The sequence below is a fragment of the Trichosurus vulpecula genome, chromosome 3 (assembly GCF_011100635.1).
Source record: "Trichosurus vulpecula isolate mTriVul1 chromosome 3, mTriVul1.pri, whole genome shotgun sequence".
Taxonomy (NCBI): Eukaryota; Metazoa; Chordata; class Mammalia; order Diprotodontia; family Phalangeridae; genus Trichosurus; species Trichosurus vulpecula.
The window spans coordinates 115,023,092-115,146,002 of NC_050575.1; the positions used below are offsets into that span (position 1 = coordinate 115,023,092).

At 41.6% G+C, this 122,911-nt stretch overlaps 2 protein-coding genes across 2 annotated transcripts; both read right to left on the bottom strand.

The window, feature by feature from the left end:
- Positions 1-24,383: 24,383 nt before the first annotated feature.
- On the bottom strand, positions 24,384-44,522 carry FKBP1A (FKBP prolyl isomerase 1A). The gene is made up of 5 exons (XM_036751612.1): positions 44,143-44,522; positions 44,012-44,059; positions 29,659-29,771; positions 26,860-27,025; positions 24,384-25,511 (listed from the first exon to the last, which is right to left on the bottom strand). Exons 1-4 carry the CDS (start codon positions 44,177-44,179, stop codon positions 26,897-26,899), a joined length of 327 nt encoding a protein of 108 aa, XP_036607507.1. The 5' UTR covers positions 44,180-44,522; the 3' UTR covers positions 24,384-25,511; positions 26,860-26,896.
- Positions 44,523-71,144: 26,622 nt separating this feature from the next.
- On the bottom strand, positions 71,145-114,889 carry LOC118843851 (sodium-dependent lysophosphatidylcholine symporter 1-like). Its single transcript, XM_036751637.1, has 14 exons — positions 114,785-114,889; positions 108,830-108,949; positions 102,885-103,009; positions 99,427-99,559; positions 97,429-97,507; positions 91,587-91,756; positions 89,539-89,629; positions 86,972-87,093; positions 85,976-86,059; positions 79,701-79,784; positions 78,397-78,509; positions 76,523-76,666; positions 75,582-75,758; positions 71,145-71,902 (listed from the first exon to the last, which is right to left on the bottom strand). The coding sequence occupies exons 1-14, from the start codon at positions 114,854-114,856 to the stop codon at positions 71,878-71,880; spliced, it is 1,539 nt and encodes a 512-aa protein (XP_036607532.1). The 5' UTR covers positions 114,857-114,889; the 3' UTR covers positions 71,145-71,877.
- Between the last annotated feature and the right edge of the window lie 8,022 nt (positions 114,890-122,911).

Genomic DNA, 122,911 nt, shown 5'->3' on the forward strand with positions numbered 1-122,911 from the left:
TCCACTACTTCCACCCAGTTGAGGTTGAATACACATAATCAAGATGCATCTCACAAAAGTGGAACTTAAGTCATAGTTAGGAAATTTCTACTTATCAGGAAAGGTTACATCCCATTGGTCCATTCAATGCTCCACCTTTTGAGAATAAAAAAAAAAGAATAAAAATTATTGCAAACATACACACACATATGTAGTTAATCAAAACAAATTTCCACATAGGCCATGTACCAAAAAAAATGTCTCATTCTATATTCTGAGTCCACCTCCCCAAGGTAGATAGTATGTTTCATCATTATGTTGATAAGAGTACAGCACAATAGTATTCCCTAACTTGTTCATCTATTCCCCAATTTATGGATATGGCTTCAGATTCCCACTCTTTGCCACCTCAAAAAGAGCTATAAATGTTTTTGTGCATCCTGAGAGTTTGTTTTGCTCAGGACTAATCCCTCCACAAATCTACTCTCCCTCTAATCCTTCCTTTTCCCCTTTTGCCCCTTTCTCTCCCTTTTCCTCTGCTGAGTGAAGTGTATTTCTGTACAGCTCTGTGCATGTGTATTCTTTTTTTTTGACCAGTACAGATGAGATTGAGGTTCAATTGTCAGCCTTCCACCCTCACCCCCTTCTCTCTTTTGTCATAAATGTCTCCTTGTGCACTTTAATTTTGAGATAATTTTCCCTAACTTTCCTTTTCCCTCCCCCTTCCCAATATATTCTTTTCCTCTCTCTTTTCATTCTTCTCTTAACATCATGAAGACAAAAGAGAACCACTCTCAGGTCTTGTCTATTTGAATACCGTCTATAAATCCTGATGATGATAGAGTTAAGACGAGATACATGTATTGTCTCCCTGCCAAGCCTGAACTAGGATCGATCCCACCTTCTATCACCTTTACTTCTATGCACATGCTGAACGAACATGGGCAAAATTATTTAACTGCTCTGACAGGCTCCACTACAAATTTATGTCACACAACCTCAACCGGGCACTCACTACTGCTAGGCAATCCTTCTATACCTCTCATCAACGATCTCCTTCACCTCGTTTCACATGAGAAGGTGGTTTTACTCTTTACTAAGGTTAATCTTTTTACTTTCTGGAAGGATCTCATTCCATCCTGTCTCCTTCAACAGATTGCCCTTTCTGTCATCCCCACTCTAACACTTCTCCTATGGATTTAATCATTATCTCTGTGGTGATGATTCTCAAATCTACCTATCCTGCCCTAACCTTTCTGCTGTCCTCCTGTCTCACATATCCAGCTTTCAGACATCTCAAATTGGATATTCAGTTGACATCTTAAACTCATCATGTCTAAAACAGAACTCATCATCTTTCCCTTTCTACTTCCAAACTTCCCTGTTACTGTGGAGGGCACCACCATCCTTCCCAAGTTCACAACCTAGGAATTTTGCTCCTTCCTAACCTATCCCCCTTTATTGAATTTTCTCCCTTGACTCTGTCCCCTTTTGAAACTGTTTGTTTTTGATTACCTCCACCCCATCTGCCCTCCCTTCTATCATCCCCCCCCCCCTTTTTTAATCTTCTTCCTCCTTTTTTCCTGTGGGGTAAGATACCCAATTGAGTGTGTATGGTATTCCCTCCTCAGGTCAAATCTGATGAGAGCAAGATTCACTCACTCCCCCTCACCTGCCTTCTCTTCTCTTCCTACAGAAATGCTTTTTCTTGCCACTTTTATTCGAGATAATTTACCCCATTCTATCTCTCCCTTTCTCCCTCTCTCAATATATTCCTCTCTCATCCATTGATTTGATTTTATTTCTTTTAGATATCTTCCCTTCATATTCAACTCACCCTGTGCCCGCTCTCTCTCTCTCTCTACATATATGTATATATATATATGTATATATATATACATACATATATATATGTATATATATGTATGTATATATATACATACATATATACACATATATATATACATACACACTCACATATACATATATATACATAAACATATATATATATATATGCATATTCCCTTCAGCTACCCTAATACTGAGGTCTCATGAATCATACACATCATCTTTCCATGTAGGAATGTAAACAAAACAGTTCAACTTTAGTAAGTCCCTTGCAATTCCTTTTTCTTGTTCTTTTTCTTGATTACCTTTTCATGCTTCTCTTGATTCTTGTGTTTGAAAGTCAAATTTTCTATTCAGCTCTGGTCTTTTCACTGAGAAAGCTTGAAAGTCCTCTGTTTTATTGAAAATCCATATTTTGCCTTGGAGCATGATACTCAGTTTTGCTGGGTAGGTGATTCTTGGTTTTAGTCCTAGCTCCATTGACCTCCAGAATATTGTATTCCAAGCCCTTTGATCTCTTAATGGAGAAGCTGCTAGATCTTGGGTTATCCTGATTGTGTTTCCACAATACTCAAATTGTTTCTTTCTGATTGCTTGAAGTATTTTCTCCTTGATCTGGGAGCTCTGGAATTTGGCGACAATATTCCTAGGAGATTTCTTTTTGGGATCTATTTCAGGAGGTGATCGATGGATTCTTTCAATTCCTATTTTGCCCTGTGGCTCTAGAATATCAGGGCAGTTCTCCTTGATAATTTCTTGAAAGATGACATCTAGGCTCTTTTTTTTGATCCTGGCTTTCAGGTAGTCCAATAATTTTTAAATTATCTCTCCTGGATCTATTTTCCAGGTCAGTGGTTTTTCCAAGGAGATATTTTACATTGTCTTCCATTTTTTCATTCCTTTGGTTCTGTTTTATAATATCTTGATTTCTCATCAAGTCACTAGCTTCCACTTGCTCCAATCTAATTTTTAAGGTAGTATTTTCTTCAGTGGTCTTTTGGACCTCCTTTTCCATTTGGCTAATTCTGCCTTTCAAGGCATTCTTCTCCTCATTGGCTTTTTGGAGTTCTTTTGCCATTTGAGTTAGTCTATTTTTTAAGGTGTTGTTTTCTTCAGTGTATTTTTCAGTATTTTTTTGGGTCTCCTTTAGCAAGTCATTGACTTGTTTTTCATGGTTTTCTTGCATCACTCTCATTTCTCTTCCCAATTTTTCCTCTACTTCTCTAACTTGCTTTTCCAAATCCTTTTTGAGCTCTTCCATGACCTCAGACCAGTTCATGTTTTTCTTGGAGGCTTTTGTTGTAGGCTCTTTGACTTTGTTGACTTCTTCAGGCTGTATGTTTTGGTCTTCTTTGTCACCAAAGAAAGATTCCAGAGGCTGAGACTGAATCTGGGTGCATTTTCGCTGCCTGGCCATGTTCCCAGCCAACTAACTTGACCCTTGAGTTTTTCAGTGGGGTATGACTCCTTGTAGAGTTAAGAGAACTATGTTCCAAGCTTGGGAGGATGCGCCAGCTCTGCCACACCAGCACTCCTCCTTCCCCAAGAACCCCCAACCCGGACTGGACTTAGATTTCCAGCAGGCTCTTCGCTTCTGCTCTGATCCATCACTTAATTCCTCCCACCAGGTAAGCCTGGGGCAGGAAGCAATTGCAGCTGTAGTTCTGTGGCTGCCCAACCTCCGCTGCCCCTGGTAGCCAAACCGCGAACTCCTTCCACTCCCGCAGCTTTTCCCACTAACCTTCTCTGTTGTCTTTGGTGTTTGTGGGTTGAGAAGTCTGGTAACTGCTGCAGCTCACTGATTCAGGGTGCTAAGGCACACTCCGCCCGGCTCCTGGTCTGGTTGGTCCGTGCCACTCATGCTGGGCTCTGCTCTGCTCCACTCCGCTCCGCTCCCAGCTCCGTGAGGGATAGACCTCACCCAGAGACCATCCAGGCTGTCCTGGGCTGGAGCACTGCTTCCCTCTGCTATTTTGTGGGTTCTGCAGTTCTAGAATTGATTCAGAGCCATTTTTACAGGCTTTTGGAGGGACTTGGTGGGGAGCTCACGCTAGTCCCTGCTTTCCAGCCGCCATCTTCTAAGTAGGTTATTCTTAGCAGTAAGCCTATATCTTTTACCTTCTAGAATGTCATATTCCAGGCTCTCTTTTATTTTTACATGATGGCTGCTAAGCTGTGTGTGACCATTGCTTACTGTTGCTCTTTGAATTCTTTAGAGTTGACTTTTTTTTAATTAATTTTTTTGAAGGGGGGAAGGCAGGGCAATTGGGGTTAAGTGATTTGCCCAAGGTCACACAGCTAGTAAGTGTGTCAAGTGTCTGAGGTCAAACTTGAACTCAGGTCCTCCTGACTCCAGGGCCGGTGCTCTACTCATTGCACCACCTAGCTGCCCCTCTTTGAATTCTTTCTTTCTGGCTGCTTTCAGTATTTTTATTTTGATCTGGAAGGGCTGGATTTTGGCTCTAATTTTCCTGGGAGCTTTCATTTTGGGTTGTCTTTCAAGAGGTGACCTGTGGGTTCTTTCTATTTCTACTTTGCTCTCTGGTTCTAAGAGATCTGCACAATCTCCTTTTAACATTTCTTGAAATATGATGTGTAGGCTCCTTTTTGGGTCATGGTGTTCAGATAGTCCAATGATTTTCAAATGTTTTCTCCTCAATCTGTTTTCCAAGTTGATTGTTTTTGCTATGAAATACCTTACATTTTCTTCTATTTTTTTTAGCCTTTTGACTTTGTTTTAATATTTCTTGTTGCCTTATGAAGTCATTTGCTTCTATTTAGTCCATTTGAATTTTCATGGAGTTTGTTGCTTAGGCAAAGTTTTGTACTTCTTGTGCCAAGTTTTAATTCCCTTTCTAATTCTTTCTTCCATAGCTCTCACTTCTTTTCAAACTTTTTTTCTGAAGTGTTCTCATTCCATTTAACAAATTTTTAAAAATATTTTCACCTCTTAAATTTTTTTTAACTTTATCTTTTCTAGGAATTCTAGTTGAGTTTGTGGCCAAGCTGTGTTTTTCTCTGAGGCATTGGTTGTAGATGTTTTAGAGTTATTCTTTTCTGTAAGCATCTTTGCTACCATAATAGCTCATTATGCTAGGGTTTTTTTTCCCCTATCCTTTTAGTCTGCTTTCTGACTTTGGACTTGATGTTAGGGCAGAGCTCTGCCACACTTCTGGAAGGAAGGTCTAGGTTGGTCCTGTTGCTCTTTCCTTGTAGTATTGCATGTTGTATCATTTCAGGATTTTATTAATAGTCTGGGGACCTGCAAGTTTTCAGTGCTTCCAAAGTGCCTATGCTCTTTTTATTTTTTTGGTCTGATCCAATGGCAAAATCTGATTGTTGTCCCTATGGTCTGGGTTCTAGACCTGGGTTTGGGTCTGTGTGATAGTAGATTGCTGCTGGGCTCAGCCTTTATCAGTCAAATGGAAAGTTTTATTGGTTTAGAATGGCAGAATTACAGATTTCCCTTTGGTCCAGGATTTTTTGCCTTGGTTATTCCTTTGAAGGCTGAGCTAGGGGCCAAAACTGAGATCCTGCTCTGAGCTACACCACTGCTGCTGCTGGCTTCAGAACATCCTCCTTTCTCTGTAAGCAACAATCAGGGCTCCCCTACTTGAGACTGAAATCCCCGTATTCAAGTCCCCTTCTTATTCCACCTTGTATCTGAGGCCCAGAACTGGGTAGCAGGCAACAAAGCTGTCAGTTGTCACCTGTCCCTGTTGTGGTGCCCTGGTATGGGTTTGGTGGAACCCAAGTACGGTCTGGGACCTCCTCTTGCACTCGGGTACAGCCTCTCCCTGGAAGCTAGACTGCTCCTGTCAGTTTTCTCTGCCAAGTTGGCTAGACAAATGATTCACTGTATCTTTTTCTGGATATCTCCATTAGGATTCAGTCTAGTGCATTTTCTAGATCTGTTTGGAGGGGTTTGTGGAGAGCAGCCCACCATGTAGCTTCTTATCACTTTACCATATTGGCTCCATAGCCCTTTGTCTTGGCTATTTACTCTTAAGCACACCTGAAAGAAGCTATCTAAGCTAAATCTGTAGCCTAGAAAGCTGCTGCTGCTGCTGCTAGCAAGCAATTTTCCTTAGCAGCTAATACATTTATTTTCTTTTCATTTTCTCACTCATTTTATTTGTTTTCCAGTCTTACTGACCCTCTGTTGGGGATGGTAAATGATTCTCCCTGGACTTTCTAGGAATCCAGACTGAGAAATTTCTCATTATCCCTCAAAGGAATGGTTGTGGTCTTTCATTCTAGAAAAGAACCAAAGACTCTGTTGGAGTCAAGTTACAGCGTGTCTGACTTTGGCTGATTAGACCAATATGAACTTGGAATGCTCTACCACAGGTCAGGCACAAATCGTCCATGTGAACATTTGGGGTGGATTCTCTAAATATGCACATCTTATATTTCTTTTGTGCTACTGCAATTCTGCTTTGCTCATAAAGCACCTTCTTTGATGTGGGCAAGCCATGCTGGGTGGTTCTTTGCCAGTGTCTCCCATGATTCCAAAGATCTTCAGAGAGACCTTGAGAATGTCCTTGTATCACTTCTTCTGACCACCACGAGAGTAGCTTCCATTCACGAGTTCTCTGCAAAGTAGTCTTTTAGGCAAGTACATGTGGCCAGCCCATCGGAGCTGTATTCTCAGCTTGGCAGTTTAGTTCAAGAAAGGACCTCAGTGTACACTACCTTATCTTACCAGGTGATCTTCAGAATCTTCCTAAGATAATTCAAATGGAAGCCATTCAGTTTCCTGGCATGGCGCTGGTATTGATGGGGTTTAGAATCTGGGAGCCCTCTTGAACTCTCCTTGAATCTTCCCACTTGATCTGGCCTTCACCTGAGGCCATGAGCCTTCCATTATCACTAGGTCCAAATCTCTGCCTAGCCTAGCCCTGCTTCCCACCCTTGATTCCAGCAAAATCTCATTCTCTTGGTTCCTGATGCCTGACCTCTAGTCACCCCAGTCCCATCAAGATCCTCCTTAGACTCCTCCTCCAGACTCTCCCTAACGCCCTCCTCTAGTCACCCCACACTACTTGACTACCCCTTGATCCATCCCACAATCGTTCTGCATAGAAGTCTCATCTTGCCTCCATGAAAGCGCTCAGATTCAATCTAGCTCAGCTCAGATTCAATCTGGCCCACTCCTAAGCATCACTAAATGCTCAGGCTCCCTAAGAGTCTATGCATTGTGGCGAATCTTTAGTAAACTTTGTTTTTCTCTGGCTGAGAAGGCTTGAGTCAAATTCATTCGGCAGGACTTGGTACGTGGGTATTTTGGGGTCTTGAGCACTCCAAACCTCAACATATGGTTCCCTAACCTCATCGGTATATTATCCAGGTTTCACAGGCATACAGCAGTGAAGTCTGCAGAACAGCTCTGTAGGCCTTCAGTTTGATAGGCTGGCAGTCTAACACCTCTTTTCTCCCACACTTTCCTTTGGAGCCTCCCAAACACTGAGCTAGCTCTGGTGATGTGTGCATCAACATCATCATCTATGTGGACATTCCTGGAAAGGACACTGCCAAGGTAAGTGAACTTATCCACAATATTCCAACCTTCTCCATTTGCTGTAACCAATAGATTATTCCTCAAGGAAAACAGAGATTAAGAAAATAGTAGATTAAGTGTTGAGTATGATTTCAAGCTGCCTTTGCCTCTCTTTTAGGTACTGGGAGGGTTGGGAGGTTAAAACTATTTCTCTAGAAGGCATATTAAAATATCTATGAAAAAGAATTTAGAATTTAGTTTAGAAAGAGGAGGTGAAAATGTAATCTACCAAATTCCTTGAGTACTAGTTATCTCCCTTCTACACACACACACACACACACACACACACACAATTTGTATTATGAGAAAAGTACCTTAGAAGGATAAAAAAATTCTTATCCTTCTATAAGGAAATCCAACAAAAGTGAAACATGTTCTGATATATTCTGATAAGGGCCCATATTGCCATTGTTCACATATTATTCTAATTTTTCTAAAAGTAATTAACATTAATTAATTTTTTTGTTTCATTTCCTAAAACCGCCAAGCATATTCTATTTGAGATGTAGTTCAAATTCTTATCCTCCTGTCCTCCAAGGACAAGGCAAAAGTTGTGGCCCTGTAGTCAGAGGTCCTGGGTTCAAGTACCACATGTGATAGTGCTTGTCTGGCCTTAAGCATGTCACTGAATTCTCCATCTGCTGCTCTGCTTGGTTTCAACTCCATGGAATAAGATGTTCCTCCCATGATAAACTGAACACTTCTAATCTTGTCACTTTGCTCTTAACTCAACACCTTTCCACCAATCCCCTCAGACTGAAGGGCTGGGGGGGTAGCCTTCCCAAAGCCTTTCTTTATAGGTGGCAGAAATTGGGTTTCTAGATCACTCCACTTTCCATCCACAGCTCTGCTTGGTTTCAACTCCATGAAACAAGATGCCTCAGTTACCCCTGATGTTCTTCCCCCTTTATAGCTTCCTTTTTTGGTGTTGTCTTCCCCGACTAGATTGTAAACTCCTTGAGGGTAGGGACTATCTTTTTCTTATTTGTATCCCTAGCACTTAGCACAATGTCTACCACAAGGGAGGTATTTAATAAAAGTTTATTAAATGGAACATCACCTTATGTGGAGCTCATTTTCTTCATCTCTAAAATGAGAGTGTCAGATTAAAGGAATTCTGAGGTCTCCAGAACTTTTGAGGTGTTTCATTTCCTGAAAGAGTCAAGCATCTTCTATTTGAGATGTAGTACAAATTCTTACCCTTCTATAAGGAAACACTACAAAGCTGGGATTCAAATTAAGGTCTTCTTACATCAAATCTGGAGCGCTTTCTATTTTTCTGTGTTGTCCAAAGGGAGGGGTCGAACTGAGAAATATTGAGACGAAGAAAGGACAAGGCTTGACAACAGATTGCATGTGGAAGTTTTTGTTTCCATAGTATGCTTATGGTTAACTTAGTTGCAAAAGAGCATATCTAAAAGAGGGTTCCCCTTTTCTTTGTTCTCTGAGAATGACTTTTTCCTATGTAATGGGAAGCTCCAGGTGAAGCTCCCTTAAGAATGAGGTCCATTAACTCAAGGCACCTTCTCAGATAATGGGACCTTTGTTGTGGTTATCTTGAGCTGAATCCTCAACTCACACTTTTTGTCTACTCTCTTTTGCAAAAAAAAAAATACCTTTTTCATGATGCCGGCATCCTGTGAGAGAGGATTTTTCTAAAATGTATAAACAAAAATACCGAGTGGAACTGGGGGAATTGGGAAATGTAAACAGGGGGCGGAGACTCATGTGGAGGGGACGGGGTTTAGGCGTCTTCGGCTAGGCTGTAAACCGTAGTACCCAATCAATTGGGGAATCAGGGGAGGGGTTTGCGTTCGCGACAGGGAATAAATGAGTGTATTTTCCAATGGCAGGGTGAGCCTATGAATTTTAGACACCTGGATCGTAAATAAAATTCTTTTCCCTGCCTTCACTATGTTCGAAACATACTCACATTGTCTAGGAATAAGCAAGACTCGTTGGGAAGTCAGGAATGTTTTAATTATAATTTACATTTATTCCCTCTGAATAAATGGGTACCTCCCCTGAACAGAGTACAGGAGAAAGTACAAAGGACTCAGATGGACGCCAGTCCTTTAATAGACCCTCACCTTGAATCTCCAGCCAGTCTCTTCATTGGCCAGATACAACCCCCTGACTGCCCTCCTCAAATGGCTCATTTAAGCATGCTTACAAGCCTCTGACCTTTCACCTGACCCACCTGAGGCCTGGTTTCTGCTAAAGCTGCGGGGGAGGGAGAGGGGGAAGTACACCTTCAATTCTGTGGAAACAAAACTCCTCCTCCCATTTCTTACAACTAGTTTGTCATTTACATTCAAGTGATAATTAGAATAGACCAGATAAGCTCCCCAAAGAGGGACTGCTGGCTTTAAGTGGGTCTAGCTCCAAATGCCTATCTCCATTCATATTTGATTCTATGTAAGTATTTAGGGAAATATCCTACTGGTCTGTGCCCCTTTTAGCCCTCTCCTCCCCTATATCTGGCACCATGAATTGTAGGTTAATCAAGTTAATGCTTTTTTCCCTTTATGTTGGTCAAGGTAAATAAGCATAATCCTTTAGGTGAAGGGCCTTAGTTTCTTCATCTGTGAAATGAAGGGGCCAGGTTGCATGATCTTTCAATATTTTTTACGGCATTAAAACACAAAATCCAAACATTCTGCTTAGCCCCAGAGTGCAGAAATAGGACCAAAGGGAGTTATAGGAAGGGAGATTTTGGCTTAACCTAAGGAAAAACTTCCTAAAAACATCAGCTATCTGATGATCTAATACCAGGAAACAGCTAAGATTGGCAGGTTTTGAAGAGACTGAAGGACCCTTTGTTTGGGAAGCTGTTTCTGCTTCAAGTCAGAGTAGGATTATATGATCCTTTCTTATGATTTTAGACTTGGCTTAACATTCCCTCTAGGCACTGTGTGGTAGGGTGAAAAGACTGCAGTTAGGGTGAGAAGACCTGGGTTTATTAAGAAATGCGACATCAAAGTTGTGAAAGATCCCAGATCTACCTTCTCATAGGAATCACATAATCTGCAGCTGGAAAGGCCTTTCGAGATTGGATAGAATGTACTTGTGCTCCTTGAGAAAAAGGACTGTTTGATTTCTGTCTCTGTATTCCTCAATGTCTAGCACAGTATTTGCACATTTTAGGTACTCCATAAACATTTGTGGATTTGACTTCACTCTTGTTTCATCTAGTTTTTTTTTCCATTTTGAAGATGAGGCAATTGAGGCCCAGAGAAGGGGAAGTAAGTTGCAGAATCCGACTTCAAGCCCAGGTTCTCAGATCTAAAACCGGTGTTCTTTCCACTTCATTACATTGGCTCTTCATTAACTCAGCTGAGAAAGTAGGAAAGTACAAGACTGTAGTGTGTCTCCTAACTTCCTGTGCCTAAACTGAATGTTTTGTCCAGAACCTACTCACTTGGGACCAGCTACCACACAGCAGAACTCCTACCTGTCACTCTTGTGCCATATCGAGTACTGAAATCATCGTGAATTCAGAGTCCTCCAAAACCTTAAGATCAGAGATGAGGGAGCCAAAAAACTTCTGAGTGAGAGGTCTGTAATCATAAGTATAAGAAATGGGAGGAGGAGTTTTGTTTCCACAGAACTAAAGGTGTGCTTCCCCGCCCTCCCCCACCCCAGCTTTAGCTGAGACCAGGCCTCAGGGACGGTAAGGTGAGAGGTCAGAGGCTTGTGCATACTTTTTGAGAAGGCAGTCTAGGGAATTAGAGAGGCCAAACCCACTTGAACCAGTTCAAGCTTATCTAGGGTTTGGTCTTGGTCGAGAATCCAGGCCTACTGATTTGCATAATTTACATATGCTAAAGAGGGAAAGTAGGGGAAGTAAAAGAATATAGTTTAATCTAATTAACTTCACTTTTGCTTCTGTATCCTTATTATCCTATTTATATAAACTGTATAACCTAGGAAAACTATGTAAAAAAACAAAAACTGTAAACTAACCATAACTCTAGCAGGAGTGGAGGGAATGGTTACCCCTGCTCCTGCAGCTGTATCGGTGTGAGTGTTCCTGTGAGCATTATACCTGTTCTCTTGAGGAGCATAACAAAATGCCTTTCTCTGCCCACTCTGGTCTTGAGTTCTTTGGGTGACAGTGGGCAAATCACATGGATTTTCTTAAGGTCAAGTGGAGGGAAGCAACAGGCAGTGAAAGTTTGCTGGGCTTATTTCTGGATCTTGTCTTGGGGTGTCATGTGATCCCCACAGATTAAGGGATGGCTACCACTTGGTCTTCCTCTGGGAGTCCTGTACAGCCTTCCCTAAGGATTATCATAGGGTTCTTCCTCAGTTCTTTGGCCCTGCCTAGGAAGTCCAGTGATCCCCAAAACCATGTTTCTCACAATTAGCAAGGAACATTGCCTCTGTATTAAGAAACCTATCATACTGGTTCTTTATCAAATAGATGCAAAGGATGTGTTCAAATAAGATGTTAGGACTCAATCTTACATTTCTGAGGATGTCATCAAAGAAAGAAATGTGTAGTCAAAGAAGAATATGGGCTAGTCACATGCCAATAACAAAGGATAAGCAGGGGACAGTCCAAGCTCGCCACTGATCTCACAATATCAAGAGAATTCAAGAGAGGCCCCGACTATGTTAGGTGAACGTTCTCTCTTAAGGGAGGACATGGACAAGAATTTCCCATGATGGAGGCTGAGTGTGTTGAAATTTGCACTGTGAGAGGGAATGCCTATATTGATGAGATTACAGATTTAGTGGAGTATTATGAATGCCCCTGCTAAGACCAGCTTACCTGGAAAAGGCTGATGTAGAGTAATCATTACCAACCAAACTGGGATGCTTCCAGAGGAGGGTGACTTGGATGGGAAGAGGACTGGAAATCGTGCTGTATAAGAACTGAAGATCGTAGAGATGTCTAACCTAAAGAAGACTGGGGGAATATGATAGATGTAAAACATTTGAAGGGCTGTTGTGGAGAAGAATACTCAGTTTGCTTCTGCTTTACAGGTTCTAGAGCTGGAAGAAACCTTGAATATTTACTTGAACCTGTTTATTTTTACAGATGAGGAAACTGAAGCCCAGAGAAATGAAGTGTGACCTTCTTCGAGGTCACATGTGGAGGGAGTAAAATTTGAACCCAGGGCTTTGGATTCCAGACTCAGGGCTTTCCCCACTATAAAAAGAGGCTTGGTTTTGCTTGGCCACAGAAGGTAGAACTAGGAGCAATGAATGGAAGTCCCAGGGGGCAAATAAGAGAACAATATCAGGCAAAACTTCCTGATGAGTAGATCTCTCCAAAAGAACAGTCCCCATCTGTACCAAAATATTAATAACACTTTTTGTGGAGCAAACAATTAGAAACAAAGTAGATGTGCATCATTTGGGGAATGGCTAAATGAATTGGGGTACACAAATACAATTGACCATTATTGTGCCACGAGAAAGATAAATATGAAGAATTCAGAGAAGCCTGTGGAGACTTAAATGAACTGATGCAAAGTGAAGTTAGCAGAACCAGGAAGACAATACACACAATGACTACAACGATTTCATTGGAAAGAATAATCACAACGATAAAAATCCTGAATGTGCTTATAATGACCAAGGTTAGTCCCAAAGAAGACTTAAGAAAATGTACCTCTTCCCATCCTTTGAAGAAGTGCAGGACTATGAGTGAGAAACATTATATATACTGTCAGATTTGTTGATGTGTTTGGTTACTTTTACTGAACTGTTACCCCACTCCCCTTATTTCCTATTTTCTGTTTCAAGAGATGGCTCATTAGGGGAGAAGAATATATTTAATAAATAAAATAAATAAACAAAAGAAAAAAGCAAGAAAGAAAGAAAAAAATATTTAAAATAAAGAAAATAAAGGTTATGGAAAATTCAAAGATATCAATAAGAATTTTAAAAATTTAAGAATAGAATTAAAACAAATCGAGCTGTTTAAGAGTAGAATTGGCTGTTTCAGGAAGTAGTGAGTTCCCCAAACCTGGAGGTCTTTAGTTAGAGGCTGGATGACCACTGAGAAGGGTTGTAAAATATATTCCTACTTAGGCATCACTTGAACTCCTTTACAACTCTGAGAATCTGGGATCTCATACCTATGGTTATCAGGGTCAGGGCGCTTACCTGGTGCTAGACTGTGACAAAGATAAGCAGATAAGAGAAGTGAGATGAAACCATTACAGGCAACAAGAAGAAAGGATCACAGGAAAGAGACAGTAACTTCCCTTCTCAGGGCCTTGAATCTACAAAGACGCTAGTTTATGGACAGCGCTGATAGTAGAGGAGAGGAAGGAAGTGATGTACACAGCAAGTTTTTTATTGTTTTATCCCCATGCCTGGACACCCAGCAGCTGCCCATTGGCAAGAGAACAGGCAACAGGCTTTGAGCCAGAGGATCTGCACGGTTTCCTCTCCACCCCAGCCAGCCAAGGTTCTGCTTCCAGTTTTCAACTCAACTCTTCCTCCCTGAACATGAGAAACAGACCAAGTATTCAGGCTGGGAGCTGCCTTCAAATAAGCTCTGCCCCTCATGATTGCAACATCAGCAACTGCCAAGGTATCCCTACTAACTGCAGAACCATCAGCCAAAGGGCTGTCGATTTGGGGTAGTTTTAATTAGAGATGATGCTGGCTCTGACACTAATTGTGTCACTGGGTAATTCACTTAAAAATTCACTCTCTGGGCCTCTGTGCAATGGGGATTATGATCACCGTACTGCCTATACTCTGCTTTTGTGTGTGTGTGTGTGTGTGTGTGTGTCTGGCAGAGATGCTGCCTTTGGATGTGAATTTGGTGAGATCAGGAACTGAGCTAAATTTTTGGCCTACTCCTCTACCTCCCAACCCCCCAAGCTCCCCAGACTATAATGGTATCAGGGAGAATGTGACCATGAGGTGTGGGAGGAAATGTTTTTTCTTTGTTCTTGCTATATCTTTGAAGTAAATATCTCTTTGCAAAAACTAATTGAAGCTAAGTGTTAGTCACCTGCTCTTAAAATTGGTTTAGGGGAGTGAGAGAGAGAAGGAAAACCAGCCAGTGGAGGCTCAAGCCCTCTACTTTCTCAAGTAGAGAAAGAGACACACATCTCTTCTCAACTCTCTCATCGTTACCTGTGGAGACCTTGAAGGTCAGGTGCAGCAGCCTGGTTCTGGAAGAGGGAATCAGAACACACACATTACGTGCAAAATAAATGGTGATGGACAGATCAAGGCACACTGAGGAAGACTAGAACTAAACAAGTGTCAGTGATAACGGCTGTCACAATGGCCAAAAGAGTTTGACACTTAAAACCATCTAAACCTAAAATAGTCAGTAGGACTGATGAGTTGGCATATTACATTTCACCTCAGCTTTACATTGTCTTTGTCAGAGTCCATGTCTCCTGCCAAGCCAGGCCAAGGTCCTCTTCTTTCTGGTGGTTGACTTCTCTGTAAAGGTTCTTTGCCGCCAATCAGCTCAAACAGCTTGGAACCAAGACTTCTGGATCTCTCGAGCTCCCAAGGTCACCTCCAAACCTGGACATAACCACCTAGAGAATGATGTTTGATTGGCTGATTTGGAAATATGTTTTGCATGGTTTCACATGCATAATTGCTATTGTATTGCTTGCCTTCTCAATGGTTGGGGGAGGGGCTGCAAGAAGAGAGAATTTGGAACTCAAAATTAAAGGAAAGAGTTAAAAATAAATAAATAAATAATGAATTGAAAAACAAAAGCAAACAAAAAAAAATGAGAATGATGTTTGATCACCTGATCAGGAAAGGGGATTCAGAGTGGAAAAGGCAGCTGGGGTCTTAGGTGTACCTGAGCTCAACAAAACTCACTTAGTCGAGTCCATGCTCCTTGTAGAAATGGGGATAGGATAGGGAGACGAACACAGCCCCATCCCCTCACTCCCCACACAAGGAGTCTAGGAACACAGAGTACTCTCAGCCACATGGCAGAATTGAAGGAAGAGAGCATGCCAGCCAGAAGCTGTCTGTCTTTTGAAATGACACAGCAACCTGTCCATCTGCCACTGTGAAAGAGTGGAGGGAGGACCAGGAAGCTTAGGAGGAGCACTCTTGTCATATAGCCCAGAATAGCTTTTTTTTTTTTTCCTAAAAGGCAAGGAAGCTATCCCCAAGACCTGATTGGTTCAGAAAGCTAAAGCTTGAGTGTTTGACACAGCTGCCTGGTCACTTAAGGACATAAAAAGGTCAGCTTATGAAGAGTCAATGCCCCTCAGACATGGCAGGTATCTTACTGTCCTATTAGTCACCATGCCCTGATAACTAGATGGATTTCTACATGGAAACAAAAGGGCAAGGAAGAACTTGTCATGACTACTGAACCAGTGCTGTATCTTTGCTCAGTATTGTTTCCATGCTATGGTTAAAAGCAATCTTCTTCTGGTTAAATTTATATCTTGCCACTGGACGCAGATGACTCTGGAGGAGAAAGTGGGGCTGGTGACTTTGCACAGCCCTTCCTCACTTAAATCCAATTCACTTGCGTGTCATGACATCAACCCCCTGATGTCATGGTCCTCTTTGAGAACAAAGGACAAACAACAACAGAAGGCTTACAAGTGTCTCATTTTATTCTAGCTTAAAACTTGAACTACCAGACCAGCCTGAGTCAGGCCTAGCCTATACACCAAAAGACTCTTTTCATTTTCTCTGTGTCATACCAAAATGATTAATTTTTGCTTTTGTTTTTTCCAATTCTGGACCAGAAGAAACTAGGGAATTCATTATCCACATAACATGGGGATATAGGCCCACAAAGCCGATATGCTCGGTCACCATCATTCGTGCAGTCCCCAGCAGCTCTGGGTGTGGGCTCCCTGGGGTGGCCTCAATAGGGCCATTTTAGCTTAGGATGAACCCCATATCCAGACATTTTGCCAACTTTCCTGATGCTGAGCTTAAGCCCTGTACCAATACTACAATTACACTTGTTCTAACCTCAGTAAGCAAATTAATATCTATTCCTGGGAAGGTGGAAAGAACATGTCAGTTGACTGTCCTGTGGATCAACTCACCAACCCTATGATTCCCTAGACACTTCCTTCTTGAGCCATCATTCCCATATGGTAAGTAAGCTCTTTGAGGACACAGACTGAGTCACTTTTGTTTTTGGATCCCTAGCACTTAGCACAGTGCTTTTACATTTTAATTAAAGGATGTCAGTTCAGATCCTGATTCTGCTGCTTTTGTGACCTTGATCAGGTCACTTAACTGTTCTGGGCCTCAGTTTCCTCACCTGTAAGAAGAGGAGGTTTGGACTAGATGGCTTGAGGTTCTTTCCAACTCTACACATGATTCATGAACTTAAAGTCTAGAGCAAGTGATCTTGTTTTTTTGTTTGTTTTTGGTGGGTTTTTTGGAAGGCAGAAGGCAGGGCAATTGGGGTTAAGTGACTTGCCCAAGGTCACACAGCTAGTGTGTCAAGTGTCTGAAGTCATATTTGAACTCAGGTTCTTCTGACTCCAGGGCCAGTGCTCTACTCACTGCGCCACCTAGCTGCCCCTAGAGCAAGTAATCTTAACATGAGTCCATAGATAGATTTCAGGAAGTTTAGGAAGCAGAAGAGAAAAAAGAAATTACATCCTTATTTTCAGTAACCTCTAACTGAAATTTAGCATTTCCTTTAATTATGAATGTAGGCAATAAACATTATTCTGGGAAAGGTCCATAGGCTTCTCCAGATTGCCAAAGAGGTTCATGACACAAAAAAGGTTAAGAACCTCTGGAAGAGAAGGGTTTTGCTCACAGTTAATCAGCAAGTTAGTGGCAGCACTTTGCCTTTTCCATGCCTTCCCCCATATACCATATTCTTTTGTAAGGTTATGGGCTTCCCACAAAAGCTGGAACACAATGCCTCACAGCCAAGGCCCTTTTCTTCTTCTTGTCCCAGAATGGTTTTTTGAGAATTGTCATTCTTTCGTGGTTCCCAGAAAAAACAAACCATTGTGGTGAAGGCAGAGCAAAACCACACCACTGCAGTTCTGCACACACCAGAGTTTACATATCCACCTTCCCAATGGAAGCTAACAGCTGCTCTGCTATATACCACAAATGAACAGAAAGTGCCATCTGGAACAGCTGCTCAAAACAAACCCTCTAATGGACAGGTTATAAAATCTACCCAGTGGGAGACATTTCAAGATGGATTATTTTGTTTGCACAGCGAACATGCACCTAGTCACTTCCAGGGTAGTAACCATAACACTTTCCCTAGATTTTATTTCATTGGAAAATTTCTTACGTTAAATGGAAAAAACAAACAACCAAACCCCAAATCAGATTCCTAGGGCTAGAGGGAGTCATTTATTCAAACTCCCTAAACAGTCTGATAATGGCAGATCTCAGATCAGAACCCACATTCTTCACTCCCATATCCCAGGTTCTATCCACTGTGAGAAATTATTTCTCTCATATTTAATAACTAATTATTGAATTAAGACCAAGGTTTTTCTCCTTTTCTACTTCCTCATCCAGAAACCAACCAATGTGGGAAATCTCCCTTAGAGATTTACCCAGGCCAAGATCTAAAAAGACAGTAAAAGAAATTCTAAGTTTGGGCCAATGAGTATATTCCTAATTATTGTGTTTACTCAGAGAGGTCTGGGAAAATGTGGATCCTGTCTTTTGTCTTAATAAGTGACATGGAAATTGATATCTCTTTGACCAAGATTTGGGTGACACAGGTCATGTACCCCAAGATCCTCATTTTTATATAGCCCACCTCCCAATGCGTTAACCAATCAGAGTTGATTGCCATCCTTCACGAACACCTACTCTTAGAAGGGCATATAAACTGTGAGCCCACCGCTATCAGGGGTCTTTGATCTAAGAGAGACAGCCAAATGACTATTTTTTTTATTAATAATGTGCTGGTTTTATTAATAGAATGATTAAGTTACCCAGAAAATGACTCAGATTTTTTTAATCGCCACACCACTATACTGGATTGTCGCTAGCTTCTCATTCTTCCCTTTCCCCACTCCTGCTTCAAAAGGACCACCACCAACAAAAAGTACGACTTTGAAATTCAGGGTTGAATCATATTCTTCACTTATCTGACATCTCTATAATTCCTCAGGCACCCCACATACCTTGTATATGACAACAACAATAAATTCACTTTTATCCAGAATACAAAGAGAATGAAATATGAATAGCTGAGTATAGGTTCTTATTACTTCTTGCCTGTACTATTGCAATAGACCTGTAATTGGCTTCTTCACTTCTAAACTCTTCCCTCTCCATCCTCCAGCTACTTGCCAAAATGACATTCCTAAAGCACAGGTCTGACCATGTCACTCCTCTACTCAAACTTTCAGGGTTCTTTATTATCTCTAGGATCGAATACAAACATTCAAAGCCCTTTACAACCGGCATAACTTTGGAGACTTTGTGGTATATTATTGCCTTTCACACATTCTGTGGTTCTGCTAAACTGACTTTCTTGCTTTTACTTGCACATGACACTCTTTCTGTCCCTGTTCCTTTGCACTGGATGGTACTTGGAGGGTACCCCTCCCTGCCATCTCATCTCCACATCTTAGAATTCTGTTTCCTTCAAAGCTCAGCTCCACACCATGTTTTGTGTGCCACCTTTCCTCATCCTCCCATCTGTACATGTCTACCTTCCCCCTAAATGACCTTGTATTTATGTTACATCTACTTCAATATGTGAATATTATTTCTCCCGGTAGAATTAAATTCCTTGAGGGCAAAAATGACTTCATCTTTGCTTCCATACACCCCAGAGGCTAGCAACTAGGAACTTCATTTTTGCCTCTGTACACCCAAGGCTAGAACCTAGGGATAGGAACAGCGCCTGGACCTGTGTTTTTAATTAGTACAGAGAACTTCTGGGGGAGGAAACTTCCTTTACCAACACAGATTGGCAGCCTAAGATCTTAGAGAGCTCCCGAGGGCATAGGTGTCACACTTCTTCCCTGGGAGCCCCAAACAGCCAGAACCAGATTAAAATGTAACTGGGAAATGTTTAACAAAATAAATAAAAATACATCGATAATGTTAATTTTTGGTTTTCTAAGTTAATATGCTGTCCACAGGGATCCTTTCTATTTGAGTTTGACATCACTGGTCTAGAGCACTGAGAAAGGACGGGATTTGCCCAGGGTCACACAGCCAGTGCTTGGCAAAGAAGGGATTTGAACTCAAAACTTCCTGGCTCCAAGGCCAGTTTCTTATCCACTACTTTACTCAGCTTTTCATGTGCCTGGCACTTAATAAATGCCTGTTGATTAAGTTTCATACATACAGACATACACATATGTATTCCCTGTGGAATCATAGAACACTAGCCCTGGAAAAGACCTTAGAGGTTGGCACCTTTCCTGGCACCTTCAGAGGACTTCACTTCATGCTTCACTGAACGCCAAAACTGAAGTCATTAATCAAGAGCTCCTCCTCCTCATCATATCATTCAGACCTCATTCTCCTACTGACCTCTCACTCATTTTTTTGGGAGGGGGGTCAGGGGGAAAGGCAATCAGGGTTAAGTGACTTGCCCAGGGTCATACAGCTAGCAAGTGTCTGAGGCCAGATTTGAACTCAGGGTCTCCTGACTCCAGGGCTGATGTGCTATCCACTGCACCACCTAGCTGCCCCTAATTCAACCTTGTCTAAGATGAAGAGGTGGCCCTTCTTGCAAGGCCAACCCGCTCTACGTGCAGCCTCGATCCGATTCCATCCTGTCTCCTGCAACAGATTGCTTCGCCATCATTCCAATCTCTATGGGCTTTTGCCGTGGTCAGAAAGGGTCTCTGATAGAAGGTGAAATGAGTCATGACAAAAGCACCGAGCCCATTAATTTTCTCTCTGGAGGTGGATTGCATTTTTCCTTGTGAGTCCTTTGGAATTGTCATGGATCATTGTATTGATCAGAGTAACTTGGGGCAGCTAGGTGGCGCAGTGAGTAAAGCACTGGCCCTGGAGTCAGGAGGACCCTAGTTCAAATTTGACCTCAGACACTTGACACAGTTACAAGCTGCGTGACCTTGGGCAAATCACTTAACCCCAATGCCTTGCCTTCCCCCCTCCAAAAAAAAAGTATAAACAGAGTAACTCTTTCAAACTTGATTATTGATACAATATTGCTTTTGCTATGTACAATATTTTCCTGATTCTGCTCAAGAAGTGATTTTTCTAAAGCATAGACCTGTTCATCACCCGCCCACCACCTGCTCCCCTCGATCACTGCTACCTCTACAGGTTCCTTATTAGTTCCAAGGTCAAAATAGAAAGGTGTCTCTTTGGCATTTAAATCTCTCCATTAACCTGATCCCATCTTCCTTTACAATCTTTCCACATACTATGAGCACACTGGCCTACTGGCTCTTCATTTCCCATGACACAATCCTGCCTTAAGTCTCTTCATGCTACCTCTGCTCCATGCCTGGAATTATTTGCTACCTCACCTCTTCGTTTACCTGGCTTTTGTCATGACTCATTTCACCTTCTCTCAGAAACCTTTTCTGGCCCCTCCAGTTGCTGGTGCCTTCCTCTCTGAGATTATTTCCATCTACTTTGTATATAACCTGTATGTACCTATTAGTTTACATGTTCTCTCCCCTATTGAGATGCGAGTTCCTTTTGGGTAGGGACTGGTTTTGCTGTTCTTTGCATCCAGAGCATTTAGCATGGGTGCTTGGTATATAGTAAGTGTTTAATAAATGCTTGTTGACAGGTTGTCAAGTCCAACTCACTGAGTTCATTTCTACAGCATCCCAAAGTCATCTAGCTTGTTTGAACTGTGCAAAAGGGGACATGAATAATTTTGCTACTAGCTCATTAAGCTTTACATATTTCTTCAAAAATTTTTAAAAAAGCCTGTAACATAAGTTATTTCTTATGGAATCTTCTTTCCTGTTCTTTGCATCTTGCAATTTTATGTTTGTTGATGACCAAGTTCACAATAAAATAGAAAATAAAAAACAAAACACATGAATGACCAATTTTCTAAGACTTGGAATTTTACAGTTGTAAAGGACTGTAGGATATGGAAGGAGACTTAGAAAATAAAAATCAGAGAGAGAAGGGCTTTAGATATTATGGATAAGAAAAGATTGTTGTTTGTCCTTCATTCAGGAAGCAGACCAATGACATCAGGAGGGTGATGTCTTGACTTGCAAATGAGTTGGACTTAAGTGAGGCCAGATGAAGCCTGGGAGGCTACATAGCTTACCAAAACTACATAGCTAGTTAGAGGCTGAGCTAGGTATTAGAACTAAAATCTGACTCCCATGCTTTCTACTAAACCACGGTTCAATAATAATGTTAAATATCAAAACTCCACTGAACACAATCTAAACATTGATGAGACTGTTGTCATTATGAGCACTAATCTGGTGTAGGAAACGATTCCACACTGATACTGAGACAGACATACAAACTGTTTTTTTGCAGAATATAACTCTACTCCAGTGATTCCAAGATCTTTGCCTGCCAGAGTAGTGCCATAAGTCTTGGGTAACTGTAGAGATATACCAGGAAGATAAGGCTCATCATAGACACTGGTAGCTTATTTTAATGATGATCTGCTATAAAAGACTTAGCTACTGATTAATATAATGATCCAAGAAATTCCAAAGCACTCATGATGAAAAATGCTATCCACTTCCAAAGAGAGAACTGATGAAGTCTGAGTGAAGACTTAAGTATAATTTTTTTCACTTGCTTTCATCATGAGTGCTTTGGAATTTCTTGGCAACATGACAAATATTTAATGTTTTGCATTATGTCACATATATAACTGACATATTGCTTGCTTTCTTAATGTGTGCAGGAGGGGCTAGAAGATTTTGGAAATCCAAATTTTTAAAAACATGTTTAAAAATATATATTTTAAAAATATTGGTTTCTAGACTTCCTAGTCACAACTGCATCCAGGGTAATACTGTCAGGACTGTTTAGGTCCACTTATTCTACTAGCTTTCCCCTTAAAATTTGACATTCCAACTCAATTGTTTAAGGTTGCGCTCCATTGCCTGAAATATTCTCTTCACCTCTCCAAATTACCCATAATTTTTACATTTGTACACATATTTTATCTCCTCCAGAAGTGTTAAACTCCTTTGTGGCTGACACCTTTTCATTCAGCCTTTGTAGCCTTACAAAGAGGGCACTACATTTAGCCCGTGCTTAATTCTTAGAACTGCTCGTGGGCTTGAGTGTTGATTGTACTTCTATGAGGTAGCAAAATGTACGTTCGGGCCACTCAGACTCGTGTTTTTGTCCTTCTTTTTCGAAGAGGACCATGGCATCAGAGAAATGATATGACTTGCACTTGACTTTGATTTGAGGGAGGGCTGTGCAAGGTCACTGGCCTTTCTCCTTCAGAACCATCTGGGTCCAGTGGCCTGATATTCATCAGGATGACTGCAGATGATCCAGGATACAATGGGAGACCATGGCCCTTTTAGGTTAAGGCCTTTTCAGGTACTCACTTATGGACAAATAATTTACTTTTGGACCTCAGTTTCCTTATCCACTAAATGGACTAGATGACCTCCACTATCCATTTAACTCTAAATGTTTGCTCCCATTCTGTTAGGTGAAATAACACCTGTTCTATAGTATTTTGTAAGCCTAAATACTTGCATTGGAGTTTAAAGCACTTAACTTTTTGGGGGGGGAATGAAATGCTCCTTGTATGAGTCAAAAATGTTTGCAGTGAAAAGAAACCCTTGGGTTTAGGTATGATTGTGATTATTGTGTGGGCCCTGAAGACTGAAATGAGGTTTTTTCCCTTAACACTATATGACTTGTCCACCATTCACAACCTAATAAACCTATGATAATGTAAAATTATATTACCTCCCTCAGGGGATTTTTATGAATTAGAATTGCACAAATTATAAATCCCCAAAGAACTAGGAGCTAAGACTTCACAATTTGATTTTTTTTTTAATAACCCAGTGAAACAGCAAAGGCTAGTGCATTTAATAGATTAAGAAACTGAGGTTCTCAAAGTGACTAGCTAAGGGATGTGGTAAACAGTATTCGGTCAGGTCTTCTGACTGCCCACCCAGTGTCTTCTACTGTATAACACTGTCCGCACAGATTTTTAACGTCAATCATCCACCTCAAGTCAAATCCAGCACTTATCAAGTATCTGACCTGCACAAAACCCTATGCTTGGTACTGATTACAAGTAGGGTGAAACATTTATGGGGGAAATGTTCCATTAATGCTTTCTTATTATTCTACTTCATTAAATTCCTTTACTATGAAAAATAGAAGATTTAATAATTCTAGCCTTTTAGCCATCTAGATTTCAGAATAATCACTTTTCTGTAGGATGGTGGAAAACCTTCAGAAGAATCAATAGACTGTCACAAACACCACGTATGCTACTGAAATTATGGAATGTAACTGCTCTTAAGTCAGATATTTGGACATCGTCCTCTTTACCCTTTCCCTCTTTTGAGGTCAGAATTCATAAAGAACCTAGATGAGATTGTTCTTATCTTGGGAAGCAATAGATTTGATTAGTATTTCATCATTTAATGTACTGCATACAACGTTTAGTGATCACAAAGTCCACAACCTCATGGAGTTTACAGTCCAGAATAGGTACAGTAAGTATGAGACAAATCTGTAAATTCCTAAAAAGGCAGCAAGTGAGGGAGAGGATTCACTTCTAGATGGGGAAGGATGAAGGGACTGCTTCACAGAGGTGGCCTCAGAGCTGGGCTTGAATGGTAAGAGGGTATTCCAAACATGGGCTAGCATCCCCTCACCAGGTAAAATAACTCAAGTGAGATTTTGGTGGTAGATAGGACCCAGAGGCAAACCTATTATAACCTCTCCAAAAAACCTCAGTGAAGACATTTCACTGCTGTCATCTCTTACTTGACTGCTGCTTGAGAGAATTGTCAAACCTCCCTCCCCCAGAGTTTCTGCTCTAGCATGGTAAGTTAGCGATGCACCAAATGGCAGGGAGGAAGAGTGTAAAAAAAATACCCAATACACAGAGTTGAGAAAAGCCAGCATAAAGCATTTTATTGCAATAATAAAACTTGAAACTCATATGTGGTGGAGGGAGAGTGGGTGGTGGCAGTTTCTCTTACCAAATCACTACACAGGACAGCAAAAGGGGGCAGGGAGTGGGAGTCGGAGAGAAGGAAGGTGGGGGTGGAGGGAGGGGTATCAGCAGTAGGGGAGCTGAGCATCAAAAACAGGAGATGTTGAAGCTGTGATGACCAGCATCAGTTTTTTTCTTTTTGTAGAGAACACGCAACGATTTCCTGTGACAATGACTGGGCTTTCATTGTGTTGAAAATTTCTACAAACAGCACCTTCAATTTAACAATCAATTCAAGTTCTTGGAATTTAGGTAGTTGTGGAGCTTTGATGGCTACTGGAGATTAAAAAAGTCCTCCAAATCCATTAGAAAACCACAAGATGGAAAAAAAAAGTCAGGCATCAACAAAGTAGATTTATATTGACCCGAGTTGTCCTGTAGATAAGACACCAAGTGGCGTGTCCAACACTGCATCGAAAATATCTGCTTTCAAAAGGCAGAGGTTAAGGGGGGGAGGGGAAGGAGGGTTGGGTGGTTGAAGCAGCTTCTCCTTCCCCACCTTCATTTTGGACAGGGTGACTGATATGCTCCAAGGAAATCATTCAACATGGAGAATATGTCAGCCCTCAATAGCTCCTCAATCTGCTATGGCTTTACAGCAGCAGCAAAAAAATTTTTTTTAATACATAATAGATAAATTTCATCCAAAAAAATAAAAGGGACAAAGATTTTCTCTGTCCAAATAATTCCTATTCTAAGGTTAACCCATCTGTGTGCTGTTAATGCTTGATCATACACTTAATCTTAAATCTATACCCAAAAGATTTCAATTTAAATCTAGACCCCAAAACAAAAACAAAAAGATGAATGACTTGACAAGTTGAGGTTTACGGTGTATAGTTTAGAGACAACACATGTACAAGGAGGAAGAGTTGGAAGCAAAGCCAAGTGATAACACATTCAATCGGGGTATATGTCTATACAATGAATGTAGTGGAATTATCAGGGAAAAGCTCCATACAAATTCATGTGCATTCTTCTTCTTGAAGCTAAGACTCTGGACTCCTCCATGTGTCCAATCTATTGGGAACAGAAAAGCCAGAGTCCCATCAATATAAAAAACATCAGTGTGAAGATAACAGGGAATAAATAACACTCTTCCCTAACAATGAGTTGGGAAAGTTAGAGGAACCCACAACCACCTGGCTTGGTCAGCTATTCACTGAGAAGTCAGGCAACCAACTGGCTCTTAGGTGAAGTCACAGAATCACAGGATGTCAGAGCTGGAAGTGACCTTTAAGACATCATTTAAGTCTAACTCCTTTTGATATAAAAGTTCCTGAAAAAGGTCTCGTAATCAGTTAATGATATGGCAGGAATTAGGAACTTAAATCTTTTGATTCTCAGACCATAGTTCTTTCCAGCATAGACTCATTAGCATAACATACACCTGCACAACTGTAGGTTACAAAGTAGTTTACTTTGCAAATTACTAAGTACTATCTTCAAGACATCGCTGTACAATAACTGGTCAGCAGGACAAGTTTCTTAGTTTCTTCTCATCTGATAGCTGAGGAAGCTGAAGCTCAAAGGCAGCCAGTGATTTGCCACGATTGGCCAGGAACTGGGATTTAGTCTTTGTCATAGTCACTTTCAAGATCAGAAAAGTACGTGCCTCCCCCGCCCCATCCCCCAAAGTAGCTCCAGCTAAAGGAAAAGACTTTCCATTACTTATGTCCCAACTCTCTAAGACCCTATGAATATGAAGGAGGGGTCAGATCAGGCAGAAATGTGGCAATACTCTGAGCTGGAAAGTTTCTTAGAGATCATCTACTTCAACTTCCCCATCTTAAGGATGAGGAAACTGAGGAGCAAAGAAAAGAACTCACCTTCCCAAGATCACACAGGTAGTAGTAAGTGGAATTTAATTTAAACTATCAGCTGAAAACAGTCCCTCCCCTTCAATGAACTTATTCTAGAAAAATCTAGGTTCAAATACAAAGTTCGTTCCATCACATCACATCTATAGTGGCTCATGCCACTACAGAAAGGAGAGGGTATATAATATACAAGTTATCTAATGTGGCTCAGGGAGGGAAATCCCTTTTTGTTAAGGAATAAACATTCAGAAGAAAATAAAAATAACAAATTACAATTAAAAAATAAGATTACAATTCCAAAAAAGTTAAAGGTCATATTTTTATCCAGGCATGTCATGCTGGATTAATTTTGCAGATCTAGTTTTGCTCAAGTCACTGACAAAAATCAGTTACAGATTAGTCATATGAACTACAAGTTTTATAGGAACTAGAAGTCAGGGAAGCTGACTGAATCAATTAGAGTAAAAAGCTTTAAGTCTGATAAGACATGGGAAATAAAAGCAGAAGAAAGAAGGTTAGTATCTCTAAATCAAACACATTTCACTTACTCAAGAAACAGGGAGCTAGGGGAAGAAACCATTCCTGTCATTCCAATTTTATAAGTTCCACATCAAAGATGAGAGTAGCATTTGGTGGAATGATGCCTGGGTGACCAGTGGAACCATAAGCATAGTCTGGAGAGATGGTCATTTTTGCTCTCTGGCCCACACTCATCTATGAAAAAAAGAAAGAACAAGTGTTATCACTGTGACCGTAGATAAATCAATCGCCTATTATGGACCTCGGTTTCTTCCTCTAAATAACAAAGAAGGCAGTCTAACTGCCTCTAATGCTCTCTTGTAATCCTAGAAATTCCAATAAACAGTACCTTAATGTGGAAAGTCTTGTTTAATGCTCGCTGAATGAATTAGTTCTATAAATACATCTAAAACAACTACTTATCTAAGAGAGACATCAGGACCTTCTGACCTATAGTTTTCAATGACTAGGCCTATGTGCTTTAGACACCTTGTGAGCAAAAATCTGGGCTACATCTTCCAAATTCCAGTGTGAAGTTAAATTAAGTATGCTATAGATTATTTTTAGGTGACCCAATGCCAGCACTTCCTTGTTTTCAGGATATATAAAATTTTGTATCTTCCTAGGCTGTTCTTTCTGGATTAAAGGGAACATCACTACAGAAAAGAGACTTTGTTACTACTTAAAAAGGTAACATGTAAATATCAGATTTTCTAATCACTTCTGTAATATACAGTTACAAATACAGGGTTTTTGCTGTGTTCAAGACCCAATGTCACCTTTTATGGCAATGAAAGGGCAAAGGCAGCAGATGCAAATTTGGGAAAAAAAAAAAACACCCTACCCAGCAGAGCCTGCAGAGCATACAACAGAACTATCATGCAGTGACTGGTCCGTCTCTACTTTGCTTGCTGGTCCCAATGATTTCTCATTTAGGCTACTTCTTTATGCTGAGTCGGTCTCTTGAAATTTCAGACATGGCTTTCACCACTGGCATGAAGCTTCTTCCTATAACCACAAGCCTGCCTGCTCAGTTACTTGATTCAGGACACCTACTTCCAATGCAATTTTGTAAACAGCTTCCCAGTGATTATCCTAGGACTAACTTGCCTACCTAACCTAGGTGGCATGGACATTAGCTATAAAATTCCCACCCCACTCCTAGCACGTTATCTCTATTCAAAGCCCTCTTAACCAAATGTAAGGATGAGTTAGACTGAAGCCTTATCTTCATAACAGTTACCAATTTATAACAAAGTCCTTGCTTTTGACAAGCTAAAATCTTACTCTAATCAGGAAAGGAGTAACAGGCATGAAATATCAAAAGCAGTGAGGCTCCTAAGAATCTTGATTAAGTAGAGATCTGAAGCTATCTTCTCCATTTAGCCTTGAAAAGACCCTGTGTAGAAGACTAATAAAATTATTAACTAGGATAGGTAAAGGCAATTGGAGTTGAAAGTGTGGCTTCATATCATGATCAGCCTTGTTCCTTTTTCTTCCTCTATCTCTCCTTTCGGAAGTAGAATCATAAAGAATTTTAGAGTTGGAAGGGATCTCAGCAGCAATCTAGTCCAATCCAAATGCAAAAGGACTCCCACTATAACATATCCAACAGGAAGTCTTCCAGCTTCTGCTTAAAGCCCTCCAGGGAGGAGGAACCCACCCTTCCCATTCCACTTTTGGATTGCTCTAATTATGAAGAAGTTTCTATACCAAGCCTAAATTTGTCTCTTGCAACTTCAATCCAATGATCTTAGGTCTGTCAGACCTTAGTTACAAAGGAGGAACAAAGCTGTATGTATAAGAAGAGATGACGAAAATTTTACGGATTACCATGAGGGGAAAAAAGTCACCAAGTGGATGGCCTTGTGTGTGATGATATATATGCCTGTCTACAGTTATCTAGACTCAGTCTACTGCCAGGGCTATACTTGAAGCCTTTACTCAATGGTAAAAATCTGCCAAAATTTTGCCTCCACTGGCAGAATCCAGGGTCATCTCTCTGCCATAAGAAATTAGAGAAGGATTTTATGGAGCATGACTAAAGTCAAATGAATAATTAAAAGAATTAAGGAAGGAAAGTTCGAGAAGGAAAACTGTGTAAGAGTCTCCCTAGATAGGACAGAAAAAGTGAATAATTTAAAGATTCTTCAAAGTTAAGCTCATTATACTTTGGTTCATCTATGATTTCACAGATGCAAATCACCATCCTTTTCTACCATTTCATCTTACATGATTCTTGGCAAAGGTTTCCTAAAAAACCTTCACACTGAGGATCTAGAACATTGTATTCTGAGATTAATTAGCAACATATTTTAGGAGAAATAGAGCTTTATGTATGTACTTGGAAAACAGAAATAAGATCCATGACAAAAGACTCCCCCAGTCTGTGAACTTTTGGCCCACAAAATGAAGTTAGACTAGATAAGCTCTGAAGTTCCTTCTAGTTCTAAAATTTTGAGCCTCTGACCTCCTCTCGTCCTGGCTAAATCTTCATTTCTTTGGGAAAGTAGATGTTAACTCTTTACTGAGTAAATGTGAACACTACTGTCTTAGACCATAGGTTACTAAAGTCAGATCAGGACTAATGCATCAAGAAAGCACACACAAAGATTCCTGAGGCTCATCAAAAGAAACATCCTAAATAAGACTGTGAGCTTGCTACTATCCAGTAGGGAGTCCCAGTACTGACAGGCAAAGACACTCTAGGGAAGGGAAAAGACTGACCAATGAAAGTTTTAAAAGGCAAGGCTTTCCACTGTGGTGATAGTCTTCAGAAGAATTAGGACATCGTATGTTCAGGAACAACATCAAGAACATAAACACACCTGGGCAACTCCTTCTTCCCAGCCTCGAATCACCTCTTGCTTGCCCATCACAAACTTGAAGGGTTTATTTCTGTCGCGAGAGGAGTCAAACTTTTTCCCATCTTCGAGCATCCCTAAAAAACAAGGCATTTATGTTATTTGAAAAATAGTGACCAAGAAATTCAAAAAGCACAATAGACAGGTTACTGCTCATTGGGTTCAAATTCTATTTCTGGTCTTATAGACTTGGGCAACACTTTCCCTCTGAACCTAAATTATTGTCTGCAATAGTAAAACATCATCTACTTTACAATGACTATATTCTGATAACCCCAGCTGCCTTCTTAATCTGGACCTTTTCCCACTGCTAAGTTCCTCCCAGAACCTCCATTTAGAGGAAGAGTTCAGGCCAGCCAATCTTCATTCCTTTCTCAGCCCTGCTTCTGACACTCCAGACATGCCCCCTGGCACTACCCTCCACCTTTTCACTTTCCTCTTATGTGTCGTTTTCAATGTAAGCTCCTCAAGGACAGGGGACAGGCTTTCTTTGTGATTGTATCCCTAGCACAGTGTCGGGCTAGTAAGCACTTAATAAACGCTTGTTGACTTGACTTGTTTTTATCACAGTCCTGAATACAGAACAGAAGCATATTAGAGGACTTTCCCCAGTATATTTCAGATTCTTCCCTGTGGTAATGTTATTGTGCCCCATCCTTCTACACAAGAGATTATAAAGTAAAGAGGAAGGACTGTCCATTCATTACTATATCTAGTAACTACTGTCCCTTCACTATTCACTTGGTCAGAAGGCTGATGATTTAAGTTTCAAGGAAGCAGTAAAAAATGCCTCTTCTGAAGTGACACTTGAACCAGGAGAACAGTTAGATTCTCTACCTGTGTGTATTTTCCACTCAGGAGACTTTTTACTACTATAGAGTTTACTGAACAAGCAATCCTTCCCACTTCCTTCACCATTCCAGGCTATTTCTTCACATAACAAGAAAGCCCATTTAGCACTGTGGGATAAGGCAAAGCAAAATGCAACCTAGACTTTCACCAACAGTACATTACGAAATGTAACAAAGCAACCTTTCTGAGGTTAAAATTCTTTTTGTGACTACTTCTTTAAATTTCTAGAACTTTTTGGGGAAAAGTAGGAACTAGCTCTGGGCTTATTTCAGAGAAACATTAAAACCTGTTTGGTGTGCTACTTCTCTTACTCATTTTATTTAGTGTGGCAAATGAACTTTTCTTGAAGATAGAAAAGATTAAGTGATAAACTCAGCTAGGGAGCATCTTGTAACAGAAAAAAAACACTAGACTTAAGAGTCAGAAAACCTGAGTTCAAATCCACCTGGATCCGTGACTAACCGAAAGACCTTAAAGTCACTTTCCTTCTTTAGGTCTCTTATCTTCAGCTGTAAAATGAGGGAGTTCACCTTCATCTCTCAGTCCCCAATAACTGTGAAACACTATGCAAATTATTATTGGGATCTTCTCCTCTAAAAGATTCTCAGGAACTCTGAAGTTCCTCGGCAATTATCACAAAGTATAATTGCCCTAAAGAAACAGAATTCAATTTCCAATTAGGGAGAACTCTGAGAAAAGAAATTAAAAAATAACAGAGTACAGAAGAAACTCAAGCAAAAGAAAAAAAAGCAAAACTTGCAACTTCTGGTACTAAAGGAAATCAACTTCTCTAGCATCTGGTGCTAGCTAATAGTCAGAGCAAACACTAGATTACTGAAAAAAATTCCCACTCTCAAAGAGATCATTAAAAAGGGGGCCAATGAGTCCTTCCCTACTCTAATTATCTTTGAATTATTAACATATTATACAGCTAATTTCTTTCAGGAAAAAACTACCATGGTTCTCTCAGATGACAGTATTTCTGAGAATGTTAAAGCAGATACTAATGTGCCTGTTAAACGTCATATCCTGTAATCAGGTGCCCAAAAGCACATGAGACCACCACAAATTATGTGTTGAGATACTACTACTACCACCACCATGACCATCTACCACTACCACAGAGACCACTATCATGCAGCTACTTCTAAAAAAAGGCGTAGAGGGAAAAAGTGTTAAAATCAATCTAGTGTTTTATCACAGTAGCCAGAAAGTCTGGACCTTAACAAAACAGGAGGTGGGGGAAGGGCCAGAGATGAGAATATGGTTGATTCTGCTAATGGAGTACTCGGAGTAATGGAAGGAAAAGATAAATACCAGCATCCCACAGGGAGCTCTGATCACTAAAGCCTGAGGCATGTGCAAATGCACAAGTAATGGAAGAACAGAAAAGAAAAAAAGTAAGTTCACCCAAAGTAAATTCATAGCCAGTGACTTGTAACTCAAAAACCAAATTAAATTAGCACATGAAGTCCCAAGGGTGGCCTATCTATTTACTAAGACTCACTATCACTTTTAGATAAAGAAACAAATAAAAGAATCCAGACATCTAAGAAGAGGGCATAGTATCAAATCTCTAGTCCTCTCACAAACAATGGATATACTCACCTATCTGAGGCACCATCTATTAATGGTTCCCAGTTGTATACCAAGAATGGGACTTGACACTCTTTGCCTTTTCTCATTTCTGTGTCAACAGAATCCAAATTAGCTGGATATTCTGTGTGGAATATGATTTAGGAAGTTTTGCCTGAATTCTTTGGGTTGAACCCAAGGAAATAGATGGTTAGATACCTAATATTTTAAAAGGTAGCAAATAGGGGTCTAATTAACAAACGTGGTCCAAGAACATGAATAAAAGTACATTATTAGTTTAGTTTTATCCTAAAGCAAACTATTCTACCCACTATGCAAGTCCATCACAATTAGCACCTGAATATAAATCTTAAGCCAGTACTCACAAAATAAAACACCCAGTCCTGCAAGGTGTTACAAGGAAAACAGAAGTGATGTCTCTTGTTCTTGAAAGTCTTACAACCTGAGACATGATAAAACTCAAATGGAAATATATCAGAATAAGTAACACATCTTATAACCAATTAAAGTTTAATAAAATACACTGAAAGTACTGTTTAAGAGCTATAAGGGAGTTGGAGATCACCTTTAAGGCCTCTTCCAGGCAAGACTTAGTCTAGGATTCAAGATTCTAGAATTTTACATCCTAAGGGCACTCTCAGCTCTAACATTCCATGAATTCAAGAACTGAGTATCTAAAACTTTGGTATATTTCTGGGTTTATTAATTCATTTAGCAGGTATTTATTGAGAATCTTGCCTGCAATGAGCAATGCGCACTTGAAGTTGTAGGAGAATTCAAAAAGTATGTCCCTTACCTTTAAGGAAGATAAGGAAAAAACATTCAAAGTTACAGCTCAAGAATTAAGTAGTAAGGAGGTAGAACCAAGATGGCAGAGTAAAGGCAAGGACCTGTCTGAGCACTTCCACATTCCCTGCCAAACAACTTTAAAATAATAGCTCAAAACTAATTCTGGAACAGTGGAACCAAAAGAAGGATGGGGTGAAACAATTTTCTAGTTCAAGATGACTTAGAAGGTCAAAAGGAAAGGTCTGTCTCACTGTGCGGAGTACGTAGTGCAGTCGAGCACAAGCTGTGCAGCAAGCCAGCAGCAGGCCTTGGGGGCGACTAAAACCACAGCAGGACAGCTTCTGGAGCTGTCGGCCCACATATGGTATGGGGATTGGATAACCAGTCAGAGGGAGACTACTGGCCCTGAGTGCTGCACTCCGTAGCCTTGCCTAGACACAGTTCTGGGTCGGAGTCCTAGCACTAGAGAGTACAGCTGCAGGGGAGCAGAGATCCTGGTCACTAGGGCAGAAAAAAGTGCTTGTGGTCTCTCACAGGTCAGGAGACCAGTGACCACACCTCTCCTTAGATCATACCACTTTGATAGAAATGAAACTTACAGACCCCCACATTAGTTCTGAAAACAGCAACACGAAAAACCCAAAGCTTGGGACTGTGTCCTTCTGCCATCCCAGGAGCACAGCTCAACTTTAACATAAAGTTAAAGGTCAAAAAATAGGCTGAAAAAATGAGCAAATAACAAAAAAAGAAACTGACTAGAGAAAGCTGCTTTGGTGACAGGAAGATCAAAACACAAACTCAGAAGACAACAAAGTCAAAATAGCTACATGCAAAGCCAAAGAAAAATGTGATTTGGTCTCAATCTTCCCTCCCCCCAGTTACTAGAGAGCTCAAAAAGGATTTAAAAAAATCAAAAAAGTAGAGGAAAAATTGGGAAAAGAAATGAGAGTGACGCAAGATAAAAAGCATCAACACCTTGGTAAAGGAGGCACCAAAAATACTAAGGAAAATAATGCCTTAAAAAAGAGAAAAGAATAGGTCAAAAAGAGGCACAAAAATCTACTGAAGAGCTCCTTAAAAAGCAGAATTGGCAAAATGGTAAAAAATGTACATAAATTCACTGAAGAAAAGAACACCTTAAAAAGCAGAATTGGCCGAAACGAAAAAGAAGTACAAAAACTCAATGGAGAAAACAATTTCTTAAAAGTTAGAATTGGTTAAGTGAAAGCTAATAACTCTATGAGACATCAAGAAACAATCAAACTAAAACCAAAAGAATGAAAAATAAATGAAAATGTGAAATATCTCATTTGAAAAACAACTTGGAAAACAGATTAAGGAGAGAGAATTTAAGAATTACTGGACTACTTGAAGGCCACGATCAAGAATTAAGTAATAAGTTAAAATTTCACAAGGTGGTATGAAAATGCAAAATAAGTGCTTCTACATTCATAGGAGATCAGTGGATATCAGTGGTCAAGGAGGTTCTTGTGAGGGGAAAAGAAACTTAAGCTAACTCTAAAATAAAAGCAAGGATTTGGATAGGTGTAAAGAGGAACGGAGGCATTTCATGCATATAAAGGAGATGGTATTTAAGCCATTAACAGGCAAGTCTAGCTGGAGTGCGAAATTACAAGAAAAATTTTGATTCATCAAATATATGCAGCAAAACTTTTTATAGAATTCTGTGAATCTTTTAAGTCCTCGTGGATTCCAAGTATTTGTTGATTGAAATGGAAGGAAATATAATAGGGGCTTCCAGCAATTGTTATCAAGCTACAAGTCAGGAATCCTTGTTCTAGAGTGCCTTTTAATAGACTAACCAGATGTAAGTTAATTCCATTTATCATTAGAGAAACCATATAGAGAAGGGAACAGCAAACGAAGCATTTACCAGTCACTGTTCTGACACCAATAACCACTGCAAGGGAAATTTTACCTACTCTTTGCTGAAACCACAATAAGAAAATTTATTAGCTGAATTGCGTGAACTTTTGCTTAATAAATCTGTTAATTTTGTGCTTTTAAAAAGACAATATAGAATCTCACAGTTTAAAGGACCCCCAGGCTATTTACCATAAAGCCTACCTGAAACATGAATACTGTTTATATTTCCATGTGATCATCCCTGGCTAATTTCTCTCCTTGAGGATCTCAAGTAATCCTTAGCTCTCTCTTTTTCAAGACCTTCAGTGACTCATTACTTACTTGGATAGTTTTAACTATTGAAGACATTGTTCACTCCTTCAACCATTTATTTGTGGCAGTTGCTAGAATGCTTTCCATCCTGGACACCATATTCTGGACGTGTGAATATTCTTCATAAAATATGGCACCCAAACACGATATTCTAGATGTAGCTATACAAGTGCAGAATATTAATTATATGCCTTACTGCTCTACACATTTCAAGTTTCTCTTTTTGACTACATTGTAAGCAACCTGACATCAAGGACTACTCCTGGTACTTCCATATCCTTTCACAGAGATCTTAGAAAAATCTTCAATATGCTGTAGATACTAAGTATATATATTTTGTTGGATTTTATTAAAAGAACTTCATTTTAAAAAAAGTGGTTGAGCATCATGTTTCCTTATATGGTTAGTGGAATTCTGGGAATGGTGAAGTTCACTCCTATTACATATAATCTAATGCTCAATGTAGAACTTCTATTTCTAAATCACAGAAGACTTAAAAGAGAAAAATAGGATTTTAGACCAAAAATGGAAACCAATCTAGGGAAAGAACAAAGGTCATAAACAGCAGTGTTAAAAGAGGCCCAAAGTTCTGTACCACCACTAAGCAGCTGATAGAAACCTGTTCTTGTTCTCTTCCAACTTTGGTTCAGCTGTTCTTTAGGGTGTCTACTGGTTGGGAAGACATTTTAATCATGCCCCCTGGGGAACGAATGGGAAGAGACTGGATATCTTTCTCTAAAACTGTAACCTCCTCTCTTCCCTATCACTTAGCTATGTTTCATGAGATACTGGGAAAGAGAAGAAACCAAAAGGAAGTGGGTTAACTAAGCCAGGATTTCACTTGAGGAAATGGTTACAAAGTGCTAGTGTTGCTCTGTTCGAACTGTACAGAAAAAAGATCTGCTCGGTAGATAGGACTAAGGAAAAAAAAAGGTGTTACTTAGAAAGGTAGTTTTCACTGGTATCATTAAATTTCATTTTCATCCCAGTACATGGAGAAATTTCCTCAAATTCCAACATAATCTCATTCATTTAAAAACAAATGTCTTTTGTTTTCTATTATGTTAAATTCCAGATATACTTCCCCTACATAGCAAGTGTTCATTCTCTCGCAAAAAAAATTTTTTTAAAGAAAAGCCTGCTTGCTTTTAAGAAAAAAAGATCATGCATGCATGCACACATGCAACCCCCCCCACAAAAAACCCCCACCACCACATTGGTTAACAATTTCCATATAATTGCTGCAGTTCTTATTATGTTTAAAAAAACGAGATGATTCATGACATGGGCTCAGTTGCTGATTTATCTTTTCACCAAACTGTTCATATAAACTGAAAAGTGAGGCAACTTTCTTCAGAGAACAAAACATGGAAAAACCCCAAACATGCTTACAACATGCTGTTCAATTATTCTGAATTAAGTGAGAGAAATGATTTCTGCATTTAAAAGAGAAAAATAAGGGTTTTTTTCTTACTTAAAACTGAAATGGCTGTACTAAAATCTATAGAGAGATTTCATAGTAAAAACTACCCTATCTGAAGAAAGGGAAAGGTTTTGGAGGTACTTGTAAATAAACAACTATAAGACAGATGTCTATACTATTTCTATCAGATTATCTTCTTTCCTTCTGTATATAATGTTCCTTTCTTTCTATGTGGCTTCTGGGTGATGATTAATGATTTGCACCTTCCCCTTAAATCCGAGGCCTTTGTAGCTTTATTGGTCTCTTATTGTTTCTTATTGTAGTTTTATTGGTCCCTCTTTGACTAAGTATTAAAACATGTAATGCTTAAAAGCACAATAATTGAAGCACCACTGCTTCCTCAAAGTAGAGGTGGCTTTCTGCATATTTTCTTATGTTTGCCTCAGAAGGCAGCATGATGTAGTTAGTAGAAATAACACTGCATTTGGAGTCAGAGGACATAGGCTCAAATTCTGGCTCTGTCACTCGTTAGGTATGTGACCCTTAGCAAGTCACAACCTTTTTGGGTTTTAGTTTCTCTTACTTGTAAAATGAAGGAGTTGGCTTAAATCTGTAAACTTTTTTACAGCTCTAAACTTATGGTCCCTTGGCATCTTCCTAAGTGCAAATCTGGCTGCAGGCACTCTGACCCTGGGCAAGTCACTTAACCCTGTTTGCCTCAGTTTCCTCATCTGTAAAGTGAGCTGGAGAAGGAACTGGCAAACCACTCCAGTATCCTTGCCAAGAAAACCCCAAATGGGCTCACAGAACATCAAATATGACTGAACAACAAAAGTGCTAAAAATGTAAATCATCATTCATATTAAAAATATAGCTATGTAACTTTTGGTGTTTTAACTCCATTAACACATTTTCCTTTCTGACAAAGATTAGTATCTGCATACTGTACTGCTAATGGAAAAAAAAAACCCTGCATATTTACAGGAAGCATTTGGAAAAAGACAACCTTGTCCTTAGCTTAGAGATCTGATAGCAAACATTATCTCAATAGTATTTGGCTCGGTTTCTAGGACTGCAGACAGTATATACTTGCCAGGTCTTTGCCACAGTTGGCAGTCTACACCAGAGGCCTATGACAGAACACGCAAGTTTGCCTAAAGCTCCCAGGCAAAGCATACCACCCCTAATTACTAGTACTAGAGAAGTAGGATGATCTAAAACATTTGCCCTCTGAATGAACCATTCTCCAATTTCTCAAACATTAAAATCATTTCCCAACTTGAAAAACACACACACAAGCCAAATATAAGGAGGTAGCTCTCAAGAATGAGCTGGAGGACAAAACATCATACCTTTGCTAAGATCATTTATTTTGAGAGGTATACATAGAGTATAGGTCACCTACTACAGCACAGAGATGTTCTAAGCCCCTAATTTATAATAGTTTCTGTAGGTACTGAAACAAGATGACACATGGCAAGCCTTTAAGGGACAGATATTCTTAATGCAAGATATTATCAACCTACTTTGTACCCTCAGAAGAGGCATCTAGACTTGCAATGGATATTTGAATCCAAGACTTGTGCTTTTAAACTGCAATTAAATTTCAATTATTTTAGGAGTTCTTTCCAATATCTAAGCTCTTTAACTGCTTCTCCCTCCTTATATCTTTCATTCACTTTGTGGCTTAAAAGTACCCTTACCAGGAACTAAACAAAGGAAGAAAAAAAGGTCAATAATAGTTAATCTTGCCACAATATTTTCTGGTCCCCTCCCACTCCCCACTAACATCTTAATCTTCCATGTGGCATGGAAGAGACCCAGAATTCTTGAAGGCCACACCAGTAGATCACAATCTCTAGACTGTTATGTGTATCACCTGGATGTCTGTCATCCAAGAACCAGCTTAGCTAAATTTGCATAGGCTCATCACTAGGTTGGCTACATTGTATAGAATTTTTCAGCTCAGTGACATTTGTGAAGACTATCTATGATGGTAGGAGGGGAAACTATCCACACTGATGAACTATGGACATAGCCACATAAAAACTTGAAGTATTTCAGTGGTTGCTCTGGTAAGTTTAGGTGGAAGAAAACTGCAGCTGGTGGCTAAAAGATATGGATTTTTTAAAAAAAAGCTTACCTATGATAATTCTATTTCTAAGGAAAATGAAAGAGAACTTTACCCCCAACAGTCATCTCTTTAAGTTGTGCACCACTACAAATCAACTACGTACATTTCAAATGTACATTATTTAACATCGTTTTCCATTCCAGACAAATGTTCGCCTTGACATACAAAGGGATATTGCAAGGTTACCATGTTATTTTATTCCATGTTAGTCAGATAAACAGAGACTAGAAATATTTTGTATGATCAAAACCAATATACATTTTAATGGGTAAACAAGTTTGATAATCTCCTTATGATAATATCAAAGCCAAAACAGAATAACCTTATTTTTTAAAAGTCTAGACCTATGATTTTATCTGTGAAGGGAACTCCTATTGTGATAATGTTGCAGACTGACAACCGTTCTGCGATTTATGGTCTTAAGAGAGTTGCTGGGAGCCCTGAGACTTGACTTGTCCATGATTACACAACCAGTATAATTGAAAGGCAATACTTAAACTCAAGTCTCAGTGGTTCCAGGACTGGACTTCTATCCATTTTGCCATAGTGATTGATTCTCTCCCTCACAGACGAGGAAAAGACTGGTTTCTTACCCAGATTAAACAACCAGGTTGGTATGGTAAAATATCTACCTCCAAGTCATGAAAAGCCAGGTTGGTATGGTAAAATATCTACCTCCAAGTCATGAAAAGCCAGGTTGGTATGGAAACCAGTAAAAAATTCTCCCCATTCCAATATAAGAACAATGCTACTTACAACCTACTGTGCTCCTGAATAAAACAAATCTTCTAAACTCAAGAAGTCTTAACCTTGGATCTGTGAACACGTTTTTAAAAAATACTTTCTTTTGTAATTTTACATATTTTGTGCATTTAAAAACATTCTGAGAATGGGTCCATAGGCCTCACTAGACTGACAAAAAAAGTTAAGAAGCTCTGCTCCAACAAAACTCTCATTATCTTCTCACTGAAAGCAATTAAAATATCAGCTAGAAATCTGCTACCTCACGGAAGAATGATAGAGACTAGTAACAGCAACACTGTGATTTAAGAATGCAATTACATGTAGACTAGCAAACTACTACTAGGATAGATGCCTCGGTTGATAGTTACCATTTGGAACTCACTAGACAAGATCTAATAAAACTGTTGATAGCCAAAGGAATACCTGAGGATCTGGGGTATAGAAGATTGGAGAACCACCCCCTCGCGCCCCGCCGCCCCACCCCTCCACGTCGAACTTTAGGTATAACAAAGATCGTTCCAAAATACCAGCCTGGGTGCAAGGGCTTTCTAGGTCCCAACTAGTTTTGTCAGAGTTCATAGCATCCCTTTTGCCACCCTCCTCCCTTCCCATCCGCAAAGCTAAGGTAGTATCTAACAATATCTGGCAACACTTTATGTAGACATTAACCAGATTCTAGCTCCAATTCTGGTATTGTCACTCTGGTCAAGTCACAACTTTTCTTACAGGTGAAAAAAAATCAGGAAACCTGGATTCTGGTTCCAGCTACAACACTAGCTCACCGTATGAACCTATCACCTCACCTTTATGGGCCTTAGTAATTTTTCACCAATTATGTTATGTGCTTGTGCTTGGATTTGAAGAACAGGGAAGGAGCAGAAAAACAAAGACAGTGTTATATAGGTGAAAGACAGGAAAAAAAGACAGTTGCATTTTCAGGGAATGACAGTGTTGCTAACAATTACCTCATATTCCACGTAATGCCATTAAGGCCATAGATTATCAAACCTAAACACCGAGGGAGGCAGAAATGTCAAAGGATCACAGATCTAGAGCTGAAAGGGATCTCAATGGCTCATCTAGTCCCATTCCCTTCTACAGATGAAGAAACTGAGGCCCAAGGAAATTAAGTGACTTGCCCAAGATTCCAAAGGCAGTAAGCATCCCAGGTAGGAATAGAACCTAGGTCTATATTCATAGCCAGTGCAAGTTAAAAGAATTTGCACTGCATAACAAATAGAAGATGCTTGCTTTATGAAATGATAAAAAAAATCCATCAACTCTATATTGCTCTCATAATGGCAGACTAGTTTTTGTGAACAAAAAGCACAATATGTCAGAACATGTTCAACTGTAAGGATTATAGACTCTTCTAATAGTGCAGATGGGGAGATAACCTATTTAGGGCTCAAGGCACTTAGTACATTATAGTTCCACCTCCTTCTAAACAAAATTGGAAATGCTTGTTCAGTCAGTAAGCATTTATTGTTTACCATGTGCCTGGCACTGTGCTATTCAGGGAAGCTACAATGTGTTTGGTTGATAAGTGGTTTTAACTCTCCCTCAGGGCACTTCAAAAAGAGGTTGAAGCAGCTTGAAACTATATTCAACATTTCACCCATTCTGTATTTTCCTTGAGGGACACGTAGATTCCCTGCCAGACATTATGTACAAGAACTTCATAGAGATTTCTTGTTCCAAGAAGGGTATATAAGAACATTTATAATCTCCATATCCCACCATAATTTCTGTACCACCAATGAATAACATAAAACTTTCACGTCAGACAGTAGTTTCCCCTACACCACCCTTCCACCCCCATCCTCAAGCTTAAAAAGACACAAATCTTAAACAGGTTATTCCTGTGAGGCTGGTGAATAACCATTGGAACAATGCCTGTTGAGAAAGCAAGAACAGCCTATTCTAGTGTGCATGAGGCAGAGATGGCTTATGACTGCTGTGTTTTTGTACAGCTTATCAAAAATGGAATAAAAAGAAAGCTTTTGTATTAGTGTACATACACACATCAGGGTCTTACTGCTGAGCAGTTTTGGTTTTTGTTCTGCGGACGTGGGGGTAAGTACAACCCAGTAGGAAAATACAGCTTCAAAGAAAAGACACAGTGGGCATCTGATGGTATTCTAAGTCTTATAGCAATCTGTTCTCTTGTGAAAATGCTACATACATGTAGTTCCATTTCAAATAAGGCCCTAAGTGAAATTTGGTTATACCCACATTTATGGTTCTTGTTATCCTGACAGCACAAACATCTTCCACTATATTCCTTATATCAATATTGACTTATAGGTCTAATAGACGGGACTTGGGACACAAGTCAATGGGTAAAAATGGCTGACATTATTTGACAGTGTGTTGTAGTGGAAAGATTACTGAACTGAAGCCAGGTGATCTAGATTCTAGTCATTTTGCCACTAATTTTCTGTACAATCTGAAGTAAAACACTTAATTCTCTAGGACCCACTTTTCTCATAAAAAAAAAGTTTGGCAAATGAACTCTAATATTCCTTTCACTCCTCAAATCTGGTGATTCTGCAATAGTTTCTTGGGAGTTGAAAAATTTTAATTTAGCACCACATATAGGACCAGTAAAAGTCTGGAATAGAAAGCACAAAATTTCCCTCACTGAGAATTTTTTTAAAATAGTTTCCTTTCAGATAGTCTTGTTAGGTTCTAGTTTTTTTTTTTTCCTTCCTCTAAAGCCCACTTCCAGGTAAAGAAAAACAGAAAAGGGAAACATTTCTCCATTCTTGTACCAGTCATTCCTTCCCTGCCCCCAAACAAATGGATCTGCTCAAAATCCTGGACAGGAGGAGGAAGAGCTTCCTCTATAAGAATTACTGTTATTGCCAACTATTTCCTGATAAGATGGGGGAGGATGCCCAATTATTCATATCTAAGTGACTGCAGCTACACCCATCCTGCTCTCCCTCTCAATCTGAGGAACTGAAATACTAGTATTTTCTTTCTGCCTCAAAAAATCAAATAGGAGCATAAAATAGTAAGGTTTGCTCACCAACCAGTTTAATTACTTCATATAGTGAAATCACTGTAGTATGACCCATCAACATTTTAAAAATCACATAATACAAATTATTTGGGCATAGTGGCTTGAACACTAGCTGATGAATTTCAGATAGTAAAGATTTGGAAGCAACAGTATAGGCACCAAAGGAGAGACCATCCCCACCAGGATTTAATCAAATGAGATTAGATAGACCATTAGAATGATCTTCTGATCTGACAGATGAAGTCTCCACCTACAGGGGCTGAGTGCCAAGTGGCTGTAGTTCAAACTCAGTGGTACAGTAAAATTTTGATTTGGTAACAGCAAAACAGAGAAACAAGGAGAAAGAGCAAATCCCATCTCACTTCCTCTGGAGGAAGCTAAACCATGACTAAAGAGGCTTGGATGGGAAAACACTTTAAGGGCCCCAAGGAAATAGACCCACCCATCACCGGAAAAGAACTCAAGCACTAAGACTTGGAAAGAGGCAGCTTGAGGCCCACTGACTGAGAGAGAACACTCCCCACAATCCTTATTTCTTCTGAAAGGGAGAACAGGGTGGTGGGGGGGAAGGGCAGTTAGCAATTAATTCAGGAACTGATGAAGGTAGCAAGGGAAAGGAGAGTTGCAAGACAATTTGCAAAATGGTCACTTTGGTATTTTTGAGACAACATTCTGAATCCTCATAGAGGATAAAGCACCTCTTATTAAAATTTCCCCATTAAAAGTTTTATTCTTTGCTGGGAAACCTTGCAATTCAATGGAGACTAAATGAGCACTCCAGAGAAGAATATGGCAGCACAGACAGATACAACCAGGCATGAAGACCTGGGGCTCGATTGGTGTAAAGGACACACCACTGACCCACTTAGATTGCACACCACATTTTATGATAGGAAGAGCCAAACCAGGCCAGGATCACCATATATGGGTCAGCACCATGGATGGAAAGGCAGCAGCGTTTCCAATGCGACGGAGAACTTAATTTTTCCCCCAAGTACTACCCAGTAGGAATCTTTCAGATGTACAAATGTTAATTGTTAACGGGTGGGTGGGCGCTGGTGGTGACAGAAAGCGCTTCCCCCTCCTGGGGGCCGTGCACAGGTGGAGACTAGATCTAAGGAAATATGTGGAGAAGAAAAAAAAAAACTAAACAGATCTCGACCTGCAAGGAGTCAGACATGAATGCCAGAATCCCCTCCGCGCTCTAAACTCCGGGGGCCCCCGATCCTCCAAACCCCAGACACCCCCAGCCCATAAATCTCGCCCACAAAGCCCCATTCCACCCCCACACGCATACCTCCTTTCCCCGCCCCTCCCACGGAGCCCCATCAGAGGCCCATTCATCCACCGTCTGCCCCAGGGACCCCGTTCCACCCCCACAGACCCCCCTCCCCTCGCCCGTAAACCTTTCTCCCAGGGCACTCCTGCCCCCCACCCCCAGGCTCCTCCCAGGCTCCCCGCACAGAGCCCCCTTCGCCCTCCCCCAGGCCCTCATCCACCTCCACACCTCTCCCTCCCTCGCAGGGCGCTGGGGGAGGGGGCCCGCACTCACCCGTGTAGTGCACCACGCAGGTCTGGCCGCGCTTGGGGAAGGTGCGCCCTGGGGAGACAGAGGGGACAGACATGGTGAGCGAGGGGCAGGCGGCGGGGGGAGGGGGGCCGGCCCTGGCCCGGGCTACTCACCGTCTCCGGGGGAGATGGTTTCCACCTGCACTCCCATCCCGGCCGGCCTTGAGCGGGTCGGGGGTCGCTGCTCCGCGGGGCGCGGACACGAGGCGAGGCGAGGAGGGAGCCTGGCGGGTCTAACGGCGGCCGCGGCCTCACGCGCGACTCCCGGCGGGCTGAGGGACAGACTGGCTCGCGCACCGGCCCAGGCGGCTTTTCACCACTACCCCTCCTTTGCCCCGCGCTGCACCCGCCTCGGAGCGCCAGCGCGCATGCGCGCCCCCGCCCTGCACGCCGCCACGCTGCCGCACCCTTCCACCCTCTCCCCTTCCTCCACCTCCGCCCAGAACGCCCTCCCAGGAGATGGGGTAGGGTGGGAGGAACTCTTGGAGAAGGCTAGAGCGCGTGTGCGCACTCTCCGACCACTGAGGGGCTCACGCAGACACCGGCGCGCGCGCACGTATGCACGCCGATGCTTCGGTAGCAACCGTCCGTACTGCACGCAGCGCCTCTCTGCGGCGACGGAGGGAAATGACCTATTTGTGACACATGTTCCCCCACTCTTGACTTTCCCCCATGGGGTCCGCCATCTTGGATCTCCTCTTAACTTGCCATTCTTTTGCTCAATGAGATGGACTGCTATGTCTTTTTTCATCAGGATGGGATAATTATTTTTCATAACCTCAAAGTTACTTTAAGCCTGTTTCTTTTTTCTTAAACTTTCCAAGTCACTCTAAATTTTACCCATAATACTATATTAATTATCACAGATCCAAAAGTGCATTTTACTGTATGAGTACATCATCTGTACACGCCTTGCAGAATCCCAGACTCCCAGTGTCCCGAGGGACTCTCAGTCATCTAATATAACCAGGATCTGAACGGGTCTCCCCATTACAACAGGAACAAATGCTCATCTAGTCACTACTTGAAGCCATTCAGTGATGGAGGGGTCTTCCTGAGGCTGCCTGGTCCATTTTTGGATACTTCTTGTTTTTAGGAAGTCCTTTCATGGGGTCAAAATCTACCTCTTTGTAACTCCCACCTATTGCTCCTCGTTTTTTCTGTCTTGGACCAAGCAGAACAGTTCTAATCCAGTAGTCTTTCAATTAGTTGGTCTGATCCTTCTGCTTATGTTCTTTTACCTCTTCTCCGGGTTAAATTTTTGCAACCAAAATCAATTCCTCACTGACAGAAAGCTGGTAATGAGCTTCTCCCACTTTAGCTCAACTGGTATTTTGGTGAAAGTTAGGCAGTTGGTCACTTGCCTTTCCTTGTAATCTTTCCACTAGGACAGGCTGCTCCAGAGCTTGTGTCTCACTAGCATAGCCTTCCATAGAATTTAGAACTTGAAAGTGAATTAGAAATCATTTAGTACAGTTCTTTCACTTTGCAAAAGTGAAGGAAAGAGACTTCCCTATGACTCCGCAGATTATAAGTGGCAGAGCCAGTAAATACTTAGTATGTCTTCTGAGTCCAAATCCAGTGCACTTTCCATTATAACAGAGTCATTTCCATGTCAAGAGGAGCACTGAAGAATTTAAATGGAGGAATTATCATCATCAAACATAATGATGGTAGGCCACCGAGGGAAGAACAAAAAATTGGCATAGAAACTCATAAAGGCTGTTAGCATAGTGTCTGGCATATAGTAAGTGCTTATTAAATATTTTATCTATCTAAGACATGAAGGGATTGCTATCTATGTATTAATGTTGTTGAAACACCACACTAATTAAATCACGAATCTTTTGAAGTAATGAAGATACTATAGATAACCTCTGCCTACATCTGCCTCTGTTGCTTCATTGAGGTATGGATGTGACCCTGAGTTCTCAAAGGCTCTACCAGTGGAGCATAATCTGTGGCAAGTCCTAATTCAGGTTCTGAGTGTGATTCTATCCAAAGATAAGAAAGCTTCACAGAGGGCATTCTGGGATTCTGCTATGTGTAGGCTAGAACAACGGGGTTGGGAGTAGAGTATTAGATTTGGGAGGACTTGCATTCACACCTAATTTCTGACATTTTCCGGCTATATGACCGTGAGTAAGTAATTTTTAACCTTAATTTAAGAATAACATAAGTTTCTTGAGGGCAGAAACCATTTTGTAAGTCTTTATATCTTCAGTTCTTAATGTTGTATTCTGGGATTACTTTGGCTGTCAAATGAGGGAGGAAGGGAAAAATACTGATTTCCTAATATATGCTAAGCACTGTGCTATGTACTTTACAGATATCTCATTTATTCCTCATGACAACCCCATGAGGTAGGGGCTATTATACTATATTGCTGTAGTTCTTCAGCTTTGTCTGACTCTTCATGACCGTATTTGGTTTTTTTTTGGGGGGGGGGGCAAAAACACTGGAGTGGTTTGCCATTTCCTTCTCCAGCTCATTTTACAGATGAGAGAACTGAGGCAGACAGTTAAGTGACTTGCCCAGGGTCACACAGCTAGTAAATGTCTGAGGCTGGATTTGAACTTGGGTCTTTGAACTGCCTTCCTAGTGCTCTATCCACTGTGCCATCTAGCAAGGGAGATGATATTCCCCATGTTACAATTGGGGAAACTGAGGCAAACAGGTTCCATAACTTGCTTAGTCACAGAGCTAGTAAATGTCCAAGTCCAGAGTTGAACCTGAATCTTCCTGACTCCAGGTACAGCGCTCTATCTACTGTGCCACCTAGCGGCCTCAACTATAAATATAAATCATTATTATCTCTTCTACTACTAAGGGCCTCAAAGTCACCCTTTCACCTTGATGTGGTAGCCTAAAGGAAATATTTTGGGCTCTTAAGCTTGGAAATGACTGCTTACTTGGTGAATGAAAACTGTGTTTTAGGAAGCTTAGTCTGGGAACAGCCTCTGTTAGCCCAGAGCTGGGTGCTTAGTAAATAAATAACCACTATTTTTAAAGCTCCTTCCTCTCCTGTGGCCAAGAATGCTAAACACTTATTTATTGTACTCAGAGATCACCTTTCTCCCTCCTTCTTCATAGCTCTGGGAATACTAAGGCTTCGCATGTGTATAAAGTTTACATCCGTTCATTTCTATTATCTTATTTGGTCTAGACAACCCACCCATTGAAGTATTATCTGCCACATTTAAAAATTAGGAAACTAGAGCCCAGAAACAGACAATGACTTCAGCGGAGTGCTAATAAGTAGCAGAGATGGAATGCAAACTCCAGTCTCCCATCCCCAGGCACCACCTTGCTTCTCAGTGAGTCTATTAAGTGAGTTAGGACTAGAAGGACCCTATCTTATCTAAACTTGGCATCTCCTGTCTGAGCCCAGCAGAATGGCCTTCTCACAGGAGTCACTTAATAAATGTAAATTGAACTAAAATGGGCTGCCTGAGGTCCTGTGTGACCTGGAGAGTTGGGGATGAACATAAAAAAAAAATTGTTACCTTAAGAACAACTATTAGCAAATGAAGTCCCATCTTCAGTTCAACGAAGCGATTGAAGAGGTGGAAGCTATGATTTAAAATTCAAATATATTGAAAATGACAATATCTTGGGAAAATTTAGAGGATTGCTATTGGATGTAAGGTGTTTTTCCAGAAAGTTTAAAAAACTCAGATATCTCACAAAGGTTTCCTATATTCACAGTGAGGTGTGACGTGCATCTACTCATAGGAAGAAATAATGAAAAGAAGCAGTCAGGTATAACGGGAAGAACACTCCCCTTTTTCCTAGCTTCCCTATTACTGTAGAGGACACCACCATCCTCCCAGTCACCCAGGCTTAAAACCTAGGTGTCATCCTCTCATACCTCATGTCCCCTCTGTTGCCAAGGTCTGTCAATTTTATCTTTGTGATATCTCTCACATCCATATTCTCTCCTTTGATGCCACCATGACACTGGTACAGACCCTTTTCACACATTCAGACTATTGCAATAGCCTTCTGGTTGGTCTGCCTGGACACAAATCTCTTTCCACTCCAGTCCATCTTCCACTCAGCTGTCAGCGATCTTCCTAAACACAGGTCTGACCATGTCACTCACTTATGCAATAAACTCCCATGACTCTGAATCACCTCCAGGAATATAAAATCCTCTTTTTGGCATTCAAAGCCCTTTATAACCTCATTCCAAATGCTGCCCCCCTACCCCCACCTCTCTGGAATTCTTACATCTTACATCTTGCCTGCTTGCCTTCCTCCTTATCCCCCTCCTCATGCTTGACACTAGCCTTCTTGATGTTCTCAAGAGCAAAACACTCTATCTCCCCATTCTGGGCATTTTCACTGGCTGTCCCCCAAGCTTGGAATGCTCTGCCTCCTCATGTCTGCCTCCTGGCTTCCCTGACTTCCTTCAAGTGTCAGCAAACATCTTTTATAAAGAAGCCTTTCCTGACCTTATTTCTAGTGCCTTCCCTTTGTTGAGTATCTCCAATTTATTCTGTATATAGTATGTTTGTACATATATGTACATGTGTTTGTACATACATATTTTTACATGTTGTCTCCCTCCTTGAAAGTTCCTTGAAAGCAAGTACTGTCTTTTAGCTTTCTTTGAATTCCTTGTGCTTAGCATAGTACATGACACATGATAGGTGCTTCACAAATGTTTATTGACTTGATAAAAAGTTAAAGTTCGGGGAGCCAAGATGGTGGAGAAAGCAGTAGATCGCTGTCCCTCTCCCATTCTCATCCCTGAACACCCATAAAACAGCACCCCAGAACAGATTATGAAACAGCAGAGCCAGTGAAAAGATGGGGTGGAGCAGTTTTTTGATCCAGGAGCCTTAGAGGATTGGCATATAAGGTCCATATTACTCAGGTAAAAGGGGAGCACAGTTCAGGACAGGAAGCATTGCAGCAAGCCTGTGGCAGGCTCCATCTCAACAAACCAGTGGGAGATTCTGAGCCCCAGAGCAGTGGAGCAGGCAAACTGCTAACACAAGGATCCCCCACGTTTCTTAGCACAGCCAGGAGAACCAGCAGATTCCAGCTCAGAGAACTACCACTTGGGCTGACTCAGCCCTAGGTAGACAGGGAAGATCACAAACTCAGAAGAGGACAGCATTATCAATATCCAAAACCTCAAAGGGGAATATGAACTGGTCTCAAGCCCAAAAAGCTTTCTTGGAGGAGCTCAAGAAGGATTTTAAAAGTAAATAAGGGAGGTAGAAGAAAAATTGGGAAAAGAAATAAGAGATATGCAAGAGAGAGTCCATAGCTTGGAAAAGGAAGGTCAAAAATTGAATGTCAAAAACAATTCCTTAAAAACTACAATTGGCCAAATGGAGAAAAAAAAAGTTCACTGAAGAAAACAACTCCTTAAAAAGTAGAATTAGCCAAATGGAAAAGGAGGTACAAAAACTCACAGAAGAGAATTCCTTAAAAAGTAGAATTGGCTAAATGGAAAAGGAAGTACAAAAGCTAATTGAAAAAACAATTCGTTAAAAATTAGAATTGGGCAAGTGGAAGCTAGTGACCCCATGAGACATCAGTCAAACAAAATCAAAAGAATGAAAAATAGGAGAAAATGTAAAATACCCCATTGGAAAAACAACTGACCTTGAAAATAGATCCAAGAGAGATCATTTAAGACTTATTGGTCTGCCTGAAAGCCATGATCAAAAAAAGAGTGTGGACTTGATCTTTCAAGAAATTATCAAGGAATACTGCCCTGACATCCCAGAGCCAGCAAAATAGTCATTAAAAGAATCTACTGATCACCTCCCAAATGAAAACTCCAAGGAATATCATCACCAAATTCCGGAATTATCAAGTCAAGGAGAAAATACTAGAAGCAGCCAGAAAGAAACAATTTAAATATTGTGGAACCATAGTCAGCATTATGCAGGACTTAGCAACTTCTATATTAAAGGATCACAGGGCCTGGAATATGATATTCTGGAAGGTAAAAGAACTTGGATTACAACCAAGAATCAACTATCCAGCAAAATTGTATATAATCTTTCAGGGGAAAAGATAGATATTCAATGATAAGGGGAGCTTTCAATAATTCCTGATTAAAGAAAAAAACAAAACTGAGCAGAAAATTCAATCTTCAAATACAAGACTCAAGAGATGCTTAAAAAAGTAAACAGGAAAGAAAAAAAGATGTTATTCAATAAGGTTAAACTGTTTATATCCCTACATGGGAAGATGATACTTGTAACTCTTGAGAACTGTATCTTTATTGTGGCATTTTTAGAAGGGATATACATAGTCAGAGGGTGTGGGAATAAGTTGAATTTGATGTGATGATAAAAATAATTAAGGGGTGAAAAAAAAGAATTGTACTGGGAGAAGAGGAAAGGGGGAGGGAAAATAGGGTAAATTACATCACAGGAAGAGGTGCAAAGACCTATCACAGTAGAGGGAAAGAGGGGGGGCAAGCATTGTTTGAACCTTACTGTCATCGGATTTGGCTCAAAAAGGAAATAACATACACACTTAGTTGGTTATAGAAACCTATCACACTTGATAGGGAAGTAGGGGGAGAAAGGGGAAAGAAAAGAGAGGGGGTGGATAGAAGATAGGGAGGAAGGGAGGGAAGAAGTAGTAGGGGAAAGGGGAAAGAAAAGGGAGGGGGACTGATAGAAGGATGAGGAGAGATTAAGGGAGGCAGTGGTCAGTAGCAAAACACTGGTGAGGAAGGAAAGGGTAAAAGGAAAGAGAAAAGTATAAATGGGGGGAGGGGAAATAGGATGGAGAAAAGGCACAGTAATCATAATTGTGAATGTGGATGGGATGAACTTTCTCATAAAATAGGAACGTATAGCAGAGTGGATTAAAAATCAGGATCCTATAATATGTTGCTTATAAGAAATACATTTGAAACAGAGAGATATACACAGAGTAAAGCTAAAAGGCTGGAGCAGATTATGCATCAGCTGAAGTAAAAAAAGCAGGGGTAGCAATCCTGATCTCAGACGAAATAAAAGCAAAAATACATATAATTAAAAGAGATAAAGAAGGAAACTACATCTTGCTAAAAGACACCATAGAAAATGAAGTAATATCAATACTAAACATATATGCACCAAGTGGTATAGCATCCAAATTCTTAGAGAAGTTAAATGAGTTACAGGAAGAAATAGACAGCAAAAGTATATTAGTGGGGGACCTCAATCTCCCCCCTCTCAGAACTAGATAAATCTAACCACAAAATAAACAGGAAAGAAGCTAAGGAGGTACATAAAATCTTAGGAAAGTTAGATACAGTACACCTCTGGAGAAAACTGAATGGGAATAGAAATGAATGTTATCTTTTTCTTAGCAGTACATGGCACCTATACAAAAACTAACTATGTACTAGGGCATAAAAACCTCACAATCCAAGGCAGAAAGGCAGAAATATTAATTGCATCCTTTTCAGATCATGATGCAATAAAAATTACATGTAACAAAAGGCCATGGAAAGATAGACTAAAAATTAATTGGAAACTAAATAATCTAATCCTAAAGAATGAGTACATCAAACAACAAATCATAGAAACAATCAATAACTTCATCCAAGAGAATGACAATAATGAGATGAGATACCAAAACTTATGGGATACAGCCAAAGTGGTTCTTAGGGGAAATTTTGTATCTCTAAATGCTTACATGGACAAAAGAGAGGAAGAAGAGATCAATGAACTGGGCATGCAAATAAAAAAGCTAGAAAAAATTTAAAATCCCCAATTAAATACCAAATTAGAAATTCTGAAAATCAAAGATTAATAAAATTGAAATAAAAAAACTATTGAACTAATAAATAAAAGTTAGATGTGGTTTTGTGAAAAAAAAACCAATAAAATAGATAAAACTTTGGTTAATTTGATTTAAAAAGAAAAAAAAAAACCAAATTACCAGTATCAAACATGAAAAGTGTAGATTCATCATCAATGAAGAGGAAATTAAACAATAATTAGGAACTATTTTACCCAGCTGTATGCCAATAAATCTGACAACCTAAGTGAATGGATGAATATTTACAAAAATATAAATTGCCCAGATTAATAGAAGAGGAAATAAAATACTTTTCAGAAAAAGAAATTCAACAAGCCATCAATGAATTCCCTAAGAAAATATCTCCAGGGTCAGATGGACTAAAAGTGAATTCTACCAGCATTTAAAGAACAATTAATTCCAATACTATATAAACTACTTGGAAAAATAGGCAAAGAAGGAATCCTACCAAATTCTTTTTATGATACAAATGTGGTTCTAATACCTAAACAATGGTGAGCCAAAACAGAGAAAGAAATTTACAGACCAATTTTTGTAATGAATGTAGATGCAAAAAGTTTAAATAAAATACTAGCTAAGAGATTGCAGCAATTTATCACAAGGATAATATATTATGACCAGATGGGATTTATACTGGGAATTCAGGGCTGGTTCAATATTAGGAAAACTAATAATTGACAATATCAGTAACTAAATTAACAGAAATCATATGATTATCTCAATAGATGCAGAAAAATCTTTTGACAAAATACAACACCATTGCTATTAAAAATGCTAGAGCACCTAGGAATCAATGGAATTTTCCTTAAAATGATAATTAGCATCAAATGATAAGTACCATCAACAAGCACTATATGTAATGGGGATAAGCTAGAAGCATTTCCAATAAGATCAGGCTGAAACAAGGATGTCTGTTATCACCACTGCTATTCAATATTGTGCTAGAAATGTTAGCTTAAGAGAAGAAAAAGAAATCAAAGGAATTAGAATAGGCAATGAAGAAACAAAAACTATTACTATTTGCAGATGATATGATGGTATGCTTAGGGAATTCTAGAGAATCAACTAAAAACCTACTTGAAATGATTAACAACTTTAGCAAAGTTTCAGGATATAAAATAAACCCATATAAATCATTGGCATTTCGATATATTACTAGCAAAGCCCAGCAGCAAGAGATAGAAAGAGAAATTCCATTTAAAGTAGGTATAGACAGTATAAAATATTTGGGAGTCTATCTGCCAAGACAAACCCAGAAATTATATGGACACAATTATAAAATGCTTTTCACACCAATAAAGTCAGATCCAAATAATTGGAAAAATAGCAGTTGCTCATGGGTAGGCTGAGCTAATATAATCAAAATGACAATTCTACCTAAATTAATTTAATTATTCAGTGCCATACCAATCAAATTACCAAAAATTACTTTGTAGAGCTAGAAGAAATAATAACAAAATTGATCTGGAAGAACAAAAGATCCAGAATATCAAGGGAATGAATGAAAAGAAATGCAAGGAAAGGCCAAGATGGCGGCTGGAAAGCAGGGACTAGCGTGAGCTCCCTGCCGAGTCCCTCCAAAAACCTATAAAAAAATTGGCTCTGAACCAATTCTAGAACTGCACAACCCACAAAACAGCAGAGGGAAGCAGGGCTCCAGCCCAGGACAGCCTGGATGGTCTCTGGGTGAGGTCTATCTCACATGGAGCTGGGAGCTGGGAGCTGGGAGCTGGGAGCTGGGAGCGGAGCGGAGCAGAGCCCAGCATGAGCAGCGCAGACCAACCAGACCAGGAGCTGGGCGGAGTATGCCCTAGCACCCTGAATCAGTGAGCTGCGGCAGTTACCAGACTTCTCAACCCACAAACACCAAAGACAGCAGAGAAGGTTAGTGGGAAAAGCTGCAGGAGTGGAAGGAGTTCGTGGTTCGGCCACCACCCCTGGGGCAGTGGAGGTGGGGCAGCTACACCTGCAGTTGCTTCCAGCCCCAGGCCCACCTGTTGGGAGGAATTAAGTGGTGGATCAGAGCAGGAGTGCACAGCCTGCTGAAGATCTAAGCCCAGTCCAGGTTGGGGGTTCTTGGGGAAGGAGGAGTGCTGGTGTGGCAGAGCTGGCACATCCCCCCCAAACATGGAACATAGAACTCTTTAGTCTACAAGCAGTCATACCCCGCTGAAAAACTGAAGGGTCAAGTTAGTTGGTTGGGAATATGGCCAGGCAGCAAAAACACACCCAGATTCAGTCTCAGACTTTGGATTCTTTCTTTGGTGACAAAGAAGACCAAAGTATACAGACAGAAGAAGCTAAAGTCAAAGAGCCTACAACAAAAGCCTCCAAGAAAAACATGAACTGGTCCCAGGCCATGGAAGAGCTCAAAAAGGATTTGGAAAAAAATTGGGAAGAGAAATGAGAAGGATGCGAGAAAACCACGAAAAACAAGTCAATGACTTGCTAAAGGAGACCCCAAAAATACTGAAAAATACACTGAAGAAAACAACACCTTAAAAAATAGACTAACTCAAATGGCAAAAGAGCTCCAAAAAGCCAATGAGGAGAAGAATGCCTTGAAAGGCAGAATTACCCAAATGGAAAAGGAGGTCCAATGGACCACTGAAGAAAATATTACCTTAAAAATTAGATTGGAGCAAGTGGAAGCTAGTGACTTGATGAGAAATCAAGATATTATAAAACAGAACCAAAGGAATGAAAAAATGGAAGACAATGTGAAATATCTCATTGGAAAAACCACTGACCTGGAAAATAGATCCAGGAGAGATAATTTAAAAATTACTGGACTACCTGAAAGCCATGATCAAAAAAAGAGCCTAGATATCATCTTTCAAGAAGTTATCAAGGAGAACTTCCCTGATATTCTAGAACCACAGGACAAAATAGGAATTGAAAGAATCCATAAATTGCCTCCTGAAATAGATCCCAAAAAGAGATCTCCTAGGAATATTGTCACCAAATTCCAGAGCTCCTAGATCAAGGAGAAAATACTACAAGCAACCAGAAAGAAACAATTTGAGTATTGTGGAAACATAATCAGAATAACCCAAGATCTGGCAGCTTCTACATTAAGAGATCGAAGGGCTTGGAATATGATATTCCGGAGATCAATGGAGCTAAAATTAAAACCAAGGGGGCGGAGCCAAGATGGCGGCTGGTAAGCACGGACTAGAGTGAGCTCCGTACCCGAGTCCCTCCAAAAACCTATAAAAATGGCTCTGAACCAATTCTAGAACGGCAGAACTCACAGAACAGCAGAGGGAAGCAGGGCTCCAGCCCAGGACAGCCCGGATAGTCCCTGGGTGAGCTCTATTCCACACGGAGCTGGGAGCTGGGAGCTGGGAACGGAGTGGAGCAGAGCCCAGCCTGAGCGGCGTGGACGATCCAGACCGGAAGCCGGGCGGAGGGGGCCCTAGCGCCCTGAATATGTGAGCTGCGGCAGTTACCAGACCCCTCGACCCACAAACACCAAAGACTGCGGAGAAGGTTAGTGGGAAAAGCTGCGGGAGTGGAAGGAGTTCGTGGTTCGGCTTCCAGCCCCCGGGGCAGCGGAGGTGGGGCAGCTACAGCTGTTGTTACTTCCGGCTCCAGGCCCACCTGGTGGGAGGAATTAAGTGGCGGATCGCAGCAGGGGTGCACAGCCTGCCGAAGATCTGAGCCCAGTCTGGACTGGGGGTCCTTGGGGAAGGAGGAGTGCGGCTCTGACAGAGCTGGCACCTCCCCCCCAAACGTAGAACATAGAACTCTGTAATCTACAAGCAGTCATACCCCATTGAAAAACTCAAGGGTCAAGTTAGTTAGTTGGGAATATGGCCAGGACGCGAAAACGCGCCCAGATTCAGTCTCAGACTTTGGATTCTTTCTTTGGTGACAAAGAAGACCAAAACATACAGCCTAAAGAAGACAACAAAGTCATAGAGCCTACAACCAAAGCCTCCAAGAAAAACATGAACTGGCCCCAGACCATAGAAGAACTCAAAAAGGATTTGGAAAAGCAAGTTAGAGAAGTAGAGGAAAAATTGGGAAGAGAAATAAGAAGGATGCGAGAAAACCATGAAAAACAAGTCAATGACTTGCTAAAGGAGACCCAAAAAAATACTGAAAAATACACTGAAGAAAACAACACCTTAAAAAATAGACTAACTCAAATGGCAAAAGAGCTCCAAAAAGCCATGAGGAGAAGAATTCCTTGAAAGGCAGAATTAGCCAAATGGAAAAGGAGGTCCAAAAGACCACTGAAGAAAATACTACTTTAAAAATTAGATTGGAGCAAGTGGAAGCTAGTGAATTTATGAGAAATCAGGATATTATAAAACAGAACCAGAGGAATGAAAAAATGGAAGACAATGTGAAATATCTCCTTGGAAAAACCACTGACCTGGAAAATAGATCCAGGAGAGATAATTTAAAAATTATTGGACTACCTGAAAGCCATGATCAAAAAAAGAGCCTAGATACCATCTTTCAGGAAATTATCAAGGAGAACTGCCCTGATATTCTAGAGCCACAGGGCAAAATAGAAATTGAAAGAATCCATCGATCGCCTCTGCAAATAGATCCCAAAAAGAAATCTCCTAGGAATATTGTTGCCAAATTCCAGAGCTCCCAGATCAAGGAGAAAATACTGCAAGCAGCCAGAAAGAAACAATTTGAGTATTGTGGAAACCCAATCAGAATAACCCAAGATCTGGCAGCTTCTACATTAAGAGATCGAAGGGCTTGGAATGCGATATTCCGGAGGTCAATGGAGCTAGGATTAAAACCTAGAATCACCTACCCAGCAAAAATGAGTATCATGTTCCAAGGCAAAATATGGAGTTTCAATAAAATAGAGGACTTTCAAGCTTTCTCAGTGAAAAGACCAGAACTGAATAGAAAATTTGACTTTCAAACACAAGAATCAAGAGAAGCATGAAAAGGTAATCAAGGAACGGAAATTGCAAGGGACTTACTAAAGTTGAACTGTTTTGTTTACATTCCTACATGGAAAGATGATGAGTATGATTCATGAGACCTCAGTATTAGGGTAGTTGAAGGGAATATGCATATATATATATGCATATATATATATGTTCAAGTATATATATAAGTGAATGTGTATGTATGTATGTATCTATGTGTATATGTATGTATGTGTATGTATGTGTATATATAGATATGTAAAAGAGAGAGAGCAGACACAGGGTGAGTTGAGGATGAAGGGAAGATATCTAAAAGAAATAAAATGAAATTAAGGGATGAGAGAGTAACATACTGAGAGAGGGAGATAGGGAGAGATAGAATGGGGTGGATTATCTCGCATAAAGGTGGCAAGAGGAAGCAGTTATTTGGGAGGAGGAGAGAGGGCAGGTGAGGGGGGAATGAGTGAACCTTGCTCTCATCAGATTTGGCCTGAGGGGGAATACCATACATACTCAGTTGGGTATCTTACCCCACAGGAAAGAAGAGGGAGGAAGATAAAAAAAAAATAATAAAAGGTGGGGGGATGATGGAGTGGAGGACAGATGGGGGTGGAGGTAATCAAAACAAACACTTTGGAAAGGGGACAGGGTCAAGGGAGAAAATTCAATAAAGCGGGATGAGTTGGGAAGGAGCAAAATGTAGTTAGCCTTTCACAACATGAGTATTGTGGAAGGGTTATACATAATAATACATGTGTGGCCTAGGTTGAATTGCTCAACTTCTTAGGGAGGGTGGGTGGGAAGGGAAGAGGGAAGGGAATTTGGAACTCAAAGTTTTAAAATCAGATGTTCAAAAACAAAAAAACTTTTGTATGCAACTAAAAAATAAGATACACAGGCAATGGGGCGTAGAAATTTATCTTGCCCTACAAGAAAGGAAGGGAAAAGGGGATGAGAGGGGAGGGGGTGATAGAGGGGAGGGCTGACTGGGGAACAGGGCAACCAGAATATACGCCATCTTGGAGTGGGGGGGGAGGGCAGAAATGGGGAGAAAATTTGTAATTCAAACTCTTGTGAAAATCAATGCTGAAAACCAAATATGTTAAAGAAATAAATTGCATTTAAAAAAAAAAAAATTAAAACCAAGAATCACCTACCCAGCAAAACTGAGTATCATGTTCCAAGGCAAAATATGGATTTTCAATAAAATAGAGGACTTTCAAGCTTTCTCAGTGAAAAGACCAGAGCTGAATAGAAAATTTGACTTTCAAACACAAGAATCAAGAGAAGCATGAAAAGGTAATCAAGAAAAAGAACAAGAAAAAGAAATTGCAAGGGACTTACTAAAGTAGAACTGTTTTGTTTACATTCCTACATGAAAAGATGACGTATATGATTCATGAGACCTCAGTATTAGGGTAGCCGAAGGGAATATGCATATATATATATATATGTTTATGTGTATGTATATATATATACATAAATGAATGTGTATGTATGTATATATGTATGTGTGTGTGTGTGTGTGTATATATATATATATATATATATACATATAGGGAGAGAGAGAGAGAGAGAGAGAGGGCACAGAGTGAGGTGAAGATGAAGGGAAGATATCTAAAAGAAATAAAATCAAATTAAGGGATGAGAGAGGAATATATTGAGAGAGGGAGAAAGGGAGAGATAGAATGGGGTGGATTATCTCGCATAAAGGTGACAAGAGGAAGCCGTTCTGTGGGAGGAGGGGAGAGGGCAGGTGAGGGGGGAAGGAGTGAATCTTGCTCTCATCAGATTGGGCCTGAGGAGGGAATACCATACATACTCAATTGGGTATCTTACCCCACAGGAAAGAAGAGGGAAGAAGATAAAAAAAAGGGGGGGGGATGATGGAGGGGAGGGCTGATGGGGGTGGAGGTAATCAAAAACAAACACTTTCAAAAGGAGACAGGGTCAAGGGAGAAAATTCAATAAAGGGGGATGGGTTGGGAAGGAGCAAAATATAGTTAGTCTTTCACAACATGAATATTGTGGAAGGGTTATACATAATGATACACATGTGGCCTATATTGAGTTGCTTGACTTCTTAGGGAGGGTGGGAGGGAAGAGAAGAGGGGAGAGAATTTGGAACTCAAAGTTTTAAAAACAGATGTTCAAAAACAAGCAAAAAAAATGTTTTTGCCTGCAACTAGAAAATAAGATACACAGGCAATGGGGCATAGAAATTTATCTTGCCCTACAAGAAAGGAAGGGAAAAGGGGATGGGAGGGGAGTGGGGTGACAGAAGGGAGGGCTGACTTGGGAACAGGGCAACCAGAATATATGCCATCTTGGAGGGGGGGAGGGTAGAAATGGGGAGAAAATTTGTAATTCAAACTCTTGTGAAAATCAATGCTGAAAACTAAATATGTTAAATAAATAAATTTTAAAAAAACTGAAATGCAAGGAAAGGTGGCCTAGCCATACCAGATCTAAAACTGTATCATAGGGCAGCAGTCATTAAAACTACTTTGTACTGGCGAAGAAATAGAGTGGTGGGTCAATGGAATAGGTTAGGTACACAACACACAGTAGTCAATGACTATAGTATTCCATTGTTTGATAAACTCAAAAAACTCCATCTTCTGAGATAAGAACTCACTATTTGACAAAATCTTTTGGGAAAACTAGAAAAAAGTATAGCAGAAATTAGGCATAGACCAATATCTTATACTATATACCAAGATAAAGTAAAAAGGGTACACAATTTAGTCATAAAGGGTGAAACTATTAGCAAATTAGGAGAGCAAGGAATAGTTTACCTGTCAGATCTATGGAGAAAAGAAGAATTTATGACCAAACAAGAGAGAGAGAACATTATGAAATGCAAAATAGATAAGTTTGATTAAATTAAAAAGTTTTTGCATGAAGTCAATTCAGCCAAGATTAGAAGGGAAACAGAAAGCTGGGAAATAATTTTTATAGTCAGCATCTCTGATAAAGGCCTCATTTCTAAAATATATAGAGAACTAAGCCTAATTTATAGAAATAGAAGTCATTCCCCAATTGAAAAATAGTCAAAGGTTATGAACAGGCAGTTTTCAGATGAAGAAATTAAAGCTACCTTTATTAAACATTTAAAAAATAATTAATTACTATACTTTATAGGCTATTTGAGAAAATAGGTGGAGTCCTACCAAATTCTTTTTATGACACAAATATGGTACTAATACCCAAACAAGCAAGAGTCAAAACAGAGAAGGAAAATTATAGACCAATTTCCCTAATGAATATTGATGCAAAAATTTTAAATAAAACATTAGCAAAAAAATTGCAGCAACTTATCATGGGAATAATACACTTTGACCAGGTAGGATTTATTCCAGGAATGCAAGGCTGGTTCAATATTAGGAAAACTATCAGCATAATTGATCTTATCAACAACAAAACTAACAGAAACCATATGATCATCTCAATAGATGTATTTGACAAAATACAACACCCATTCCTATTAAAAACACTAGAAAGCATAAGAATAAATGGAACCTTCCTTAAAATTATAAGTAGCAGCTACCTAAAACCATCAACAAGTATTATTTGTAATGGGGCTAAGCTAGATGCATTCCCAATAAGATCAGGGGTGAAACAAGGATGTCCATTATCACCCCTAGTATTCAATTTGGTAAGAGAAATATTAGCTGTAGCAATAAGAGAAGAAAAAGAAATTGAAGGAATTAGAATAGGCAAAGAAGAAACTAAATTATCACTTTTTGCAGATGATATGATGACATACTTAGAGAATCCTAGAGAATCAAGTAAAAAACTACTTGAAATAATAAACAACTTTAGCAAAGTTGCAGGATTTAAAATAAACCCACATAAATCCTCGGCATTCCTGTACATTACTAATAAAGCCCAACAGCAAGAGATAGAAAGAGAAATTCCATTCAAAGTTACTGTAGACACTATAAAATATTTGGGAGTCTATCTGCCAAGACAAACCCAGGGCCTACATGAACATAATTATGAAACACTTTTCACATGAATAAAATCAGATCTAAATAAATGGAAAAATATCAGTTGCTCATGGTTAGGCTGAGCTAATATAATAAAAATGACAATTTTACCTAAATTAATCTATTTATTCAGTGCCATACCAATCGAACTACCAAAAATTATTTTACAGAGCTGGATAAAATAATAACAAAATTCATGTGGAAGAACAAGAGGTCTAGAATATCTAGGGAATTAATGAAAAGAAATGCTAGAGAAGGTGGCCTAGCCATAACAGATATTAAACTGTACTATAAAGCAGCAGTCATCAAAACTACCTGGTACTGGCTAAGAAACAGAGTCATGGATCAGTGGAATAGGATAGGTACACAAGATGCAGTAGTCAACAACTATAGCAATCTACTCTTTGATAAACACTAAGAGGCCAGCTTCTGGGCTAAGAATTCACTATTTCACAAAAACTGCTGGGAAAATTGGAAAATGGTAGTGCAGAAACTGGGCATAGATCAATATCTTACACCATATACCAAAATAAAGTCAAAAGGGGTTCATGATTTAGGAATAAAGGCTGATACTATAAGCAATTTGGGAGAGCAAGGAATAGTTTACCTATCAGATTTATGGAAAAGCAAAGAATTCATGACCTAACAAGAGACAGAGAGCATTACAAAATGCAAAATAGATAATTTTGATTATGTTAAATTGAAATGTTTTTGTATAAAAAAGCCAATGCAACAAAGATTAGGAGGGAAGCAGAAAATTGGGAGAAAATCTTTACAACTAGTGTCTCTGATAAAGGCCTCATCTCTAAAATGTACAGGGAACTGAGCCAATTTTATAGGAATACAAGTCATTCCCCAATCGAGAAATGGTCAAAGGATATGAACAGGCAGTTTTCAGAGGAAGAAATTAAAGATATCTATAGGCATGTGAAAAAATGCTCGAAATCAAAACAACTTTTAAGTACCACATCTCTCCTGTCAGATTGCCTAAAATGACAAAACAGGAAAATGATAAATGCTGGAGAGGATGTGGGAAAAATGGAACATTATTACATTGCTGGTGGAGTTGTGAACTGATCCAGCCATTCTGGAGAGCAATTTGGAACTATGCCCAAAGGGCTATAAAAATGTTCATACTCTTTGACCCAGCAATACCACTTCTAGGGTTGTATCCCAAAGAGATCACACAAGTGGGAAAAGGACCCATATGTATAAAAATATTTATAGCAGCTCTTTTTGTAGTAGCAAAGAATTGGAAATCAAGAGGATGCCCATCAATTGGGGAATGGCTGAACAAGTTGTGGTATATGAAGGCAATGGAATACTGTTGTCCTATAAGAAATTGGGATGATACGGACTTCATTATAACCTGGAAAAATCTATACGATATAATGCTGAGCAAGCACAGCAGAACCAGGAGAACATTATGCACAACCACAGATATATGGATTCTGTGATGACTAACCCAGATAGACTTCACTCTTCTCAGCAATACAAAGTGCAAGGACAACTGTCTACATCCAGAGAAAGAACTATGGAGTATGAATGCAGATTGAGGCACACTTTATGCTTGCCTTTTATTTCCCCTTTGTTTTGGGGGGGGTTTGGTTCTGTTTCTTCTTTCTCATGATTCATTCCATTGCTCATAATTCTTCTTACAACTTGACTGTTGTGTAAATAAGTTCAATGTGAAGTTAAATGTAGAAGATATATTGGATTCCATGCTGTCTTTGGGAGGGAGGGGGGAGGGGAAGGAAAATGTGGAACTCAAAATTATGTAGAACTGAGTGCTGTAAACTAAAAATAAAAAATCTCTAAAAAAAAATTAAAGCTACCTATGGTCATATGAAAAAATGCTCTAAATTGCTATTGATTAGAGAAATGCAAATTAAAACAACTCTGAGGTGCCACACACCTATCAGAATGGCTAGCATGACAAAACAGGGAATGTTGGATAAATGTTGGAGAAGATGTGGGAAGATTGGAACACTAATGCATTGTTGGTGGAGTTATGAATTGATCCAACCATTCTGAAGAATAATTTGGAATTATGCCCCAAGGGCTATAAAACTGTGCATACCCTATGATCCAGCAATATCACTACTAGGTCTATATCCCAAAGAGATCATAAAAAAGGGAAAAGGACCCACACATACAAAAAATATTTACAGCAGCTCTTTTTGTGGTGGCAAAGAATTGGAAATTGAGGGAATATCAATCAATTGGGGAATGGCTGAACAAGTTGTGGTACATGAATGTAATGGAATACTATTGTTCTGTAAGAAATGGTGAGTAAGTGGACTTCAGAAAAAGCTGGAAAGACCTATATGAACTGATGATGAGTGAAGTGAGCAGAACCAGGAGAACATTGTACATAGTAACAGCAACATTGTTAGATGACCAACTTCATTAGACTTAGTACTTCTGAGCAATTCAATGATCAAAGACAACTCCAAAAGACTCATGATGGAAAATGCCATCCACATCCAGAGAAAGAACTATGGAGTCTGAATACAGATCAAAGCATACTATTTTGTCATTTTTGTTTGTTTTTTCTTTCTTGTCATTTTTCCCTTTTGTTCTGATTTTTCTTTCACAACATAACTAATGTGAAAATATGTTTAATATGATCATATATATATGTGTATATATACATATATATACACATATATATATATATCCTATATGAGATTACATGCCATCTTGGGGAGGAGGGAGTGGAGGGAGGAGAAAAAATTTAGAAGTCAAACTCTTATAAAAGTCAATACTGAAAACTAAAAATAAATAAATAATTTTTTAAAAAAAGTTAAAGTAGTCCAAGACAGTAAAATCTACATTTTTCAACTGTACTAATAGTTTGAATTTTTATGAGGAAAAAAATTGTGTTGGCGCAATAGCCCATGATAGTTGGGAAAGAATTGGGATGGGTTGGGGAGGGCAATCTTTACCAAGCCCCTAACATGACACCAGGCCAAGAAAGTGGATCCAGGTGCACTTCAGGTCTTCAAGACAAAAGGCTGTTAACATATTATATTTTGACAGGCATAGCTGTCTAGTAGAAACTGAAAACAAGTTCTTTCTATGTTATTTTAGTGGCCAATGGATAGGAACTCACAAACCTGAAAATATGGCCTGTTTCCTAATCCCAAAAGGCAGACAACATCTTGTGCTTCTGATTACTTTCTCAGTGGAAGGCAGCAGTTTTGGAGAATGGGTCCTGATGTGACTGTAAATGCCAGTCCAGGGCACATTCTACAGATCAGAATGTGCTGTCCAAGATGTTTTTGTCGCCTCAGACCTTCTGGACACTTACTCCAGTAAACTAACACTCATCCTCAGTCCACTCAGACAACTTATCTGATCTCTCTGAAAACAAATGTAATGCATAGTATTCATTGGCAAACTCTCTTTCTCTGGACTTCAATTTTCTCTTTTGGAAAATGAAAGGGTAGAACTAGAGTCTTAGCAAATAGCAAGCTCAATGTCTTCAGTTAGCCAAACAATCTAGCTAAAACAGACTATCCCAGTTCTGCCATTGATTACCGTGTGACCTTGGGAAAGTCACTTAACCTCTTGAAGCTTCAGTGTTCTTATTTGTAAAATAAAGGGATGGGGGTTAAATAATCTTTAAGGTCCGTCCTAGTTTCTAACTCTATGTATGACTTATGAACTAATGATCTAAGGAAGCCAAGAATTCTGGTCTTGCTTTATATATACTCCCCTGTTCCAAATGTATATGATATAGTGGAAAGGTTACTGACAGGAGTCGAAGGACCTATGTTCAGATCTCAGCTTCTCCATTTCCTGTTTACTCTTAGGCCTCAGTTTCCTGCATATATAAAATGAAGAATGTTGGACTAGGTCAGACCTACATTTTGTCATCTGAGTGGAAGATGGACTGGAATGGAGAGGAATGAGGCTGGAAGACCAATTTGAGAGCTAATTCAGTAACCCAGGTGAGAGGTGATGAGCGCTCCAACTGAGGTGGTGACTGTGTGAGCTGACAGCAGGAGACACGTGGGAGAGATGTGAAAGTACAAACGGTAAGATGTAGCAACAGACTGGCTGTGTGGGGTGAAGGAAGAGTTAAGGAGGAAACTGAGGTTTTAAGCCTGGGAGGCTAATAATAAGGATATTCAGAAGGGTTTGGTAAGGTCTGTTTCAGTTCGAAATCTATGGTCCTCTGACTTGTTTCTTTCAGTGTTTGCATAGGTCCAATTTTCCATCCATTCAATATTACCTGATTCCCTTGTCCTCATCAGCCAAGTCATTTGTCCGCTATTGGTCTGGCTGCTGCGCTTGTTGATCCTCATTGAGTCATTCCTTGGTCTCATGAGTAGCTTTTGTGTGGATCTGTGTTACTTGGAAGCTGTATTAAAAACCCACAACCACGACTGGCTCTTGGGTCACCTCAGCCAGGGCCATTGGTTCGAAATAATGCTTAGCCATCTCCTGGCTGCTGAAGGCTTCAATTATATCAATTCCGCAATGCATTCCAGAATTTAGGATTTCTGGGACTTGAGGGTGACTGTGTGGCTGATTAGCACGTTCCTGCCTTGCATTTTTCCCTTAATAAGCCACTTGATTTGACCAGTAACTACTGCGTGTGGGTGGTTTGTTCTTTGGCTCTATTCTGACAGTGAAGGGGAATCAGCAGGCAAATGAAATGAATCAACAGTATGACTAGGCAGGCAAAAAACACTAATGGAGACTTTAGGCTGCATTCATAGACATGTATTGTTCAGTGAAAGGGAGGTGACAATCCTGTATGCTATAATCTGCCCTGAACAGACTGAAATCTGGAGTACATTGTGTTTAGTTCTTGCTGCCATATTTTAGGAGAGACATTGACAAGCTAGAATGTGGTTGGAAGAGGATCTCTGACCTCGTGACCCAGTCCCATGAGTATTGGGTTATCATAGATTTAATGGAGAAAGGTATCAATCCATGACTGGTATCAAAACATATTTATTCCCCACACTTTACAAAGCCATTGTTTTGCAATTCGGAAATTAAGGTACAAAATTAGCAATGTCACAGTTTAATCCAGCATTAACAGAAATAAGACTTTTAGGATAAGCTAAACTTTCATTCAGACCAGACAAACTACATTGTCCACAGATTACAATTTGGGGAAGTCACATGCTGTGCTAAACAGCACCAAGTGAGACAAAAATGTTAATCTTGCAGTGTTTGGGAGGCCTCTTTCTAACTTGGAAAGATGCAGAGAACTCCCTAAAACAATATGAATCATTCCCTTGCCATTGGGCAAGTCTGGCACAGGAAAGCAGCCTGTGTTTAAGAGTGATATTTGCAGATTTATAAAAGCATGTTGTATTTGGCATGCATCAGAGAACCTGGAAGTTGTACAGGTAAGCTAGATGGGTTTTTGGTCACAACTCATAAGCTTTCCATTTGATGCATACAATACTGGTGTGGCGGCTCCCACCAGAAGAGATGGAACATGTGTGTGGTAACCCAGGTTCTGTTTCTCCTTCATTCAAGGCCTGGCTGCTTAAGTGTCACTTCCTTCACGTCACCTTCTCTGGTCCCCTGAGCTTACTCAAAGGAGGGAATTCTTCCTCATAGTACTGCCTTGATCACCTTCTACTTTATATTCTAATTTATCCCTATACTTGTCTTCAAAGGCAGTGTGGCCCAATGGCTTAGGATACAGGATTTGGAATCTTTAAAACTTGGGGTTTTTAACGTTGTTCTGTTATTATCTGTGTATTTTAAATATCTGTGCTTTGGGTTTTTAAACTTTACTGTTACTCTCTGTGTATTTTACACTTCTGTGCTACAGTCTCCTTGTCTATAAATTAAGTGGATAGTGATATTAGATTTAGTGATCTCTAGGTTTCCTTTTAGCTCTAACATTCCAGAACTTTATTTTTTCCCCCTATCCTGGAGAGGGAAGAACTATTGTCCTAAAAAAAAATTTCAAATTATTCCTCAACTAAACATCTAGGGGTAGAGACAAGAGGACTAGTTTGGTAGTTAGCAGATCTTTGTTCTTATTTTAGATATGTCCTTTACTGGCTGTTTGCCTTTGTTCAAGTCGCTTCTGTTCTCTAAATTTGTTTCCCTTCCTGCAAAATGAAAGAGCTGAATTAGGTGGTCTCTAATCCCTTCTAGCTCTGACAGATGTTGGGGATACAGAGTGGTAAGTTATACATGTGCATGTTGAGGAATGGGGGAAGATCTAGGAAATGAAAATTTTAGAGTTACTGAACTGTGGGGATGCAGTGAAAGGATAAAATAAAGCAGTTCTCAATTATTCACAAGGTTGGAGGAGAAAAGTGGTATGAATAATCCAAAAGCTAGGAGGAACCTTGTTCATAAGATCTATAGCTGGAAAGAGCTGTAGAGATTGCCTAATCTAAGCCCTCACTTTTATAGATGAAGAAGCTGGAACACAGAGAGGTTGAATGATACTAATAGCTAGCATTCATAAAGCAATTTAAAGTTTGCAAAGAGCTTTACAAGGATTATTTCATTTTATCCTCACAGCAATTCTGAGGGGTAGGTGCTTTTATTATCCTCATCTTACAGTTAAGGAAACTGAGGTAAACAGAGTTTAGTGGCTTGCCCAGGGTCATAGAACTAGTAAATGTCTGAGGTCACATTTGAACTCGTCTTCCTGATTCCAGGTCCTGAACTCTGCACTATGGTGCCACCTAGCTGCCCAAGGTCAAAGAAGTAGGCAATAGCAAATCCCAAGATTTAACCAAGGTCTCCTGACTCTGAATCCAGCATTCTTTCTACATAGAAAGAACATAATCAAAAACTAGGGGAGTGGAAAGCCAGGAAAAAAGATATACTAGAAGAAACGTTTGCCAGGAAACTTAAGAGAAGATTGTGTCTTTCAAATAATCTGGGAGTGGAAGTGTTTTGAATCCTGCAACCAAGAACCTCAACTATGACACACATTATAACTTCCCAATTTCCACAGCTTTGCTCATCATCCATCCTCCGCACCACCTAAGTCCTAGCAATTGGACCTTTCAAAGGAAGGTTTTTCTCTATTTGGAAGTAATAGACGTACATTCTACTGCTCTTATAAAACCATTAGATCATGGCCAGTAGTATAATTACTTGTCTACTCAGTAAATATTCACAGAAATGCTCATAGAATGTTAAGAGTTGGAAGGGGCCTTGGAATATAGGACAAGAATGCTAAAACTGGAAGAGACCTTAAAACATAGAATGCTAGACCTGGAAGAGATTTCTGTGGGCCCCAGTTTCCTTCTCTATGAAACGGGGGTCTGGATTAGATGATTATTAAGATCCTTCCAGCTTTAAATCCCATAATCCTTTGACTTTAGAGCTAGAAGGACTCTTGTAATTTAAATTCCTTTCATGTATTTTTTTAATGGAGCTGGAAAGTACCTTAGAAAATAGAACATAGGATATCAGAGCTAGAAAAGGTCCTAGAACAGAAAACATAGAAGGGTAGAGCCTGGAGATCATCTAGGCTAATCCCTCTATTTTACAGATTTTATCCCCCTTAGTAGATTGTAAATTCAGTAATAGCAGGGACCATGTCTTATTCATCTTTATATCCCTGACGATTCCCACTATAGGGGCTTACGCAGAATAAGTGCTCTATAAATATTTGTTAAATGATTGAATTTCATTTTGGATGCTATTATGATTTTTAGGGATACAAATTTATTTTGCAGATACCTGGCAGAGATAAAGAGACTGTGTTGCTGTAAGCATGGAGGGTCTAATAGACTCTAGATGGTCAGGAATATGCCAATGGGCAGGACTATGTTCCTTAGTGTCTGGGAAGAGCCAACTAAGGATTAAAGGCTGCTTTATAAAATGGATAATTAAAGATCGATCCTTTTAGGATAAATACAAGTGATCTCCTAAAGTCGCTACACAGTGGAAAGGGCGCTGAACTGGGCATTAGACTGGTTTAGCTATTGACTAGTTGTGTGACTGTGGGTAAACTATTCCTCTTTTCAGGGCCTCAGTCCTTAACTTAGATTGAATCATCTCTAACATCTCTTTTAGCATTAGTATTTCATGTTCTAAGGTTCCTTTGAGCTCAAATGTCCTGTGAATTTGAGCTAGTGTAGATGACTTTTGAGGTACCTTCCAGATTTTATGATTCTATGAAATGTTTGCAGAAAAGAAACTACAAATTAAATCATTAAAATAGAGAACAGGAAAAGGGCAGTTTGGAAGTTGAGATTTGGGGGCACAAGGACCAGAGAGAGCAATAGCTGTTCATGGTGATCCTCAGGCTATAGAAAGCTAGAACCAGAAAGAACCTCATTTATTTCGAGTTTGAAGAAAAAGAGAGAGAGAGCTAGACTGGTGGTAAAGCAATATGGAACTAGCAAATGAAATGAGACTTTTGAGGGGACCTGATTAGAGGGGAACCTGTGCCTGGGAGGGGCGCCACTCTGTAGCTGTACGGAGTGCTACTGTTTGTCTTTGAAAGCCCTAACTCACCACTCTACACAGCCAGTTGAATGGGATGTTGTTGATAAGTAGATATGAAAAGAAGGCAAGAAAAGGGCCAGAGAAGTCTTCCCAAAACCAAAGCCACTAAGAAAAAGTCCTTTAAATAATGAAATTCACATGGAGGAACAAAAGGTCAAGAATCTCAAGGGAAAGAATGGGAAAAAAAAAGTGGGAAGGAAGGGAGCCTAGCAGAACTAGTTTCTTAAACTATATTACAAAGCAGTTATCATCAAAACTATTTGGTACTGGCCAAGAAATGGAGAAGTCAATCCGCGGAGCAGATTAGAAGCAAATAAACCCAGGAGGTCGGTGTTTGATAAACCCAAAGATACCAACTACTAGACTAAGAACTCACAGTTGAACAAAAACTGCTAGGAAAACTGGAAAGCAGCATGGCGGAAACTAGGTCTAGACCATCATGTCACACTTTATACTAAGATAAGTCCCAAATGGATACATGACCCAGACATACAGGGTAACATCCTAAACAGATCTGAAAAGCAAGGAATTAATTATTTTCCAGTACCTTTCAGATCTATGGATACAGAAAGAATTCAGGACCAAATGAGGGAAAGAGAGGAACGCAAATGATAAAATTAAAAAGTTTTTGCACAAACAGAACCGATGTTCCTAAAATCATAAGGGAAGTAGGTAACTGGGGGGAGGAATCTTTGTAGTAAGTTTGTCTGATAAGGATCTCTTATTAGATTGGACCTGGTGGTCTTGAGACCACCACTACAGTCTCCCCTTAAGGGAGGCTTTAGCTTATAGAATTTATGCATGGCAACCATTGTTATAAAATTATGCCCAATGATCTTGAGGCCATCATGATGGTCTCCCCTTAAGAGAGGCTATAAGCTTATGGAACATACTTATGGAAAAATACTGACAAAATTTTTTGAAGGTTAGCATACCTGCGTGACCCAAATATTCTGTCTACCACCAGCTTGTTTTTTTTCTCCTTGAAAAAAAAAACCCAAAATATCTTGCCCTGACCTCTGATATACATATTGACCAGCTCCAGGGGCAGGAAGTACCCAGAATCAGGGTATAAGAACTCCACTCTCAGAAAAGCACTTTGGAATACCCCCTCTTCCAGCAGGAGCATACCTTCACACTGGAGCGCCCCCTTCCTGCTGAATGGACCCATGTCTCTGTGATCCCCAATGCAGCATCACCCTTATGTGAGATATCCTCTGTGTTAGTGTGCAAGCCTTTGAAAGACTTAAGAACTCTGATCAACACAACAATCAACTAGAATTCCAAGGGACTGATTTAAAGTATGCTACCCACCTCCTGATACAAAGGTGATGGATTCAGTGCATATATATGCATAGATATATGTCTGTATATTAACGAGGCCAATGTGGGGATTTGTTTTGCTTGAGTATACATATTTGTTCCAAGGGATTTGTTTTTCTTTTTCTTTTCCAATGGGAGAGAGAGAAAATAGTTTTGCTAACTGAAAAAAAATTAAAAGAAAACAAATGTTAAAAAGAAAAAGAAGAAAAGGCCCTGTAGTCCTTTGGGAAATGGGGATAGAAGTGACCAGCATTAAACGTCAGGAGCTCACTGTCTGGAATGCCCCTGGAATTTTGCCATAGCCTTTCAATGGGATACAGCTGAGTTCAGTGGAAACAGCTTGTTCAGTTGTTTCAGTCATGTCTACCTCTTCATGACCCCATTTGGGGTTTTCTTGGCAAAGATACTGGAGTGGTTTGCCATTTTCTTCTCCAGCTCATTTTACAGATGAGAAAACTGAGGCAAACAGGGTGAAGTGACATACTCAGGGTCACACAGCTAGGAAGTGTCTGAGGCCAGGTATGAACGCAGGAAGATAAGTCTTCCTGACTCCAGGCCCAGCAACTCTATTCACTATGCCACCTAGCTGCCTCATTTGACAGATGAGGATCCCTATCACAGATCCCTATTTTACAGATGAAGAAACTGAGGCAAAGAGAGGTAAAGTGGAAGGAGCACAAGACTTAAAGACAGAAGACCACGTTTTTAATCCCAGTTCTGTCACTGGGCAAATCCTCTTACCCCTCTGAACCTCAGCTTCCTTTGATGTCCCCAATCTTTAAGTACTATATAAATGTGAATCTTTTTAGAACAGGTTAGGCTTATAGACCTAGTCCTGTCAAAGAGGTAAGCATTCAGGAAGGCTGTGGTTGTCATGGGCCTCCTGGAAGTAGGGCTAAGACTGTGCTTGCATTCCGCTGTCTGCAACCTCTTTTATGTTAATATATCCCAAAGCCCCCAGTGAGCTAGAGATTCGAGGAGAAACAATGCTGTGTCCTGGAAAGAACATAGGGTTTGGGAGTCAGACCGGCATGCTAGTCCTGCCTGTGTGGCTTTGGATAAATCAGTTGTTCTCTCTGGGTCTCAGTTTCTTCCTCCATACAGAAGAGGTTTGGATTTCCAGGACTGACGGCATGTGTTGTTGAGGTCATGTTTTCAGGCAGGAAGGATGTGAGGAGATATCCTGGAGTTCCTTTGAGTGTATTCTTCCCCTCTGGGTCTGGCACGTATCCTCAAATGACTGACACAGCTTGATGGCTGACTAAATAGGAACCTTCCCTGGAAGGGCTGCAAGGAAAAGGCCCCACCAGATGTTTATCGTTCCTCCAGCTGTAGCACCATCTTCACAATCATGAAAAGTGGAACTTGGGCTCCTGGCATCACAACTGCTGGCATAATGGGTCCCTGTAGGAAGAAGAACAGTTTCCAGGGAGAGGTTAGAAGCAAATGCCATTTGAAGCAGCCATCATCAGAACTGGTACTGGGGGGTTAACTAGAGAGCTCCTTCCTTCCTAGAATTAGTCTCTGCTCTCTGGCTCCAGGACCGTGCTCCTTTAAACGCAGGCTCCTGGATGTCATAGATCTCTCGTCTCCATTTTCTGCCCTGATATATACCTATCTGGGTATTCCTGTACCAAAGCTGCCAAGCATTGCTGAAGAAAATCTCAAAATTGTCTTGAATATGCTATAAATTTGTGTTATCTAATTTCAACTGCACGCTCACCACTCCATGGCAAACCTTTTGCCCATCTTTTATTGATTCTTTTTCATATCCCCCAGAGTGGTTATTTCAAGCCTTCTCCTTTCTCTTCAAGACTGCAAGCCCCTTCTTCCTACCACTAGCTGCCCTCAGTGGATAATTTGGCCTCCTGCTTTACTTAGAAGATTGAGGTTATCCCACATTATTAACCCCCTCCAAACCCTTCCATTCTTCTAATCTTCGATGTCTTCACTAATCCTGCCATTCTTCCTTCCAGTCTCAATGGAAAAGATACCCTCTTCTTTGCTAAAGCTAAAACTATACACTTAATATATACTGTAAAGTTACACGCTCAATCCCTTTCTGCTTTGAAATCTTGCTCTATCAATCACTTCTACTCTATGTCATCCATCTTTAGTATTTCCCTCTTTACTGGCCTTCCCCTTCTCAAGCTACAAACATGCTTGGGTCTCCTCGTTGTGGTCATTCAGTTGTGTCTGACTCTCCATGATCTCATCTGGGGTTTTCTTGGCAAAGACACTAGAGTGGTTTGCCATTTCCTTCTCCAGCTCATTTTACAGATGAGAAAACTGAGGCAAACAGGGTGAAGTGACTTGCCCAGGGTCACACAGCCAGTGAGTGTCTGAGGCTGGATTAAACTCTTGAAGATGATTTCTTCTTGATTCCAAGCCTGGAGCTCTGTGCACTATGGCGTCACAAGCTGGGTCTCCTCTAGCCTTAAACAATGCCTTTCTTTATCTTGTCACCCTTTTAATTCACTGCCTCTCTCCTCCCCTTTACTATCAAATTCCCCCACTTCCTCACCACTCCCTCCTCAGTCCCCTGGAATTTGGCTTCTATCCCTCCACTATGTTGAAACTTCTCTTCTTATCACCCTGTTTAATGTTTTTTTTTCCTGTTTTCATCTTCCTTGACCTTTGGGCAGCCATTGTCACTGTGGACTGCACCATCCTGGCCTCCTGGCCATTTCTCAAACTCAGTAATCCATCTCCTATCTCCATTCCTCTGCACAGACTTAGGAATACCACATGCCTGGAATGTGCTGCCTCCTCCAAGAATCCCTCACTTCCTTCAAGGTTCAGCTCAGGTCCTACCTCCTACTCAAACCCTAAACTGAATCTCCTAGTTGTTAAATGCTCTCTCCCTTTTCACACTATCTGGTATTTACCTATCCATATACATATTCCATCATCCCAGTAGAATATAAGCTCCTTGAGAGTTTTTCCTCTTTTTGTTTGTATTCCCATTACCTACTTACCTTTTACTTCCCTTTCTCTGTCTCTTTCCCCCAGCTCCTCACTCTCCTTCTGACTGTTAAAGGTGAGTATCTCCCAAGACTCTATTCTAGGTCTTCTTCTCTTTTCTCTCTATACTGTTTTCCTTGGTGATTTTGTCCACTTCCACAACTTTAATTATAACTTTTATATGGATGACTTCCAAATCTGTAACTCCTCCCTAAAGCTCCAATCTGACATGGGTGCACTGGATGGAGCACTGAGCTTGGAGCCAGGAAGATCTGAATTCAAATCCAGCCTTAGACACTTGCTAGCTGTGTGACCCTGGGCAAGTCACTTAGCCTCTGTTTGCCTCAGTTTCCTCAACTGTAAAATGGGGATAACAATAACACATACATCCCAGGGTTGTTGTGAGGATCAAGTGAGATGCTATTTGCTTAGCACAATTCCTGGCATGTAGGTAGTAAGTGCTTAATAAATGCTTGTTTCCTTCCTTTCTTCCTTCAGCTGGATAGCTCTCACCTGGATGTTCCACTGGCATCCAAGAATGGAAACTCAGTGGGACCAAATCTGAAGACACCATCTCCATCTCCCAAACTTGCTCCTCCCCCAATTTCCCTGCTATTCACAAAGGGCCCCCACCCTTAAAGTCATCCCGGCTTCTAACCTTGAAGTAACCTTTGACCCCTCCCATTCTCTTACTAATTCTCAACATCCCCTCTCATCTTGTTTTCCTTTCTTCCAGTCTTAGAGAAGGTGGTGGCCCTTGGATCCAAACAGATGCCAAATTCTCTCATTTCTCTCTCAACCAAATATTTTGAATCAAGTATCTCCTTTCATTTTGCACTACAATAACCCTTTACCCCACTTTGGCTCCTAGACTACTGTAACTGCCTCCAACTGGTCTTCCTACTTTCAGTCTCTTCCCACTCCATGTTGACCTCCATTCAGTTGCCCAAGTGATCTTCTGTCATGGCTCTATTCAGAAATCTTCAAGGGCTCCCCCTGTAGCCCTCTGAATGAAGAAGGAACTCTTAATCCTGGTATTCAAACCCTCCACAATTTGACTTCAACTAACCTTTTCAACCCAGCCCCAGTACTCCTTTTCACATATTCTTAATTCAAACTGGAGTACTTCACATCCTCCGTTTTAGTACTGTCCTCTCCCATCTCTGTATCTTTGCTCACATCATATTTCACGCCTGGAATGGATTTCTCCTACCTATCTCAATCTCCATTTTTGTTTCTTTTACTGCTCAACTCAGATGCCAATTCGACGAAGGCTTTCTCTGACATCCTTGTTTTCTCTCTCCACCGAGATGGAAGCCTTCTTTCCCTCTTCCAGTTCTTCATAGTGTGTCTGGACCTCCAACAGCACTTAATCTTACTCTCTTGTCTCATTACTGTTTACGTACTTGTCTTTCCCCGGGTGATAAACTCCTTCAGGCAAACTTTGAGGAATAGAGGATCACAGAAGCCAAGGAAAGAGAGCACACATTAGATTTCTTTGTGTTCCCCATTCTGAGCATAGGGTCTTGTACAATTAATAAACGTTTGTTGATTGAAAGAATGGAGGACTAAGTTGGCTACTGTCTTGATGCCTGGCGGAAGACTTCCTCCTAAGTGCTTCCTTTGAAGAAGATGGCAAAGTCCACCTACTCTGGGAAGCCTTCTGGGATTTCTCCGGTTCACACTTCTCTCTTTCTTCTCTAAACTCTCATGTCAGTACCACTAGTACCACCAGAAGTGAATAAGATGTTTTCTCTAGAATGGCAACTATTTATTGCATGTGTGGGGAGATGGCATGGTGCAGAACAAAGAGCTCTAGCTTTGGAATTAGGAGTCCCATATGTAAGACCTGACTTTGCTATTTCCTAGCTGTATGACCCTGGACAGGTTATTTCCTGTTTCCGAACCTCAGTTTCCCCATCTATAATAGTCTGTACTCTGTCTCCCTGACAAGTTTTGGACACTATAAAGTACTCTAGAAATAGAAGCTACTGTGTATTGTGAATTTCATCTCCTTTTTCCCACTCCTAGTCCGGGGACATTATCTTCCCACTGTATCAGGCTGTCTAGGTGGGACCAGACCCTTCCTTCTGTTTTATAGAGAACCTTGGGGACTCACTTGGCTCCTTCTATCTTTGCACTGATCTCCTTCCTCTTTTCCTCGTCAATGGGGTAGAAGCAGAAGATAGTCAAGCCAATGATTAACAAGGTGATAGGAACAGGAGCCATGAGCACACGGAGAATCAGTCTGACCATAGGGTTTGGCTCACAGCTTCCAGCCTGGTAGCCTGCAAAGCTAAACACACAGTGGAAAGTTATGGATATTATGCCCAAGGTCATCCCTGTGGATCAACTTCCATGCTATCTGCTTCTTGGCAATAATTTGGGGGTGGGGGGAGGAGGAAGTGGCCAGAGTCAGAACTCATATTGACCCTTTCTTCCCCACCCCCTCCACCAAAACAGGACTGAGGTTTTATAGTAATGCTCCAATATCCCAGCATTTTCCTAAAGCCCTTCCCACTTCCATGCCACCTCTGGCTACATTCTTTCTTTGGCGATCTCTTCTCCCTTTATTTTTCCATTCAAGGTCACCCATCAGGATAAAAACATACAGTGTGGCTTGGGCCAGACCTTGTAACCTTTAGGAATGGCCTAGGTCTTACTTTCCCCAAGAAACATCCATGGATCCTAAAACTCCCGTAGGGACACCCTAACCCTTAATAACCTCTAGTGACAGGCCCAGACCTTTCACATCCACAGTAATAACCTTCTAGGGCCATTGTTGGGAAAGCTTAGACCTCTCATTTCTTCTAGGAACAATACCCCAGGCCTTTCATCCATTATAGGGAAAGGCCTGAAACCTCACACCCAAAGGTTACAAGTGAGTTGGTAAATCCCCTCATAAGAGTTACTGAGGTCTCAGTGCTCCTAGGACCCGTCAACCGAAAGTAGCCATCTACCTGGGTGAGGAGGAGGATGCCCAAGCAGCTGCTTCACAGAGAGGACCAAAGGTGCCCTTGTGAAACCAACCACCAACAAGAAGAGTAAAGCAAGCCCTACTGTAAGCTCATGGTGGAGATGCCCAGGGCCAGACCGCCTCCAAACTTGTTGACGAAGATGTAGAAAGAGTAGAAGAATGCTTCCAGGTTCTGGCAGCTGGGGTTCTTTAGCTGGAAATCATCCATGGCATCTGGGAGCATAGACCTATAAAAGAGAAGGCAAAGACTGGAGATAGTGGAGATGACTTGCCTGCTGGGTGGGGTGACTTACTAGCAGGTCATCTCTTTTCTCTGGGTCTCTGTTTCATCTGCTTCAAAATGAGAAGGTTAGAAAAGATGAGTCCTCGATGGAGAATGCTATCTACATCCAGAAAAAGAACTATGAAGTATGAATGCAGATTGAGGCACACTTCATGCTCGCCTTTCCCCCCGCTCCCTTTTTTTCCTCTCTTTTGTTTTGTTTTAGGGTTTTTTTTTTTTGGTTCTGTTTCTTCTTTCTCATGATTCATTCCATTGGTCATAATTCTTCTCCACAATTTGACTAGTGTGTAAATTAATTGAATGCAAAGTTATACATGGAAGTTATATAGGATTCCATGCTGTCTTGGGCAGGGAGGGAAGAAAATCTGGAACTCAAAATTATGTAGAACTGTGTGTTGTAAACTAAAAATAAATAAAAATAAATAAAAAAATGTTATAGCTGGAAAAAGAAAAGAAAAGATGAGTCCTAAGGCTCTTTCTGGCTCTAAATGACACGATACCTGCCCAACTGGTCCTAGGCAGTGCCAAAGAAGTCTGGCAAGCTGGACAATGCTCCCCTGCCCCCTGCCCTTGAAGGCAGTGTGCTTTCATGGAAAGCGTGGAAGACCATGATGCTGGCGCACATGGTTGACATGCCCTCATGTTTCACCTTCCCGAGTCTCTGTTTCCTCACTTATAAACTATTACATAGAATCACATAGTATTGGCAGTGGATGGAACCCCAGAAATCACCTCCTTTAACCAACCCCTTCCTCTTACAGATGAGAAAACTATGTCTCAGAGGAGGGTCACAAAGTGGTTCAGTGGCAAAGCCAGAACCCAAAGCCAGATCTCCTGATTCCCAGGTCAGGGCCTACTCTGGCTTGTTAGGAGGGAAGCAGCAGCCTTGATCTAAGAAGAGAGTGGTGCTAGAGTGATGAAGGTCTCCTAGTAGCAGTAAGTGTTTCCATGGTAATAGTCCCTTCCCAGACATCTTCCCTCTTTCCAGGCCCCAAGTGTACTTCCCTTGCCTTCAGATGTCACAGCTAGCTAGACTTGGTACTGGTAGAGATAGCCCTTAGACATGACCCCCAGATATATTAGGAAATCCTTCCTAATATATCCACTTCCAACACTATATAACAAGGTATTTTTGTGTTGCCAAGGCTGAAACTATGTGACCTGAGGCCAGTCATTTTACACCCTTGGGTCTCAGTTTCCTCCTCTTAGAAACGAGGGGTCAGCCTAGACCAGCAGTCCTTAATATTTTTCCCTTTGGCAATCTGGTGAGATCTGCAGACTCCTCCTCAGAATGTCTTAAATGCATAAAATAAAATACGAAGCATTACAAATATCAACTGTGTAAAACACAGTTATCAAAATATTTTTAAAAACCAAGTTCATGGGAGCCAGATTAAGAACCCCTGGTCCAGACAATCTCTAAGGTCTCTTCCAGTTCAATGTTCAATGTTCTGGGGTCTTTTCCAGCTCTGGTCTTCTGCTTTATATTCTTAGAGCCCTTTTCACCTCTCATGCTTTTTGACCCCAGAACATTTTCAATTTAATTTCAGCGAATCCTTTCTCAGCGCAGCCCCGATCCTGACTCTGCAATACAAAAGTCTCCTTTCCTCCTCCCACCCCACTCCCTTCTCCTTGTGAAGACTAGGAACAATCTTAGCAAGAGCCCATACTCACCATGGCAACAAGAAGAGCACGGCTGTGCTGCAGCCCACCAGGATCATGGTGAGAGCAAAGGTGAGGAAGTTGTGTGTCACTTGGACGAGAATAATGAAGGCTGGGATGATGAGCTGGAGATCAAAGGCAGTAGAGTAGGGGACAGTGAGATGGAAGGCAGCAAAGGGGGAGTTCAAAGGGATAGCATTCCTGAAAATGGGGGGAAGGGAGGGGGGAACTGTGTCCTTTTCTCTCCTCTGCCACCAGGTTTGATCCCAGGCAGACTCCCTGGCAGGCAGTGTGGAAACAATGGAAAGGGCAGTCCGTCTAGAGGCAGAGGTTCTGGGTTGGAATCCCAGCTCTGTTTGATGCTTACTTCCTAGCTGACTTCTCTTGGCTTCAATCTCTTCCTCTGTAAAATAAGGAGGTTGAACTACATGACCTTATGGCTCTGAATCTACAATCCTATGATGTCTTTCTGATCAGAAGACTTGGGTTTGAATCCAGGTCCTGACATTTTGTTTGCTATGAATCTTTTTGCCATTCATTTATTTGCTCATCTCTGAGCTTCAGTATCCTCATTTGTAAAACGCAGGTGATACTGTATATTCTACCTGCTCCTCAGGGGTTTTTGCAAACCCTAAAGTACGACTGGGACTGTTAGGTGGCACAGTGGATAGAAAGCTGGGCCTTGATTGAGGAAGACCCCAGTTCAAATCCAGCCTCAGACACTAGCTGTGTGAACCCTAGGCTAGGCAAGTCATTTAACCTATGCCTGCCTCAGTTTCCCCATCTGTAAAATGGGAATAATAAGAACACCTGCCTCCCAGAGTCGTTGGGAAGATAAAATTAGATAGTACAAAGCACTTTGTAAACCTATATAAATGCGAGTTGCTGTAGCCTTTGATCCTATAACCTTGTTTCCTAAGCCAGGGTTTCTTCCTGTGACTAAAAGGCATGTGAGAAGGTTCTTCTTCTTGCTCTGTCACTTACTTGTCGTGTGACCTTGGGCAAGTTGAAGAATCTGGACTAGATAATCCTCAAAGCTTCCTCTAGTCTGTGAAACTGAAAGCGGCAGTTCTCCCTGCAGGAAGGATCCCTGAAGTAACAATCCCGGGAATGGAGGAGCCAAAGGACCAGGTCACAGAAAGCCAGCTGAGTTCTGGTTCCTTCCCCACAGTCTGCATCCCCCACCCTCGCCCCTTAGTATTCCCCCCAGCTCCTTGCAGGGTATGTGAAGTCTTGGCCAGAAGCATCACAGGAGGTGAGCAGGCAAGGGCCCAGCGGAATTAAGAAAATTAGCCAGGAAAGCTCGGCAGACTTACTGAAAACCCAACAAAAACGGCACTTTTCTTCCCAAACTTCACCAGGAACAATTGCCAGAATGGAATGGAGAGGGAGGCTACCACCTGAGGGAGGAAGCAGAATGGGCAAGAATTAGTGCTGGCACTTAGGAACACAACAGGAGGAGGTCAGAGCTGGAGGGGACCTAAGAAAATAGGTCATCACAGATCAGGTCACATAGTGAGTTAGTTAATACAGCAACACTGGGATTAGAACTCAGGTCTTTTGGGGCAGCTAGGTGGCTCAGTGAGTACAGCACTGGCCCTGGAGTCAGGAGGACCTGAGTTCAAGTGTGGCCTCGTACCCTTGACACACTTACTAGCTGTGTGACCTTGGGCAAGTCACTTAACCCCAATTGCCTTGCCTTCCCCCCTGTAAAAAAAAAAAAAAAACAAAACAACTCAGGTCTCTTGACTCTCAGTCCAGCACTTCTTCTGAAGTGCTAGGATAATTTTGACTAGTGCCTCATTTGCCTAGAGGAATAAAAAGAGATGGGAGACCAGCTCAGGCCTTAGCTGACGTAAGAAGGAAAAGAAGAGAAGAAAAAGTTGTTTCAAATAATAATGTTTCAAAGAAGGAGAAGGAAATGGAGGAGGAGATGGAGGAGGAGGAGAAAAACGAGAAAAAAGAGGAAGAGGAGAAGGAGGAGAAAAAGGAAGAAAAGAAGAAGAAGGAAGGAGAAAAAAGGAAGAAGGAGGAGAAGAAAAGGAAGGAGGAGAAAGAAGAAGAAGGAAGGAGGGGGAAGAAGAAAAAGAAGAAAAGAAGGAGGAGGAAGAAGAAGGAAGAAGAAAGAGGAGGAAGAAGAAGACGAAAAGGAAGGAGGAGGAAGAAGAAGAAAAAGGAAAGAGGAGGAGGAGGAAGAAGAAGAAGGATGATAGATAATAGTTGGCACGTCATGGATGGTGATCCAGGTTAGTACAGGTTAGACATGGGAAGAGAACCAGAAAAGAACCATATCACAAAAACACAGAGAGGAGAGATGCTATTCCTTTATTCTTTGTGGGTTTACAGTAATAGAATATTTGAGATCTATGCAGCTATTTTACAAATGTTAACATTTAAAATGTTAGATTTGTATTAAACATATTGAAACATTACATTTAATAGTTAAAAAAGAAAAGGATACAACATGACTAATGTAAAAATATGTTTAATATGAATGTATATATAGAGCCTATATCAGATTGCACACCATCTTGGGGAAGGGAGAAGGGAGGGTGGGGGAGAAAATTTTAAACTCAAAGTCTTATGGAAGTGAATGTTGAAAACTAAAAATAAATACATTTAAAAAAAATGAAAAAGAGGGGAGGACAAGAGTAAGGAATGGGGGGAGAGAAGGAAAAAAGAGAAAATAAAGTGGAGACCACATAGGGCCCAAGTAATACCTGGCCTGGGTGGCAAAAGGTACCAGGGCTGTACCAGGCTCTGCCCTTGAATCAGAACCTACTCTGAAACACAAGAACTTGTAGTTCCTTCAAGGCCCAGCTAAAGTCCCATTTCTTCCAGGAAGTCTTCTCTGATCAAGCCTGCTCCTCCACAGACAATACAAATAATACAAATTTGGTTACAGTAAGTACAGAAGAGGAGTGCACAGTTCTCAGAGGTTAGATGAAAGAGGAATTATTTCCAGCTGGGGGATGGAAGATTGGGTGCGATTAAAGTGGGGAAGGTTTCATGGAGAAGGCAGCATTAGAGCTGGGTCTTCAAGGATGGCCAGAAAGTAAATAGAAATGTTTTTCTTTTTTAATGATCAGTAACAATATTAATAACTCCTATTTCTGTAGCACTTTAAAGTTTGCAAAGCACTTTTCTGACAACAACCCTATAGGGTAGGTTCTGTATCATTATCTGTGTTTCATAATTGATGAAATTGAGGCCCAGAGAGAAACAGCTAATCCAGGTTCATGCATAACTAGTGTTGAAGCAAAGATCAGAACCCAAGTCTCCTGAGGTTTCTTTGCCCCCTCTCTGTTATGTAAACGTTGTACTTTTTAGAAGTATATAGGTTGAACACACTAATTTCAAAGATGTCCTGCTTGACTATATCTTCCTTTAAACTTCTTTCTGTTCTCAGAATTTAAAAGAATGCTTCAGTGACACTCTTCTTTTTTCTGGCATAACTATCACCATTCCCCATTCCTCCCCCAAAAGAAAAACAACCCCAAAACCCAAAACCAACCAACCAAACAAACAAACCTCTCTTACAATAAATAAACATTAGTCAAGCAAAAAAAAAGTTGTTGGGTTCTTTTTAAATACATTGGCCATGTCCATACTTCTCTTGTTAGATTATATCATTCATCCTATGGATTCACAATAGGTTACTTCATTGATCATTCTTCTCAAATCTTTCAAAGTAGTATTTTTTTCTTTACAATGTTATAGTCATGTATAAATTGTTCTCCTGGCTCTACTCACTTCATTCTGTATTAATTCATACAAGCCTTCCAAAGTTTCTCTAAATCCATCATTTTTGTAATATTTTAGGGCATGATAATATCCCATTATATTCAAGGACCATAATTTATGCACCTAGTCCCAAATTGATAGGTACCTCTCCAGTTTCCAGTTCTTTGCTATAATGGAAGGAGCTGTTAGAAATATAAATATATAAATGTACCCACATATATTACTGCCTTTCTTTTATCTCCTTCGGATATATGCCTAATAGTGGTATTGCTAGGTCAAAGGGCATAGACATTTTGGTGATTCTTGAGGCAAAGTTCCAAACTGCTTTTTTGGAAGGCTGGAGCAATCCACAGTTCCATAAACAGTACATTAATCTGCCTGATTTCCTACATCCTCTTCAACAACTGTCACTTTCCTTTTTTGTCATCTTTGAAAATCTGATGGGTGTGAGGAAACTTAGAATAGCTTTAATTTTCATTTCTCTAAGGTATCAAGATTATAGAAGGAATTTGGTAGGATCCCTTCTTTGTCTATTTTTACAAAAAGTTTACGCAATTTTGAAATTAATTGCTCTTTGAATATTTGATAGAATTTGCTTTGAAATCCATCTGGTCCTGTTTTTTTCTTCTTTTGATAGTTCATTAATGGTTTGTCCAACTTTTAAAAAAACTGACATTGAGCTACTTAAAGTTTCTACTTCTTGTTCTAGTAATCTGAATATTTTGTTTTTATAAATATTTCTACATTTCATTTATCAATTTTGTCGGCAATTAATATGGAAAATAGTTACTATTTCCTCTATTTCTTCTTCATTTGTTATGAATTTTCCTTTTTCATTTTTGATATGTGTGATTTAGTTTTCTACTCTCTTAAAAAATCAGATTAGCTAATATTTGACTTTTTATTAGCTTTTTAAAAAAGCTCCTAATTTTATTTATCAATTCAGTTTTTTTGCTTTCAACTTATGTTTTTATTTTCAGAATTTTTAGTTGTTTGTTGCTCTTCAACTTGTTGATCTGTTATTTCCCTCTTTAGTTGATAAAAAGCTTGTAAAGATAAATGCTTCCCTTAATGATTTTTTGGCTGCATCCTAGAAGATTTAGTATGTTGTCTCATCATTTTCTCTGATGAAATTATCTATTGTTTCTATGATATTTTCTGACCCATTAATTCTCTAGCATTACACAATTTAGTCTCCACTTAAATTTGAAACTTTCCTTGAAAGGTTCTTTATTGATTATGATTTTTTTGTACCATAGTCAGTGGATGTTGTGTTTTATATCTTTTGCTTTTGTGAATTTGTTTATGCGGTTTTTATGCCCTAGCACATGGTCAGTTTTTGTAAGGGTGGCATGCAGAGTTGAGAAATATGTATATTCCTACTGTTCCTATTCAATAATTTCCAGAGATCTATAATTTCTAAATATTCCAGAGAGCTATAATTTCTAAAATTCTATTAAGGTTCTTAACTTCTATCTTGTTTTTATTTAAGTTTCAAAGGTTACCTTGATGCCCCTGACTGTTACAGTTTTGCTGGCTATTTCTCCCTGCAACTTTTTACCTAAGGACTTAGATGCTATGATATTTAGTGCATATATATTAAATGTTGATATTATGTATTTGCATGTGTTGCCTTTAGGCATTAAGGAATTTCTCTGTTTATTTTAACCACGTATATTTTTATTGTTGTCTTGCCTGAGATCATAATTTCTGCTTTTTTTTCCCCTCTGGTGCATGTTAACTTCTGTTCCAGCTCCTCTTTAATCCTGTGTGAATGTTTCAAGTGTTTTTTGCATAAAAAAAATATTGTTGGATTTTGCTTTCTGAGCTTATTCTACCCCCTTCCATTTTATGGGTGAGACCATCCCATTCATGTTCATGGCTATGACTGTTAATTGTATATTTCTCTTCATCACATCATCTTATTGTTTTCCCTCTCTTTGCCACCTCACTCCTCTTTACAAAGACAGTGATCAAAGAGAAGGAATATGACCAACACTAATGATGATCTGTAACTGAAGAAATCCGCTGCTTTACTTGCACCTCTCTTATCTTCCTCATGCGCAGACTCTGATAACTAATTCTTTCCCTTCCTTTCTTTCCTTTTAATTGCCTTTTTCTGATTAGAACACCAGTGTTTAAGTTTCTTTTGCTGGTGGCTATTCTTTCTTTGACTCTACACGCTCCCAAAAGTTATGTTTCCTCATCTCCCGTCTTTGTGTATCTCCCTCTGTGTCTATATGTCTGTTGGGTTAGCACTCCTTTGTCTGGCTTAGATAAGCATTAAGTGCATGTGATACCCACTTTCCCCAACCCCTTCCTCCACGTTTGTATATTCTTCTCAAGAATCCTAATTATAAAAAAGAGAGTTCTATTCCCCTTTCCCTCATTTCTTCCCTAGTATATTCCCTTCTCCCTCCCTTCTTTTCCCCTCTCTTAAGACCATCGAAACAAAACACAACCACCTCAAGGCCATCTGTTTTATTTAACTCCCAGTGAAATTACTGGGATTCTGAAAGGACACCTGTCTCTATCTGACCTATTAGAATGTAAGCATTTCATCATCATTTAGCCCCTTTCAAATACTCAAATATATCTACCTTTCTAGGTTTCTCTTGATTACTGTGTTTGCATTTCAAAGTATCTACTCAGCTCTGGTCTTTCCATCAGGAATGCTTGAAAGTTTTTTATTCTATTAAAAAACTCTTCCCCTCCACTTTTAGAATTATATTCAGTCTTGTGTCAGATTCTGTACTCTTAGATGGGATGATAAGGCCCTGTCTGATCCTGACCTCAATTACCTGGGCCACTAGCTTCTTTTGTCTTTCCCAATATGCCTATGCACAGAATACTGGCAAGTTTTGGGCCCCCTGGGATCATCTGTGTTCAGAGCACAGAGGTTTTCAGGATCCTCTAGAACATCTTGCATCAGATTGTTGTATACTTCCAGCTTTTCAGGGAGTCATAGTCAGAGGTCTGTGGGTTTCTGCCCCTTTTGCAATTCCCTGTTCAAGCATTCCAGGCTTCAGGTCTTCAGGTACAAAGGATTGCAGACTTCAAAGTTCTCTGGGATATCTCGTCCGAGTGGGCTTCTATGGGCTTCTGCACCTACCCCTTCTTTTGCCACATCATGGTCAGAGTTCTACCTGCTTTTGTGCCTGATCCACAGTTATAGCGAGGTGGGATTCAGAAGCACTTTGTACTTCTTCGTCTAGTCATTCTAGGCTTCTTGCCCCCTGACTAAAGAGTGCTGCAGGCTTCAGATACAAGGGCTGTCTTATTATCAGATTTGTCTTCCTCATGCTTTGTACACAGTAAGCACTTAAGAAATGCTTTCTCATTCATTCAAGTGCCCCTGGAATGTCTCTGGTCAGAATGCTTATAAGTTTCCAGTTCGACTACTCATATAAGTTCCCCTGGTGGAGGGCTGTTAAAGACTTCTGGTTGTCATTTTGTACGGTTTAGGGTTGGGTGAAGGCACTTACAGTAGCTTCTTTTTGGATTTCTTGATCATTATTCAGTCTTGTTCTATTTTTACATCTTTGCTGGAGAGCCAGGACACCACATGACCTTTGCCAAAGCATATGAACATGAATTGTCCAGAACACTTTCAAAGACCACACTGCTTCTCTAGTGGACCCAAAGTGCTTTGACAACTTCAAAATGAAATATAAATGTCAATTACTATTATACTCCAGAGAGCTCCCAGGAAGGACTGAGAGTAGGTCATGTGAAAGCATGTGAATCTCCTTCTCAGCCTAGACCCATCTGGAAATCCCTACCTGGAATCCAGGCAATGGGGAATTAGGCCCACCCAGCTTCTCCCCCAAATGACAAAACTTTGTACCAGCAGGATGAGCACCAGGTACTGGAAGCTCCCAGCAAGACCAGCAGCATGGGTGCAGAAGAAGGCAAAGATCCCCTGGGCCATCTGTGGGAGAAAAAGGGAGACTATCTTTAGACAGATCCAGTCACTTCCAGGGCTAGAGGGGCTAATGGGGGAAGTTAAGTGTATAGGGTTGGCTGGATCTCCTTCTCAAAGGATTCCATGAAGTCTCTGAAGAGGAACTTAGAAACTGAGGTAGCAATATCATGTAGCAAAAAGGGCATGGTATTTGGACTTGGCATCAATGCCCATCTCTGACATTTAGAGCTCTTAACTGTCAGCAAATCATTCCACCTCTCTGAGCTTCAATTTTCCCAACTATAAATCAGAGAAGAAAACATACTCCCTGGTAAGACTGTTATGAGGAAAGTACTTCATTAACCTTAAGTTGCTATATATATCTATATCTATGTATATGTATATGTGTACACACATATATATTTTATATTAGATTTCATCAACATCTAGTCTAGTCCCTTGTTTCATAGAAGAAGTGATTTATCAGTGGTGACAAAGTGAATTATTAGCTTAGCTAGGAGCAGATCTCAGGTCTCATGGGCTCTTCCCACCATAGTATAAGGCAATCCAACTGTGGTTTGTATGGGGTGGGAAGAAGCAGGCAGTAGAGTAGAATTGGGATCTATGGCTCAGTTCTAGTCCTCTCCACTCCAGATAGGATTTATAGATGTTAGACTCTAAAGACAATCTAGGCTAACCCCCTCATTTTAAAGATAAGGAAACTGAGTCCCAGAGACATGTCAATGACTTGTTTTAAGGTCACAAAGGTAGTAATTGGCAAAGCTGGGATTTGAACCTAGGTCTTCAGAGTCCAAACCCATGATACTAAGCTATCTTTCAAATTCCCCCTACTCTTTGTTCAGTTAAAGTTGACCCTTCCTAATCCCTAGGACTTCCTGGAAGGCCACTGTTTTGTCTCAGCAGACCCTGTCCTTTTACCTGGAATGCCATGGAGACAAAGAGGAATCCACTTAGGAGGACAGTGTAGGGCTTGTGGCCCATGACAGTGAACAGGCTGTAAACAAATGGGAGTCTGGACTGGTCCAAGGTGCTGAGTGGCCCTGCAATGGAAGGACACAGGTAAGGAGGGGGCTGACTCTGCCATGGGTTGGCCTTTGTACTCACAGGCACAGGCTGGTCCCCTGGAACCAGGAGGCTGCTAGCCTTTCTGACTGAGTTTGCCTGTGAGCTCTCTGTTCCCAATTTTCTTTTTCCTAAGCTCTTTTTCTGGACCGCTCCTTTGCTTGATCACACTCTGTTTTGTATCATATTTATTTGTCTGTGTATGAGGTGTGACTCACCACTGGATTACAGATTTTTTGAAGTTAGGAACCGTGTCATTTTTAATTTTTGTATCCTTAGTATTTAGCACTCAGTAGGCACTTAAGTGTTTCTTTGAATTGAATTGTAGCGTCTCCAAGGGCTTCTTGACTAAAAAAGTGACAGATGGTGGGCAAAGAAGGAGAAGACAGAGTGCCCTAGCTAAGAGGCATGGGACCCACAAGTCTGGGAGGGTGGTCAGAGGAGGGGAGAAGGTAGGAGAAAACAGCAAAGAAGATGGAAAAGAGCAGGAACTGATGAGTGAGAAATGAGGCAAAGCTAGAATTTAACGGAGAAGGGAAGAAATCTTCAGAGTGAAGACCTAGGGCTTGGTGATCCAGGGAGACAAGGTCTTAGAGAGCCACTCAGCTTGAGTTAGGGTAGGAAACTAAAGGACCTTCCTCCAACTTTCCTACAGCCTTTAATCTGCATTTCGTCTTTAGCCTGATCCCATCTGACCTTGTGTCATTTTGTTGTTGCTGTTCAGTCATGTCCAACTCTTCATGACCTCATATGAGGTTTTCTTGACAAAGACACTGGAGTGGTTTGCCATTTCCTTCTCCAGATCATTTTATGGATGAGGAAACTGAAGCAAACAAGGTTAAATGACTTGCCCAGGATCACACAGCTACTGAGTGAGGCCGGATTTGAACTCAGGAAAATGAGTCTTCCTGACTTCAGGCCTGGCTCTCTAGCCACTGTGCCACCTAACTGCCCCTATCTGGTATCATACTTATTTCTGTATCTGCTGATGCCTCTGTTTGACTCCAGGCTCCTTGATGGCAGGGGCTATGTCCCTTTACTATCTTTTTTCCCTAACAATAAGCATAGGGCTCTGCACACACCTGCTATATGATGGTTGGTTGTTATCCTTTGTTCTCAAAGAGGACCAAAGTGACCTCACTATGTTAGAGTCAAGTTACAGTGTGTCCAACTGTGGCTTACCAGACCAATATGAGCTCATAATGCTCTACCACAGGTCGGGCACAAATAGTCCATGTAAATATTTGGGGTGGATTCTCTAAATTTGTGCATCCCACATTTCTTTTGAGCTATTACAATTCTGCTTTGCTCACAGAGCATAGTGCCTTCTTTGATGCGGGCATGCCATACTGGGCAGCCTTTTGCCAACATCTCCCATGTCATGCAATCAGTTTGAATGCCATTTGATAAAGGTTTGTTGAATTGCATTAAATTCCCTCAAGTGGGCAGTTCCTGCCAGAAAACCTCATCAGATAGCCAAGGGGCATTAGGGGTTCAGCAGGAAAACCCCACACAAAACCATGAACTCAGAGGCACAGTGATGGGGGTTCTGGGCAAGGCTTCCTCCTACCTCTCAACACCCCTCCTCACTGGTCTACCTGGTTCTTCAGAATGCTTCCAGTCTTCTGTTGATTCATAGCTCCAGCCTCAGTTCCTGATTTGGGACTTTGTTCCAGGGCCAGACTTCTCTCACTTTCTACACTCATGGACCTGTTTGGTTCTAGCTTCAGTTACCAGGGCTCCCTGATGTGTCTGTGCTCTGAATGCCAGCAAGTTTCAGGCACCCCTGGCTCAGCTATGTTCCAAGGAGCATTTTGGCCTTCAGGGCCCAGTGGAGCATCCCATGTGGGGATTTCTATCCCTTTGGTTAAAGGTTTTGATTCCTGTTAAAATTCAAACTTCCCTGGAAGGGAGTTCTTAATTATCTGTCAGTATAAATGAATTAAAATCCTTTCTTGGGCATGCTTTTTGGAGGAAGAAGCAACCTATGATTTGAGGAGCCTGGAGGAGAGGGAGCTTGGACAGAGAAGGGGATTTACCAAGGTGGAGAAGGCAGAGAAGCAAGGGGCAAATCTTATCTGTTTCACAGCTTGGGGCCTAGATGTGGACTCTGCTTGGGGTGTCAGGCCAGGATAGTCCATCTGGTGAGGCCTGGGGGTCCCATGGTGCTCTGAAGCCTATGTCCTATGGCATAAGGTAGTCAAGTGAGATGTGGGGGGAAAGAACCTTGGATTGGGGTTCAGGAAACTTAGGTTCTCATAAAATCACAGAAGGTCAGAAATAGAAGGGACCTAAGTGGTCATCTAGTCCAGCTTCCTCATTTTGCCAAGGAGGAAAAGAGAGGACATGATTTGCCCAGGGTCATACAACCAGGGTCCTGCACCTTCCCGCTGGCCCCAGCCAGACGTCCCCAGTGCTCTCACCTTGCTGCTCCTTCACCCCAAGGACAAGGACCGCGCAGGACAGGCAATAGAGGGACCCGATGACCATGGCTGCTGTCAGATACGCCATTCGCTGCAGAATAAGGAGAGGCATCCGTCAGTTTGCACTCCTCACTGCTTTTGCAGGCACCAGGTTTATTACTTCTTTTTTTTTTTTGAGAGGGGAAGGCAGGGCAATTGGGGTTAAATGCCTTGGTCACACAGCTAGTATATGTGTCAAGTGTCTGAGGCCACATTTGAACTCAGATCCTCCTGACTCCAGGGCCAGTGTTCTACTCATTGTGCCCCCTAGCTGCCCCTACCAGATTTATTCCCAACTTCCATTCTTACTCATGCTGCACTCACCACCTGGAGTGCCTGCCACCATCTCCATTGTCATCTTTATATTCCACCCATCCTGCAAGGTCCTTCACATGCCATTGCTTCAAACACAGCCTTCCCTGACCACCAAACCCCATCATTTCTCCCATATCCACCTATCTTATCTAATCTTTCAATGGACAGATCCAATATGACCTCTGATAAAAAGCTTTCCCTGAGAATCCCAGGACAGGCAGGGTACCTAGAACCTGAAATCTAAGGATTTGAGTCGCAGCTGCCTGTGACAATGTGAAAGTCACTCCAGCTCCTACGAGCATCAGATTCCTTACCTGTAAAATAGGAATACTTGTCCTAGTCTGGACCACACCAACTACCGTATATCATCAAAGAATCACTAAAAGCGAGAACAGGGAGACACCTTGAAATAATGACAGAACACTGAATGTCCAAACTCTAAGGGTCCTTGGAATCCGGAACCTCTCTCATAGATGAATTATGCCTCAGGACATAGCACATAGAAAATCAAAACTGGAAAACAAAACACAGAATCCGAGAGGGGGAAGTGTCCTTAGAACACAGAGCCCCAGGGACAGAAAGGCTCTGAGGATGAAGAATGCAGACCCGGAAGGGAGCTTATCTCTATCACAACCTTTTGTAGATCTAGACCTAAATCTATTTTATAGATGAGGAAACTTGGGTCTGGAATGGGTAAGGAATTTTCCCCAACACGGGGAGCTGGGATAAGCTCTGGACTCAAATCCAGGTCTTCTGACCCTTCCCCCTCACCCACACTCAGCTCCTTTAATTACTCTCCAATGAGTAAAAATAAAAATGGTGATAGCTAAGATTTATGTAACACCCACTATGTGCCAAGCACTCTGTTAGGGACTTTACAGTTATTATTTCATTTGCTCCTCACACCCTGGGAAGTAGATGCTATTATTATCCCTGTTTTACAGATGAGGAAACTGAGGCAAACAGGTTAAATGACTTGGCTCAGGTCACGCAGCCTTATGTGTGAAAGTGAGCATTCTCTCCGGGGCAGGGACTAAGCCTGCTCCACTCTGGTGAGTTTCCTACGGTGCGATAAAGTACAAAGCTGGGCACAAAATGGGGGAAGCAAGGATTCATCAGCCCCCAGCCCCCTGGGGCTGATATCTGGCTGTCAGCCACCGGAAGAGTAGAAGGGGAGAGACTGGGCACCTCTTGCTGATGACTCACTGTGGGTTTTTGTTTTGGAGGTTTCTTTAAAATCTATAATTTAACAAGCACCAAATAAGATGAACATTTCCAAGGACAAATCAGAACAGAAAAAGAGGATTACACATGCAGTCATGAATCTGCACCACAGATGGCTTCCAAGTATAAAACAAATTCAGTGTGTTATTTTCAAAGCTACCCTGCCTGCCTGGTCTTCCTACTTACCTTCCTTCTGTTCTCTTCTGTGCATTTAAAAAAATGCTTCAATGGACCTTTTTAAAATTACTTTTCTTTTTCTTTCTTTTTTTTTCATTTTGGCAACTGTATTGCTTACCCCTGCGTACCTCCCTGCCCCCCAACATGCAAACATTGAAAGAAAAACAGAACTCATATCAAAAAGGCATAGTCAAACAAAACACATTGCCACATTGGCTGTGCCTGAAAATATGTTTCATTCTATACTCTGAGTTCACCTCCTCATTGTCATGAGGTAGGTAATGTGTACTCACTGTGTTTTCCAAGGTGTCAGTGAGTGGGGAGGTACTGTTGCCCATGGTCTCATTAGACAGGGATCCATTGAGTCCCTGGCAGTTCAAAGTCATGCTGGCGTGATATTTGCCCACAATCAGCCCCTGGAGGCTAGTGCCAATGAGAGTACTCAGGACCTCCATCCCCATCCCTGTGGGTAGGAGACACCAGAGTTAGTAGGGCCCAAAACAGAGCTTCCTTAGTTTATCAGCACGCCAACTCAGTTCCATTTAAGCAAATCTCCCCCTACACCCTCCTAAGTGAGTGAGCCCCAGCCTTAGATCCTTACTGATAAACCTTTTGCTTGACTTTATAGGTTGTCCTATGAAGTCCTATGATTTAGAGCTGGAAAAGATTTTTGCCATAATTATCATCTAACTACTGCTTCCCAAATGAGAGTAAAGCCCCGCTATTCCCTCATGGCCAAGGTTTTCAGAGCATCCTCGAGGGAGGAAAGAACAGACGTACTCTCAAGAATGAAAACAAGCAGGCTCTGGCAGAAGCACCACGGCTCAGACTCACCAGTCTGGCACGAAGATGGAAGGTGGGGGGAGCAGCCACCTGGGAATCTGAAGATGGCTAAGAAATGGGTGTGTAAAGGTATCTGTGACAGGTAGGGTTAGAGGAAGGAGGGAGAGAAGGCCAAAAAAAAGGAGCAGTGAGAGAAGGTAAGACACCCTTACTTTACAGATGGGGAAGAGGAAGCCCAAGGTCACACGGTGATTTACTGGCAAAGGTAAGATTGGTATCCATACATACCCCGATACAGTATAGGGCATAGGCAGTACTGGACATGGGCTTGGTCTGGGCCCAGATTTGCCATTTAATCAGTTGTGTGACTTTTGGCAAGCCAATTCCTTTCCCATGGCCCCAGGTTTTTGTTGTTGTTTTTAATCTGTAAAACTGTCCTGATAAATCTTGCTCTGTCTCTTTTCTAGGGCTATCCTAAGGATTAAGTGAGGCACATGATTTCAAAGTGTTCTGTGAATTGCAAAGTGCTATAAAAGTGTGTACTATTATTATAAGATAAGGTATTACATGGTGATTATAGAGGTATGACGGATGAAGGGTCTTGGAGGAAGGAAGATGTGGGTTCAAATCCTACCTCTGACATAGACTGACTATATGACCCTGGGCAGGTCATTTGACTTCTAAGTGCTCCAGTCAACCCTCTCTCTTTAAAAACAAAACATTGCTATCTTCTGGTTTTATATCACCTTTATTTCCAAATAGGTCTCTCCTGTTGCCTAACCAGGGAACCATTCCCCTGTAACAAAAACTGAAAAAGAGTCTAGCAGCATATGCTATATTTCACACCCATGGTCCCTCAGCTCTGCATAGAATGAAAGGAGGCTTAGGAAACTCTCCTTGACTTTAAATTGATGAAGGAATGTTCTTAAGATGTCAGGGCTGGAGAGAGAGGTCAAAGAGGCCAAACTCTTCATTTTATAGATACTGTCCTGTACTGATCCTCCCAGCTCTGACATTCTGTGTTTGAAAGGCCTTCTCAGCCCTGAAATTACATGGTCTATATTCTATAGCTCTATATTCTAAGGTCCCTCCCAGCTCTGACATTCTATGTTTGAAAGGCCATCTCAGCCCTGGAATTAAATATTCTAAGGTCCCTCCCAGCTCTGACAGTCTATGTCCTAAGTTCCCTCCAAGTTTCAATATTCTATATTCTAAAGGTCATCCTAGCTCTGACATTCTGTGTTCTATGGTCGCTTCCAATCCTGACAATTCTATGTTTGAAAGGTCCTGCCAGTCCTGAAACTTCATATTCTAAGGTCCCTTCCGGTTCTGACATTCCATGTTCTAAGACTTCTCTTGGCTCTGACATCGTGGTTCTGTAAATATAGTGCAGGCTGTGTATGTGGGTGATGGATGAGGCTCAGAGGAGTGGGTGGTGGCTCTGGGTTGGAGGTGGGTTGTGTAGATGGCACTGCCAAGCCACATGACAGCTGGGATCTGTGGAGTGTGTGGGCTTCCATGACTCACCCTCAGCTCTATGGGGGCTACACAGCCCCTGGCTCAGGTGAGGTAGCTGTGAGTCACTGTTGTGATTCAGGAGCCTTCTATGACTCAGGCTCCCACTCGAAGAATTTGTGTTTTCTTTGCTCAAAGCTACAAGTGGGCCTGGGAGACGTGGGGGCCTTGCTCTCATCCTAAAATCTTATCTCCTCCCACTTGATTCTATCCACGGAATCACAGGCTACAGATAAGTCCCTTTACCTATAAATACCTCTGCAAAAAATATAGGAGACTTGGAACAGGCTCATTAACTCTATTTCTCTATAGAATTTCTTCATCAGTATATGTAGAACCTATATCAGATTATATGCCATCTTGGGGGGGAAAGGGAGAAAATTTGGAACTCAAAAACTTGTGCAACTGAGTGTTGTAAACTAAAAAATTAATTAATTAATTAAAAAAAATAAATACTTCATCTAGCGTAAAAAGCCCTGGGTTGGAGGTCAGGAGACCTGAATTCTAATTCTAGTTCTGCCATTTACTTGCTGCGTTATCTTGGACAATTAACTTTTTCTTCTATGGGCCTCAGTTTCCCTATCTATAAAATGAGGTGGCTAACAGCCTTTCAACTCTACTATGTTCTAAGGTCCTTTCCAGCTCTGACATTCCATTTTCTAAAGTTCTCCAGCTTGGACATTGCTCTATGGGTCTTTTAAGATCTAAGGTTCTCTGAGTTTATAATTCTTTTTCGTAGTAGTCCCCAAGGGGGACAGAAGTCAATATTCCCATTCTAGGAGGCTAGGTGGCACAATGGAAAGAGTGTTGGGCCCAGAGTGAGGGAGATCTGAGTTCAAATTTGACTTCAGATTCTGTTGTCTACAGAACTCAAGGACACTCTTCTTCCTTTCTCAGTGAGTTCAGTGCTTGGCTTACAGTCTTTCTCTCCTCCCTCCTGCCCTCATATCATGGGACTTCGGCACACATATTGATACTTTTTCAAATACTCTACCCATGGAGTTCCTCAGGTTAATCATTTCCCATGACCACCTCCTCCACCCCACCTCAGCCACACACAAAGATGGTCAAACTTTTGATCACCCACAAATGCACCACCAGCATCTTAATGAGCTCTGGAATTGTCTCATCTGATCACAATCTATTGTCATTCCATCTCTCCCTCTCCCTTACTACCCCAAACCTTATCCCTCATTAATACTATGACTGTCCATCCCCTCACCCCTCACTTGTCTCTCAGGCCATCACCCCTGCAGTAGCTACATTTCCCTCCATCTTGAACTCTTGGTGAACCAGTTCAACTATACACTTTTTTCTTGAATTGGTCATCGCCTTATCATATTGTCAATTGTTCCCTGCCAAATCTGATCATTCCCACCATGTGCTGCTAAACAAAGCCGGAGAAAATTATGAAAACGTGCTGACTGGTTTCACTACAAATTAAGTTACATGAGCTCAACTGGACCCTCACTGCTGCAAGGCAATCCTTGTGCACCTTCCTAATTAAATGACTAGCCTACTCTCCGCAGCAGCTCTTACAAACCTTTTCTTTCCTTCATAAACCTTCCAAGGTTTCCCCTCCCCACCCTCTCAGCCCAGAGCCTTGTCTCATATTTTACTGAAAAAACTGAGGCCATTCACAAAGAGCTCCCTCTTTTCTCGTCCTCATCTCAAATCACTCAGATGCCTCTCCTCTATCTCACCTGAAGAGGTGACCCCTTTTCCTCATCAAGGCAAATCCCTCCATATGCTTAAGTAATCCCATTCCCAATAAACATTTACTGACTGGCTCACTCAACTTTGGTTTATGGACTTTCCCATCAGAATTCTTGTCTGCTCTAGCATATTGCTCCCCCTATGATCCCCACTCTCACTTTTCTTTGATTTCTCCCTGTTTACTGGCTCATTCCCTATTGCTTATAAACATGCCCATGTCTCCCCAATGCTCAAAATATACTCCCTTGATCCTTCCATCCCCATTAAATATCATCCCATGTATCTTGTGCCTTTTGTGGCTAAACTCCTTTAGAAGGCCATCTCCAATATGGGCCTCCACTTCCTCTCCTCTCACTCCTGCTCTCTCCATTCTGGCTTCTGAGCTCATCTTTCAACCAAAACCGTTCTCTCCAAAGTTAATGATGATCTCTCAATTATCCAGTCCAGTGGCCTCTTCTCAATCTCACCCCTCTGGACCTCCCTGCAGCCTCTGACTGCGCTGATCACTCTCTTCTCTCTAGGTTTTCAGGACACTGCTCTCTCCTGGTTCTCCTCTTATCTCATTCAGCTTCCTCTCAGCTTCCTCTGCCAGATCTTCATCCAGGTTACATCTACTAGCTGTGGGTGTCCCACGGGACTTTGTCTTGGGCCCACTTCTCTTCTTCCTCTATATTATTTCCCTTGGTGATCTCATCAGCCCCCCTAGATTCAATTATCATCTTTATGCCGATGATATCTCTACTAATTTCTCTGCTCATGTGTCCTGTTTGCTCCTCCAACTTCCTATTAACAATCTTGAACTAGCTGTTCTGTAGATCTTAAACTTTGCACGTCCAAAACTGAACTCATTATCCATCCCCCAAATCCTTTTCCCCTTCCAAATTTTCCTGTTACTGTTAAAGGTCCCACCATCCTCTCAAATCACCAAGGCTCACAACCTAGGTGTTACCCATGACTTCTCACTACCACCTCTAAACCGCCCCCCCCATTTCCAATCTGTTTGTTAAGGCCTATTGACTTTATCTTTGTAACCTCTCTTTCTATGCTGCACCCCACCCCCCATGCTTCTACCACCCTGGCACAGGCCCTCACTCCTCACACCTGGACTATTATGAGAGCCAGCCTGTCGGTTTGCTTTCCACCATTTTCTCCCCACTCCAGTCCATCCTTCATTTAGGTAACCAAGTGATTTTCCTAAAGCACAAATCTGACTGTGTCACCCGTGACCCTGGGAAGAACACTTAACCTCTCTGAGCCTCAGTTTCTTTGTTCGTAAAATGTATATAATAACAGTGACTACATCAAAGGGTTGTGAAGATTAAGTAAGATAATATAGGTGGCATTTGTAAATGCTAAGTGCTAGCAGGCCCTCAAATCAAACATGCTTAATAAATATTGAGTGAATTATAGTGAGCTGTCCTAGGTTTTCTTGGCTTTGGGACTTCTCTCAGCTGATTCTGAATACAGGTAGGGTGTAAAGGGATGGGAGTAAAGGCAGTAGTTTCTAGCCTTACCACACTCACATCGTTTAAGGAATGATACATTTTAGAGCCTCAATTTTCAAAGATATGTTCTTTGATGTGTAGTTAATACTTTACTGTTTTCAGGTTTATAAGGCTTATTCCTTACAATCCTAGGAGACAGATAGGACAAACAGCATTATACACCATTTGACAGATGAGGAAACAGAGGTTTATCGAGATGGAGCAATCTGTTCAAGAGCAAAAGACTATGAAGGTAGGTGGTATAAGTGTCATTATCACCATTTTACAGAGGGGAAAACAGGTTGGGAGGGGGAGGATGACTATTTATGCAAGGCCACATAGCCAGTGAATGTTACAGCATGGATTTGAACTCAATTCTCCTGATTTCAGTTCCAGTAATGAAGAATGGGGGTCTGCTTGTTTATTTTTTAGAGCAAAGGTTGCAGTAAAATTCTATGTAAATTCAAGAGGCAGCCACTACAGTCTCTGGGGCCACTGGGGGAGAAGGTATAATACAGGTGGAGCACTGCGGTTAATACTGGGGCTCTCAGTCGGTATGTTTTTGGGGAATGCTCAGGGCCATCCTACATCTGGAAAAATGTACCCCACCCCACACCCCTTTCTGGGTGGCACTTACTGTAGGCAGTGGCAGAGTCTCGGTCACTCTGGCTTCCTCCCAGGAACATGGTCATCGAAGTGTATGGCACATGGTAGCACTGCAGAGGCAAGGTCCCATGGGTACTAAAGTCTCTAACTCTGCCATATTACCCTTGCGCTGTTCCCCTTCCCCTGGGCCCAATAGCATGCAGGTAGCAATAAACACTTCCAGACACAAAACATATGTGCTTCCTGATTCTTGTTGAGATGCTCTGCCAGGAGAGGACCCCAAACGGCCAGCACACATACACTTAACAAGCATAGACAACACTCTGTTGTCCAGTGGTAGTTTGCTCATTTTGCCCTTTAATTGCTTTCTGTCCCCATAGCCTTTTCCTCTCCACTTTCCCATCCTCACTTTGCCTCCCCACAATTACAAATCTGCCCTTTATCTCAGAATAGTGGAGCTGGAAGGAACCTTAGATACCATCTAATTAAAATTTTCCATCCTTCTTGACCTTTTTAACATGTGACCCTCTCCTCCTGGATACGTTCTGATTTTTTTGTGACACTGCTCTCTTGGTTCTCCCACCTGTCTGAAGGCCCCTTCTTAGTCTCCATTTCTGGATCATCCATCCATCCATCCATCCATCCATCCATCCACCCACCCACCCACCCATCCATCCACCTGTCCAATGATAGGTGCTCTCCAAAGCTCTGTTCTGGGTGTTTTTCTCTTCTTACTACATTTTTGGGGGCCTGCTCAAATTACCAACTCTACATAGATGGCTCTCACTTCTACATATCCAGCTTTGGATCCTCTTGGGGGCTCCAGTCCTATATCACCAACTGCTTATTGGACATTTCAAACTGAAACATCCCATAGACATCTCAAACTCAACATGTCCAAAATGTAACTTATTATTTTCTCCCCTAAACACACCTCTCTTCTAAATTTTTATGCCTTCTGTCCAGGGTACCACGGTCCTTCCAGGCCCACTGAGGCATTCCTTGGGCTCTCTTGTGGGTCTCTTGCACCCACATATCTAATCAGTTACCAAGTCTTTTCAATTCTACCTCTACAACATTGCTTGTGTCTGACCCCTTCTCACCAGTCGTATGGTTACCACCTGAAGTCAGGCCCTCATTACCTTTTGCCCAATTTATTGTAATAGCTTTTTAGGTCTCCCTGCCCCATCTCTCCCCTCTCTAATCCACCCTCCTCTACATGGCTGCCAAAGAGTTTGGAAACACAGATCTGACCATGTTTGTATCCTGCTTAAGAAACTCCAGAGGCTCCCAATGTCCTCTAGGATCAAATACAAATTCCTCCGTTTGACACTTGAAGTCCTTTACAACCTGGCTCCAACTCAGGCTCATTACAATTACTCTCTGGTCCAGTCCAACTAGCCATCTTGCTGTTCCTTCACACACCACATTCCATCTTTGTGTCCTTGCCTTCTCCCAGACTGGCCCCTCATGCCTGGAATATGTTCTCTCTTCACCTCTGCCTCTTAAAATTCCTGACTTCCTTCAAAGTTGAGCTCAGTGTCACCTTTTACATAAGGTATCTTCATCCCCCTAGCTGCTAGCACCTCCCCTCCAAAATCACCCTATATTTTACTTTTTATATTCATTTGGTTAAAATTCATGTCCCCAAATGGAATGTAAATTCCTTCAGGATAAGGATTGCTTTATTTTTGTCTTTGAATCCCCAGCACCTAGTACATGGCAGGTGATTAATAAATGTCTCTTGATTGACTGATTACAGATGAGGGGACTTGGGTCCCAAATAGCATAAGTGACTTGGTCAAGGTCACATAGTAAATCGTCAGCAGAGATGGGACTAGAATCTAAACCTCCTGACTCTCACTCTTGCATCCATTCTGGTGCTCTTAGCACTAGACTGTCCCACTTCAAACTCTGAATCTCCCTCTCCCTTCCTCCACCCCAGCCCCAATTCATACTTTAGTCTAAATTTTGCATCCCCAGGGTCCCAAGTGATGCCCAGCCCCAAGAACTCTTGGAGCTACCTTACACTCAGACATGTCTGGAAGAAACAGTAGGTGGTCAGGTACCAGAAGAACTTCCAGGAGGTGGGTAGGGTGTCAGAGGGTGTGAACCAGAGGAGGCAATACAGCAAGATGCCAAAGGGGGTAGAGCCCAGAACCCTGTGAAACAGAGAAAAATGGGGGGCACCCCATGAGGCAGGCACAGAGGTCATGTTCAGAACCTTGGACAAGGAGTCAAGAGCCCAGGTTCTAGGCCTGGCATAGAAAATCACTTGCTGTGTGACCCTGGACAAATCATTCCTCCTCTCTGGCCTCTATCTCATCCTCTGCAAAATGTATTTCCCTTAGCACTTAGTACACTCTTCTACACATAATAGCTATTTAATTTTGTTGATTTATTGCTTTTATTTGATATAAAAGGAGAGTTTGGATGATTTCTAAGATACCTCTCACCTTACATATTCTACAATCTAAGGTCCCTTCCAGTTCTGATATTCTATGTTTTATGTTTCAAGGTACCTATTAGCTATGACATTCTATGTCCTAAGGACCCTCCTGGTTCTTACACTGTGTTCTATGATCTGAACTGGGTGTGGGTGGGGGGGTGGAACTCATATCTTATGATATGGCTGACTGATTTTTGTTCATTGCAGAATGGGTGGGTGTTTTGGGGGTAGAGCCTGGCACAGAGGGACCTCAATTAACTAGAATCCAGATAAGTGGCAGCTCAAATAATTGAAATTTTCTTCAATTGAAGGATTTAAAAAATTAAGTCACTAGAAAATGATCCATTGTCTGGAATTTACTAAAACAAATCACCTTCTGGAGCTTTCCACCCCTCATGCTCCTGAATCCCTGAAGGGAGCTCAACAAAGCAAGATTCAAGTTCAGCGTCCTGTCCAAAATGTAAAATCTGCCATTTCTGAGAACTTCTGAAGGGCAAACAGGAAGAGCTGCCCTTCAGGCATTCTTCCAAATGCAGTGTACAAGCCCCACCCCTGCCCCCACCCCAGACAAGACTTCCAGCAAATCGAGACTTGAATGTTTCAGATCCTGGTCCTTAGAGCTAGAAGAGACAAGAGCTTATGGGGTCCTGCCCCCTGCCTTAGGGGCAGATAAGACATGATTATACTCGTTTTGTAGTTATTATTACCATCTCAGCACTAGATCACTCTCTAAGCTCTGAGTCTCACAATCATGAGATTGTAGGCTTCTTGAAGGCAGGGAATGTCTTTTGCCTCTTTTTGTATGCCCAGTGCTTAGCATAGAGCCTGGCACCTAGAAAGTGCTTAATAGATGTCGATTAGTAGTAGATTGGCTGTAGCTGAGGTCCAGAGGAGGGAAGCAGCCTGCCCCAGACACCACAGCTTAGGTTGTGCAGCTTTGAGCACACAGTTCCCCAGGTCCAGAGCTGGCTTTATGAAGATGCCATCCAGGGTCAGGGGACTTTGAGAGATCTAATGTTAGAGCATCTCTTGGAATTTGGCCAGAAAAATACCCTTCATGGAAACACCACTGGGACTGTAACAACTTATACTTACATTTCTGTGGCTTTAAAATGCTGTGCCTCCATCGTGTTCCTCACAACAGTCCTTCAAGGTGAGGATCATTATCCCCAATTTACAGGTAAGAAAACTGAGACCCAAAGAAAGGCTGTCTGACCCGGTGGGGATCTCAAAGCTCATTTAGTTTAACCCCCCTCATTAATAATAATAGCTAGAATTTACATAGCACTTTAAAATATATTCTCTCATTTGACCTTCATGATAACTCTATTAAATAGCTACCATAATTATTCCTATTTTACAAATGAGGAAACTGAGGCTGAGAAAGGTTAAGTGACTTGTCCGGTGTCACTCAGCTAATATGTGGCTGAGGCAGAATATGAACTCAGGTCTTGGTGACTCTAAGTCCAGAGTTCTAGCAACTATACCACCTAGGTGCCTCATTTTACAGAGCAGGAAACTGAGGCCCAGTTTCAATTTAAGTCCACTTCAAATACTACCACTTCCATGAAGTCTTCTTTGATCTCTTTAATCAGGAACAGACTTTCTTTTCAGACCTCACAATACACTTTGCTCTGTACCTTTCAGTTATCATGTGGCCTTATCTCACAGTACTTCCCTTCTTATGCTCTGGGTTCTAGTGAAACAATACTACTGTATTTATGCCCCTACGAGGCTGTAAGGACCCTGTCCCCTATGTAAACCTGTATCATCTTAGCACCCTGTACTGTGTTCAGCCTATGGTAGGTGATGAATAAATATTGATCGAATCAATGAATAAGTTAATGACTAGGACTCACTTCTCCTGACTCCTAGGCCAGAGTGAATCAATCAAGTATTTAGGGACAAGAGGGGCCCAGTTTAAGCATGCAGCTTCATTCTGCCATGTCCCTGCTGGGTGAAGCTGCGTATTCTTGGGAAAGTTTGAGTCTCTCTTCCTGTGCTGGTTGAAAAGTAACCTGGGCCCAACCCAGAGAAGGCATCCCTGAGCCCACCCTCAATTGGGGGTCCTCTGAACATGACACGTCTTCTCCTTGTCCCAAACCTCAGCACAAGCTGTGCCAATGTCCTTCTTCCTCACCTCTGCCTCTTAGAATCCTTAGCCTTGTTCGTGACTCAGCTCATGGACCACCCTCTTTCCTGATCATCCTAGCTGTAAAATGTTCTCTCCCCTTAATTCACCTTGTATTTATGTATCTGCTTCCATGTTATATCCTCCAAAAGAATATAAGCTCCTTGAGGAAAGGTACTGTTTTCAGTCTTTGTTTTGTATTTCTATCACTTAGGACAGTGCCTTGAACATAGGCATTTAATAAATGTTTGTTTAATTGAGTTTTTTTTAACTAGTCAGTGTTGAATATGAACTCAAAATCCTTATTGTTTTTCTTCTGTCTACCAGTTAAAGCTCAAACTCCTGGCATTGGCCGGCATTCAAGGCCTTAAGCTCAAACTCCTTTGCTTGGCATTCAAGGCCTTCCACAAACTGGGGCCACCCTATCATTATGAGTTATCTCATAGTGTTCCCTTAACCACACTCTATGCCCCAGCCAAACTCTCTGCCCCTATATACACCCTGTGCTCCTGAACCTTTGTTTGAGGTTTCCACTCTGCTTAGAATATGATCCCTTCCCCCTTTGCCTACTTAATTTTTCTTTTTCCTTTAAAGACTAACTCAAATGCCAACTCCTGCTGGAAGTCCTCCCTAATCCTTTTGGTCAATAACCGTTGCACTATGCCCAGATCCTCTCTAATTCACTTAACACGTCTTATTATGTTGGTGTCTATTCCCCTACTAGACTGAAGGTAGGTCCTAAGCCTCACCTAAACTTTTTATAGCTACTAGGGGCCAGCTTGGCATCCCCCCCCACACAGTTGGCGCTTAATAAATGTTTGTCGAATGATTCAGTCTTTGAGCATTCAGTGGCAGGGAAGGAGCTGAAATCCTGTTTTTCCCAACCCACAGGATCCAGTTCACTCACCACGGAATCAGTTTGCCACACTTTCTCCGGGGGCTCCTGCTCACCAGGAAGCCAACAATGGGGTCTGATACTGAATCCCATGCTCGGCCGATGAAGATAACAGAAGAGGCCCAGAAGGGATCCAGCTGGAATGAAATGAAGAGAGACCAGGGCTGTGTCACTGCGGGACGACCAACACAGTCTCCTGGAATAGACGAGAGAGCTGGCCGTAACTTGCTGAGGGATCATGGGCACCACATCACTTCACTTGTCTGAGCCTCAGTCTCCCCATCTTTAAAATGGAGATGACAACCTACTTTTCTTCTCTCGTGAGTGACAGCATTCTGTAAAGCTCTGTCGTACAAATGTTATACAAATTAGAGGGATGAGACATGGCAAAGAGAGGAGATGGGAGAAGGGAAAGGTCAAGTTTCTATTCCTGGTTGTTACTGACTTCCTAGTCGACTGTGTCTCCTAGATTCACTCAGTTTCCCCATCTGTAAAAGGACAGGATTGGACCAGCTAGCTCCTTTCTGCTCTCATATTCTAAGTCAAAATTCCCTCCAGCTTTGACATTTCATGTTCTGTATTCTAAGGTTCCTTCCAACTGTATGAGAAAGAAGAGAGAAGAAAGAAGAAGCTGGACTAGCTCTAAAAATTACAGTTCTGTGATGAAGCACAAATAGACTGTGCTGCTGTTGGAGGTGTGTGTGGTGGGGGAGAAAGCTGTTAGGATAGAAAATAGCAGTCAGTTTGGAAGGAACTCTTTACCTTGGAAAAATCCACAAAGTGGGAAAAACTCTTCTGGATAAGGGGGAGCTGGATGTACTAAGGAAAGTTGTAGTCTGTAGTACAGGGGCCATAGAAATTACTTGATCAGAGAGGGGAGAAGAGAGAGAGGGGGACAGGGAAAGGGAGGGAGAAGTAAGAAAAAGAGAAGAGAAGAAAGAAGATAGAAAAGGAAAGGGAGGTAAGAGAGAAGAAACAAGAAAGAAGAGCACACAGGAAGGACAGAGGGCCAGGGGAGGAAGAACATAAGGGATAGAGCAGGAGTTTTATCTTGTGATTCATAAATAGATTTCTAGGATTGTATGGGGATAAAAATTGCAGCTTTATTTCCACTAATCTCTAAATGAATTTTAGCATTTTCAACTATTTTAAAACATGATTCTCAGGTAGAGTCCACAGGTTTCATTATATTTCCAAAGGGGTCTGTGACACCAAAAAAAAAAAAGTCAACAAATGCTGGGACAGGGGGCAGCTAGGTGGCGCAGTGAGTAGAGCACTGGCCCTGGAATCAGGAGGACCTGAGTTCAAATGTGCTTCAGACACTTGACACACTCACTAGCTGGGTGACCTTGGGCAAGTCACTTAACCCCAATTGCCCTGCCTTCCCCCCTCCAAAAAAAAAAAGAAGAAATGCTGGGACAAAGGAAGGAGAGGAGGGGAAAAGGGAAGAAAGAGGGAGCATGAGAAAAGAGTAGGGAAAGGAAAGAGGTAGTGGGAAAGGAGGAGAGAAGGGGAAGATGGAGAAAAGAGGAAGGAAAGGGAAAGAAGAGGGGGATAATTATGGGAATGGAGAGAAGTGGAAAGAGGAGAGAGAAAGAAGAAGCAGAAGTGGGAATGAAGCAGGAAGGACTTGAGGGGAAGGGGAAAATAAGGAAATGTGGACAGTAGTTGGTGTGCATGGAAGCCATCACTCCATTAGGGTATAGCACTTCCTTCTCCAGTACAAGAGTGAAAGATTTTTGCTGCTTGCTAGAAAAGGAGCTAACAGATCTCAAAAGCCCCTGAGAACCAGGGAAGGTTCAGGACTGTAGACTGTGCCAACAGTCTGGAAGCTGCACAGATGGGTATGACAGTCTATGTATTGTTTATGGGTGACAATAAACTGTTGAGGGGCTCCTCAGTGATCAGAAATGAAAAAAAGTCCCAGCAGGATTTTGCTAGGTTCACATCCATACCCTTCTCCCCCTACTACCATCACTCGGTAACCTTTCCTTCTTTGAGGTTCACTCAATCCATATCTACCACCTACTCAAAATTGGGTAACTGTTGTCTACAGACCCCTAAGACACTCCCCTTCTTTCCTCAATGAGTTCTGTGCTTAGCTTTTCATTTTTCTTTCTTCCTCAACTCCTGTCTTCATAATATGGGACCTCAATGTACACACTAACACTCCTTCAAACATTCTGACCTCATAGCTCTTCATAATATAGGACAGTTCAACACACATTCTAATACGTCTTAAAACACCCGAACCTCAGAGTCCCTCATTTCACATAACCTACTCCTCCATCCTACCTCAGTCCATACAAAGATGGTCACACCTTTGATCTTGCCATCACCCACAAACGCACCGTTTCCATGCTCATGAACTCTGAATTCTCTTCTCTGATCACAGTCTATTGTCATTCCACCTCTTTCTTCTTTGCAATCCCCAGCCCCATTCTTTGTCTGTGCTATTACTGCCAAACCCTTGACCCCTCAGTTATCTTATAGGCCATCACTCCTACACTAGCTACACCCTCCTCTCTTCCCCATCTTGACTCCTCAGTGAAATGCTTTCCTTTCCTTTTAAGTCTGCTGCTCCCTTACTGTATGTTGAGTCTTGCCCTGCCAAACCTTAACCTTGGCTTACTTGTTGCCTTTGTGCCTAAGCACATGCTGCTAAACAAAGCTGGAGAAAATCATGAAACTGTGCTGACTGGGTCCACTAGAAGTTTCTTGTGTAACTTCAACTGGGTCCTCATTGCTGCAAGGCAATTCTTTTACTTCTCCCTATTTGACTTACTTTCACACTTACCAGCAAGTCTTCCAAACCTTTTCAGCTTTTTTCAAACCTCCCATGGTTCCCCTGTCTCCTACCCTCTCAGCTGAGAATATTGCCTCATATTTCACCAAAAAAATTGAGTCCATTCGATAAGTACTCCCTCTACCCTCTTCCTCCTTATCTCACTTCACCCAGACACTTTCTGCCACTATCTCCTCCTTCACCTCTGTCTCACATGAAGCAGTGGGTTCTTCTCTTTGTCGAGGCAAAGCCTACTCACTACATAGGCGAGTGACCCCATCTTCTTCAGCAGATTGGCCCCTCTATCTTCTCTACTTTCTCACTTATCTTCAATCTTTTATGGTCTACTGGCTCCTTCCCTACGGTTTACAAACTTACTCATGTCTCTGCCATCTTCAAAAAATCCTCACTTGATCCATCCATCCCTGCTAGCTATTATCCTATTTCTCTCTTGCTCTTTTGGGCTATACTCTTTAAGAAGACTGTAATAGGTGTTTCCATTTCCCTTCCCCTGGGGCAGCTAGATAGGGCACCAGGCCTGAAGTCAGGAAGACTCATCTTTCTGAGTTCAGCTGGCCTCAGACACTTTCTAATCATGTGACCCTGAGCAAGTCATTTAACCCTGTTTGCCTCAGTTTCCTCATCTACAAAATGAGCTGGAAAAGGAAACGGCAAACCACTCTAGTATCTTTGTCAAGAAAATCCCAAACAGGGTTACAAAGAGTTGGGTATTTCTACTTCCCTTTCACTCTCTTCTTAATGTTCTACAATCTGGCTTCTGACTTCATCATTCAACTGAAATTGATCTTTCCAAAGTTCCTAACAGTCTCTTAATTGTCCAATCTAATGCCCTGTTCTAAATCCTCATCCTTCTTGACCTCTCTTCAGCCTTTGATGTAGTCAATCACCCTTTTTTCCTTGATACTCTCTTCTCTCTATGTTTTCAGGACACTACTTTGTCCTGGTTCTTCTCCCACCTATCTGACCACTCCTTCTGAATTTCCTACATCTTCTTCCAGGTCGCAGCCACTACTAATCATGGGCGTCCTACAGGGTTCTGTCCTGGGACCTCTTTTCCTGTATACCATTTCACTTGGTGATCTCATCGGCTTCCATGGATTCAATTACCATCCCTATGGTGATGATCCTCAAATCTAGCCTCTCTGCCGACTTCCAGAGTCACATCTCCAACTGCCTACTAGACATTTCCAACTGGATGTCCAGCTGACATCTTAAACTCAACATGTTCAAAACTGAACTCATTATTGTTCCCCTGAAACCTGCCCCCTCTTCCTAACTTCCCTATGACTATTGAGGGCACCACCGACTTCCCAGTCACCCAGGCTCACAACCTAGAAGTCATCCTTAACTCCTCACTTTCTCTCCCCTCCCCCTCTCCCTATATCCACTCTGTTGCTAAGGCCTGTCCATTTTACCTTTGTAACATCTCTCAAATAAACCCCCTTTTCTCCTCTGACACTGTTACCATCATTCTGATGCAGGTCCTTATCACTTTATGCCTGGACTATTGCAATAACCTGCTTGTTGGTCTGCCTGACACAAGTCTCTACCAACTCCATCCATCCTCCATTCAGCTGTCAAATGGATTCTCCTAAGGTTCAGGTCTGGCTGCGTCACTCTCCCTCCATCCTCACCTCCATGCCACCTCCAACTCAATACACTCCAGTGGCTCCTTATTATCTCTAAGATCAAATATAAAATTCTCTGTCATTCAAAGCCCTTCATAACCTGAGCCCTCCTCCTTCACCTTCCAGACTTCTTACACTTTTCTTTTTTTTTTTTTTTGAGGGGGGAAGGCAGGGCAATTGGGGTTAAGTGACTTGCCCAAGGTCACACAGCTAGTAAGCATGTCACGTGTCTGAGGCCAGATGTGAACTCAGGTCCTCCTGACTCCAGGGCTGGTGCTCTACTCACTGCGCCACCTAGCTGCCCCCTTCTTACCCTTTTCACCCCCCTCCCCCCACCTCCCTATACTCCTTGATAAAGCAAAACTGGCCTATTTGTTGCTTCTTCCACAAAACACTCCATCTCCTGACTCAAGGTGTTTTCACTGGCTATCCCCCATGCCTGGACTATTCTCCATCCTCATCTCTACCTCCTGGCTTCCCTGACCTCCTTCAAGTCCCAGCTAAAGAAGCCTCTCTCAATCCCCCCTAATTCTAGTGTCTTCACTCTGTTGATTATTTCCAATTTATCTTGTATTAGTTTGTTTGTATGTAATTGTTTGCGTGTTTCCCTCATTAGACGGTGAGCTCCTCAAGGAGCACAGACTTTCACTTTTGTTTTTGTGATAAATGGTTTTTGATTGGTTGACTCATCGAGTAACCTTGGGCAAGTCATTTCCTCTTTTCCAGGCCTCAGTTTTCTCATCTGTAAAATGGGGAGAGGTGGGGCCGGAGCTGGATGATTCCTAGGGTTCCTGGTACTTCTAACTGTCTGTGATTGAATGTGAGCCTGGCTTCATCACAATGCCAGTTACAATACCACTTAAAGAGAAGAGCCAGATCCATCTAGTTCTCTCTCCAGTTGCATCGACAAACAAATTAAAAGTTCCACATGATTGATTCATAGCTTACCTCTTCCACCAGAGAAATCACAGAAACATAGAACCTCAAAGCTGGAAAAGACCTTTGAACACAGAATGTTTGAGCTGGGATGGACCTTATAATAGAAAATTAGAGCTGAGGTTCTTTAGTTGGGATCCATGGAGAGATTTCAAGGAGTTTGTGAAATTAGAAGTTTAATATCTTAATAATTATATTTCAATACAGTTGGTTTCCTTTGTAATGTTATGTATTTTATTTTATGCATTTAAAAAAATTATTGCCAAATTGCCAAAGGAGTCCATAATGCAAAAATGGTACAGAGAATGTCAAAGCTGGGAGGGTCTTTGGAACATAGAGCATAGAATTTAGAGCTGGGGAAAATGAAGCCCAGAGAAAGGAAGGTTACATAGTGAGTGAATGGCAGAGCTGGGACCTGAACCCAGGTCTCTAGATTCCCAGCCCAGGATTCTTTAAATTTCTGCTTACCTGGGAACCCATCACAAGATGCCAATCCCCAACATCCTCAACATACAGAGTTACTGATAGTGCCAAATGGAAGGCAAGGGACATTTATTGACGTCCTTCCTCCCCTTTGGGATCCTCACCTGTACTACGTCCAAGAGGAAGATCTGCAGAAAGAAGGAAATGGTATTGCCAGTCAGCTGGTATGGGGCTCCTCCCAGAGCATAGCAGATCTTTCTGGATGTGGGTAGCCTTGGTTTTCCCTGGTACAAAATGAAGATCAGTGAACACAGGCATTTGCCACCCACCATCCCTTTTTCTCACCCCCTATCTCCCAAAGACTACTGCTCTCAGTTGTTCTCTCCCCTTCCCAGATCTGTTTGAGCTGCCTGGTACCACCTCAGTATTTCTTCCTCCCAAATGAACTTCTAGCTTGAGAACCCCAAGGCCATGGAAAAAGGAATCTGATCATCAACTCTCCCCTTACCTTGGAGATGCCCAGATTGGAGCCAGTAGACTCCAGGTCTCTCTTTCTCATACTCAGAAGGAAATGTGTAAGACTGAGCCAAGTGTAAGGAGACCTGGTTTCTGACACTTACTGTGTCAGTCTGGGCAATTCATTTTTCCTTCCTGAGTCTCAGTCTCCTTATCTGTAAGTGGGGATGATACTTGTACCACCATGAACACTGGCCAGGGCTAACATAGCATTGTGGATTCCCAGGATGCAGAGCTGGAAGAGACCTTAGAGATCATCTTGTCCAACCTTCTTATTTTACCCAACAGAAAGACAGGCCTAGAGCAGTGACCTGCCTGAGATCACACAGACTGCATGTGGCCAAGTCATGGTAGAGACTCAGTTCCTATGACTGTGAATTTGTTGTTCTTTCCACCCTGCTTCCAATACAAGGCTATCATGGGGACAGCACTGTGCACCACAAAGCAGCACAAAGCACATGTAAGCTATCATGATGACCATTCCTCCACCCCCAGATTTAGTCAAAATGTTGAGAAAAGGCTCAAGTTGATTCCCATGGAGGGTAAACAAGGGTGTGTGCCCAGGAAACCTGTTCCTACTTGTCCCAGCAAGCCACATTGCCTTCTTGTCCTTCCCTTCCAATATGAAATTTCCTGCCTCCTGGCCTTTAATTATGGGGCTGGAGTGTCCTCTTCTCTCCTGTCCAGCTCCCATCTCTCCTCCAAGAATCAATTACAGTCTCCAGCCCCTCCAGAAAGCCTTCCCTGACCAACCTGCCTCAGAGAGATCCTTCCTTCCTTCCTGCCTGCCTCATACAATCCACCCTTAATTATCTGTATGTCTGCCCTTAAAGCCTGGTGTTTTTAATGGTCTTGTATGCATATGTCTTCTATTTCCCCAGCCAGACTATAATGTCCAGTACCTAGCAAGGTACCCAACAAGAGACAGGGTATCTGTGGAAAGAGCAGTCTGGCATCGGCAGACCTTGGTTTGACTTCTGGTCCTGGTTAGAATCCACTGGGATTATGGCCATTTTAGAGGCCACATTTTCAAAGGAACATGGACAAACTGGTGTACATTTGGAGGAAGGTGAGAGGGAGGGGGGAATGAGACAAGGAGCTATGTCACAAATCTGTGGAAGAAACAGGGGATGTTTAGCCCAGAGAAGAGAGGATGTGGGGAGAATGTGGGGGGGGGGGGATATGTCTTAACTTCCCAAATAACTGTAATCTCTACCTCCCAGCTCCAGGGACTAGAACCAGTGGGGAAAGAGTAAAGTATAATGAAGAAAGATCTGGCTCTGGAAACTGAGGACTTTGGTTCAAATTTCACCTTGGATGCTCATTATCTATGTGACCTTGAGGAAGTCTGGTAACCTATGTGGTTCTCAATTTCTTAAAATTAAGGTGTTGGACTAAAAGGCTTCTGAGGTTCCTTTTGGCTCTAATCCTGTGCTCCTAAGGACACCTATGTGCTACACTGGATAGAGCGCTGGGCCTGGAGTCAGGAAGGCCTGAGTTCAAGTCCAGCCTCAGACACTTACCAGCTGTATGACCCTGGGCAAGTCACTTAACTCCCCTTGCCTCAGTTTCCTCCTCTGTAAAATGAGCTGGAGAAGGAAATGGCAAACCACTCCAGTGTCTTTGCCAAGAAAACCCTAAATGGGGTCATGAAGAGTAGGACACGACTGAAATGACTGAACAACCATGCTAAGTTAGAAGAAAGCAAACTGGCTCAATGTAAAGAATTTCTGAACCTCAGAGATGTCCAACAGTGGAACTGGCTGCCTCCGGTATGCTCTGTCTTTGGAGACATTCAAGCAGAGTCCAGGGATGAGGTGGAGAGGTCTCCTGATTCCCTTGGAGGTCCAAGCCATTCTCCAGAGCTGGAAGGACCCTCTGAAGTCCCTTCTAAAGGCTTTGTGACTACCACTTACTGTGTGACCTTGGGAATGTCACTCGTACTTCCTAGGCTTCAGTTTTCTATAAAAGGAGAATCATAATCCCAGCTCTGCTTCCCTGCCACACAGGGGTGCCATGGGGAAGGGCCCTATAAGAGAGGGTATGGGAAGGTACTTTGGAACCATAACCTCTGTTGTAAATACAAACAATTCTTAGCATTACTGCTCTATCTGGGCTATACTGAAGAGGTTCAGCCAGTGAACATCTATTAGGCACCTTTTATGGGCCAGGCACTATGGGATAAATAACTATATGTACAAACAAGATAAATTGGAAATAAGTAGGATTAAGGGGAATCGGGAAATGAAAGGCTTCCTGTACAAGGAGGGATGTTGTCCGGGACTTGAAGGAAGCCGGGGAAGTTGGGGGAGGTGGAGGCTCTTTCCTAATACGAGGCAACTGCTCAGTGACAGGGAGAGGCCCAGCCAACTCAGGGGACAGTGTCCCCTTCCAGGACAAGCCACACCCCAGCCCTTTTAAGGCTCACTTTATGAGGCCACAGTCTAGGGACGGGTAAGCTGCCTGGCATCACACAGGACGGGAGATCCCCGATGCTCTGGTTTCCCTGACAACTGCGGGTGTGTGGGCATGTGTAAAAGTCCTACTCCTTCTCTCCACCCCACCTGGCACCCCAGCCAACCTTCCCAAGGTGGCCCAGTAGATGTAGGCCTGACTCAGCTGTCTCCACTCCAACTCCTCCTTACTCACACTCACAAACACGTGACTGAGAAGACTCCTGTGTCTCCTTTATCTGTTCTATTACCCAATCTTGGCTCCTCCTGTCAGGTTGGGCCAGCCTTGTTTGTGAGTGCTCCATAGATATATATGCATGCTCACATACATCCACACAGGGCCTCAGATACGCGTGGGCATACACTTGAAAGCACTCATTGACAGAGGCAGCTCAGTGTTGTAGAAAAGACATGTGGATTCACCCAAGTTTAAATCCCTGTTCTACCATTTACTGTGTGACCTTGGGAAAGTTAGTTAACCTTTCTTAGCCTCAGTTCCCCACTTATAAAATGAAGTAGTTGGACTAGATGGTCTCTTAACACCCCTTCTAGCTTAGAGTATAGAAAATACATGTATATACACACATTTATGATATGTTATATATTGTGTGTACATAAACACAAACACAGAATCAAATGGACACAGGATCATCCTGCTTATGTTTGGAAAGAACTTTTAGAATATTGTAAATGTTCGCTGAATTATATCTGATCCAGCCTCTTCACTTCACAGATGACAGAACTGAGGCTTAGAGAAGTGACTTGCCAAAGGCCATCCCAGGAACCTAGTGGAGGGATTAGAACCCAGCTCTTCTGCCTTCCCATCTAGTAAATGCTCAGGTGGGATTTGATGTAGTAGATACGGCACTGCTAGCTTTAGAAGACAGACTCAAATCCCACCTCAAACTAGCTGTGTGATGCTGCAACAGTCAATTAACCTCTTTAATCCTCAGTTTCTCCATCTGCAAAACAAAGATCATAATATCCACTTGTTGCCACTTCCGTGAGGATTAAATGATATACACAATTAACGTGGGATGGCTAGGCGACTCAATAGATAGAGCGGTGGGCCTGGTACAAGGAAGACCTGAGTTCAAATCTGGCCTCAGATACTTACTATTTGTGTAACCCTGACCAAGTCACTTAATCTTTTGCCTCAGTTTCCTCCTCTGTAAAATGAGCTAGAGAACTCCAGTATCTTTGCCAAGAAAACCCCAAACGGGGTCACGAAGAGTTGGACATGACTGAAATGACTGAACAACAAAAACAACATATTTAATGTAAATGGTTTTACGAACCTTATAGTGCTACATAAATGTAATTTGTTATTCCTCCTCCTCTTCCTCTTTCTACTCTACTGTGCAGCCTCCTCCATATAGACATAAAAACACATAAACACATGCCTACACATTATAGATATACATGCATAGACACCCACATACAACAAGGATGATGAAGACATGCGCACAGGACACAAACATAGACACACACATATATGTATCTTTGTGTAATACCTCGATGCACATACATGCACATACACAGTGAATTGATTGTACTCAAATATACACAAGCTTCCCTGCAGCAACATTAAACAATGATGAAGACAACATTTATCAGCCTATTATGTTATAATAGGCTAAATACTATATTATATATTTAAATTAGTTAAATATATAATATATATTTAGGCTAAATACTATAAGCCTGGTGAGTCCCTTGTCCTGAGCTGGAGACTGTGGGAAGCTGGGAGGGGGAAGACAAAGGAGAGAAGAAATCAGGCCCCAGTTTTGGAGAAGCTGCCAGTGTTACAGGTAAGCCAGGCCGGGCAGTACAGCTCCGGGCGACTTGATAAGCCAAGAAAGGACGGGAAGGGAGAAGTCCTGAAAGGCTTTGGCCTAGTCTGAGGGGGCTTCCTGGAGGGGGTGAGATAGGACTGTTTTCAAAGACCTTAAGGGGAGAATGAGCAGAATAGACAGAAAGGAGGATCAGGATGAAAAGGGATGATGGGGAAATCCATGCCCTCTGCTTCATTTCACTTTCCCTCAGGTCCAGACTTTCTTTGGGGGCTACAGTCCCATGAGAAGCCAATTCCAGGGGTCTCTTCGGAGAGAGGCTGCATTATCAAACTGGAGACCTGAGTTGGAGTATTGGCTTTGACCCTCTCTCTTTGTGTGAACTTGGCTACTTACCCTCCTTGAGTTTGCTTCCTCATCTATAAAGTATAGATAATTAATTCCTCACGGGGCAGTTTTACGGGGCTATAGAAATGTTCATTATTATTGGCAGAAGTAGTATAGAATCTCTCTGTCTTGTTGGTCTGTCTGCCAAATGTTAGGGCTGGGGAGGGGGAGGGGGGAGTCATAGGGATAATTCCTTTTGCCAACATGGGTTCTATGCCCAATCTTCTCAGGAATCAAGTGACATAGGACACCAGAATATGCCAAAATTCCCATTTTGGATTTCGCGGAACTGAAGCCTAAACAGATGAGAAATTTACTCCATTGAGCCAACACTGGGAGTGCAAAAAGGACCCAGGCATCTTGGGTCTCAGTCTCCACCACTGTAGCTGGGGATGAGACTCAACTAGGGGGCTGAGGTCTTCTCCAGGTAGGTATGGGGTACGCCGCAAAAAGAGCAGGTTTTAAACTCCTAGGAGCTGGCAAAAGGGGATGTCATCTGCAGCGTCCATAGTGACACCTTCCCCTGGGCTGGGTTAAGATTCTGTCACCACCTGATGACTTTCAGGATCTCATCTTGCTACTGCCCAGAGAAGAAAAACATTGCCAGTCCATCCTAAGGGATCCATTCCCTCCTCCCCTTTTCCACCCCTCCCCTGGAGAGGGTATCTCAATACTTGTGCTTCTCTGGGCGCCAACTCCCTGGGGTCCCTTTCTGCGAACCTCGCGCCTCGCCTTGGAGTCCCGGGGACATGAGGTGGTAGGGTTCAAAGAAGACATTCCCCAGCGGAGCTCTAGGTACTCTGTGCCCCAGATCTTGCCCGTCCTCCAGTCCCCCAAGCTGGCCTCCTATAACCACAGTGGAGGACTCTCTCCACATCTTCTCGAAGCTGAGCTGCCTCCAGTTTGAGGCGCTAGGGTAGGGAGGGAAGGAGGGCGGAAGCCCAGGAGGATGTCTCAGTCTCAATCTTACCTGGCCCTCCTGCTTGCGGCCCCCAGAGTCCGGCCCCCCAGGGGCCGCATCCGCCTGGCAGGCGGGCTGCATACTTCCCTCCCCTCTGGGGAGGACTTCCCGGAGGAGGTGGCGGCAAAACAAAAGGAGGGAGAGGCTGAGTGGGCTGGGAAGGCTGGAGCAATCGCAGGAGCAGCAGAGGAGCGTGGAAGAATCGCCGAGGGGAGCTGCGAGTGGCAGCCGAGCTTCGGGGGCGCAGGATGCGGCGGCGTGACAATGTCTGCGGAGGCGGGGCACCAAGATAAACTAAGATTACTAGACTCCGGCCCGGAGGAGGGGCGGCAGCAGGGAGGGGCCCTCACTTTCCCAATCCCCCCACCCCCAGCGCAGTCCCAGCCCTCCCCCTTCTTCCCCCAGTTTCGGTTTCCGCCTGGGGTTACTCTGGTCACAGCCTCGGAGCAGCTGCCCCGGCGTCCCCAGGGGACCGGGCGGGGCGGGGCGGGGAGGCAGGAGTGTCTGTCTGTCTAATGTAGCTGACTTGGCTCAGCCCTCCCTAAGTCTCCGAAGACCGGGAGGTGGCGGTGACAACGTAGGAGCGGGGATGGAGAAGGGGCCGTAGAGGGACAGGGAAGGGAGAGGGAAGGAAGAAGAAAGGCACCAGAGGAGGAATGGGGTAAGGAGTGGAAGAAGAGATGGGCGGAGAGGAACGGACATGATGAACTGGGGGGCGGCGGAGGAGGGGTGTTGAGAACGGAAGGGAAGCATATGGCATGGAAAACTTTGGAGCAGGCACCTTGGATCACTTGGGCAGATCTCTCTAGGAATTTTTCCTAACGGGCTTCTCATCCTGCAACAAGAGAAACAGGAGAGGGGCAGGATGCGCCCTGGGCATAATGGGCACTGGGGACAACTCTGCCCTAGTAAGGGTTGTGGAGACGGTCTCTCTGGATCATTCCCGAGTCCCATCACCAGTCTCCAATCTGGCCGGATCTCAGGGGCCTTAGGACTTGTTCAGGAGTTTTGAGACATTCCCCCCACGTCCCCAACCAAGTGCAAAGACTTCGGAGACCTAGTCCTTGAAGTCTGAGCTTGGGAGACCCTGAATGTTCTCTCAGGGCAAACAAGGAGTCCTTCCAAGTCCTAAGGCTTGGCCAGAGCTCCAGGCCTGGAGTCAGGAAGCTCTGAGTTCAAACCCAGCCTCAGACAGTTATTAGCTGTGTGGTCCTAGGCAAATCACTTTAACTTCTGTTTGCTTTAGTTTTCTCATCTGTCAAATGGGGTAAGAATAGCTCCTACCTCCCATGGTTCTTGTGAAGATCGAATGATGTAATAATTGTAAGGTACTTTGTACAACTCCTGGTACATAGTAAGCTTCTATAGAAATGTTTGTTGTTATGCTTACTCCCTTCCCTAGGACTTCTCTTAGGCCTTCTGAGGGGTTCAAAGGGCTGATTCCTGTGTCTGAGAAAAGAGGAGGAAAAACACTTCAATTTTCAAAAGGATACGTTGGATGAATGCAATGCAGTATCACTGTGCCGAGTGACACTCAGAAATGATTACTCTGATGAATATGGAGAAGCACAAGTGTACAAAACAGAGCGAAGGAAGCAGAACCAAGAAAACAACATATACAATGACTAACAATGTAAACGGAAAGAATTGCAACACAAAAATATTCAAAAGCCAATGTTGTGAAGAAATTACAAGGAATAATCATGGCCCCAGAGAAGAGATAGGAAAAGACACATTCCCTGCTTCCTCCTTCCTTTGCTGAGGTAGGAGGACCATAGGTGTGGAACGCTGCATATAACATTCAGATTTCTTTCAATGTCCTGCTGGAGCTATGTTTGGTTGCAGTAAGAATCAGGATTAGGACCACTGGAATCTCAACACAACCAGGTTAAGTGAGCTGTCCTCTGGTAGAGGACAGGGGGCCCCAGTCTTTGGAACCTGATAGGTCAGATTGTCTGGCCACATCAGTGCTGTCTCCATCGCCTTATCTCTCTAGGATTTGTCCTGGTTCATCCTCATTTAGCCTAACTTGGGCTGCAGTGGCAGTGGCAAGTCCCTCTAATTACCCTAATACTGAGAAAGGATTCATGAGTTACAAATATTATCTTTCCATGGAGGAATATAAACAGTTCAACTTTAATAAGTTCCTTATGGTTTCTCTTTGCTGTTTACCTTTTCATGCTTCTCTTGATTCTTGTATTTGAATGTCAAATTTTCTTTTCTTTTTCTCTTTTTTTTTTTGGCAGGGCAATTGGGGTTAAGTGACTTGCCCAAGGTCACACAGCTAGTACATGTGTCAAGTGTCTGAGGCCGGATTTGAACTCAGGTCCTCCTGACTTCAGGACTGGTGCTCTACTCACTGGTCCACCTAGCTGCCCCTGAATGTCAAATTTTCTATTCAGCTCTGATCTTTTCAACAAGAATGCTGGGAAGTCCTCTATTTCATTGAAATTCCAATTTTCCCCCTGAAATATTATACTCAGTTTTGCTGGATAGGTGATTCTTGATTGTAGTCCTAGCTCTTTTGACCTCCAGAATATTGTATTTCAAGTCCTTTGATCCCTTAGGGTAGAAGCTGCTAAATCTTGTGTTATCCTGATTGTTTCTGCAGTACTTGAATTGTTTCTTTCTGGCTGCTTGTAATATTTTCTCCTTGACCTGGGAAATCTGGAATTTGGCTACAATATTCCTAGGAGTTTTCCTTTTGAAATCTCTTTCAGGAGGTGATCAGTGGATTCTTTCCACTTCTATTTTACCCTCTGGTTCTAGAATATCAGGGCAGTTTTCCTTGATAATTTCTTGAAAGATGATGTCTAGGCTCTTTTTTTGATCATGGTTTTCAGGTAGTCCAATAATTTTAAAGTTATCTCTCCTGGATCTATTTTCTAGGTCAGTTGTTTTTCCAATGAGATATTTCACATTGTCTTCTATTTTTTCATTCTTTTGGTTCTGTTTTATAATATCTTGATTTCTCATATTTTGTTTTAACAGTATTTCATATATATATATATATGTACAATACACACACACACACATACATATATAGTATCTACTTTTTAATGTACATGTTGTTTCCCTTTAGTAAAATGTAACATCTGCACAGAGAGGAACTGAATGTATTTGTATCCTAAGTGTCAGCACAGTGCATGGCACATAGTAGGTAGGCGCTTAATAAAGGCTTGTTAAATCTGGCTTTTGTGCTGGGGATAAAGGGGGTTTTGCTCTCTATTATGCCCAGCACAAAACTTAACTGTTTCCCAGTTCTCTTCCATATTAAGGAATTTGCAGCCATGAAAAATCACATGGGATTTCCCTTGAATATCTATGAACATACATGATAAGCAACATAAACTGGCATGAAAACATATTGTAGTCCTAGGCAATCACCTCAGCTACATAGCACAATATACGTGCAGGCACCTTACTTATGCCATTCACATTAGAATTCAATGCAGCTGGCATTAGCACAGACGATATGCCATAACATATATTGTGCAATATATGACATATAACATAATAAAACAACGTTTTTTAATAGTCATTATGTACATAGGTCACAACAAATGACGTAAAACAACGGAACTTTCATATCATAGCAGCTAAGGGTTGGGGTAGGTAAAATGTCTGACTTGGAGACATCAAAGCTTGGGTTCGAAGGCTGCCTTAGATACTTTGCTAGTTGTGTAGCCCTGGGCAAGTCACTTGGCCTCTCTTAGCCTGTTTCCTCATCTGTAAAATGGGGATAATCATAGCATTTGCTTCGCAAGGTTGTGGTGAAGCTCAAATGAGATAACACATGTAAAGTGCTTTGCAAACCTTTGAGTGCTATGTAAGTGCTGGCCATTATTATAACAGTGTTATTCCCTGTTGTGAATATATAGCAAAGAAGGATAACATACTACAAGAGAAGCATCTATGTAGGAAGACATAGATTCTACATAACACAAAGCAATTCAAGTTGTGGTTACATACAGAGTACACCTTATAAAGATGAGTATCAACTTCATACACGGGTAACCAATTTTCCTGTTTTTCCTGAAGCATCGTAAGTAAGCTTGGTCAATAGCCAATAAATATGGCACTCAATGAAAAAAAAAAAGTTTTATGGGTTTTATTGAGTCACGGAATCATCTTGTAGTTGCAGGAGACTTCATTGACTATCCATGTCAATCTACTTCTGAAAAAACAAAACTCATCCCAAACATATAGAACAAATGAACAAGCCTTAGCTTAAGGACCTCAAGTCTTTTTAAGGGAACCCACCTCTCGTTTGAGGCAGTCCTTTCCCTGTCTTTTCCTTGCTTTTTATAGACCCCCCTATTTTTAAAGGGCCCTCTTGGGTTCACAGATGATCTCGGTTGGCTATCAGCATCCACAGACTTCTGGTCTCTGTACTGTATATATGCTGACCTAGACAGATTCTCATTGTCTCCAAGCTCAATAGGGAGCTGCCCTCTGTTCCCAGGGATTTCTAGTACTGAAGTATTCGGCTTTAAAGGGAGTGTCTCCAGGTTAGCCCTTCCCCAGTCTAAACAAAAGTTCCCCTAGCCATACTTCATACAACGTAGGTTGACTTCACAGACCCTTGGTTAGTTCAAAGGATCATGGAACAATAGATCTAGAGCTCTATGGAGCTCATCTAATTCAACTCTCTCATTTTATGGGTGAGAAAACTGAGGACCAGAGGGAAAATGACTAGTCCAAGAACTGAGATTTGAACTCAGGTGCTCTGACTTCAAAACCAATGTTTTTTCCCCTGCTATTTCACACTACCAAAATTCAGTTTCTCATCCGAATTCACTGTTTTCTGAGCTATGATCTAGTTCTGATGGTCTTGCTGCAACTGGTAAGCAGGCTCTTTACCATAGCTCCTTTTCCTCTCACTAGGAAGTCTGATGGATTCTTTAGTACAGAGGTTCACAAACTTATTTGGCCTACTGCCCCCTTTAAAAAAATTACTCAGTGCCCCCCTGGAAATCTACTTTCTTTAACATTTTTAATGTTTTTTTTTAAATTTGCAATCATTTCAAAAAATATAAAATATGTTTTAAAAAGATGACACATCTTAAGTTTCATGATTTATTGTAAACTGTGGGTTTTTTCTGCATTGAAACTTTGATGACACAATATTGTGTCTCATAACCATATAGTATGACATTGTAAACAAGTTGTTACACACACCAATTGCGTGACACACTCACTTGCCAACACTTGCTTGTTTTTTTTATTAGTTAATTTATTTATTTTTAGTTTTCAACATTCACTTCCAAAAGTTTAAAATTTAAAAAAAAAATTTCTCCCCCTTCCTCCCCCCTCCCTCCCCAAGACGGCCTGCAATCTGATATAGGCTCTACATATACATTCCTATTACACATATTTTCACATTAGTTATCTTGTATAGACAAATTATAACAAATGGGAGAAACCATGAGAAAGGAAAACAAAACAAAACAAAAAAAGAAAATAGTCTGCTTTGCTCTGCATTCAGACTCCGTGTTTCTTTCTCTGGATGTGGATGGCATTTTCCATCATGAGTCTATTGGAATTGTTTTAGGTCCTTGCGTTGCTGAGAAGGGCTAAGTCTATCAAAATCAGTCTGTACAATGTTATAGTTCTGCTCACTTCACTCAGCGTCAGTTCATATAAGTCTTTCCAGGTTTTTCTGAAGTCCCCCTGTTCATCATTTCTTTTAATATTTTATTTATTTTCAGTTTTCAACATTCATTCCCATAAGTTTTAAATGTTCTCTCCCTCCTTCCCGCCTCTCTCCCCAAGATGGCATGCAATCTGCTATGGGCTCTACACATACATTCCTATAAACACATTTTCACATTAATCATGTTGAGTGGAAGAATTATAACAAATGGGAGAAACCATGAGAAAGAAAACAAAACAAAAGAGAAAAGAGTCTGCTTTACTCTGCATTCCAGCTCCACAGTTCTTTCTCTGGATGTGGATGGCATTTTCCAACATGAGCCCTTTGGAAAAGTTTTAGGTCCTTCACTCGCTGAGAAGGGCTAAGTCTATCAAAATCAATTCTTGCACAGTATGGCTATTACTATGTACAATGTTCTCCTGGTTCTGCTCACTTCACTCAGCATCAGTTCATAGAAATCCTTCCAGGTTTTCCCAAAGTCTGCCTGCTCATCATTTCTTATAGCACAATAGTATTTCACTACATTTGCATACCACAACTTGTTCAGCCATTCCCCAATTGATGGACATCCAGTTTTGGGCCACCACAAAGAGAGCTGCTATAAATATTTTTGTACATGTGGGTCCTTTTCCCATTTTTATGATCTCTTTGGGATACAGCCCTAGAAGTGGTATTGCTGGGTATGCACATTTTTATAGCCCTTTGGGCATAGTTCCAAATTGTTTTCCAGAATGGTTGGATCAGCTCATAGCTCCACCAACAGTGAATTAGTGTTCCAGCTTTTCCACATCTTCTCCAACATTTATCATTTTCCTGTTTTGTCAGGTTAGACAATCTGATAGGTGTGATGTGGTACCTCAGAGTTGTTTTGATTTGCATCTCTCTAATCAATAGTGATTTAGAACCTTTTTTATACGACTATAGATAACTTCAATTTCTTCCTCTGAAAACTGCCTGCTCATATCCTTTGACCATTTATCAAATGGGGAATGACTTGTACAATGCTTGCTTGTTAAGACCTGTTGGCGGACTTGACCACTGACCAGTTACAACTTGCATTTTGTATGTTTATTTGGAAAATAATGTAATCCCTGCAACTTTAACTGTGTTACACAACAGATGAAATACAGTTTTTCAAAATTCTCTTCTCTTCTTTCCTTATGTTTCCATGGCCCCCTTATTTTTATTCAATACCTCCCACTTCCACCCAAGGCTACTATCTCTGCCCCGCCCCCATCGTTCCAGAACGCCCAGGGAGTGGTATCACCCACTTTGGGAACCTAATCAATAGGTAGTTATGATGTTATCTTTGTAAGATGCTAACCACTCTTGCAGACTATCTTGGAGACTCTCAAGTTGCTCAGTTCTTCTCCTACTTGCTGCAGAATGGGTTTGCGTTATCTTTTCTCTTTGCTGTACCTCAAGATTTCTCAGCAGAATTCTATTGCCTTGCTGATGATATTGACAATGAGTATGAGCTCCAAACAATTGCTTGTTTCCATCAGAGCTTTTCTGAGCTAAGACCATAGTTAGGCTTCCTTCAGCAGATGTCTTAGCCAAGACAACCACGAGGTTGCAAGTCTCATTATTTCTTACATCTCTTCAGTCTCCCTAAGTATAAATCAATAGGTGAACGTGGCTTTCTTCCAAACATCAGTAGGTCAGTCAGTCAAGTAACATTTATTAAGTTTCTACCTGGTGCCAGTCACTATGCTAAGCACTAGGGTATACAAAGAAAGGCAAAAACCCAACTAACCAAACAAAAAAAACCAAACCAAAACCAGGAGCTTATAGCCTAATGGGAGAGGCAACATACAAAGCGGGATGTACAAACAAGATACAGATAGGAAAATTGAGGGTGGCCTCAGAGAGAAGGCACTAAGATAAAGAGGACTGGGAAAGGCTTCTTGCAGATGGAGGGACTTTAACTGAAACCTGAAGGAAATCAAGGAAACCAGGAAGAGAAGAGGAGAGAGATCATTCTAGGCATGGGGTCCCCTTGTGGCCCTCCTAACCTTTCAAAACTCACAAGGTCCCACCTTCACCCATTCTATCTCCAATATTCTTTAGCCTAATAACAGGAAAGAAAAAATACAAAGAAGCAAAGAGAAGAGGAGCCATGTTCATGGCCATGTGTCATCCCTAGATGGGAAGAAAGGCAGCCAGGTGGTGAACCACTGCTACTCCCCCTCTCCCCACACAAAAGATTACAGCAGTGTCCTTGCTTCACACAGATTCAGCTAGGAGACAGAGATCATGTGAGCCCATGTTTATTTTTCATGTACATCCAGTTTTGGCTCAGCAGCCAATAAAAAAGACACATGGTAAGTGGACTGAAAATAATTCTAGAATACCTGTACATGTTCTAAAGTGGAAAGCAGGCCCCTCCATTCCATATACCAAGAAGCAGGCTCATCAAACATCTACATGCCTGCTACCGGGACTGGCTCATGATAGACATTTTGTTGGAAAGGATACTT

Bases quoted from the DNA above. Each gene is read 5' to 3' on its own strand.
- FKBP1A (XM_036751612.1), bottom strand. From the start codon at position 44,179: ATGGGAGTGCAGGTGGAAACCATCTCCCCCGGAGACG. The intron at 44,060-44,142 runs GTGAGTAGCCCG...CTGTCTCCCCAG, and splicing joins AACCATCTCCCCCGGAGACG to GGCGCACCTTCCCCAAGCGC. The intron at 27,026-29,658 runs GTGTGTTTATGT...TTTTTTTCATAG, and splicing joins GGGAAGAAGGAGTTGCCCAG to ATGAGTGTGGGCCAGAGAGC.
- LOC118843851 (XM_036751637.1), bottom strand. From the start codon at position 114,856: ATGCAGCCCGCCTGCCAGGCGGATGCGGCCCCTGGGGGGCCGGACTCT. The intron at 99,560-102,884 runs GTGAGTGAACTG...TCTGTTTCACAG, and splicing joins TGTGGCAAACTGATTCCGTG to GGTTCTGGGCTCTACCCCCT. The intron at 78,510-79,700 runs GTAAGTCTGCCG...TTTGATCTCCAG, and splicing joins CCGTTTTTGTTGGGTTTTCA to CTCATCATCCCAGCCTTCAT.